The sequence below is a fragment of the Tauraco erythrolophus genome, chromosome 7 (genome assembly GCF_009769465.1).
Source record: "Tauraco erythrolophus isolate bTauEry1 chromosome 7, bTauEry1.pri, whole genome shotgun sequence".
NCBI lineage: Eukaryota > Metazoa > Chordata > Aves > Musophagiformes > Musophagidae > Tauraco > Tauraco erythrolophus.
Genome location: NC_141471.1, coordinates 13,313,372 through 13,457,550, shown reverse-complemented (window position 1 = coordinate 13,457,550; position 144,179 = coordinate 13,313,372). Strand labels below are relative to the sequence as shown.

The 144,179-nt window shown below is 39.1% G+C and overlaps 3 protein-coding genes across 6 annotated transcripts in view; 1 reads left to right on the top strand and 2 right to left on the bottom strand.

The window, feature by feature from the left end:
- Window positions 1–34,196: 34,196 nt before the first annotated feature.
- Window positions 34,197–64,399, top strand: PITRM1 (pitrilysin metallopeptidase 1). Of its 2 annotated transcripts, XM_086615200.1 has the most exons (27): window positions 34,197–34,243; window positions 34,669–34,771; window positions 35,606–35,712; window positions 36,670–36,821; window positions 37,267–37,381; window positions 37,476–37,572; window positions 37,983–38,143; window positions 39,424–39,550; window positions 40,297–40,385; window positions 40,947–41,075; window positions 42,876–42,989; window positions 43,424–43,520; window positions 48,043–48,177; window positions 50,129–50,267; window positions 51,378–51,494; window positions 52,643–52,775; window positions 53,475–53,595; window positions 54,405–54,481; window positions 54,796–54,961; window positions 55,087–55,187; window positions 56,135–56,255; window positions 57,629–57,700; window positions 59,014–59,126; window positions 60,000–60,125; window positions 61,381–61,526; window positions 63,251–63,353; window positions 63,964–64,399. In XM_086615200.1, exons 1-27 carry the CDS (start codon window positions 34,197–34,199, stop codon window positions 64,055–64,057), a joined length of 3,102 nt encoding a protein of 1,033 aa, XP_086471326.1. In that variant the 3' UTR covers window positions 64,058–64,399. The 2 variants fall into 2 exon arrangements, with proteins under 2 accessions (XP_086471326.1, XP_086471327.1); XM_086615201.1 differs by lacking the exons at window positions 34,197–34,243; window positions 34,669–34,771 and having other exon boundaries at window positions 35,679–35,712; window positions 37,476–37,581.
- Window positions 64,400–64,911: 512 nt separating this feature from the next.
- On the bottom strand, window positions 64,912–114,252 carry PFKP (phosphofructokinase, platelet). 3 transcript variants are annotated; one of them, XM_086615032.1, is made up of 23 exons: window positions 114,150–114,252; window positions 104,917–104,990; window positions 98,416–98,493; window positions 95,584–95,773; window positions 92,898–93,063; window positions 90,543–90,587; window positions 90,334–90,442; window positions 89,800–89,895; window positions 88,276–88,368; window positions 87,513–87,638; window positions 86,857–86,921; window positions 86,053–86,122; window positions 84,067–84,213; window positions 83,137–83,207; window positions 82,609–82,696; window positions 81,502–81,654; window positions 75,083–75,235; window positions 71,182–71,346; window positions 69,999–70,060; window positions 68,909–69,020; window positions 66,767–66,866; window positions 66,014–66,119; window positions 64,912–65,426 (listed from the first exon to the last, which is right to left on the bottom strand). In XM_086615032.1, the coding sequence occupies exons 1-23, from the start codon at window positions 114,232–114,234 to the stop codon at window positions 65,273–65,275; spliced, it is 2,508 nt and encodes an 835-aa protein (XP_086471158.1). In that variant the 5' UTR covers window positions 114,235–114,252; the 3' UTR covers window positions 64,912–65,272. The 3 variants fall into 3 exon arrangements, with proteins under 3 accessions (XP_086471158.1, XP_086471160.1, XP_086471159.1); XM_086615034.1 differs by lacking the exon at window positions 75,083–75,235; XM_086615033.1 differs by lacking the exon at window positions 81,502–81,654.
- Window positions 114,253–140,828: 26,576 nt separating this feature from the next.
- LOC147528425 (interferon upsilon) overlaps window positions 140,829–144,179 on the bottom strand; it is a 4,124-nt gene continuing 773 nt past the window's right edge. Inside the window, exons 2-5 of the mRNA XM_086615206.1 lie at window positions 143,972–144,049; window positions 142,757–142,894; window positions 141,445–141,522; window positions 140,829–140,927 (exon numbers count right to left, since the gene is read on the bottom strand). Coding sequence (XP_086471332.1) covers window positions 140,829–140,927; window positions 141,445–141,522; window positions 142,757–142,894; window positions 143,972–144,049 — 393 coding nt within the window. The remainder of the gene's footprint in view (window positions 140,928–141,444; window positions 141,523–142,756; window positions 142,895–143,971; window positions 144,050–144,179) is intronic.

Below are 144,179 nucleotides of genomic sequence, written 5' to 3'. Positions count from 1 at the left end.
TTATTATTTTGCATATTTTTATCACATTCTCTTATTCGCCTTTTCTATCCTAGTGTTTTCAATTTCTGTTATGAGTTTCTCCACTGCTCTATTCATTGTATTCCTCAAGATGAAAAATGAAATAATTTTAAAACGCTTAAATCAGATAAAATGGTTGAAGCTAACAAAAAAATAAATTGATAAACTTTTGTGTTTGGAGGTTGCTTTTTTTTAAAAAAAAAAAAGTGAGACCAAGGACAGAATATATTAGTAACAAAATATGTTGTTTGAGACAAAAGCCCCAGTAAAGAAAATGAATAGGTTAAAAAAATGAGGATTATTGTTGTTAAATATCACATAAATACACAAAACCACTTACATATAAATATAAAAATGTACACATGTACATACAATACATTTGACTTATCTGGGGGCATTATGAGTCCTATGGCCATAGGTCAATGAAACAGTTGAGTTAGAATTGTGGCTACAAAGATTTGCCAGTTCATGCTACACCTCAGCATGTTCCAGACACTGAAATTTATTTGGTAGATTGTTTTCATAGAATAGATACTAATATGACAGAACTCTAGTTAAAATAAAATGTACACAGTATTATAGAGCAAACAACACTGCACCTATAAGTGTTTTGTTTCCAGGGGAATTAAGGATGGGTCTTACACCAGCTGCTGAACCCAGTCTTGCAAATATCACAAATAAGTAACTTTACTCAAATGCATTTATCTTGGCTTTGTTAGTTTTCTCATCTTTAATCTAGGCCTCTGCTTCATTTGATTTATTGCCATCATTTCCCTCTTAAATCACAGCCTGAGACATCTTTTCAAGCTGAAATAGATAAATATTCTAGTTTCCTACAAGTAATGCCATTTATTTATTTATTTTCTTACTCTGCAGTTGTCCTTTTACATTATAAATGACAGTGAATGCACTGTGTTTGAATGGAAAAACTGTAATTCAGTCTAGAATTTCAGCTTCCATATGAAACATGGATTATAATATAGTTTACAGTGATAGCACAATCCTTGGCAGCATTAATGTCTTAAATCACCAGTAGCTTCCATCTGTCCATATTTGATCAACACACACAGAAAATAAGAGCCAAGCTATAACAAGCATTTGCTGAAAATTTTTATGGACATGTCCAGTTTATTTTACGTTTCAGATAGACAGAAGAAAACCAGGAGTGAGAAATATAATCTCATGTGAGTTAATCTCAGTTTCAGTTACCATTCAGCAACACACTCCATGTCGGACCATCCGCCACGTTGCACCAAATTCTTAATTGCTGAAGCAGAAATGAGCTCAGGAATTGCCGTGAGTACACAGCCTGGCATCGATCATGATGTTTCCATACAACCCTGGGAGAGTTCAGGAGGAACAGAGCTGCTTTAAAGAGGACAGGTGAAGACCATATTTGCATGTATTCACTATCTTGTCTTAAACAAAGGATAGATCAATGGTTTCTGCCTGTCCCTGCTCACTTCTGAGTTATTTGGGCATTCATCCCTTGGCCTGGGCATGAATACTATTGCAATCTGCTGAAGTCAAGGCAGTATTTCTCAGAGAAGGAAAAATCTTTTCTGTCCTGCTCTATTCACCTACACTAGAGTCAGCACGGTTGGATTAGTTAGCAGTATCTACCCAGGTAGCAATGTAATACAATAGCTTTGACTGGAAAAACACCTGCTATAAGGTCTCCCCAGAGCTTTCTCAGCCTGGAGAAGACTTCGGGGAGATGTTATAGCAGCCTTCCAGTACTTAAAGGGGGTCTACAAGAAAGCTAGAGAGGGACTTTTTGCAAGGGCAGGTATTGATAGGACAAGGGGTTTAAGGATGGCCATTAGCTTTAAACTGAAAGAGGGTAGATTTCGATCAGATCTAAGGAAAAAATTGTTCACTCAGAGGGTGGCAAGGCACTGGAACAAGTTGCCCAGAGAAGCTGTGGATGATCCATCCCTGGAAATGTTCAAGTCCAAGCTGGATGAGGCTTTGAGCAACCTGATCTGGTGGAAGGTGTCCCTGCCCATGGCAGCGGTGTTGGACCTAGATGATCTTTGAGATTCCTTCCAACCCAAATCATTCTATGATTCTACAAACTTTTCATGTCCAATGACAGTGGAGATAGGGACAATTTCTTAAAACTGCTGGTGAAGAACACTGGAAAACTGGTACCTTCCTGCATTGCAATGACATTTCCTAGACATATATAGTTTTCTCCGAAGTCTGATGTAATGCATAATGAGTTCCCCTCCATGATTACATGAGATCTAAGAAATGAGAGAGGTGAAAGGAAAAAAAGTCAATGCTCTGAATTCTGAAGATTTCCAGCTGAGACCTGAAGATTTTTCCTTTCCATTAGAGAACAGAAAGTAAAAATTTTGGCAATTTTTAGGAATCATACAGCTGCACAAATTACAGCACACAGTTCACCATTTAAAAAACAGAAGACAGTTTGTTTAATTTTGGTTTAAAAATGTTACAGCAGGATACTTTTATTTTTGAAACTTCTTTGAAATGGGAAATACCTAAAAGTGATTCCTTCCACAGTTTCAGATTTAATTTTTTTAAAAAATGCTGAAAAATGCAAGTCCAGTCCTGGAGATGAGAAGACTGATTTATCCCTTACAGACCACAATGTTGCATTATCGAAATCAAGTGCGATGTTTCAAATGTACCTTCGTATCACATCAACTTTGATAGATATGAATTCTAGATCTAGCCTATTTTTGTATTTACTTTATCCACTGTTCTAATAAGGCCAAATACTTCTGCTTGTGGAAGGAAAGCAGGTGTTTGTGTGCAAGGAAACAGCGTATGCACATCCTGCAAAGACCAACTTTCTCTCCAAGCCCGATTGTGTCGAAGTATTTCAGTGCGGCAGAAGTTGAAGATAGTCAGATGTATCCCTGCTTGCAGATTTGAGGACTGCAAATTCAAGTCATGTTTGGATCCACTGGCAAGAAGTTTGCCAGCTGCAACAGCATAGTGGAAAGCCTATTTTTTGCATATATGACATAACAAAGAAAGCTTGACTCTAAAAAGCTGGTAGTTGCGTAGTCATTTCAGATTATTTTTTCACATGGACAATCTGCAGTAAAATGCCTTCACAGCAAGGAGTTAATTCTAATTTCACTCACCCACTCCCTTCCACAGATGCTCAGCAGAAGGGCTATCTGAAGGTCTGCTGGAAGCTCCGGATCTGATCCAAAGCCCATTAAAGCCACGAGGCTTTTGAGCCGCAGAACAGAATGAATCATCCATCCTGCAGCATTTTCACACTTACGAATTTTCTCAGTTGGTATCAACTGATCAAGACAAGTAGTCAAATATTTATCACATGTAACTCCACCCAGCCTGACCGTCTGGTTCCATAATATGTCTGTGCTGTATAAAGAATATGCTAAAGCCTGAGAAGTTTAGAAACTCAGGTTTCTGCGAACTCTGAGCTAAAACCATTGGCAACTGTTACAATAAAATCTGACAAGATGTCACCTGTCTACAATGAAGAGAGAAAAGTTGTGGCTCTATGCAGGGACCTGATCAAAAGAAAGAAAACATTGAAACCACACATTTAAGAGGTTGCAACAAAGACTGACTTGGTAATTCAAAGAAATTTCTCAATGCAACGAATGATATCACTTCGAGCTTTTTTGTCAGCTGTTAAAACTCCTCAGAGGGACGTTTTTAACAGTGAATTTTAGTGCTTTCTGCAAATGGCATGGCTGGGTACACAGGAGATGAAAGTATGAGGCCAGCAGAAGTGGTATCAGAGCTGGCTCCCTCTGATGCCCTGCTCCCTCTTGACCAGAGCAGACAGCTGACCGTTAGAGATGAGAGCCTCCATGCCTATCCCACTCTTGGTCTCTCTGTCTGCTGACATTGCCAGAGGGTCGTTTTCAGATAGAGACAAGAGTGCATCGCAAATGCATAAACATGTCAAAACGAGACTGTTTAAAACTCTGTTTTATTACACTGGAGCTTGCAGCAGTGATCTGGAATGAGTGATGAGTCTGGGTTTTGGGTTTAAGGATGGCCAAGTTTTCATTAATTTACATCATTTTTGGCCTTGACGATTCACTGTTATGTTTTTTAACTTTTTTTGCTGGCACAGTCCTGATTGATTCCCATCCAGCTACCCATCTCAAAATAGGTTTACCTCATGCTTTTCAAGAGAGGTTTTATTAGCACTGTCTAGTGGTGAGAGTAAAGCTCAAAGAGTCCCATTTAGCTTTTAGTCAGAGAATGCCATGACGCTGATGTATTAAAAACCACCGCAGTAAGTCAATGGAAAAAAAAAAGGGAGGAAAATAAGGAATAATAGTAATAAAAATAAGAAATTAAAGAAGAGATTTTTCCATAATTAATAAATTACAGAGCTCTCCACTATTAATATCAATTTAGTTCAGATACATTTGTGTTCTGGACCTCATTATTCTGCATACGCAACTGTTTCTCATTATTAGCTGTTCCGTCATGTCTTTATACAAATGCTTTCTGTCACAGGCTCATCTTACTCTGTATCCTGTATGAACCACTTGCTCATTCTAGGTGCTGAATGGATAATGAAGTCATCCATTACAGGCTTCTGGTCTGCTCTGTTATAGAGTAACTCAGTTTATTTAGCACAAAAGCAGCTCATGGACATAGATGCAACACTCTTGCAGCCCTTCCAGCAGGACATACAGTCCTGGCTGATGATATTTTCAACACTAAACTGCACAGACCATGCTCCTGTATGTGCTTTTGCCCTTCCTACCTGCCAGCTCATGCAAAGAATTATGTAGGCACTCCCACGAACAGTTGCCAGTACAGAAACCTAATTATTTCCCCAGACTGGATGGCAGTGCTCCCCAGGTAGTTCAGAGTTAAGGGTCCTATTCTGTTAGTCTTTGTGGAAGGTATTTTTCTAGAGTGCCTTAAAGCTTTCCTCCACTCCTTGCCTGGATCCTATCTAAGATAGTAGCTGGAAATTTTGTTTTGTCAGAGGAGACTCAGTTATTCTCCAGAGTCCTTAAAAGTTACATATTTTATGTTCCAAAATTCAGACAGGAAGCCCAGCTATGGAGGAAGATGGGAAAAAAGAGATTCCAGAAACCACATAACATCCTCCCCTTTCATCAGTAGACGCAGTTTAATGTTTAGCATCAAACCAGAAGTGAATGGACCTATTTTTACTTCAGAATGTGAAGAACTTCTATTTAGAAATCTTTTATTCTGTGGAAAATTTTAACTATAATTGTGGCCAAAAAAAAAAACAGATTAAAAAAAAAAAGGCTGAAATTAAGGGGCTTGCCAGAAAAAGGAAGATCTTATTTTCATTTTGTTCTAATTTCAAAGTTCACAAATAAATCTCAAGAGATTTCTGTCTGGCATAAAAATCTCCACAAAGTCTTACACGGGATCATTTATCATTATTTTTTAACTGGTTACAAGAATTAAAAATAGCTGAAAATTCAAAGAGCTTCATAACAGAAACAGTTTCTATCTGGTTGAGAACATGATTGAAGAAAGCAAGTAAATGCATTTAGAATTTCAAATCATGTTCAGAAAAACATTGATGTACGTGCTTAGCTTTCAGCAGGGCCAAGCACGAGTTTTAAGTTAAAATTGGTTCATATGTTTTCCTAAAGAGAGATAATTTTCGGCATCAGGTTATTAATGAACAAATGGTGAGACTTTTTTTTTCCTACACGTACAAATGTATTATGATGATTTTAGACCAGCAAGTAATAAAACTATATTGTGAGGAATACCTTACTAAGAAAATCTACTATGAAATGTTGTATAAAAATAACAGATTGTTCTGCATTTGATTTCTCCAAATGATCTCATTTAAATGTAAATTTTAACTAAGTTATGCTTCCCTTGGTGGTATTACTGTTTAAACTAATTGCTGGCTGTTAGAACTCAAAATCATGTGTGTATGCAGCTGCGAATAATGAGTTTCTATCATCTCGCTAAAGAGCACAGGTTTTTCTCTCTTGATATCTCTTTGACTTCATGGTACTATCAGAACTAGCTTTTACACTAAATGAAGGTAAAGAGAGCTAACCTAAGAAATCTCAAAAATAGCTTTTGTAAGGGATTAGGTGGATCTCTTCTGAGGGAAACTTCGGTAAGCTTGCACAATTTGACCTAAAAGTCACGATAAGATCATTTACTTCTCTCAGCACAAAACGACCTCTTGCAAATCTTTGCTGCCTTACTTTTAATTTCTGTATACTTTTTTTTTCTCTCATCAGAGTAGTTTATTTTTGGCAGAATATGAGAAGCAGAATCAACTTCACCAGTTATGGATAAATGGTATTACTATGCTATATCTCATGACTGTGATTTTTTTTCTTACAGATTCCCTTTGATTTGTAGTTGGGAATGCTGCATGCTGATGGTCTTGTTCAGGTCCCCAGGTCTGTTTGTGCCTTACAGGCATGAGCATGTACAAAGACCAAGATTTGCCTCAGACAAATGCACATGTAAGCACACTCGCTTTTGACGCTTTGCAGAAAGAACTGTGCATGTTCCACCTGTCCCCAGGGGTTAGCTTTCTCTCCCAAAGAGTTGCACAACAGTTTGGTAAGATGGCTACAGTTTATGCCTCCTCTCCTCCCTCCTTTCTCATCTATATGGTCAGATGAACACGGCCTCAATCCAACGGGAGATCCACATTCACCTGTTCACTACGTATCAATGCATGAGATTAACTGGATGCCCAGTGTGCTGCAGGAGGAGGAAGCATGAATACATGTGGTACGCAATGTCTCCCCAAGGCAGTTTGAATGGATTAGGCAGAGATGGGCCTAAGCACACTGAAGAAATTGGAGAATAGCAGTTATTTATTTCCAAAAGAGAACTGCATACACTACCAGTATGTAGAGTTGACTGGAGAGGGCATATGTTTGGAGCCACTCTTGGGCATCCAAAGTAAAGGCCTTCAGCCCACACTTATCCTCTGTATAGTAAAAGCATGCTGCCATCTAGGTAAACTGGGCATGAGATTGATTCTCCATTGTCTGCCTTCCATTGCTTTGCTTTTTACTATGCATCTAAAAGCTACCTTGATCTTCCACTCCTCTAAGCTTAAAAAATTTGCCAGTAGTCGTCTTGGTTCTGGTATTTGGCTCTTCTGCCTTCTTCTTCTCCCTTCTACTTGTAAGTAAATAAAGCAGGAAAAAGAAGCTGTTGATCCATCAGTAATTTCTAAAAGGTTTTTAATGTTACACAAGGGAAAGAAATAAAAGAAGAAACCCAATCAATAAATTATTTGATGTAGAAATGACACATGGAGGGAGTGGCAGGTGATTTTATCTCTTTTAAATTTATGGATTCACAACATGGGTGACCTTGGATAATTTTCATTCTGTATTGTGATAATATATTTGCAAAATTCTGAAAAACAAAATCCTAATAGGAGTTCTTTAAGTGTAAAATTACATCTTGTGAGGTGTTTAGATAATATAGTCACAAAAAAACCCCAAAAAGTAAATGCTGATATAGAAACGTAGACAGATAAATCTTCAGTAAGAGCACGATCAGACGACAAAGTGTGAATTCCAGCTACTTCTGAGAGGTAGGAGATTCTGCAAAAAATCTTGTCGCTTGAAAAATCAGATGAACCGATTAGGACTCAACGTACAGTTTACATGCATTATTTAAAAGCCAGGCTACCTAAAACCACAGTCTTCCTTTATGAATCTCTTGCCAGCAAAGTTGAAATATTTAACTTTGTCCAGTTTCCATTTTTCTGCCAACACTATAAATTAAATGAATTCATTCATCCTGCTGCGACTTTACTTTAAATTAAGTCTCATATTTTGAGATATTCATATTCATTTAACTTAAAATACAAACTGATGATGGTAAGTTTAGCTCAGAGGTGGGAGATTTAATGATTCAGGAAAGTAGCAACTGGGTAGAAACTTTCAACTTTGATTATCGGTTAAAACCTAATCAAAGTGTAACCTCTCACGGGCTGCTTATGAAATTCATTGACACCTTGCACCTCATTTCTTGAACAAGAAACCACTTTGTAACTGGCACTTACTGGCAGACTTGTTGGCAATCTAAGAAGAATAAGTTAAGATTTAAGAGATTCAGAAACTGAATCTTTTCCAAGTGCCAAAAAGTGCAGAAGGTCCTGCTGCTGCTGTAGATGACAGGCTCAGCTCCCAAGCTGGAATCACTAAGAGTCCTTCCACTTCCCACAGGGGCTTCAGTTCACAAGTTAAAGCTTAACTTTAACTTTTCTCAGCAGTTGCTCTGGGACTGTTAACAATAGTTCCATTACTTTATTGCTGTAGTTCACTCGCTGGCGATAGGTATGTTTAAGGCTCCTGCAAGTAGTGCTCGGAAAACACTAACGTAGTAAAGAAATGGATCCTCCCTCAAATGGTATAAGCTTTGTGGTTGCCAAACTTAACACAGCTCTGCTTAACACACACACAGATATTATTGCACTGCAATAGTTACCAGGTCACCACACAGCATCAACAAACTTAAAGCATTGCACCATTTTTTATGTAAGTTCATGGTCCCCCATATTTGCAGAAAAAAAGGATGGTATTCTGCAGCAGCACTTGGAAAATGCTGATTTCTCACAGCTACTGCTGGAATATAAACTGTGATCATTGCAATCAATAAAGTCACATTTGATTTAAAGAATGATTCTATGCTCAAAACCAATGTGAGCACTTGAATAACCATATGTTTTGCTCTCTTTTCTAGTCTCATAAAGAAATGGAAATGACATGAAATTTTATCACAAAGATATAATAAGTTTGGAAATTAATCAGGAAACATAAAACTATGGTTCTGACCACAGCCATTATATTTTCCACATTGCATAATATAGTTGCAGCATAACTTATTTTACTCACTTTGAATCAGGGTTAAGGCAGCTTAGATTGAATTTCCATTAATGTTAACTTAAAAGATACCTATCGAACCCTGAAAAGCTTGGGACAAACTTAAAAGAGATTTTACTTTTACTTGTTCTTTAGAAGTGAAATGACATAATTGTGACAAAAAATATGGACTCTGTCAAAGGAGAAAGACAGCATTTGTCACTTTGCAATACTGTCCCCATCGCATCATGTTTATCAGGAGAGTCAGTAATTGTTATATTATAAGATTATAAAAAGAATGTAGAAAATCTCTTAAACAGCAAAAAGTAGGATCTGTAGTGGGGAAACTATAAACCTCAGTCCTCCTTTTGGAGAGTTGCTTGAACACTCTCCATAAATTCTAGCTGAATATCTTTTTATTTGCTTTCATGAATTGCCTATGTAGCTATGGAACATTAGTTAAATTGAACCAATATAGATATATCATTTTGCATTATTGAAGGCAATTTTCTTTAATTAGCATAATAAGAGGAAAATTACACATCTTAGTAAGGGCCACTTGTGTCATTTCCCTGTGTACGCAGGTCTTTCCAGCTGATTGTTTTCAATCAACTCAGAAAGCACTATGAACAAAGCTGCTGGAGTGTAGCAGTCTTACTTCCAACATGATTCATTTCATACATGACATATTTTCAAACATGGTTTCTGAGATCCAGACCACATGAAAGGATTTCTTTTGACTGTTTCAAAAAGTTTGCGGTCTATCTGTTAGCTTACAGTCATCATGGAAAGACTTATTCAACGACAGTATGTTTTCAGTGGTTTGGATGTTTTTTTTCCCTTTTCCATCTTGTGAGTGAAGATGAAAGAAGAACCTAATTACTCTAGGATTAAACTTCTTTATATGAAGGACATTTTGCTGTGACTTTGAACATCAATATCACTAGAAAATACAGAGATAATAATTCTCATTTACCAGGCAGGTTCAGATGATGCAATGTGCTGAATGAAAGGATGTAAAACTATAATTATATACATACGGCTTGTCAGAAAGTAAAAGGAATGTTATAATAGCTGCTAATTAACTTTTACAGCATGAGTAAAGTTGGTTAGGTATTTTGAATTACGAGAAGGTGAAAAACCACACTTCTTCTGAACTGTGAAAAATAGTGATATGAGCACTTTTCCCTCCAGAGAGATCACTCAAAACCAATAAACTTGTATTTGAAACTTGGCATGTCAGTAATGATTAGTGATCATGTTTTTTGATGCAGTGTAAAATATTTGATTTTCAAATAATACAGGGCAAGTAGCAGCTACAGAGACATAGCTCTTAACTTTTAAAAATGTGTTGTATATATGCACGTTATAAGTAATTCTAAGAATCTGTTGCCAAAATGTCTTTTGGCAGTATTGCTTTCCATTTATTATGGAAGTTTTTTAATTTTCAAGAGAAAATGCCATTTTTATTAAACAGGAGAAAGGGAGCAATTTGAAGAAAGTAAAATTCATTTTTAAAAGACTCCAGAAATTGTAAAAATGGAAGTTTTTGTTGATATTTTAAGTTTATCATAAGACTATATAAAAACAAAGTGATTTTTTTCCTTTTCACAGTTTCTTTCTTGTTATGTAGAAGAAAATAAGTTCTATTTCTCAAACAATTACAGTTTACAGTTGAAAATAAAGGAAATTCTGACATACTTTTTTTTTTTGTACATCCACTGTCAAGCAGCCATGATTCACAAGCTTACAATAATAGAGAAGTAGGACATGCACACTAGGACAAGTAACTAAACTCTATCTTTGGCTAAATGCTTTCATGTAGATAAGTCTTAATTACTTACCTAGAGCCAGCCTGATAAATTTATATGTAGTGAGCAACACACAGCTTCACCAGAAATCTTACAAAGACACTAGAGGAATGCTGACTGAAAAGAAAAATATGAAAATCTGCCTTGCAATATGAATTCAAACAAAATCAGTATGTACACAATCTGCATTCATTTTGAGGAATCTAAATTAGGAGAAAACTGAAACAAAGTCCTATCTGTGTCACAAAGCATTGCCCAGTGCTTCTAAGTAAAATACTGATTTTTATTTTTAAATTACCTTCCTATAAAAAGCCAGATTGTTATTTAAAAAAACAAAAACATCCAGTGAAAATTCCATTTTCAGAGAATGTTTGCAGTTTAAGTTTTCTTCTATTCAAGCCAAAATTTCAAATCTCTCAATTCTTTTTGATTTTTTGATCCTTCTTGCCTTCACATGAAGAACATCACACACTGACAGTGGGATCATCTAATTTTCCACATTTCATTTCAAGCAAATCAATTTTCTTCTTGGTATATAACCATGCAGGATTATCACACCTTTGCCCTGCACCAAAGCAGTCATGACATAAAGCCCAGCATACCATGTGTCAACCATATTGCTTATGTGCCTGTAATTCTGAGGTATGATGTTTACATTGAAGTTCACAAGCCTTTGAGTCAAACTTTTCTGTTATTCGTCACCTGGCTTTCCATTCTTTCCAGTACATGTGCAAGATTGTAGCATTTGAGGAGACATACTATTTGCTTTTTCTAATAACCGATATCAACATCCCCTCCAGGTTGCATTCTTCTCAAGTAAGAGACTTACAAGGAACAAGTAAATATCACTTTATGCTCCATTAATTAGCATTTCTTTTCAAATGACCAAAGGCAAGGTCACAGGGAGTTGGAAAGAAGCCGTTCTTGTAAACTTGTGTAAATTCAGTGCCCATGCTCCTCTGAGCAAATCAAATCCAAACTGCTTTTTGCCTAGAATTTTTAAATGTGAATTACCCACAGAAAGCTTCTCGGGCTTTGATTTTCCATTTGGATTACCTGCAATTGCTTGCAAGTACTTAGATGCAAATAAGCACCATTCCCTTTCAAGATCAAAGATTTATTGCATGTCAGATTTTATCTCTGGCAATCACAACACTATATGCATAAGCCTAATGCTGTATGTTCTTACATTCAGAGTCCCGTGTTCACTGTGTTAAACAGAAAGTAGGTCACTGCCACATAGTAAGTGAATGAGCATAACAGTATAAGAAATCTATAATTCTCTCTTGAGGGTTCAACAAGGGAAGTAGGGAAAGAGATTGGATTAATTCTAGTGAAACAGTGTGGTTGGTCATTATTCTTTGTGTGGATCAATATGAATTGAGTCTGGGCTGTTCTAAAACGTACTGTTACTTTCCAGAAGGCAGGGAGCTATTTTGGTGGTGTGCTCAAACCATAATAGTTACATTTGTCAGACTATCCATTATACCTCACATCTCCATATTAATTCTCGGTGCTCACATGTTCTGTTGGAATCATCTTGGGTACTTTTACTTGGAGGTGAGATAATATAGCTGGACCTATTTTGGCAATTTTTTAATGATCAACTGTTCTTTAAAAAAAATACTGAGGACAGTTTGGTCATAATTATCCCTAGCCATCTTGGCTATTAAAAAAAATTTCATTTACTGTCTAATCTGAGAATATCAGAGTATGACAGGATTAGAGCTTCAAGTATTATTGCCACCTTATTGTTACTAGCAAAATAGTTACTGCTCAGTTTTTTCTCCCTCTTCAAATTATGCAGCTTGTTTCTTAGCACTGGAATTCCTACAGATACCCAAGATGTATGAAATTCCAGCTATTCCTTGGGAATATGTTCCGTAGTGCTGTCGATGTCTGCAGATCTGATCTGGTAAAACAACTTCTGCAAGTGCTAAGTTCTTTCTTCTAAGGACTAGGATTTTTGCTGGTGTAAACTGTTACTGAAACAAGCAGAAAGACTTCAGTGGATCTACGGTAATCTAAATCAACTAATATTTTGACCCCACTTTCATGATTTCAGAAGGTGTGAGGCCTTTCAGCTGCCCCACCCCTGGAGGTATTCAAGGCAAGGTTGGATGAGGCTTTGGGCAAGCTGGTGTAGTGGAGGATTTCCCTGCCCATGGCAGGGGGGTTGGAACTAGATGATCTTTGAGATCCCTTCCAACCCTAACCATTCTATGATTCTATGATTCAGCACCACATTGCAAGATGGAGCTCTGAGGAATAGAAGTTAAAAATCCCCTTACAACCTCTATCATAAGGACTATGTGCTTGGAATGTATATTCAAGAAAGTGTTTAGAGCTGCATAATGTATGCTGTGCAAATGTCCTTCCTCCTTTTGACATTGACACAGATTGTCTCAACTCGTCGCAGAATTGTTCCTGCTTATAGCTAGCTTCTTGTTCGTTTATCTTCACCGTATCTAATGATAGTGGGTGCCATGCACAGTCATTTGGACCAAAGCAGTGTGTTTCTATGCATTCCCAGTAAATGGGAATGAAACAAGGATGTCTAGAAGCAAAGAAGGACTGCAAGAAAGATATGGAGGGCACTGAAAAGTCAGCTTTTTGAAGAGAATGCGTAAGGAGATTATTGTAATCATCTTTATATGAAGATAAAGAATTTGACCTTTATTTTCACTGCAGCATTTAAAAGACAAGTGTTTTGGTTTTAATTCAAAAGACAAGAAACAAAATGTGTAAAAAACCATCTATTTTCAGTGCTAGCTAGATCAAGAAAGTAAAACCTATTTTCTCATATAATGTTTAGTAGACACTGCTGCTCAGTAGATGTCAGTCAAAACGAGTGAAAAGAGTTGTGAATAGTGGCTAAAAATCCTTTCTTCTCTCATTTGTTCAGATTTCAGCCTCTTTTCTCTCGAGATGTCATAATTTCATTGTATCTCCAGTTACCATAGAGTCTTTCAGGATGGACGAGAGCTGAATGCACATAAAAGAAGAACAAATGACTAAGCGAATGAAAGAAAAACTCTTTTTTTTTCTAAGATTACTATTAAATGAGATTTTTATTCCTAAGAAAATAAATACAATGAATTAAATTAAAGCAATGCTGACATTGTGACGTGAAAATGCAAGGTCATTAATGCAAGGTCATTACTCATTTATTACACCCCACTGAGTCACAGAATTTAGAGAACATGCAGTATCTCACAGTGTTACCTAAGGTCCTTGATCCTACTAAAATGTACTTTTAACGTGGAAGTAATTTCATGTGACTGTAATGGAAAAGCTGGCATGCTTAAAGTTAAGAAGCTGCATAAGCCTTTGTGGGATGGAAACCCAGACATACAAGGCAGCTGATATGAACAGAGAAATTAACCTGAATTTAGGTATGAGGAAACAAATATTAGTTTACTTCTGCTGGAAATGATAGTTTAATTTTACTTTGTGGATATCATTACACAAGAAGAATACAAGAAGAGGAAAACAACATATTAAATTTACAAAACGAAACCCTTTAAGGTATAGAAATTCCCGTAATAATGTTTCCTAATTTCACTTCCTCAAGCTATTTGCATGAAATCAACAGGGAGTGCACACATACAAACCCCTACGAACTAGGTCAGTTAGGCAAGTGACTGAATGGGGATTTGGGATTAGGATTTTCAAACAAGTTAGACCACTCCTCTGCAATACCACCTTCAAATCTCAGTGACTAAATGATTTAAATGCCTGAATGTCCCTGTCCTTTCCTTTGATGTGCTGAAAATCCTAGCCTAGCATTGAAATCCCGGTCCCATTAAAGTCAATAACAAACCACTCATTTGATTTCAACATCAGGATTTCTCCTGGAGTGTCTAACTTTACCACCCCAGAACAAGCATTCTCTAGGAGCTTGTTTCTTCACCCACTAATGATTTCATTTAGAGCTAGATCGAGCCACAGGAGATTAGCTTGACTTCAATCCAATTTAAGGTGAACGACCTTTAAGGAGAAGGATCACCGGGTGACAATTAGGCATGAACAAAATAGCCCCAATAAAAATCACAGATTTCTGCAAGGAGGACACGGGGGTTTTATTATCCTTTCAATGGGCAGAAGGCAGCATTGCTGATCTGTGCTGCCACCCTGTGTCATTCCGCACTCTGCCTTGCGATTTCAGTTGCTAACACATGGGAGTATTCTCTGTGCAGCTCCAAATCCCTTCCAAAATTGGCCCCTTTTCCTTTGCTCTTCACCCACAGAAAACACCCAACACTAGATTTCCATTCAGTGAGTGGGATATATATTCCAGGAAGAATTATTTGGTGTCAGCCTGGTTCCAAACACGTGTGTGCCTCAACAGTTAAAAAATAAAAAGCTTTCATCATACCAAAGTCAAACTGATATTTATTTACCACTAGGGACAGACATCATCGCATGTTAATTGTCAAATAGGTTATGTCCTGATTTAATTGGAAAACCACAATTGAAAATGACGGATCATGTTTTCATTATGTTTATTTCAAGGCATTGCTTAATTATACTTATAGTTCATGATGGGGAAATATTTTAATTGGATTTCACCCGGCCAGTCTGGGGACAAAGACTGTCCTTTCATTTTCATGTGAAGTCCTTCAGGCAAGAAGATTTTGATCTTTAATCACAGTCTTTAAACACAATTACAATTAATAAATACATAGTTTACATATATATATTTAACTGCAAATTGTAACTTTTAATTCTACACAGATGCACAAGAGCTTGAATGGACATGGGAAAACTTAGCCGGCTGTTGCCTCATAGGACAATTAGTGTTTCTCTCTGTTAAAGGGTGCAAAGGGCAGAAACATTCATTCCTTTCAACCACAACGTTCCAGTTCTTCAAGAAAATATTGTATACAGAGAATCCTACAAGTTAGCTGCCAGCGCAACTGCATGGTGCCCTCTCCTTTGGCAGACAAGAGGAGTTTTACTTACAGTGACTTTTTGCACTGGGCAGTATTTGCCAATCAATGAACACCCAAAGTTTGTCTTCTCACATCCAAAGTTGAGAGCCCTCTGATCTCTTCTGGTTTGTCGTTCCCTTTGGATCCGTAGCAGCCAAAGCAGGCAGCTTTACAGAGCCTCTGCAGTTTTGGCTTTGACTCTTCAGGTTGTTTCTCTATGTCGTGGGTTAGGCCGATCCAGCAACTAAACCCCACGCAGCTCTCCCACTCCAGTAAAATGGAGAGGAGAAAAATATAATAAAAGAGCTGAGGGTCGAGACAGGAACAGCGGAGCATCCACCAACCACGGTCCCGGGCAAAAGAGGTTGTTTTTGTAAAGCAAAACAGTTTACTAACAGCTACCTAGAAAGAGAAAGACAAACAAAAACGGTTACTTGAGAGGATAACAAGAAAACAAGGCCAGATCTTAAAAACACCACTCCCCTCCTTTGCCTTTTCTTCCCGGCTCTGCTTCCTCCCCCCAGCGGCGCAGGGGGCAGGGACTGGGGGAGTGCAGGTCAGTTCATTCCAAGTTGTTACTGCCGCTTCTCTTAAAGGAGAAGGAGTCCTTACACCATTGTCCCTTGCTCCAGTGGATCCCCTACTCACGGCGAAAGCGTGAATCCTACCCGCTGGGGAGCAATCCTTACCCCATCGGATTACCCCAACCGCGGCATACGTTGTTCCGTTCCATCTTCACTGACCTGTATGATGTGTGTGGCCGTTTCTCAGATCTCAGTCTTTTCTGGGTGAACTCGGCCCGGTGGGCACCCCGGGAGCGGGGCTCTCCCGAGTTCCCCAAGCGGCTCCGTCGGGGCCATCCTCGACGGCGCGTGCACCGGCCCGGTCGGGCGCCAGGAGCGAGCGCCGTGCCCCCCTCCCTTCTCCTCGCTCCCGGGCAAAGGCACACCTTTCCGGTTCCTTTGTCCGACGTAAATAGGGCAATTCGCAGAGGCGCCGATTGTCTCAAGCCCCGAGGGGGATGGGAGTCCGGTGTGATGGGCAGCTTCTGCCACCCGGACCTCCCCCCCCCGACTTCAAACCATGACACTCTACAAGGGAGACGTTTTCCTTCTGAATTGCCACTTTCCCAGACTGCAAAGAAGTAGGGCATTTCTCATAGGTCTTGTCTGCTTTAGAGAAATACTCACTAGATACCTATCTTTGAATTATATTTCACAAAACTGAAATAAATGATTCTTAACTCGTACACAAAACCAAGCACACGGAAAATATGGGACTGAAGATTGCTAGCTAATTGTTATTTAATGAACACTGTCTTTGATCTTGTATTTTTTTTTCTACCATGTTGTTTAGTGCCGAGAACGGATAGTATGCAATAAATTCGTATTCCTAGTAATCCTCAGGCCACTCAGCATTGTGATTTTATTTACTGTGTGCCATTTAAAGCCATAAGGGTTCATAGGATGCTTCATCTCTTCATGGGCCTTTGCATGCTATTCTTCAGAGCCAAAGCTCACTTTTTCACAAATACTAATTAACTCTAGGTATGTCTGCACCAAACAGTGGAGTGCTGGACAAGTTAGTCACAAAACTAGAAGTATTATAAATGCATCAGTGTCACATTGCATCTTGTCTTAGGGAGACATTTTTGCCACAGTATGAGAATCACACTGTTTCTGTAACTCAGACAAGTATCTCTGCATGGGAATGCACTTTGCTGTTTAGCCATACCAAACTACTTGAAGCTGTTTAGCCATACCAAACTACTTGAAGCAGAGGAATCTGGAACACAGCATTGGATTGTATCACACAAACATGAACTTATCTTCACTATGCTGTGAAAAAGTAGATTTTTTTTTTTCCAGTTTTAGGAAAAAGACTATCCATTTTTGCTCCTCTCTTGAAATATCTTCAGCCTGATTTTTCAGAGCAGTCAGCATTTTTATGGCATTTTAACATGTGTTTCCTTTTGGCTCCATTTACAAACCCATCAGATTTTGCTTTCAGTTTCAAGTTAAAATAATCTCATTTCAAAACTCTGTCATGGCATCGCCAGTTTTGTGGAAAGGTAAATAACAAAAACCCATTCTAGACCACATATTATGAATTTTGCATGATTTCAGTGGAATCCCGTGTCTCAACCCAGATTCTTTAAAAAGCAAGTTAGAAATTGCACATGCAATAACTGCACTCAGTCTTCAGAGAAAAGCGTGAATAGCATTGGAGGAGTTTTATCATTTTCCAGCAGTGTCAGATTTTGGCTTTAGAATATAATCCCACCTACCTAATAAGCTCTAAGTGCATGGCTTGTCTCACTGCCAACTGTGTCAACAGCTCCTTTTGGCCAGCAGCACAATCAATAAGGCGATCTGAGTGGTAAAAGAAAGGAAGCTAAAACCAGCAGTGTGATCAGCAAGAAAGCAAGGGTTAAGCTGAGGCTTTGCCATAAGAAGGAGTGATAACATCAGTTTTAAATGAGACAAGGGTAGAAGCAATACTGTAACACAGGACAAAATCCTGCTTCGAGGAGGTTTTAAGATACAACAGGGAGCACTTGCCCTCGAGAGGATTAGTGACCAGCAGCCAGCTCTTCCTCTTTCAGACTCACAGATCCTTTATTGCAGCTTGTGAATGGTGCAAAACAGTTCCAGTTACTGAAATTCCCTCTGCTGCCTTTCCTCCTCTCTGGCACCAGCCCTGCTGTACTCTCCGGGCTGTGGAGAAGCCAGAAAGGAGGTGGCTAAACATGATGTCCTTTCTCAGAAGCTGTCATAGGAAAAACTACTATCCGTCTAAAACACTAAAGCTATCTGGAAGATGGTTCAGAAGTTTCTGGAGCTATAAACTTGCAGATTGTGACTCTTCTGGAACAACTGGTCAAGGGCTGGAAAATAAAACTTATGAGGAGCGGCTGAGGGAGTTGGGGCTGTTTAGCCTGGAGAAGAGGAGGCTGAGGGGAGACCTGATTACGGCCTATAAATACTTGAGAAAAGATGGTGGGGAGGTAGGGGAAGGGCTCTTTACATTAGTGATGGGAGATAGAACAAGAGGAAATGGGCATAAGCTTAGTCAGGGGAGATTCAGGTTGGATGTTAGGAAGTATTTCTTCTCTGAAAGGGTTGTCAGCCACTGGAATAAGCTGCCCAGGGAAGTGGTTGAGTCCCCATCCCTGGATGTGTTTAAGAATAGGGTGGATGAGCTACTTGAGGATATGGTTTAATGGGGATTAGGGATGGTTGGACTCGATGATCTCTAAGGTCTTTTCCAACCTAGAAATCTATGAAACTCAGAGCAGGTGTCACTTTCCGATACCGTTTCTTGAGCAACAACTCTGCCATGCTCCTCAATCTCACTTAAAACCAATGTTATCACCCTTTCCCATGGCATAGCCTCAGCTTGCCACTTCTTCTCTTGTCCCTTCCCTGGCCAGCTTTAACTTCCCCATGGGTGGCACAAGTGTCCATCACCTTTCTGTTGCACTCTATTGTTTTCCTTCTACCTTATCCACAGTCTCAAAAGGTGTGGAAGATGGGGGAGATTTTTTAACTTTTCACTAATTCAACACCTACTATCATGCAGACCTAAAATTCTCCACTGCCAATATCAGTTCCATAAAAACAGAGCCATTAACGTGTGAAGAAAGCAAAATTTGCCATTCAAGGTATGCATTGGATACAATAAAACCTGTTTGATCAAGGAGGAAAAGCGTTTTTTGATAATTCCAAAGTCAGTAATCTAAAATAGTATTGCCAAGGTCCTTTAAGCATGGCTAAATGGATCATTTAAGATAAAACTCTTAAATATGCATGGCATATAATGGCACTTTGGAAGAAGTTTGTACTTTTATTTTTGAAATACGTGTAAATTCGACCAAGATTCCCTAAGGTGTATATTTTAAGGCTCAGCTGAATTTTAATTGCTTACTAACAACACTATGTAATTCTCCAATTAATCTTCTCTCAAAACAAGCTTACCCATGAGATATTATTCCAAAGCCTATTTGTGTAAAATTGTTATTTTTGGAAATGAAAATGTATTTGAGTTAATATCTTCTATTTTGAACAATGTGTTAAGCAGGGTCAGAAAATGTAACTGCCCAATTTTGCAAATAAACACAGCCCTTCTTGTGATTTAATTACCTCAAGCCTCCCTCTGAAAACTGTCAATGTAGCAGAAGAACATTTGGGGCCAACATTACGACAGCAAAATCTATAATCTCAAAGTGGATGGACTCTTTCCATGTTTGGTATTTTATTTAAATTGTTTCCACACATATGATATATACATGAGTGCTTGATACACTACACAGCATGCAGGTAAATGTTTTATCTTAGGCAAACACAGTTATCTGAAGGCAAAATGTGTGTTTGGTGAGCTCTATTATTGATAGATAAACTATTGAAAGACAGGCCCGAGGCATGTACATTCAATGCTTTTTGCATGTACAGTGATTTTTCTAATGATTGATGTATCTGACATTAAGGGTGTATATTATTCCGTTTATTGAAAGCTTTGCGCGTTCTGTTTTGAATGGCAAAATGCATATGCTTGAGTTATCACAATAGAAAAGCTTATCATAATAATGGCATAAAACTGCAAGAGGGCAAAAGCTTTGGCCCATAGCAGTGCTTTTGTATGCCAAGGTTAGACATTGTCTCATCTGAATGCAATTGCACCCTAAGTTATGTTCAAGAGTTGAAAAAGTCAAAGTTATTATCCTGTTCACTTTTATGCTCAGTTGTTGCTCTAGGGATATAGTCTTCTGCCACTTACATGCTGCCTGGCCTTAGTTTTTTTATGAGGTATTCACTTTATAGGGCAAATTGGAAAATTATATTGATGCTCCAGAAACAGAGTGTCTCTTTCAGATTTGCTAATTACAGAAACGTGAAGTACACAGTATGGGTAAAATGAAGAATATTAAATATATTTTATTGACAGCAAGTGTTGGAGGCTTGAAGGATTCAGTATTCATAGCTACACACTTTTAAAGAGACTCTTCCAAATTCTTTTTAATTCCCTTTTGTCACAGCCTCACAACTACATGCTGGAATTTTTCTATTTGTGACTGTGTACCCCATAGTCATAGTGCAGTCCAGTTCTGGGTATCATTTCCCCTGATAATACAAAAGGACAAGCCCGCATATGAAACCTTGCTGTGCTGATCCTATTTGCAGAGTGGTCCTTCATTTGATCAGCAATTTTCACATCCTCTTCATTCTCCATTTGTTTGTGAAAGACATGTGAAATGACTTTCTAAACGGATAAAAAGCTGAGTGATGTATACATTCCACATATGTATGGATGCAAACCATACTGAAACAATGTACGTTTGCTTGGTTGACTGGTTTTTGACAATGCAGGAGACAGAAGCTACAATGCTAATTTCATTAGTTCTTTTTACACCGGTTTTGCTGTGATTTTGGTCAAAATGAACAAAATCATGCTTTAGAGAATTTGTTGATCTTGTGAAAGATTCACCACTGAATTAGCATTCATGCTGCCAAGAAAACAAACTTTAAAAAAAAATCGTAAAAATGTATAATACCACCACAGAGGTGACTGAGAAGTCTTTGTTCAAACTAGATCCATTTGTTCAGAAAACCCATTTATGCAAAATAAATATTTCTGAAAATTACCTTGTTTTTAAATTCATAATGAAGGATTAAGATAAACACATATTTGAATTTCAAATATATACAAATAAATACCCTTTATATATATATACAAATAAATACCCTTTATATATATATACAATACCCTTTATATATATATATACAAATACAATGACCCTTTACACAGGGAGGTCTGCTCCCTTCCTGGGGCAACAATTAGGGATGTAATAAAAAAACTCCCATCTATAGTCAGGCCCACTGATTACTACCCTCTTCTTCTTTTCCAAGTTGGTATGGATGACATTAGGAAAAGAAACATCCGGACTATTAAGAAAGATCTCAGGGTTTTAGGAAGAATGTTGAAGGGATCAGGGGCCCAAGTAATATTCTCTTCTATCATACCGACTCTAGGACATGACACAGGATGGAAAACAAAGATCGAGGATTTAAATAATTGGCTACAAAAGTGGTGTGAGGAAAACAACCTAGGCTTCTTTAACCACGGGCTGACCTTAATGCCAGATCTTCTATCTAGGGACGGGGCGGGTTTGTCTCCACGGGGGGAAAAGGCTGCTCGCTACAGAACTAGCTGGGATCATCAACAGGGCTTTAAACTAGATGTGAAGGGGGTGGGGGGTATTGTCAGACTTAGAGGATTAACAGCCGAGGACGGCCCTCCATTGTCTGATGAAAGGAGTGTAGGCAGGTGCCTTCGGCCTGCTGCCTCAGTGATACTAGGGGGTGATATGCGTAGTCAAGAGCAACACACAAGTTGCCTAGAGGTTAAAGAGAATCCCAAAAATAACAGCTCAGGTAATAAAACTTCCCCCCCTAGGGGTGCTGTGGGGTCGAAAGCCCAACTTACGTGCTTCTATACGAACGCACACAGTATGGGCAATAAACAAGAGGAACTGGAAGCTCTTGCTATCCGGGGAAACTACGACATAGTTGCCATCACTGAAACATGGTGGGATGACTCGTATAACTGGAGTGCTACCATGGATGGCTACAAGCTCTTCAGGAGGGATAGGAGAGGTAGAAGGGGTGGTGGGGTTGCCCTGTATGTAAGGGAAGATCTAAACTGTTTAGAGTTAAATGTTGGGGATGACCTAGTAGAATGTCTGTGGGTGAAAATCAAAGAGGGGCCTATGAAGGCGGATATTGTAGTGGGTATCTGCTACAGGCCACCCTATCAGGACAGTGAGACTGATGAGCTATTCTTTAAACAACTGGGGGAAGTCTCGCGCTCACTAGCCCTTGTCCTTATGGGTGACTTTAACCTGCCTGATGTCTGTTGGAAGTATAACATGGCAGTCAGGAAACAGTCTAGGCGGTTCCTGCAGAGTGTGGAGGACAACTTCCTCTCACAACTGGTTAGTGAACCGACTAGAGAAGGAGCTCCCCTAGACCTGCTGTTTGTGAACAGAGAAGGTCTTGTGGGAGATGTGAAGGTTGGAGGACGCCTGGGGCTTAGTGACCACGAGATAATAGAATTCTCAATTCTAGGGGAAGTTAGGAGGGGGAACACTAAAACGGCCAAGCTGGACTTTGGGAGAGCTGACTTTGGGCTGTTTAGAAGTCTGGTTAACAAAGTCCAATGGGAGACAGCTCTCAAGGGTAAGGGGGTGCAGGAGGGATGGTTACTATTCAAAAAGGAAATTCTGGAGGCACAGGAGCGAGCTGTCCCTGTGTGCCGGAAGTCGAGCCGCCGGGGTAGAAAACCAGCTTGGATAACAAAGGAGATTTGGGAACATCTCAAAAGAAAAAGGGATGTCTACAAGTCTTGGAAGAATGGGCAGGCATCCAGGAATCAATACAGGGAGGAAGTTAGGGCATGTAGGGAGATAATCAGGGAGGCAAAAGCCCAATTGGAACTTAGACTAGCCAGCTCCGTAAGGGACAACAAAAAGTCTTTCTATAAATATATTAATAACAAAAGGAGGGCTAAAGATCACCTCCAGCCCCTACTGGACTCAGGGGGTACGTTAGTCACTAGGGATGAAGACAAGGCTGAGGTCCTTAATGCCTTCTTTGCCTCAGTCTTTAATAATAAGGTCAGCAGTTCCCAGGTGAGCTGGCCTTCGGTGTCTGAGTGCAGGGAGGGAGAGCAGATCGAAGCTCCTGTGATCCAAGAGGAACGGGTCAAGGATCTGCTCCTTCGGCTGGATGCCCACAAGTCTATGGGGCCTGATGGTATCCACCCGAGAGTCCTGAGAGAGCTGGCGGATGTCATTGCCAAACCCCTGTCCATTATCTTTGGGCAGTCTTGGCTCACTGGGGAAGTCCCGCTGGACTGGAGGCTGGCGGATGTTACCCCCATTTACAAAAAAGGGCGGAAGGAGGATCCGGGGAACTACAGGCCTGTCAGTCTGACCTCGGTGACGGGCAAAGTCATGGAACAGGTTATCCTGAGTGCTATTAATGAGCACGTACAGGTTAACCGGGTGATCAGGCCCAGTCAACATGGGTTTATGAAAGGCAGGTCTTGCCAATCAAACCTGATCACCTTCTATGACAGGGTGACTCGCCTGGTTGACGAGGGAAGGGCTGTGGATGTAGTTTTACTGGACCTCAGTAAAGCCTTTGATACAGTTTCTCATAGTGTTCTGGTGGAGAAACTGGTAACTGCTGGCCTGGATAGGCACACCCTCCTTTGGGTTAAAAACTGGCTGGATGGCCGGGCCCAAAGAGTGGTGGTAAATGGGGCTAAATCCGGCTGGAGGCCAGTCACCAGTGGGGTTCCCCAGGGCTCAGTGCTGGGTCCAGTTCTGTTTAACATCTTTATCAATGACCTGGATGAGGGGATTGAATGTACCCTCAGTAAATTTGCGGACGACGCCAAGCTGGGAGGCTGTGTCGATCTGCTCGAGGGTAGGGAGGCCCCTCAGAGGGATTTGAACAGACTGGATCGTTGGGCTGAGGCCAATGGCATGAGCTTTAATAAGGCCAAGTGTGGAGTCCTTCACTTGGGGTATAAAAACCCCAAGCATCGCTATAGACTCGGGGAGGAGTGGCTGGAGAGCTGCCTGGCGGAGAAGGACCTGGGGGTGTTGGTTGACTACCGGCTTGATATGAGCCAGCAGTGTGCCCAGGTGGCCAAAAAGGCCAATGGGATACTGGCGTGTATCAAGAATAGTGTGACCAGCAGGAGCAGGGAAGTGATCCTGCCACTGTACTCGGCACTGGTGAGGCCGCACCTGGAATATTGTGTCCAGTTTTGGGCCCCTCGCTTTAAGAGAGATATTGAGCTCCTGGAGCGAGTCCAAAGAAGGGCAACTAAACTGGTCAAGGGGTTGGAAAATAAAACTTATGAGGAGCGGCTGAGGGAGTTGGGGCTGTTTAGCCTGGAGAAGAGGAGGCTGAGGGGAGACCTGATTACGGCCTATAAATACTTGAGAAAAGATGGTGGGGAGGTAGGGGAAGGGCTCTTTACATTAGTGATGGGTGATAGAACAAGAGGAAATGGGCATAAGCTTAGTCAGGGGAGATTCCGGTTGGATGTTAGGAAGTATTTCTTCTCTGAAAGGGTTGTCAGCCACTGGAATAAGCTGCCCAGGGAGGTGGTTGAGTCCCCATCCCTGGATGTGTTTAAGAATAGGGTGGATGAGCTACTTGAGGATATGGTTTAATGGGGATTAGGGATGGTTGGACTCGATGATCTCTAAGGTCTTTTCCAACCTAGAAATCTATGAATCTATGAATCTATGAAATTTGTATATCTGTAGAAAGTATGCAACTCCAGAAGATGTTTCACCCATGTATGTCAACATATAGGTGCTATATGATTCTGACAAAGAAATGCATATTGTTTGTCTTATTAAATAATGTAATTCTATCAATTTATCTGTAAAATAGATAATAATAGCAATCTTTAATCATGATTTCCTTGAGCAACTGTAAAACTAAAAACTTGATGACTGAAGTAGAGATTACAGTGATGCAGAAGTCACCATTAACCTTAGCAAGGCCAAGGTTTCTTTTTGTAAGTCAGCAGAGTTAAAAGATTCCTGCAGTCATGACATACAGTCTTCAGTTTTAATAACTACTAAAGCCATCAAAAATAATACCTCAATTCTTTTTCATATTATTGGTGCAGGCAGCCATCCAACTCTAAGCTTCTATAGTAGGTTGCCTTCAATTATTAAGCAGTAAAAGGTGGCAGGTCTTTATCAGGAACAGAGATGAAAGTGAATACTTTGCTTTAATACAAGAAGGGAGAGACATGTTGCTGAACATAATGAACTGTATACTATGTGGAGCACATCATAATGGGCTCTTTATTTGGGTTACATGTGGAAGATGAAACAAATACGTTCACACATTCCAGAGACATCTTTTCAAAACTTCAAACCATCTCATTTCATTCACTTTGGATAACATTTTACATCTGACAAAGCATGAGATCATTCAGCAGATTAGGTCACATTGCCTATTTGAAGACTTTATGGATTATTCAAAGGAGCGAGACTTACATGTCCTGAAAACTGTAAGTAAAAATAAAACGCGCATGATAAAAACCCTGGCTCAGTCCTGCAGCCTTACTTAAGCAAATCTCCCAGTGACACATAGCAGAAAGCTGCTGCTGCAGCAATGAGAGCTGCATGTACCCTGGCCAAAATGCAAGGGTGACACAAGCTGCCGGGGGCCGTCAGCAGGGTGCTTTCCTGCCTTTCTGTGAGTGCCGAGCGGTGGTAACAGCACTTGCGCACTTCCCCATCCAGATGGAAAGCATTATAGCTACAGGGAAGCAGAAAGCACCCTAAAGAACAAAAGCCATGGGGCAATACTTCACTGATGTTTGCTTGATGAAATGCTATTTACTTCAGTATGACTGACTACACCATATGTAAGTTAGCAGGCATTGGTTGACCCACAAGACTTAAAGATTAACTGAAAACAAGGTTGCTGAGTAAATTAAGAAATTATGCACTGTCTTCAACATTTCTGAAGTGTTTTGACTCTGAATCTTCAGAACAATGACCCACATTTTAAAGTTTAAGTTCAATGGTACAAAATGATGGCACGAAATACAGAGATTTAACAAGTCTTACAATTGTGTATCACATCAAGGACGTGATTATGAGAGCTGGTTAACTGCAGCACCATGTAGACATTAACAGTGGAAGATACAGATGGTTTCTGCTTAACATTTGTTTGTAATAATAAAGTGTAAGTCAAATTGCATTTTGTGCTGAATTTTAAACAGCTGTGTAAGAGCCTATACAAAATCTAAAACCAAGTACGACTTAAAATAGAACACTGCTTTGCTTTCTCTGAAACAGTCAGTGAACTGGAGAATGTTTTGATTACTTTAACTTGATATCATTTGTACATCTTGATTTTCTAGGAAAATTAGACTTGCAGCTCATGCTTTTCCTGTCTATCATTGAGTTCCCCTCTCCTCCACCAACTGACTAATTGCACAGGAACCTGACAAGCGCAAAAGTCTCAGGGATATTAAATTCCATGTTTTGTTAAAAGAGACAGATGAGCAGCAGAAAAACTTAAGTGCTCAAATGAGGGAAAAGTAGGAAGAACCCATCCATTATATGTTCAGTTTGCTCAACAATCTGTCCGTGCATCACTCCAAATCAGCTACAGCATATGATTTTACACTGCTGGCACAGGCAATGCAAAATCATAGTAGGGATGAGAGGCTCCTGAGGGCATTGCAATTCAGGGACAGATAACAGGAAATTGCTTTACTTCAATGTTACGGATGTAGCCAACAAGAAACAATATTTGGTTACACCTGCTGGTGATGGAAGAACTTGTCTAAACATCTACCTCTTCACTTAACAAATTTCTGATACCTAAAGCAGACATAGATGCAAATATGGCATTTTTATTGTCGCTGCTACTTCAGCACATCAGAGTACATCCAACTGATTACACTGAGTGTTCAAACAAGCGTTCAAATAATGAAAGTTGAAGATTAGTACAGAATTGCTCCTCTGGCTACAGGAGTACCGATCCTGGCTACACCATCCCCTGATGGCTCAGATCATATAAACGTTAATTCACTCTCACGCTCCCTTTTGGAGTGAATAACCTAGTTCTGAAACAAAATCTGGTAAGATTATGGAGGCAGTTTGGTCAAAGACCTCCTCTAAGAGGCAATCGGAACAAGACTCTACTGGCTCAGGATGCCATCACTTTACATAACCCTCCGCCTTAATCCTGGGGCTTTGCACCCTCAGATTTCTTCAAGGCCCTTTTCCCACATATGGGGGGATGCCGCACAGTTTCATATTGTAAAATCACTGCCCCAGTAAGCTGTATTATAGCTCTCTCACTACTTCAGGTAATTTACACTGAAATTCTCCTCCCCTCAGCTATGTCTCAGAGCCACACAGGGATCAGAGGAGACCAAGAGGGAAGCGTAGACCTTAATTTTTATGAACCTTTTTTGGTTTTGCAGTTAAAAGATGTTTTTTAGCATAAGGACACTCTGCTACCCTGATGCTTAAGTATGTAAAAAAATGCAAGAAATCTGAGAGGTAAATATTTTTTTTCTTCTTTATCTCCTCCTCCCAAAATAAAAGGTAAGAGATAACAAGAAAAAATTCTTTCCAGTGTGTGGCAGCTGAAATGTAAACAGATGCAGACCAAATTTCCAACTACTCCAAACAGCATCAGACACAGACTAGATCCCACCTCGTGCTAGGTTTATATGATGGGGTTTTGGTAGCACCTCTTCTCAAAATATGTTCCACTTTCACTAAACCAAGGCACACATTTCATTTTTTTCCATTACTGCAGCTCCACAGGATCTAGCATGTGGTTTTGCAGATATGGGCAGTGAGCTCACTTAAAAGAAATCTTTAACTCTACATAAACTCCACAACTCCTTTATGCAGACGTTGTTCCTCCCACACACAAAGAGTTCACTTTGGCCTCTATCTGTGCTATACGTGTGTCTGCACTGTTAAGGACTTAATAAAGGCTCTCTGTCAAGAGGGTGACAGGAGCAAGACCGAGGTACCTTGTTAGAGCTATGTGAGAGACCACATCTGCACAGCATTAATCTCTATTCTGGCTTGTCTCACTCTGGGTCAACAAAGAAGTTAAGAAATGAAATATAACCCAACTAAGGCTAGAAGAAAATTCATAGAGTGTGTATCACACTGCACTACCAAGAACGGAGCAGGTGGCAGAGTTTTCTACTGGTTTATTATCTTCTTGGTGGTGTGGACTATAGTTTAGGAGTGGGTCTGAGAAAACAACAGTGAAATTTCTTAGTAGTGAGGGTTTTGTTTTTCTTCTATTGGCAAACTCTGATGTAATTCATGATTACTTATGCCATGGCTATCTTACTACAGGAAGTAACATTATTAATGATTAAAGTGGAGATAATTCCCTAAACATTTGTAAAAGTATGAATCAAAAGACTGACAAGAATATGTAAGCCAGGAAGCTCAATGTTTCTGGTTACTATAAGCAACTAGCAAAGGAAGATCCTCCTAAACAGAATCACCTTAGAAAATAAGTAAGTTATACATTTTTAAGCCATGTTCTATGGAATAAAATGTTGCCACTTTGCTAATTCACTGTTTTTGTTATCCCTGAGATTCATGATCCTTTGGCTGTCACTATTAACAAGTGACTCGTACAGAGTTTGAATACAGCATTAAATTGCAATTTGGAGGCAGCACACAAGTTATGCATGAAGTTCTCCTTAATCCCTGAGAAACTGAGGTGTTGAGCAACTTTCCACTCCTATATTTGTGATATCCTATAGCAATGCTTTTCAGTTAGTGATAATCTTTTGTAATATCCTATTTCCTACAAATAATATTGATGTGACTTTAGCTTTCCTCACTTATGTGTACGCATAGTATTACAGAACTACGTCAACCTCGACCTAACCCCTATCTCCCTTTTAGCTTCCTCTCGCCTTCCTGTCCCTGAATTCCTCACTGTCACACTATTTGTTACCAGAGGAAGCAATTCAAATTTTTAAATCTTTTAATAAAGGTGCAGGAAAAGATGTGAAGGAGAGTATTAAATAATTTGAAATATAAACCATTAAGCAAGGTTTTCGTCTTGGCTGTAACCAGGTGTTCGGCTCTGGTTAAGATAACCCTAAGACACAGAAGAATTTCTGACAAACTACATTGTCTCAAGCTTTTCGCAAGACACACGATTTTCATTTTTCATAGAATCATAGAACGGTTTGGGTTGGAAGGGACCTTAAAGATTATCTAGTTCCAATCTGATTTCTACTAGACCAAGTTCTACTTGAAATCTACCATTTCTACTAGACCATCCAACCCGGCCTTGAACAACTCCAGAGACGAGACATTCACAAGTTCTCTGGGGAAACTGGTCCCGTGCCTCACCACCTTCAAAGTGAAGAATTTCTTCCCTAGATCTAATCTAAATCTATCCTCTTTCAGTTTACAGCCATTATCCCTTGTCCTGTCACTACATGCCCTTGTAAAAAGTCCCTCTCCAGCTTTCTTTAAGGAGGTCCCCTTTAAGTACTGAAAGGCTGCTCTAAGGTCTCCAGGGAGCCTTCTCTTCTCCAGGCTGAACAACTCCAACAACCCATTTTCCTTCTCTCAAATCATTGTTTGGGACCAAACCTGCTCCTAGCAGTGTAGCGATAAGAGGTATCCTGTTCTCTGACAGTACAGTACAAAGGAAGTCTGCACGTGCCAGTCTCAGCTTTGCATGGGGTCACATAGCCCTGTGGAGAGCCTATTTCCATGTCATGGGATCTCTGAGATAAATTATCCAAAAATCACCACACTGAACCTTGCACTCAGTTTTCCTTCTGTTTGCTACTGTAAAGTCCTTGTGGGGAACATTTCCCTCTCTTTCATGCTACCATGTATGTATTTAACAAGTTTCCACTTGCCACTGGCAGTAGTCCTGCTCAGACAATCTCTGGGATACCCCCATGTCCTGAGTTTCAGTCTAAACAGACACTTGTGAAGGTAGGAAGGAAGCACAAAAATAGCAGCAGGACAACCATCAGCTTCTGTCTCTTCCTCTTACTTGCAATCTTGTCTGGAAGAAAACGTAGAGTAAATCAGGAGGTGTGCTGAGGCCTGACAAACTTTTCTTTCCACGTGGCTTTGTAAAAATACTGGTGCCTTGCTAAGTGTTGGCTGACACCCGTGGTGCAAAACCTTTGGCTTGCTAATGTTTTGTTATTGAAGAGAATACACTTAAAAATAGGAATACAAATAAATAATTTTGGAAACAAAATTGATGCACAAGTGAAGGGTACTAGTAGGGTCCAGTGATGTTCAAGATAACAGCTGAAGCTGGGGTTGTGCTCACATCCTCTCAAAGACCTGTTCTCACCAGGTCTTCTCTCGGGAAGATGATGACTGGTGCTCCCAAGGAAGAGGAGGGCCAGCATCTGGAACATGAAAGTTCATTCTTCTCAACCCACCCCATTGTCATATACTCCCTTCCCAGAGTCTTTACTCACGGCCTTCAGAAAAGGGTTGACAAGCAGATAGCCTCCTCATTATTCTGTCCACTGACAAAGCACAATTTCTGACATATCAACTGTAACCCCTTTAAGTTTCTGTCTGTCAGTAGACTTTAGGCATAGACTTTTTTCCTTTAACTTTTGCTGACTTTCCGAAGGAGTTTTATGTTGCTTTTGATAACATGTAGTACAGGGCTGTGCAGAAAATCACCGGTTTCTCCCCTGGGAGGGTGAAGCAGCCACAGAGGAAATAATTTTTATTAACTTCAGAGCTGAGAAAACCTTAGAAGAACGGTGCAGGTGCCGTCTACACCCTGTCAGAGATGTTGAGATCCAAGCAATATAGTTATGCAGCTGTAACAAGCATCTACTAAGTATTTTTCAGATATTTCAACTTGGCAAAATTTGGGCCTCATTGTCCATAAAGATAAGATAAAACACATTTGACAAGTGGGAGGGACCAACCTCTGCTCCAAAAGATAAAGAACAAAACTTCTTAATTAAACACAAAATAGCATTTTCATTCCTAAACAGTTTTAGCTGATTTTTTTTTTTTTAAGAAACAGCTTGTGCAGCCATGGGAATCTTTAGCTCAAATATTTAATTTAGATAAACTCTTAAGTGATTGAATACAAAATCTTTTGAAAAAAAAAACTAACACCAAGTAAAGGTATCTCTCTAGTCAAACACTGAGGGTTAAATTGTCATCTCATTTGCACCAGTGGAAAAGCTCTTTGAAGTAATTGCAGTTACATAGAATTTGTCATTAAATATCAGAAAGCAAAACCTGGTCATGGTAATCCAAGTGGTTTTATGTGATTTATCAACACAAGTTGACCAAGATCATTTTATACCTATTATGCTTTTATGTGGCTGAGAGGTTTTTCTGAATTATCTTCTCTTCAGATGCAAGTCATGTTTAACAAAATTATATGTATGTATGCGTGTGCCTGTACACTCACAAAGAATATGATATACTGCTCTTACGTTACCAGTGCAGCAGTAATCTTACACAATGAGAAAATGAAGAAAAAAATGTCTAACAGATCAGTTTCCATTCTGTTTCCCAGAAGACGAGCTCTGATGTACAAAATACATCAAAGACAATAGCAGGAGAAAGAAAAAAGATTTTAAAGTTGTCTGAGGGGTAGTATAAAGACCTCCATTTTGTGATTAAATTTAAGCATAGGAATGATGCTTGATGTATTTTGAAACTCTGCCCACTCAGATTGGTTAAGTTTGTGAAAGGTTGCCTGTCAAACGCTATGTCAGTGATATGAAAACAGACAGCCAGTAAATCATCCTTCCAATATAAACATCAACTAAAAATAAATAAATGTCTGCGGCAGAATGCCAGCCTGATGTTCCATTAAGATGAATGTTATAAACCATGAAGCAAACTAAATATTGATGACAAGAAATCTGTAAAAAGAGACAGTAGCTTATGGTCAAATTAGGAAACTGTTAGTAAAACTAGGGAACTGAACAGTCAACAGAAAAAAACAGCACAGTCTTTTTAAACAAAAATTGCTGCAACTTAACCTTGTTGTGACTAACTATAAACCATAGGTATATGAAAATTTCTAGAAATATTTGAAAATTGCATTATGCAGTGTAAACTACGTGAGTCTCAGAAGTACTTCTTTTCACATGTTTATTCTTTTGAGAAAAATTGTTTATTATACATTTATGTCAGCGGTTTTACCTTGAAAAAAACGTAAAGTTCCCATCAGGACTGGTTCTTGATGGTATTAGAAACATACAGTTTGTGGAAACATACTGAAATGTATACTGAAAAGAAACATACACTGGAAGCAGCTCCTATCAAAGCAGTGTGACTTGAATCTAATCTGAAATAAATAGAGAAAAAAGGACAAAAAACACAGGAGGTGAAATGATAGAAGGCAGAGAGGAAATCAGGTATAATGAAAACAGGGAGCAAACAAATTGCATTTGCTAGTACACAGCATCTAAGCTTTACATGAGAATTACTGGATCTTTTTACAGCCTTAAAAAGAATGAGAAACATATGTACTTGAGACAGATGACAGGTTATACAGGTTAAAGCACAACATTCCAATTTTAACTGCAGCAAGTTACTGGCTTTTTTATTTATTTTAAAAATTAATGAAATAGGAAAATCACATGGAAAACACAAATGAGAAAAACAGGAAATGAAAGGTGCTGGAGTGATCAGGAGCCATGCAGCTAGCGGGGAGATTGAGGATAGGCTGTAGGGCAGTGCGCCCGGCAGCAGGGGCAGGAGGGCAGACAGGCAGCGAGGGAATAAGATCCATAATGGAGTGATCCATCCACGGAAGGATAATAAGATCCATAACATGAGTGATCACAGGCAGCAGTAGGAGGCAGACAACTGCATGCCAGACAGCGAAGAGGAAGAACTCAGAGATAGTAGAAACAAAAATTCCCAGGATTCTTTAAATTCCATTTTTTTTCAGTTAACATCATAGCCAAAGAACTGAAGACAAGCTGCGTGGGACATGCCGAGCACCTGATGTTCACTCTGCTTTTGTTTAAAATCCCACATAGGCTTCACTTTTGGCATCAGGCCTCTTACATGTCTAAATAATCGGGCTCTGATGTTCCGGCATGAGGGATCGGTGATTTGGTGGCTGTACTTCACAGACGCTGGCCTTCTGGGAAACCTCAGGAACAGGCAACGTGAAATCGATTATCAAGTAACTATCAAGAAATCTATTACTTTGCAAAATGGAATGAATAAAAGTCCAGGAACAGCAACACAATGTACCAGCACTTTTCTGGTGGGTACAGTGTCGTCCTGCGACTCTTCCCTGAGGTCCCTGTTACGACATTCACTGGGACCACATCTGTGTCCCTGCAAGCTTATCCAAACCACCGTCCCCGCCCGGAGGGTCTCGTGCAGGAGATAAAGGCTGCGCACACAGACACAACCGCGGGACTAACGCCCGGTTCAGTTTCCCACTTACTCCCGTTTCCTTTGCCCTTCCTCACAAAACCTTTGCATAAAAACATTAAGATGCATTGGCAAAACGCGGCCAAGGACAGGCGCAGCCCTGGGAACACAATGATCTCGGGTGTTGTGGGAGTTTTTTTACTTTGAAAAAGCAAACAACAGGCTCTACTCAAAGGCCACTCCCTTTACAACCAATACAGCTTTTGATTTGCCTGGGAACTTCCTGAACAAGCAAATACATCTCCAAAGCATTCCTCCCCTCCCCCAAAGTCAACCCTTCCCAAAACTCGAATGCTTTGGTATTGTGTTCCCCCTCCCTCCCTCCCTCCCTCCCGTCCCCAGTCCCGCCGCCCCCAGCGGAGCCGAGCCCCCGCCGCCGCCCAACCTCCCCTCGGAGCGCAGCCCTGCCCAGGCTGAGGCCACCCGGGGCCGCACGTCGCGTCCCTTCCACCTCGCTCGGCCGCCGCAGCGCGGGGCGGGCCGCCAGCACGGCCGGGCGGAGCCTCCCGCCGCCGCCAATGCGGGCGGGGGCCGCGGCGCCTGCGCTGCCCCGGCTGCGCGGCCCGGCCCGCTGCCCAAGCGCTGCGCCATGTGGAGCCGCTACCGGGCGGCCGCGGGGCTGCTGAGCCCCGGCCGGTGAGGACGGGGAGGGAGCTGGGGGGAGCGGGCGGGGCGCCCCGTCAGCCCCTTTCCCCGCCGCGGCCGGGCCCCGGCCCCTCTGCCGGCGCTCCGCCGGGGAGGCGGGCCGCCCTCCGCTGCCCCGGGCCCTGGCACGGGCCTGAGTGGCTCCGCGCTGCCGCCGGCTCCTTCGCCCACGGCGGAGGACGGGGAACGGCGTGCGGTGTGGCTGACAGGGACCGGAAGGCCCCGGGCGGCGGGCAGGGAGGCCCCGCTCCCGAGGGGCAGCACCCGGCGGGCGGCCGGCGGGGCCCGGGCCGGGCGGACGCCGCTGCGCATCCCCGCCTGCGCGCCCCTGCGCGGGGGTGAGGGACAGTGTCGCGTTCGCTGCTGCAGCTCCGCTGGTGGGACCGTGTCTGGCTTACAGAGAAGTGTTGTTTCAGGTCTCTGAATCAGAAGTCGTGGAGGTGGAAGAGCGTTTCGGCTAATGAGAGAGCGCTGCGGTACAGGGCAGGCGAGCAAATCCATGGCTTCACTGTAGAGCAGGTGAGCATCGCCCTTCCATGTCCTCTGTGTTTGTATACGTTGGTTTTCCCTTGGTTGGAAAGCACCTAAAGGAGGCCAGGAGTCCACACGCTAAATATTTGCGTAGGTGTTTTGGATGGTCGGTTAAAAAGTGATGTAGTAGTTACTTGTCGTTGAGCCTCTGTAACCAGATTCTTTAGATAGCATTAACACGTGTTCCTGTAAGGAGCAAATTCTTATAAAGCGAATACTGCACCCGGGAGTTTGTGTGTCTGCTACAGAGGTTCAGCATTCGGTGTGTTCTGAAAGTCCTGACAGATAACTGAACTTCACTACGCACTGTTTTATGAAATACGTTCGAGCAATGTTTTGTCTCCTAAGCTGCTTTTAATGCCTTTCTTAAGAACCTGCAATTGAAATAATATGTCAAATTTCTTTTCACTTTTTTAAAGAAAACGGCAGAAGCAGAGAGCAAAGGTAATTTGCAAAAAGTGATTTCTAGCGACAGAACTAGTGGTAGAACTGGGTTCCTTGATTTCTCTTTTGCCCTAAACACTGGCATTTGAATATATGCTTTTTTGTTGTATTTCTGATCCGTTGTTCTGGTCTTAATATCTATACCAGAAGAGTATAGTTCTTTCGTTGTAATGTATTTTAATTGCTTTTTTTTTTTAACTTTGTTTTCTATTTGTGTACTTCTTCCCTCCTCCCCCCCCATAGGAGGCAGAATTTATTTAATTCTGTATATGACAGTATTATGTACAGGATCAACAAGCTGATCATTGCTACATCATCCATGATTTATTTGGCCTAGTTGCAGTCACACTATAACACAGGTGTTTTCTTCCAATGCAGGTGACCGCGGTTCCTGAGCTGTTCCTGACTGCAGTGAAGCTTAGTCATGACAGTACAGGAGCCAGATATTTACATGTGGCTCGGGAGGATTCCAATAATCTGTTCAGGTAAAGCATTAATATATGTGTATTGCACATTCCATCTCAGCATCACCTTTTGGTTTCTAAATTGTAATCCGGCTTCATAACTGAATTTTTCTGTGATACTGCAAAGAGAGCAGTATTTCCTTAGAGTTTTTCAGGTTGGAACAGATGCTATGAGGTCTGTTGTTCAGTCTGCTGCTCAAAACAGTATCAGTACTTAATTCACATGAGGTTGCTCAGATATTCATCCAGGTGAAAATTTTCAAAGACGAAGATTCTATAGCCTCTCTGGGCATCCTGTTCCCAATGTTTGACTGTCCATATAGTGGGTTCTTTTCTTTTTAATATGAAGTTGGAACCTCCCTTGCTTCAATTTATGAACATTTGTCTCTTGTCCTTCCATCGTGCATACCTATACAAAGAACCTAATCTTCATTGTAACCTCCTTGTAGGTATTGGAAAGCAGCTATTGAGTCCCCTTGATACCTTTCCTTCTTCAAGCTAAATAAGCCATATTTCCTCAGCCTCTTTTCACAGGGCATGTGCTCCAGCCCCTGACCATTTCTGTGGCTCTCCACTAAAGTGCTTCAAATTTATTACCATCTTTTCTGTATTGGTGAGCCAAAAGCTGTATTTTCTGCTAAATTGCCTTATAGTTGCAAGACGTAAAACAATTCTTTTAACCATAACCTTCCGTGAAGTGTTTTCTGAGCCTGTTGTCAAAAAAAGAAATGTGTTTAGTTATGTGCTGAGAACTTCTGTCCCACCTCCAGAAATAGAAGTGCAGAGGTTGTACACCCTCTAGAAGACGTGGCCGAGTACTCAAGAGTCTTAAGAACTCGATAACTGCATCCTGTTGTATGCTATGTTTGTTACTGGACAGTGATAATAATGTTTCCATAAATCTCAGCTGCAGATAGGAGGAGGGTGGACTCTTCGTCACAAATAATTGTGTTCCTTTCTGTGCTCTCTCTCTTGCAGTGTACAATTCCGAACCACTCCAATGGACAGCACTGGGGTCCCGCATATCCTCGAGCACACTGTGCTATGTGGCTCTCAAAAGTATCCTTGCAGAGATCCGTTCTTTAAAATGTTAAACAGGTCACTCTCCACTTTCATGAATGCATACACAGGTGAGCCCAAAGTAAATACTACTACTTAAAATGCATGAGGTTTTATTGCAGTAGAGCTGTTTGTCGACTCTCCTTAATTTCCCTTTGCAGAGCTATTATTATTAAGTGTAAATGTTGTGAGTAAGAGATTAAAAAACTAACAAGGCAAGGCAACGAAATAGATCTTGTTCATTTGGCAGTTACAAAGACCAAATAGAGCTGGATCTTTATAGTATGCAACAATGCATTTAATTATTTATATATATTGCAAAAGCAAAGTTTTCATGGTAAAATAATTGCAGCATTAAACTTATGTTTTATTGTGTATTCCTTCAGCAAAAATATGTGTTGTATATGTGTCTTCTCTTCCAGTTATTTATAGAGATAAGAGATTAAATATAAATGAGGGAAAATTGCATCTCGGACTTTCTAAAATTATGATCTTTTAATGTTTATGTATATGCAGCTAGTGATTACACGCTCTATCCATTTTCAACACAAAATCCCAAGGATTTTCAGAATCTCCTGTCAGTGTACTTGGATGCAGCTTTCTTTCCGTGTTTGCGTCAACTAGATTTCTGGTAAGGTTGAGATGCATGGAAGCCTTAAATCAAAAACCAAAGCAAACCCAAAACCCTCAAACACCCAACGGTTCCTGTTATTAATTCTTTTCAGGCAAGAAGGTTGGAGGTTAGAGCATGAGAACCCAGCTGATCCTCAGACACCTCTAGTCTTCAAAGGAGTTGTTTTTAATGAAATGAAAGGGGTATTTGTAAGTTTTGTGAATTTTTGTTTTTAAGATTTCATACATGATGAAGTGGCTTAAGTTGCAGGTTGTCAGTGGCATTATTGCCCCAGCAGTTTCCATTCCTCCTTTGTGAAATTCAAGTCCTCAGTAAAGTCAGCAGTCTGTTACGTGGTTATTCTTGAAGTTAGCCTGTTGAAAGTGTGTTTACATATAAAAGAGTACCTTGCTAATGGATTTTTATTGTGGAACTGTCTTTTAAATTGACATGATAATATAGCTAGTTTTATCCAGCTACATGGGACTACAGAACAAAATGCTTACGTGAGGAGGAGCTCTTGTGTAAATTAGAGCTCTGAGGTCTAATTATTGAGCGCCTTTTATTTTTAAAACGCGTTTTGATGACCTTTACTGAAATATGATGTTTTCCTCTTAAGACAGATAATGAGAGGATATTTGCACAGCACCTGCAGAATAAAATCCTTCCTGATCACACTTACGGTGTAGTATTTGGTGGAGATCCATTACGTATTCCTGATCTTACGTGGGAGCAGCTTAAACAGTTCCATGCCACGCATTATCATCCAAGCAATTCCAGGTATGTGAAATTTGTGACTAACTTACTAGGTTATGTAGTGAGTTAGCACTCTGTTCAAATTTTTGTGAAGAAAAACGAGCGATACAGTGTTTTCATACCTACAGCCAGCAACTTGGATAGCCGATGCCCTCTAGCAGCTAGGACAACATCAAAGCAAGGGATTTGCTCTAGGGAAAGAAGTGCAGGGCAAATTGGAAGCAGGGGCTACTGAAAGAGATGACTGATTTTCTAGAGTGCACCTGCCTGCTTGATCACGGGCATTTGTTTGGGGATTTTTGTTTACAGATGATTCACCTTGAACTCGTATGAATTGCAAGGAGATGGAACATAATAATAAGAATCCTAACTCCCTAACATTACTGCCAAATGCAAGTAACGCAGATGAGTCTAGGGGTTCCTGTTCTTCTTGAAGTCATCACAGGTGAAAAGTTATAAAAAGAAGTTAACACATGAATGGCTATTTATTTGCTCCTGGACCACATGTTACTGTATCAGGTTCTAAATAATGGATATCCATTTGAGTCAGGTACTAATTCTGTTGGTACTGATAAGGTCTTTAAGCTAAAAGTCGGCTTGCTTGAAAATTTGAAGGTGATATGGAGGGAAATCTATAATATCATTGTTTCTTCTAAACCGATTTTGCTGTCAATCTGTTAGTCTGATTAATTCACTTATGGAACATCAACTCGTGTCGTCATAGTGAATTTACCGTCCTTGGTTTTTCTCATCGTCCCAAGCATCGTATTGTACCTGTGTTTAGACTTTAATCAGGGAATAATGTTTGCCTGAGACATACCTCATCCTCATTTTAATCCAGTGGAAGTCAGCAATGTTTCTTGTAGGTATGGGAGTGTGCTTTGGTAGATTGACCCTCAGAACCCAGACATGTTTTATAGATTAGTTGAGATCATCGTAGTTCATATGTTGTGCGTGAGGACCATGAGAATTTTGTCTTCTGAAACTTTAAGCACTGGGATTCTAGTTTCAGTTACTACTGTTTTTTCTTGGAACATTGTATATTGCTGCAACTAAACAAATTCTGTTTTTTTTTGTGGGCTCCAAAGCATAAAACAGAAGCTGAAAAATGTTGTGGAATTTTATCAGAAGATCCCATGGTTTTATTTATAGGCCTTTAACCTAGGGGCCTTGCGAAGCATGTTCCCTTCTAGCTGTAACTGAATTACTGGAAATCACGTGAAATTCAGAATATAATAAAAGCTGTTACTGTAAATTTCATGTAAAATCTGATGCTTAATCCAAATATTTCATTTGAAATGCAGATTTTTCACTTACGGTAACTTTCCTCTGGAGCAACATTTGAAACAGATACATGAGGAAGCATTGATAAAATTTGAAAGAATTGAATCAAATACTGACATCCCAAAACAGAAACTCTGGGAAAAGCCTGTAAGTAAAAAAAAAAAAAAATAATAGAAACAAAGAGAAACTGTGTGTCCAATCTTGGAATTGCAGAAATTGAATATAACAGGTTAATATTTTAACTCCAGGCTGCTGGAGTTATTTTGTTTATTTAGAAGTGTATTTGTGTGTGAGCGAGCTGCAGTGTTTTCATTCTTCATTAAAACAAGGGAAAAAACTACCTTTACTTTTGAGTTTCAGTAATGTAATGATTGTGTGCGGTTGTTTATTTTTCTTATTTCGAGTTTTCAAGTGCCTCAGGCATTTGGAGCATTGAAGCGTTTTATTAATGGAAAGCATTTAGAGCTCCTTATACAATACCGATACTTATGTGTCAGAAAATACTCACTCTAATGGTACCTAAACTTCCAAACATTGCTGTCAAAACCATTTTTTCCATTCTTCACTCCAGCTCCCAAATCCATTCCCGCCCTCCCCTCCCTGGCGTGTCCAGAAGCTTAAGCATTTCTTTGAAACCCAGCTCAGAGTTAATTATGGCCAGATTTTCTTGATCAGCTCCTCTGTTTCTCCGCTTGTAAAATTGAGATACAACTCTCATTTGCATGATATCCTGTGTTTGTGTATTTACTTATGAATATTGAACTTAGAGTATCTGTAAAATTGTTTGAAATCATGAAGGAAGATTCTATGAAGATGCGAGCCATCTTTTGTTTTTATTTGTAACTTCTGTGCTGAGTTTATTCTCCATCAAACGTATTTATTATATTTTACAGAGAGAACACAGTGTAACATGTGGCTTGAACTCATTTGCTGCCGATCCTTCCAAGCAGACAACTGTCAGTGTCAGCTACTTGTTGACAGAGTAAGCGCATCAAAACGAAATTCTGAATGAAAGGCTCATTTTAGAATTTTAAGCAAGACACAGAAGCATTTCGTGTCTCCCAATCTCTCTTCACAAATGTCATCTTTTAAGTTAAATAATGCCGTAGGAAAGCTAGACAAAGCCTCCTTTAGGAAATGAAAGTTTAGGTACTAAGCAGAATTTGTCTTGTCGTTTCCTTTAGCGGATAGACGTAAGGAGAATCAGCCATTAACCCTACACAGCTGTTCAGTGGATTAGACTTTGGGGAGTGCTGGCTTCCTGTCTTTTGATTTCCTGCCATGTGCAAGCTTTTCTGTTAGTTTACTGCTAACTGTACCTACTCTTGCAGCCTAATTTAACTTGCTTGACTGCTAACTATAGTAAGTGAGAGACCTGAACTCTCTTAGTTCCCTAAGGTTCATGTAGTGTTGTTAACTGGCAATTGATTCTTCCTTGCCCCCTCTATGTTGTTTTGTAGCAGTAATTGTTCTGAAATGAACTCAGTGATGTTGGGTGTCACATATTTGTGATGTTTTTTAAGAATGATTAATTTTTTTACAGTATTACAGACACTTTTGAAACATTTACACTAAGTTTGTTGTCTTCACTGTTGGTTGATGGGCCGAATTCTCCCTTTTACAAAGCCTTAATTGAGTCTGGTGTTGGTACAGATTTTTCTCCTGATGTTGGGTAAGTGTTGCAATTTATATTTCATCCCTATAAGCAATATTAGAAAAGTTACAGACCACCAGAAGTTTCCACCCACATATTAAGTTGGGAGAAATCATCTCTCATACAGGCAATTTATACCAGAATAATCTTATTTTAACATTAAAACATCTTAAGAGTTTCTACTGAAGAACTATAAAGCACTCTCAAGTGTAACTCTTGGCTTGTCAAAATAATTTGATAGAAGCTATGTTAATTTAAACAAAACTGTACCGTGTAAAGCTTATCAACAAGAAAAATGGGTAGATAACATGGTATGCCTTCAGTGCCCTAGTTTACCTGGGGTTTTCATCTTGGCTGTGTAGTATTGGTATTACTCAGAATCTGAGTTTGCTGGCTATTGTCTGTACTGTGTTACCTTTGGTTTTTGGTTTAGTTCTGTGACTTAGGAGTAGGTAGGTTTGACACAAATGTGCTTTTGTGTGACGAGGTTCCATGAACTTACCATTGCCTCAGTACAAAGGGGTATGTCTGCTAACAGTTACTCAAACCATGGCTTTTGCAGCCAGTCTTCTGAGCTCTCTCTGCTCTGCAGACTAAGGGTGGGTGGGTTCTGTTCGCTTAACTATAGGCTCAGCTGCTCATCATAGTTTACCTTTACTGTCAGCAGAAGGGAGGAAGCGCTCTCAGAGCATGATTCATCTGACTGATTTTAGACTTGAGGGTGACAAAAAACATGCCTTGGTCTCCACTGACTATCTCAGATGTTTGAGAATCCTTAATACACTCATCCTGTGATTTATTGCCTTAGGGTACTCCAACTGACTTTAACTGTCTCTACATGAAGTCACGGGCTTCCTGCAAGTTCTGTGTCATGTGTGCCAGTGCCATGCAGATGTCTTAATATCAGAGGGCATGGCAGTGGAAATTCATGTTTAGACACTGAAGTAGTGATTCAGTTGTTGTCTTTTTTGTCTGCTGAGCCTTTCCCAGGTTGACTATATTAGGATGGTGTTGAACCATACAGTAAGTTGGCTTTAATTTACCATAGTGACTGTCCTGATGAGTCAATCTAGAAGAATAAGTTCGAGTCCAGAAGTCAGTGTTCCAGAATTCATCACCTGACTCTGTCATTGAATTCCTTCCATGGTTTTTAGACATGGAATAGTGGATGCTTAGAGTAGATGAGCACCTATTGCTTTTTGTTTGTTGGTTTTGGTTTGAACTGCTAGGTGTTCTGTATTTCCACAAGTGTCAATTTGTCTCTCTAAAAATTATTATTACAATTAACCCTGCCTGACAACTTGAAGAAAATGATCTTTGCTTTTTTTTTAAGTACTATTGAAAATAATTGCAACAAACATGGAACACTTCACCTTCACCACTTACTTTACCAATATGGTTTTAAATGTACAAATTTAAAAGTAGCATTCCACTCAACTGCTTATTAGAATGTATGTGTTTGGTGTTACAGGCAGCTAAAATTTTTACCTTAAAAAAAGAGAGTTCTTTACCAGAAAGTACCTGGAGATAAGTGGGAAGATGAACAGAAAAGACGAGCTTTTCTTTTGTAACTGTTTTTCTTTCTCTAATATCATATGCTGTATGTTTTCTTGACAGTGGCTGCTACTACTGAAATTAAACAAAAAAATGCTTTTAAGTTCCGTTTCTTGCCTCTTTGGTAATTATTTTTCTTTCTATCTAGCTTTTAAAATCCTGTGTCTGTGGAAATGATGGGTGATTTTCCCCTTCTGCCTTTGCTGGCAGGTTTAATGCTTGATTTCTAATACTTGTCACTGAGTTGAATATGTTTTATTCTAGGTTTAATGGCTCAACAAAAGAAGCATATTTCAGTGTGGGTCTACAGGGTATTGCTGAAAGAGACATTGATACTGTGAAACAGATAATTGCTAGAACAGTTGATGAAGTTATTGCGTGAGTAATGCTGAGTTTTTGAGAATACCGTTAGTTCTTTCATACAGTCTTTTACAATTAGATATTAGTAACATAATATATAAGCATGTAATAATACAGGTGTATATATAATAACATGCCTTAAAAATTTAGTTATATTAAAATAAATGCACCAAAGAAGCAGTAATACTGTTCAGTGCTCTTAAAACTTGTATGTGCGACTTCCTCTATTGTAGCATATTCATCAGCATAACCTTCAGGAGTTTAATGGTATTAGTGCAGTTTCACTAAATGACACAACATGATAAGATTATTTCATATCAATTTTAATTTGGTGTTGAAGACATTGTGTTGTAATGCTTCCTTTATTGATGTTATAATTCATTTTCGTAACTTCTCTTAAAGTGATTAGCATTAACAATATGATTTCCTTCTCTCATCACCCCTTCCCAAAGGAAAGGGTTTGAGGAAGACAGGATTGAAGCTCTACTTCACAAAATTGAAATCCAGCTGAAGCATCAGTCTACGAGTTTTGGACTTGCTCTGACATCTGTAAGTGTGTATGTGTGCCCATGTGTGGTGTTTTTTAGGAATGGATAAGAAATCTGCTGTCTATATCTATTTTGTAGGCTCTTGATATGTAAAGCTTTTCATTTAAGGGCTTTTCCTTTGTTATCTCATGTACATCTTTCTTCCTTGTTTTCAGTAGCCTTCAAACTATTGCTGAACTCCACACTGTATAACTTAATCAGGCAGTGAGCCTGTTATCCTTGCCTGAGTAGTAGCTTTGATTGCAGTAGCACTAATTACTTCTGTAAGAGAGGCAAGCCATACTAGCTCTTGGAACTGTATGTTTTGGCTAGGTGCCTATGTATTTTTAAGAATCAAATAGAAGGACTGTATTTTTCTATAGAATTTAGGGTTGTAGTGCTGTAATTTAATTTCAAGATTCACAAGTCAAAATGTACGCTAATTCAATTCTTGGCCTCAAATCTTGATACTAAAGCTGTATCTAAGTTTCGATATGGAGGTATTATGGAAAACATGTTCCACAGCAGAACATGGTGTCTTTGAGAATTCTGCAAATCATTGTAAATTTGGGAGTGAATTAGCTGCAGTGTTTGCAGTCAGTTTGGAAATCAGGGTCTCCTGCTGCCATCTGTTCTCCAGTGTCCTCTTTTTTTTTTTTTCTGCTCTGCAGCAACCTCAGTTGCTTAGCAGCTCTTTTACTTTCTGTCTCTCAAGTGTGGTATCTTCTTCAGCATGAACAGGAGTTCATTTCTTTGACATACAAAGTTAGGTAAAGAAGCAGAGCCCTGGATTAACATGAGACTTGTAAATGGGAAAGCACAACCAAGAGCTGTTTCAAATCAGGTTGCCATTCAGTGAAACGCACAAATCGTAGGTATTTAATTGCCTGTCATGTTTCATAGCAGCATCTGGCAAAATGTGCCTGGCTTTGACAGCCAATACTTTCTAGCATGTCTTCAGATTGTGTGAGTAATTCTGTTTTATGAAATATTTATGCTATACTTTATCTTTCATTATTTTTAAGTCCTGAAGTTGTTTCAACTATTAAGAGTTAATTCTAGAACAGAAAGCTTTTAAATAATTCTTACTTTTAAAGACTAGTTATGCAGTATTTGGTGTTAATACTCCTCTAGAGGAAGGTTATATTTCAGTTCATTTCCCAGAGGTCATGTTTTAGAAGTTGACCTTGAAAAGGGCCTGAAAGGGACCTAGTTATGACTGAAGTAATCATAGAATGGTTTGGATTATAAGGGACTTTTAAAGTTCATCTAGTTCTGACTTTCCTGCTGTGGGTAGGGCCATCTTTCACTAGATTAAGTTTCTCAGAACGCCATCCGACCTTACCTTGAACACTTCCAATGATCGGGCATCCACAACTTCTCTGGGCAAGCTATTACAGTGTCTCACCACTCTCACTGTGAAGAATTTCTTCCTTATGCCCAATCTAAAACTACCCTTTTAGTTTAAAACCGTTGCCCCTTGTCCTGTCAGTATAGGCCTTGGTAGAAAGTCTCTCTCTGTCTTTCTTGTAAGCCCACTTCATATATTGAAAGGCCACCATAAGATCTCCCTGAAGCCTTCTCTTCTCCAGCCTGAACAACCTCAACACTCTCAGCCTTTCTTCATAGGAAGGGTGTTCTAGCCCTCTGATCGTTTTTGTGACCCATTCTATCAGGTTAATGTCTGTCTTGTACTGTGGACCTGAGACCTTGGCGCAAGACTTCAGGTGAAGTCTTGCTAGAGTGGAGTAGAGGGGAAGAATCACCTCCCTCAATGTGATAGCCATGCTTCTTATTATGTACATTGCAGCCTCATACTCTGTTTTTCATCTACTAATATCCCGAGCCCTTCTCTGCAGGACTGCTTTCAAACCATTCATCACTCAGCTTGTACTGCTTGCTGGTTGCTTACCCAGCACAGGTGCAGGACCTTGCACTTGGCCTCGTTGAACTTCATGAGGTTCTCATGGGTCTGCTCCTTAAGCCTTCATGGTCTCTCCAGATGTTGTTCCTTTCCCTTAAGCATATCAACTGCACTGCTTAGCTTGGTGTCATCTGCAGACTTGCTGAGAGTGCACTCAATCCCACTGTCCACGTCATTAATAAAGATATTGAACAGTATCGGTCTTAATACGGACCCCTGAGGGACAGACAGCAGTTGTTACTGATCTCTTTTTGGACGTTGGGCCACTGAATGCAACTGTTTGCATGCAGTCATCCAGCCAGTTCCTTATCCATCAAACCTGTATCTCTCCAGTTTAGCCACAAGGGTGATGTGTGGGACGGTGTCAAAGGTCTTACAGAAGTCAAGGTAGATGATACCAGTTTCTCATTCCTTATCCATCAGTGCAGTCACTCCATTGTAGAATGCAACCAGTTTTGTCAGGCACAGTTTGCCTTTTATGAAGCTGTGCTGGCTGTCACAGATGGCAGCCTGTGGAATTTTAAATGTCATCTGGTAAGGATTCTCTGACTTCCATGCTGTGTTCCAGTGCCGTGCTAGCTTTACAGTTAGAAGGGCTTTCCTTTGCCTGATGTGTTTATTTAAAACACAGTACGATAGGTGAACCATTGGCTGAAGGATGGGGCTTGGAGGAAGTGGGGTAACATTTGGCTGGTGGCCAGTGACTAGTGGTGTTCCCCAGGGCTCAATTTTAGGGCCAGTTCTTTTCAATGTTTTTGTCAATGACCTGGACACAGGAGCTGAGTGCACACTGAGTACATTTGCTGACGATACTAAATCAGGAGTTGTTGTTGATTGCCTTGAGGGTAAAAAAGCCTTACAGAGAGATCTTGATAGATTGGAGTGCTGGGCAGTCACAAACTGTATGAAACTTAACAAGGACGAATGTGGATTCTGCACCTGGGAAGATATAAGTCCTGGATGTACATATAGACTGGGGACGAGCTGGAGTGCAGACCTGCAGAAAGGGCTCTGGGGGTTTTGGCTGATGGTAAGTTCTGTACGAGTCACATAAAGCCAAAAGGGGCCAGCTGTATCCTGGGTGTGTTGAGGGCATTATAGCTAACTGATTGAAAGAAGGAATTGCCCCACTACACTCAGCCTTGGTGCGACCTCACCTTGAGTACAGTTTTAGGCTCCACAATATAAGGGCAACGTAAAAATATTAGAGCATGTCCAAAGGAGGGCAGCTAAGATGCTCAAAGGACTAGAGGGCAAGACTTATGCAGAGCTGTTGAGGATACTGTGTTTGTTCAGGTTAGAAAAGAGGAGACTGAGGGATGCCCTCATTGCTGTCTACAGCTCCCTCATGATGGGAAGTGGAGCAGGACGTGCTGGTCTCTTTCCTCTGGTGTCTGGTAATAGGACACAAGGAAATGGCTTCAAGCTGCGTCGGGGAAGTACAGATTGGATATTAGGAAGAAGTTCTTCGCTTCCCCATCCCACTGTAGGAGAGTGAGTGAGTGGCAGTGTGGGACTGAGCTGCCAGCCGGGGTCCTGGCCCGGAGCCTCTAAGTGTTGAGAAGTGTTTGGACAACAGTTCTAGATAAATGGTTAAACTTTTAGATGGCTTATTGAGAACCAGCACTGAGTTATTGTAATGACTCAACTGAAGCCTCAAATAAGGAGTGACTACTTCTATTTCAAGAGGATTAACTCGAGCATATTCTAAAAGAGTAATACTCTTTAGGAGTTTCCACTGAATAGATAATAATAGATATTACTGAAAAAATCTGCAAGGCTTGTGATACCTTCTTGTAGTTAAACATGTAAGAACAGAGAAGATGATTTTGATAGTTCTCATGCATTTGTTTTCTATATGCTTTTAAGGACTTTTCCTTTCAAATGTCTTGGGATTTTTTTATTTTACTTTGTTTCATTTTTTCCTCATTCACACACAGTGAAAGTGGAGAAGGTTTTGATATCTTGTCCTGTGGTGTATTTAAAGAACTTTTGGTAGCGACTTGAGCAAACAATAGTCTCAAACTAGAGAACAAAGCTAGAATAAAAATCCTTCCAAAAGAAATATCCTGGGGATATTTTTAGTTACTTAGTATCTTCTTTCTTCAAAGTCTCATCTGTTTTATGTGTTTGAATTACCTTATTATAAGTAGTTTCATCTGATTGATACAATAAATGGGTAGACTGTAATACTTATGTACTACTTTGTCTCTACCACCTGTTCTTTTTTTTCCTTCTTTCTCTGGCTGAAAAATGAATTTATTTTAAATGGGAGGGACGAAAGAATATTACAGTAGATTTCCAGAATACGGATACACGCATCTATGCAAAAAAAAAAAAAAAAAAAAAAAAAAAAAAAAAAAAGGAGAAGAGAAAAAAAAGGTGGTTTGGTACAATAAAATTAGGGGCGAGAATGGAGAGAACAGAGGACAGATGATGATGGAATAGTCCTTTAATCTGAACAAAGATTTCTGCTTTTTTTTCGTTCCAGATATGTTAGAACTACTCATATGTCTGCTATTCAAATATAAATGATAAGGTGGTTTTGGAACATAGATGCTGTCAGTTTTAGAAACGTGGATGGATTGTCCTGCTTACGTAATTATTCTTTCCCATTCAGTATATAGCCTCCTGCTGGAATCAAGATGGGGATCCAGTGGAGCTTCTGAAGATTGCAGATAAAGTCTCTCGGTTCAGGCAGTGCCTTAAAGAAAATCCCACATTTCTTCAGGAAAAAGTTAAATTGTATTTTAAGGTAGGAAAACCTGTGGAAAAATATATTCAGTATTAATTGTTAAATCACAATTTTATGTTTAAAATTAAATGCAAGGCTAATTTTTTTTATAACCATACTGCCTATTTTTAGACATAGATGAACAGCAGCACTTTTGAATGAAGCACATTAACTTTGAATGGTTGAAGTGAAAACTTTTCAAAATGGGAAAAAATGTCTGGTTGGACATTTGGAAACACACATATTAGAACATGGATAAAATGCTAGTATTTTACTGAACTGTGATGCCTGATGCTATAGAAGTGTTTCCCAATGAGAAGCTCAGATGTGAACGGAGAATTATAGGCCTAGTTATGTGTTCCTTAGTATTGGCATAGCAAGAGGGATCTCTTTTTCCTTGAAATTACTTTGATTATAGGTAAGATTGTTCTGGTGCTTCTCATGTTCACTGAACTGCTATCTGAATTTTGCTGTCAGTGATAATTGTTTTCTGCTCTTTTTCATATTTTCCTCTCCGTACTAGAGAACTCTTAATTCTTCAGGAACTCCAGTAAAAACAGTAAAGACATTATAACACTGAATAGTTCTGAAGCTCCGAATTAGCTAATGCCAGAAGTAAAAAAATCCAGTGATAGCAGTGAAAAAGTGGTTTGGGTTTGGGGGTTTTTTGATATTTGTTTTGTTGGTGGTTTTTGTTTGGTTTTTTTTTCCTTTTTTCCTACCAAATTGTTCAAGTTGCTTTGAAGGGCAGGTGTATTATAGGTAACTGCCAACCTGATTTAATAGTGAGTAGTAAATGCTGGTTCTCGTATACTCAAAGGCAACAACAGACAGTGACACCAATTAAAATCTGTTTTCCTAAAGGCATTATTAGTGTCTGGAAGTAGTGGGAGCTGTTAAGGTTTTGGCTTTTGTAGGGAAGAAATACAGGTGCATTATTTTTGAGAATATCCTTTACTATCTTGTTCTGCTGAGGGGGCTAAGACAGAAACGTGACTCAGTAGGAAGTAGTGGGAATAGTTGGGTGTTCTTGTATCAGAAGATTATGCGTCGTTGTACATCGTGCCTGGAGATTAACAAAGCAGAAAGGCTAGGAGCAAGGGAGGGAACGCTGTTCATCCTGTGTTTTACTATGCCTGGTTAATCTTACATTTCCATCTTCAACTCTGTAGTCAATTAGGTTTCCATAGTCTTTCCATATAAGCACAGGGGAGATAAACTCGTAAAACAGAATCTGATTACATTGTCCCAAATTATTGGCAGTGTCTGTCAGTGACAGATGTAGCTGTTTGACTCCTACTTTGAAATGGGCAATTTTTGAGGTCACTATCTTTCAACTAGCCTCCCAGTATTATATAAAATGGAAGCTGCTTGAGTAATTTTATTACTAAAATTCCACAGTCTGGTATAAACAGAGAGAAGTTCCGCAGCAGTTGTGTTGGTTGCATAACACATGGAGTTCTCTGGCAGCAAGACTGATGTAAAGCATTTGTGAGCAGGATAAGGCATGCACATTTTACATCATGTGGGATCTCTGTGCACTCAAGCTTGGGCAGGTTGAAAGACATGTTTAATGAAACCCTCCTGCATTTAGCCAGATTCCCCATCTTAGAACATTCTTCAGATAAAACTTGTGGCATGCTGCTGTGGCGTTACGTACAGTTGTTTAACCTTGATTTAATTAAACTAATGAGTACTGTGTGCTGTTGAGGGATTCTGACTCTCTACTAAACTTTCACAGAAGGTTGTTCACACTTGTTCTTGTGGTAAGCTGCCTCTCTTCCCCACCCTTGCAGCAGACTGTTTCGCATGACATGAAGAGTTTAAATTGCCTGTTTGTGATACCCTTGATAATATGCAAGCCAAATGATGCACAGACTGTTAACTGTTGATGAAGCAATAATCTGAGGCAAAACAGGAGGAAGTTGCCCTCAAAATTAATAATGCTTTGTTTTGGGATATGATCCTGCAGGATAATCCACATAGATTGACTCTGTCAATGAGTCCAGAGGAAGACTACTATGATAAACAAGCAAAAATGGAAGCAGAAAAGCTGGAAAAAAAGGTCAATGCTCTTTCTGAAGAAGAAAAAACCCAAATCTTTGAAAAAGGTTAATGTGTTTTTATTTGAGTAACTGCTTTAAAACACAGCAACTTTTTTTAGCTGATGTTCTATGTAGATTCTGTCTTAAGTTCTCAGGCACTCTCCAGCATTTGCTCTGAAGGGGATGAATTTTTTTTGGTGGAAGTTTGTTTATGTGTGTTATGGGGCTGTGCAGTGTAGTGTTTACACCACAATGGTATGTTCCATTAGTTTCAACACTCAAAACCAGAATGATCCGTGCCTCCAGTAGGGCAGAAGAAAGGAAATTGTTTTAAAATACTTATCTGCTTATTCTTTCCCATGTTAACTTGCAAGCATAAGATGAATTCCACCATTTACCTTAAAGCTGTTTATTTTTGAGCATACAAGGGCTGCTCTGTGATCCTATGAAACGTATATTTTGTAATTTTATTTCTTACCTTTTCCACTTAAAAGCCAACTATAAAAACAATGTTCTATTTAACTTATTCTGGGCAATAACTTAAACTTGGAAACCCTGGGTAGTCATCTGATTTTCTGAAAACAGCAATCTAGTCACAGAAATCCTGCAAAAAAGTGGTGTTAATCTTCTGAAGCTTTGGTAGTAGGCGGGGGATAGGGGAGCAGAAAATCAGATGAGGCTTTCTACTTAAGAAGATAAATTGGAGAGTACTTAAGAGGTGACCAGCTAGAATCTGAAAGGCTGAAATGTAAAATTAAACACAACAGTTCAGCTGCATCAGTGTACTGAAAGAGCACTTGAGTAAGAACTGGGGGAATGGGTTAGAAAGAAGCTTCTTATCTGCGAGGTCTGGTTCACCTGGGTTGGTGTTTGCAGAGCTGGGCAGTAGGACAGGCTGGCAGATGTCACTTCTTCAGGGTTTAAATTGCATGTTACTGTATACAGGGCGTGATGGGGAATTGAAAGGAGAACTTACAAAGATACAGTGTTCTGTCTGCTGTTGCAACATGATAACCTGCAGAATTTGTTTCAGTAAAATATTTGAAAGAACTGTTCATAGAAAATTTAAATGTCAAACTTTTGTGTTTTTCTGGTCTGCATCACCTCAGTAGATTTTGACAGCACTTTCACTAAAAGCTGAAAGTGACAAACTGGTATTCTGCTCTCCCTTACTAGGTTTGGAATTAATTGCTCTTCAAAGCAAACCTCAGGATACCTCTTGTCTGCCAGCTCTACAAGTCTCTGACATTGAGCCCAAAATCCCATTCACTGTGCTGGAGACAGCACTCACAGGTTGGTATAACCACTCTTCAGCCTCAAAGAGCAACACTGTTGGATTGTTATCTAGCTGCTTGCCCAGCTGTCGTTCCTTTTTGCTCTTCACAAAGCATATGTACTCAGTGTTGTCCACAGTTATGGTGCTTTTCCTCTAGTCCACCACCTCTGCAGCAGACGGTTTAACAGTGGATCTGCAGATGCTTCTTGCCGTCGCCTCTGAGGGGCAACGTGGGGCTGTTTCAGCTTGAACCAGCCACCTGCCCTTCCCAGAAGTCTGGCAGTAGCAGTCCTGATGGGAGCTCCTTGCTGCCTGCTTAATCACTCCCTGCCCTGCCCTGCAGTCAGAGGAGTCTCCAGGTGGCATGCTCCACTCCTCTTGAGCAATCTCCCCGCTTTCCAAAGGCTTACCCAGGTTGTAACACTACTAGCAGCTTGTGCAGCAAGCCTTCCTTGCTGTTCTCTCTCCCTGTTCATTTTTCACAGAATATGACGTACAGGAGTCATGGGAAAAAAAATAATAAAAAATTGTCATTCTTCATAAATTCAGTGCAAGTTTCTCCCTGCTTTGCCAGATGGCTACCCCATGGATTGTTAGGAAACAAGAAATTGTAGAGCTCAGTTTTGTTAAGTTCTTGTCAAAATCTTATAGGTAATACTGCTCTGTAGTCTAACAGGCACTTTCCTGCAAAAATTGCTAGCAAGTGTGAAGGAGTATATAATTTTTATACTAAAATGACATGGTTTTGTGAAAATCCAAATGTGTATATTCTGTTGCCCTAACTTAGAAGAGAATGTAGTGCAGTAACCTGCTTTCCTCAACTTTTGAGGTGATGAAGGCAGAAAATAAGGGAAAAAAATCCTTGAGGAGTTCAGAAACAAATTACCTTTCCTTTATTTGAATGTTACCTCTAAAGCGTGGTCTTTGTCAACAGAATTCTCTCATCAAATTGTCCAGGTATCCTTTACCTTGCCATAGACAGAAATGACGAAAACCCTTCAGTCCAGCTTTTGGTGCAATGTGCAAAGTTTAAACAATAAGTGGCTCTGAAATGCCAACAGAAAATAACTCTTAATATGAAGTTCTTGTAAGAAATTGTTTTGCTTTTATGTGTTTATAGTAGGAACCTGTTGGTTATTCTTTGCTTTTGTTATTTTATCCCTAGCTGATGAAATTCCTGTCCAGTACTGTGCTCAGCCAACCAATGGGGTGGTTTATTTCAGAGCTGTTTCCAGCTTGAACACGCTTCCCGAAGAGCTCAAGCCATATGTGCCACTCTTCTGCAACGTCATTACAAAGTGAGAGGTTTACTTTCTTAGAAGCTAAAACAGTAAGATCTAATTAGTGAAAAAATATTGCTTTTAATATCTTCAGCAACTGTTCTTATTATAGAAAAAGGAAATGCTGATAAGTTGGTGTCCTGCAGAAACAGTGGTCTTCCCTTTTCCCCACAGAGTTGCCAACTCCTTTCCCCTTCTCCATCAGTCTCTGCGTTGCCTTGTTCCCCAGCATCAACACGAGCATTCCCCTAACAGATTGGAAAATTGATATAAATGAGAAATAGCCTAGCAGAAATTAAAGTTTTCACTTGGATCGATTTTTGGTCTAATTTCACCAAGGGGTCACAGTAACACTGGCCTTATCATAGGGAGACAAGTGGCACAGGGCAGAACAAGTCACCTGGGCTGCGAGGAATCTTTTTAATGGTGATAACAGACTATGTGGTGTTATTACTCTAGTTCTATATGGATATTGGTAGCAAGCCTGTACATAAAGCACACTTTTTAATACACCATTTTGAATTAACAGTATGCTGTAATTGAAAAGCTTGGTGTATTATTTTTCTCTTTCATAAGATGTGAAGTATTATATTTGCTCAATAATGCCCCAAATTGTTTAGTTGCTAAATTAGTATTGGCCTAAACTGTCTCCTTTGTAAATGGCATACAGATTCTGGTTTTAGCTGAAAATGGAAATAAATCTCTTGTATTTTGCAGGATGGGATGTGGAGCCCTTGATTACAGGGAACAAGCCCAGAAAATAGAGCTAAAAACAGGTGGGATGTCTGTCAGCCCACATATCATTCCAGATGATTCACACCTGGATGTGTATGAGCAGGTAAATTAATCATAAACTTCGAGACGTTACACTCGCAATAACAGCTCGGTAGTTAAGGGTCAGCCACGACTTCCATGTAGAGGGTCAGCTAATGTACATTGAAAGCTTAGTGTATAAAGGGCTCATGCCTTTTTGTGTAAGACACAAATTTGACAGAGTAACTTAGTATTTTGTTTTAAGGGGAGTGCTTGATGCGGTTATCCGTTTTAAGGCAGTGCTTCACTCCCATCTGTCACCGTATTTTTGAGTGCTACAAAAAGTCGTGGAAGCAGAGGACAGAACGGTGTAGTGTTATACATATAGACTGCTGTTAACATGTGTATGTCCTGGTTAATGTGGTTCAGAAACATAGAATGTTTGCAAGATCATTAAATCTTAGTATTAGGCATAACAGCCCTAGCAATATCCTCTCGAGATTTTTTCAGACTTTTTGGGGTCTGCTACTGTGTTTTGCTCACCATGGACCCTGGAGATGAATTAGGGCGACTCCTTTGCAGAAAAATGCATACCCAGATCAGTCTTAACTTGTATTTCATGTTAAAAATAAGAAATTCTGTTTCTGAACTGCTACTTACTGTTGAGAAGGAGGAATTGACAGGCTTACTTTGTGTGAAGAGCAATTGCATTTCATGTCTGCTCTGATTTTAGTAGCACTGCCTGCATTAAAGTGGTTTTGTGATGTGTGGCATTAGATTGGCATCATTCCATCACTTCCGTAAAAAGTTATTGTCCGTTTCTCAGGCCATTGCTTTGGTTGTCTTGTGTGAGATGTGGGTTTTTTTGTATTTTGCTTTTCTTTTTTCCTTCAGGGTGTGCTCTTTTCATCTCTATGCTTGGATAGAAATCTGCCAGACATGATGCATTTATGGAGTGAAATATTTAACAAGTACAGTATATTGGGTTTTGTTTGTTTGTGTTTTTGCATGGATTTTGGGATTCACTTTTCCCCTCTTCCTCTAACCATTCTCTTCTTCTTAGAGATCCTACTTTGGGATTTCTTTTTATAACTGTATCCATGAATGGCTCCCCATTTCTAAACTTAAGTATTCCATCATTTGCATGACTATGTAGTGTATTAAATGGAGAACCAATGGTCTAAAAGCCCTTTGTTGAACTTGGGATGATGAATGATTCAGTATTATAAATTCCAGTGGTGTGCTTTTGCATGAGACCTAAGACCCTGCTTTTACCCTTTTTCAGCCCCCGGTTTGAGGAGGAAGAATATTTGAGAGTGCTGGTTAAGAAGACTGCCCAGGAGCTGTCAAATGGGATTCCAGATTCTGGGCATTTATATGCCTCTATTAGAGCCAGCAAAAACCTTACATCTTCTGGAGAACTGCAAGAAATGTTCAGTGGGATGGATCAGGTGAAAAGTTAATGGCATCTTTCAGCAAGGCCCAAATCCTCGACTTTGGAATTACAGTGCTCATTTTCGCTAATTCTTTCTTGTTTACTCAATCTGTATTCTTTCTGCCTTCGCTTCCTGCACAGGTGAAGTTGATGAACAGAATAGCAGAAATGTCTGATATTAAACCAATACTACGCAAACTGCCACGCATTAAGAAGTATTTACTCAATAGTGACAACATCAGGTGAGTGCCAGCTAAAAAGAAAGGGGCCATGGCCTGTGGGTGTGCATTTCTCAGTGTACTTCATGAGCTCCTGGGGTTTTATGAAATGGGAGGTCTGTGGAAAAACTACAAAAAATTTATTCGTTTAAATTCTCCTTATTTACAAAGTGAAAGCGGTGGCTTATTTTTTAACAGGCATGAGAAACTTATGGCAAATTTGATATGTAACTGTTGTACCAAAAGTGTGTAAATGGCCTGTGGGATTTTACAGAAATACTTAAAATTCTGCCTTTTTTCTTTTTTTTTTTTTCCCCTCTTAAAGGTGCCCAGGAGTCAAATACTGTTACATTTTATTATAACAGTGAAATGCTATTCTTTGTTGGGCTTTTTTATTCCTATAAGGAAAATAGAAGCATTCTGAAATATGCTTTTTTTTATTGGAAAAAGTAGGAGTGCACTTTAAGATGTTTAGCGTCAGATGCATTAGTTCCAAAAATAAGTCCATTTGGAGTGTCCTAAATTGCACAGTTTTGTTTCGCAAAACATGAAATGATGAATAAAATTATGGAAATACCTGTACTGTTCAAAATCATGGTAGGTATTCTGTAAAGACAGAATACGGAGGACATTAGTTTCTGTGTGAGGCATTTATATTTTGCAAAACTGATGTAGTCTTGTCCTGTGCACAGAAGTGGTTTGACAGCTACTGCTAAAGTTCAGGTCTGAAGGTGTTTTTGGGCAAGCAAAAGAAGAGCAGTTGGACTGTGACCTTTTTTTTTTTGGCACATCACATGCTGAATTATGAGTATTTTGCTTTTTTTCTGTGATAATGATTATCAGTGACCTCGAATCTAACGTTCTAGTGATTTAATAGAATGTGTTTAGGGAGACAAAGTGGTGCAAATTATAAAGGACTGTTTGAAAACAAAAAATAAGATATTTAAAAACTCAGTATGTATTTTTAACAGATGTTCAGTGAATGCAACACCTCAACAGATATCAGAAGCATCTAAAGAAGTAGAGAAATTTATAAGGGGCATACCTAGAAGTAAAAAAGAGAGAAAACCTGTTCGTCCCCATGTGATTGAGGTGAGAAATTACGTCATTTGTGAGTAGGGCATCAAATACAGTTGAGTTGATTTTGTGTAAAGAAAGACCACTGTCTAATCAGGAAATTGTTTGAACTCAGATACTGTGTTTGTCACCAAAAATGCGGACAGAAGCTCTCTAACACAGTTTGCAGTGTTAGAAAGCAGGCATTAATTACTTTATTGTGGCGCCGGGTGCATGGGGGATATCTCCTCCTGGCTGCACCCCTGGCCCCTGGACAGGAACTTAGTTTTACACTACGATCATGCATATTCATAACATGTTTACATATTCATTGTTATTCTCTTAAACAATTGGTTAATTTTCTCTCGCTTTACCTGTAAATTACTTGGCATGCTCAGTCCTCTTCCTCCGCCCCTTTCTTTTGGGTCTGGGGTATGTTTAGGGGAGGTGGTCCATGAGTTGGTGGTCACCATCTTCCTCTGCCGGAATTACCTTTGCCTCGAGTCACTGCTGCGCATGTTCACAGCTCAGAAAAACATGGGAACAAGGTTTGTACGTTCTCTGGGATGTTCCTGTCAAGGGCAGACAGTTCTTAATAAAACGTCTCCCTTCTAATCGCTCCAGCAGCTTCAGGGATGGTCATCTTGTGCCTTAGGTATGTGCAAACCGCCTATTAAACCCTTCCTGAAAGTTTTAACCCCTTCATTGTTGGGTAACATGCAAATTTCCTCAGACATCTTTGTGTGAACAAGTCAGCTCTTGATAAGCTGCTGTGTGTGTTTCCACCGACGCTGTCTTCACCTCAATAAAATAGACAATAGTAATCCTGTAGATCAACTGTCGAGCCTTACCCTGAGGTTACTGCTTTTGCGTGGGATGTGAAAAAAGAAGTTCTTCCTTTCTCTGTCACATAAAACTGTAATTTCTTTTTTAGCTGAGCTTTACTTGAAATGTTGGCCAAAAGAAAATAGGGCATAACGTGCAGTTCCTCAGTTGTGTAGGAATTTATTTCATTATCTGGGTGTTCAGGACATTTGGCACGAAATACGCTTGGCTCCGTAGAGTTCACAAAGGATCTGCTCTGTCAATATGCAAATCTGTTTTAACTTCTGACAAGACTGGAATAAGCTCCCAATTTCCTATCCATGAGGGAAATTACAGTCTGAAACTTTCTGGGCCTCATTTAATCTGTCTTGGTGTCATTCAGTGCCAAATTACTCTTGAAAAGAAATTTATTTGACATTTGCTTAGAAATTCAAATATGAAGAAGTAATTGAGTAGCTTGCTTATGTTTGTGAAGACACAGTCTGATAGTTTCAAAGAGGCTTGAGTGGTAGGGGTTGCATTTGTAGTATTCTTGGTCTAAATTCTTACATCATCTTTTAATATGAGGGCTGGATCTCTTGCAGAAATCTTCAGATGTTAAACCTGTGGGAAGTGAAGTGCTTACTGGTTTGCAGATCACAAGGAAACTAGTTAATGTAAGTACATTATTGGTTGGGGATACTGGTATTGCAGGGCTGTTGCTCATATTAATGGTCCATCTTAAGCTGTTAAAGATCCTCTTGCTGTTTAGAAGCACACCACTGAAACCTAACATGCCCTTCAGTTCCACCTTCTGACTGGATTAATTCTTTAAACTAGCCATCAAACTTCTTAATCCCTCTGTGTCATCCTTTTTGTTATCTTTCCTTTGGTTCTGGCCTGAAGATCATTTAGCTAACTCCACATCCCTATATGCAGGTAAATAAGTCACTCGTGCTGTCTCTTTTAAGTGGTGCTTATTTTATTTTTAACCTGGTTTCTTTCAGAGCCAGGCTCGTGCGGTGTCACTCCCAGTTAGCCCCTTCCTTTCCTCCCTCTCCTCCCTAAATGATTCTCCATGTGAATAACGCCTGACAGAAGAGCGTCAGTGACAAGCGAAAATGAAAATCTGTATTTGGCTACAGGAGAGAAAAACAGCTTAGCCCTACCCTGAGCTCTCCTTTGAGAAGAAGGCAGAGAGAGCTCAGCCCAGGGTTTTGCTTGCTGACCAGTGATGAATATGCAGCTGTGCTTGGCCCAACCAGCCAGAGAAGCGTGAGGGACTGGGGAATGGGTCTCTGAAGTTAAGAAAGGCTTGGGAGTATTGAAATGGGGTCGTAAAAGCTACTTGAGTCGTGTAAGGCTCTGCACAAGCAGGTGTATATGTGAAAGAGGCAAAGAAGCAAGTGCTGCAGAGGCCAGGAGACATGAGAGGACTGGAAGTTTTGAAGTGGGGTTGTAAGGAAAAGTCAAGTCTGTTGCAGGGCATGTTTGTAGTTCATATAGCTGCTGCTTTTCATGAGTAGTGTGCATTTGTTTTGTGGGTTTCAGTTTCTGAATCTGTTTTCAGTGTCTAGAATTGAGTAGATGGACTGAAATATGATGTGGTGACCGTGTACTTATATGGACATAGAAGTGGAGAGTTATGAACACTTGTTTCAATCAAAGTCACGACATGACAGGGGAAGCATGCCAGTCAGAACTCTGGTTCTGATACAAGGCCTGCACATTGAGAAGCTGGTATGCAGGGATGGGTAGCCGATATACAGTGTCCATGTATTTTAGTTTCCCAAGGCAATTCTGCGTACTGATTTGCTAATACAGGCACAAGCGAAATGTCAGTGATTGCAGCATAGGTCAAGCAGCAGCTTTAGCATTTGTGTGTCTGTATGTTTGGCAGAATTTCACAGTTCTCAAAAAAGCCAGAGTTCTCAAATGGGTGAATTGTCTCATCTCTGCTAAGTGTGACAATAATGCATTTTTCTTGTAGGATTCTACTTTCAAACCATGCCAGATGAAAACCCATTTTGTACTTCCCTTCCCAGTGAACTATATTGGGGAATGTGTTCGAACAGTTCCCTACGCAGCTGCCGACTATGCAAGGTGGGAAACAGCATCAGGAGGGAGCTTCTGTGTATGTCCCGTAGCGCAAAACAGAATGGAAAATCTTAGGCTGATCACAGCAAATGGAGTGTCAGTAGAAAATGCTCTGCAGTGCATTTGTCACAAAATCTTTATGGAGCAACTTTTGCATGGCTAAGTCCAAAAATGCCCTGTTTTAGTAAATGCTGAGATTAAGTAATGAGGGGCTGCCATCTCCTGACTTCCGAATTAACAGCCCTGCGTACATGGATGTGTCTGCATTGACAATCCTGTTGCATGTAACATGGTTTAGGAGGCTACTTTCGTATTTCACTACAGTGAAATAAAATAAATGGAAATAGTCAAGGAATGTTCCAAAGCAGTGCCACTCTTGTAATGATGTCCCATTGTTCAGATGTTATTAAATATTGAGTATTTTTACCCTACTGTTGTAGATTACAAGCAGCAGTGCATTGCAAATGGGGATCTAGGTGAATCATAGAATGCTTAGGGCTGGAAGGGACCTTCAAAGGTCATCTAGTCCAACCCCCCTGCAAGGAACAGGGATATCTCCAACTAGATCAGGTTGCTCAGGGCCTCGTCCAACCTGGCCTTGAACGTCTCCAGGGATGGAGCATCCACCACCTCTCTGGGCATCCTGTTCCAGTGTTCTACAACTCTCATGGTAAAAAATTTTTTCCTAATATCCAATCTGAATCTACCTCCCTCTATTTTAAAACCATTACCCCTTGTCCTATCACAACAGGCCCTCCTGAACAGCCTCTCCCCATCTTGTAGGCCCCCTTGAGGTACTGGTGAACTTCCTCTCAAGCTGAGAATTACTGTTGTCCAACTCATTTAACGTCTTTGCTGTTGATATTTCTCTCATTACAGCCTTCGAATTCTTGCACGGTTGATGACAGTTAAATTCCTGCATAGAGAAATCAGAGAGAAAGGAGGGGCTTATGGTGGAGGTGCTAAACTTAGTCACAATGGCATATTCACTTTCTACTCCTACAGGTAACAGTAGGTTCATTCTTTCCTGTTCATTCTTTTCATGTGTGAGGGACCACCGACTGCACTTACATGTATTTTTTTTGACTTAGTTGTAGCTCTCTTTCAAGATCAAGTGAAATAAAAAGAATGTTGAATCACAGGAAAGTGATTCAGTGCTGATGATGATCAGATTAGTTGCTTAAGGTCTGTCAGTTTTGTTGACAAATCCCTCCTTGCTTTCTCTTGGTTTCTGTCCTTGGGAAAGCCTAACTTGTCTCTGCTGGTAGCAACAGTTGTTTTATCTCTGTACTTAGGTGTTTACTGTCTTGGTACTAGATTTACATACAATTGGCTTTCACTTGTTTCTCCTTGGGTTGAGAAGGCCCTATAAAAGAGAATCCAAGACTATTCTGAATTTGAGACCAGGAAGTAGAATGATGATGTTCCCTAAGGTCCTGGTTTTGAAAATAGGCAGCTTCCTGTGTTGACTGGCTGGAATCATCAGAGATTCAGCAGAGAGCATTGCTGGTGATGAGCTAGAATTGCTTTTTTTTCTTTTCTTTATTGTCAGTCTGGAACGGTTACCTTGCATTGGTCTTAGCAAAGCACTTTCAGATTAAATTTGAACTGCAGGTATTAAAGACTAGTTTATAACCCCTACTAAAAATGTCGTGTGACTGGAGTCCTGGCTTAAATTGTTTTCCTAAACCAAAGGTAATCTAGCATAGTACTTGGTCAGGCTTCCTAGCTAAAATGTGAGCAGCCTTTCCTCTCTGTGAAGCTTTGACATGGTTGGTCTTGTCCTAGTTAGTATTTCAGTAGTTGTTAACTTGTTGCACCTGTTTTACAGAGAGCAAAAACAGGTGTAGCAGGAAGAGCAACTTAAAGAAGATTTGGCATATCATAAATATTACTGTTGTTGATATTAGTGGCAGTGATGTTTATTTAGCTGTTGCAGCAAATTGATAGTGCGTTGTAAAAGTGCTGGTTTGGCATGTTTTTTGTACCACTTTTCTGAACACTGCCTTAGAACTATTTTTAGGCAACTGAACTTTCTGCACTTGAGTATCTAAAATTCAAAATATGCCTGGATTATAGCACTTCTTTCTTCTAAAAAACCACCCGAACCCCAAACTCTCTTTTTGCAAACAGAAAGGAGGTTTATAATTTGGTTTAATCCCCATGTATGTGTGATGCATAGTAAACTATGAGAACAAAGCAATTGCAGTATTTCATTTTGAAAGACTGAAGTAATTAACTTTTTTTTTTTTCTTCTAAGAGACCCAAATTCGTTAGCCACCTTGAAAACATTTGAAAAAGCAGTTGAATGGGCCAAGTCTGGAGAATTCACACAACAAGATATCGATGAAGCTAAGCTGGCAGTGTTTGCTGCTGTCGATGCACCAATAGCTCCTTCAGATAAAGGTATATTCTCAGCAGCCTCGCAGCACTGCCAATATTTATATGTTTTAAATGAAGTTTAAAGGGAAGAAAATAGTTTGCTCAACTGTATGATGTGATAAAATTTGTGTTTAGCAGATGTAAGACCATTGCAGTTTCAACAAAACAGTCGATTCCTATTGCTCCCTGTCAGAAATACCACTTGCATTCAGTCTCTGTAATGGAGTTTTCGTATTTGTTCTGCTCCTTGATGTCAGGTGAATACAGCTTGAAGATGGAGGTAGATTAAAGAAACAATTTTAGGGTTGGAAAGAGCATTAGAGGCAAGCAAATACAAACAAACTCTGATCTTCTGAGTCAAAAAAAGTTGAAGGGTTATTTTCGTGACACAAGGATACATATTGACTATGAATCTCTCTAACCTTTTGTGCATATTTCATCTGAAGAAGTTAAAGCATAAAAGTGTCTGCTACAGTGGAGAGTGTTATATTCTTTACATATCTGCATACTTGTGATGGCTTGGTAGTATGCTCACATCTTTTCAGTTTGCTCACACATTGCTTTGCTTTCCTCACTTTTCCCTCCCTCCTCCATTCTCAACTTAGTTTCAGTCCAAAACTTGCTAAATTAGAATACATTCCTATACGTAAAATAGTTGTAAGGTTAAAAATAGCACTATTTTAATATGTACTTGTATTAACACTAACTTATTCCACAAGAAAATTTAAAATGAGGCTGACTTTCAGCTGATGGAACTTGGTTTTTGTTTGGGCAGTGCAGAAAAAGCCTAATCAATTTTAGGGGCAGATGTGAGTGAAACGCATACTGAATGTTGCTATTTGTGAGAAATGGTACAGATCCTTTGATATTGAATGTGCATGTTAACAGAGCAAGGCAAATTTAGTGAAACACTGAACAGAAAGAAGAACATTGTTCAATAGCCCTGGAAGCTGCTGCAGAGAGAAATACCTGTCCCTCCATGTTACTGTGATGCTGGTCATTGGGCCCTGCGTGAGGACTCGGACAACCTTCTCTACCTTTGAAGTCAGCCCTGCTTTGGGCAGGGAGGTCGGGCTAGTTGACAGATATCCTCCCAAGCTGCTTTTTTTTTCCCCTCTTTGATTATTTGCATGACAAAAAGTTTTTCCGTGATTATTTTGGAGTTCTCTGGTTGTTCACAGACCTATAATACTGATTTTAACATTAATATTAAAGTACTGTAGGCAAGTATTCCAACAAAAGCATTAAAGCATTTGTGTGCAAATTTCTGTGCGTAGTTACAAAAGGCGATCAAACCTTTGTCTTGCATGTATATTACAACTGATAGCAAATTTAAGAGTGTTGTTATAAACCACAATAAAGATAGAAGCTTCATGAAATCCAGTTTGGCTAAAACTTTGTGAGAAAATACTGAGGCTCTTCAGAATGAATCACATTAGGGTGTTTTAGGTTTTCTGGACCACTATTACGTTTAGATTTTTGACAAATCACTTGCCAGAATAGAATATGAATCTTTTTTTCCTAAACATGAAACTCTTACTACCTGATAAAATTTATTTACCCACTTCTAACCTTTGACATGCGATTTACAGTTAGATATTGTCTCAGAAAATGTCCTAACAGTAGTCTCTATTTTTCCCTTCTAGCACGTGTACCTGTCTTTGTTTGCACTCGTTCATGCACTTAGTTGTAACTGAGATTCCGGTACACCAGTGCACTGCATGGCTTGGTTTTTTTTTTTTTCCTAGGAATGGATCATTTCTTATATGGGATTTCAGATGAAATGAAGCAGTCGCACAGAGAACAACTTTTTGCTGTCAACAGTGATAACCTAGTTGATGTATCAAACAAGTAAGTCTGTGTTCAACTTAAGAAAACGTTTACTTGAAAAATAGACCAAATACCTAATTTGAAGAAGAAAACAGTTTGGGAAAGTCCTAATAAAGTTCTTGGATTCCTTCTCTTGGCCTTTCATACTCTTTTCATTATTTGGTTTCTAACTTAGAGGGATGGTAGTTATATCCTGCTTACTGCATTTTAGCAGATGTAACTCCTTTCTATGTTCTGAGTTTGTGGGAGATTGTTTTACTTTTGAAGGGTCCAGAAACTGTCTGGAGAAAGAGTAGACTCGGACATCCACCTCCTGTATGAGCAGGCTCTGCTACACTCGTAACACTTTGTGCTGCTTTAGACTCTGAATGCCAAAGTTAGACTTCTGAATTCCACTACTGAAGAAGACAAGGCTGAGGACGTAGGCTAGTTAGGGCTATGCCTAGGGAGAGTTGTATTGTTATAATGGGGAAAAAAAAACCCAAATACTGTAAATCCAAAAGACGCTGTAAGTAGCAAACAATGGATACGCATCAAACAGCACTTTTCCTGAGAGGAGTGTATTTTAACTCGTACAGTGGAGTTACAGATAACTGATTGCAACAGCTTCTCATCTGTTTGTTTCTTGCAGGTATCTTGCAGTTGGGAAGAGCACTCATGGTCAAGCTGTACTTGGCCCAGAAAATGCAGATATCACCAAAGATCCCTCCTGGGTCAAACGATGAACTGCTGCTGAACATTCAAGCCAATACAAAACAAGCCAATATGTGTGACTCTATAATTAGTTTATTGTGCTGTGGTCCAACTAACTGCTAAAATTTGTTCTTCTTGAAATAACTAGGTGAAAAATTTTCTAACCATACAGTATTTGAGAGCAAGAATGATCTGCTCTGTTATGGCAAAGACAGACCTTAATATTTTACCGATGACTCACTCCTCCAATCGTGTATGAATACTATATAAATCAAATATTTTTGTATATGTAGAACTCTTGAGTTTTAAATGGTGTTTGTGTGAAATCATGTCTGCTGTTGGATATATAAAGAACTACGTCTCTCGTACTGACAGATTTTGTTCTTTGGTGTTTCATTCAGCTTCCTTTGTGTAAGCCACCTAGACAGGGGAGCTTTGTGACAGTATGTTCCACCTCACATCAAGTCAAGCGTGTAGTAAATTGCAGTGTAGTGGGCAAATCAGTCATGAATTGGTGTGGAGTTGCAGTTTAGCCCAGCTGGCAGCTAAGCTACCATGCAGCTGCTTGCTTGCTCCAGGACCAGATTACCCACTTCCGAATCTCAAGTTGTTACAGCTTTTCCCCCACAAAAAGTATTTTTATCATCCCTGTACAAGGAGGAAGGATGCTGAGGTCTAGCCTAATCCTGAAGAAGCAAGGGAAAGCTGCTTGCTCTGCCATGAATACTTACTGCCTAGTTAGAGGAAAGAAAAGGCAGTTGCTTTGTTCCTTCACTGGAGAGTACAGAGAATCCTTTGTGAAGCGTTATTCCCCCAATTGCCGAAAAGCAGGTGAATGCAATTTCTGACAAGTCACTCGTGATGTTTGTTTGCAACAGTACTTTATTTCACTTGAGATACATTAAGCACATCCTGTAACTCAACACAAAGCTAGCCATCTACACTTATTTTTGGGGTGTAAGTACTCTGAAACAAAGTGCAGTAGGTGAGTAACTTACAGAGTGCATAGAACGGTGTTGCACTTATCGTTAAAGGGTAGAATCAGTACATGGTGCTTATCCATTAGATGCTAGGGTTTGTCTCAAAGGTAACACAAATACAGGACAAAATCTGTGTGACATCCCAATGTCTTGTTTCACATAAAGTGCTGGTACAATAATTTAAATGTTACAAAACAAAGCTGTAACGATTCTAAAGCATTGTTACTCACAATGTGCATCTATTACAATAATCTAAAAGTGATCTCCTTAGATGGCTCCGGTTTCTGCTTCCTTTGGGCTGTGCATAGCAACATGCTCCAGCTGGCCTGAGTCGGAAACATCGTAACTAGTCTTGTACTTGGCCAGGATTTTCATCAGTGGTCGCAGCTTCAGCCACCACTGCTCCTTGGGAATCCGGTGTCTGTGTGGTGGGAGGAAAAAAAAAGATAAGGTGATTTATTTCACAGCTAAAACAAACACATTTTGTAGGTTATTTGACAACACTTAACAGTAATGGCCTTCCTTCCTTATAAACAGCACCAGATAGACATCTATGGTGTGATGTAAACACTGAGCCAAATGGGGAGAAATAAGGATGGAATACTGAAGGAGCAAATAGATTTTACTATAAAGATGTTCTTTATAGGTAAGTATAATACCAAAGTGGGCGCAAAAATGTTGCCCCACTAAACTATCAGAAGTAAAGTAATTCTAGGCATTACAGCAAAGACAATTAGGAGAAAGATAATTAAAAGGACACTGGAGTGCCACAATTCATAACAAGAGACTTCCAAGTATAAGGAGGCTAAAGTAGGAGATCACAAAGGGAGATGCTAGAAAAGGCAAGTGAACAATCAAAGTGAATCCCTGGCTGAATGCAGGCGGAAGACAGAAGCAGAGTGAAACGGTTGGCATACACTGCATGTCAGCACCGAGGAGCAGCTCTGTGTAGTGTGGTGAAAGGAAGCCTGTGCTGAGATGTTCCAAACATAAGCAGCCTATACGTACACAAAGTCTGTTTCAGTCTTCAGCTCAGCCACGGGTTGGAAGACAAGGTTCCGTCTACGCATTCCCAGCAAACAAACCGAGTCATCGGTATTGGCAAATACTTTGCCTAAAAAGAATGAAATAATTCAAGATCTTTCTTACTCGCATTTGTAAGGGCAAACACCCTTTTTCTGTAATTAAATTGAATAGGAATTTTACAGTAGCTTAATTCCAGTTACTGCATATTTAACGTAATGATAAAACATTAATTAGTACTTTAATAGTGTTAAGAGCTCTGCACTTTTTAAATATAGCTTTGATGATTAGCAATGAAAATAGTGTAATTAAGCAACAATAAGACTGACTTTTAATATCAATTTTAAATTAGATTTTAGTAAATAGTGCTTTACAAATATTCCCAAAGAAGACATATTACCTTCTTCTGTATCCCATGTAGCCACCATGAAACAAAAAGGAAGAACAGATGTAACTATATAACCATCAATTCCTTCATGCATGAAAAACTGCAGTCACACTAGCATTTTCTTAATGAAAGATAAGAAAACAGCTATCTGAATTATTGACCTCACTTGAGGGGAAATCTTACAGCAGGAAGCACAGCAAGGCACTACTGAATAATACAAACATAATCAAGAGGGAAAGAAGTGTGTTGACAAACAAACTAATATACATTCATGTATTTGCACAGTAGAGTGGTCTTACTGATAGCTCATCAAAGACAGTAACAAGAGAGAGCACCAAGTATTCCTGCACCTTTTCGGTAGGTTTCTTTCAGTTTTTTGGAGATCCACTGCATAGCTTTTGCAGAAATTTTCGTCCCGAAGTTTCTATCAAATGGTGAAGGTGCACCACCCTGTGAAAATTGAAATGTGGGTTAGTTTACTTATTGAACCATTATTTGTGTTTTCTTATTTTATCAGTCATTTCTTTTAATGCTCTACGTCTTATGTCCACTTCCCCCACTTGGAAAAAACAAGCCAAAAACCTCACCACACAATCGGGCTAAAACATTTCAAATCTTCCTTAAGCACCTGTATTTTTGAATCAATAACACTTTTCACTTAAATAAAGGGAGGGCACTGTTCCCATTTCCCTTTCTTCCACTTCCCCTTAGTGCTGACCATTAAGCACTGCCCAGCTGCCACAATGCCAACAGGGCAGCCTGGTTTCAGCATAACAGAAACCAGGAAACTGTTGAAGAAGAACAGAACCTAAGTGCTGACTCTGTCATCTAGGAAGTCTGGGAAGCACAGCTTTATTGCAGAAAGAACGAGGAAGGCCATAATGTCACGCATGTTGTATGAGGATGAAACAACTGCGTTAGGACTTCCGACACCAGTAATCATTTTTTGTTTTGGTTTGGTTTTTGACTGCTTTCATTCCAAGTATTACAGCAGCCTTTATGCAGAATTGGGAACAGAAGTGGTGTTTTGTTTTGGTTTTTAAACCCTCCGTCTGTATTATGTAAAGTCTGACTTTTCTGTCCGTTTTCAATGCAGCAGACAGGAGCGAGATGGTATATGAAGTGGTTCCAAATCGTTCCCAACAGATTGTTTGACTAATGCTGGTCTTGACCTTCAAAATAAACTTAGCTAAATTTTACACAGCATTGTGTAAAACCTCAGCGTTAAATAATCTAAAAATATATGAGTAAGGGGAATATACAGACCACTTCAAATGACTTAAAAGGAGAGACAGTCGTTTCACTACTAGTACTTGAGAAATTTGGCTCTACATGTATTTTTCACTCTACCTCAGTCTTTGTGATTAGTGTAGCCAAATTACAAACTTACTATTTGTACACTAACAAGCAGTTATAGTGAGATAAAGTGACGCAAGGTACAAAGACCACAAGGAGTATCAAGAATAGTGTAACCAGCAGGAATAGGGAAGTGATCCTGCCCCTGTACTCGGCACTGGTGAGGCCGCACCTGGAATATTGTGTCCAGTTTTGGGCCCCTCGCTTTAAGAGAGATATTGAGCTCCTGGAGCGAGTCCAAAGAAGGGCGACTAAACTGGTCAAGGGGTTGGAAAATAAAACTTATGAGGAGCGGCTGAGGGAGTTGGGGCTGTTTAGCCCGGAGAAGAGGAGGCTGAGGGGAGACCTGATTACAGCCTACAAATACTTGAGAAGGGATGGTGGGGAGGTAGGGGAAGGGCTCTTTACATTAGTGTTGGGTGATAGAACAAGAGGAAATGGGTATAAGCTTAGTCAGGGGAGATTCCGGTTGGATGTTAGGAAGTATTTCTTCTCTGAAAGGGTTGTCAGCCACTGGAATAGGCTGCCCAGGGAGGTGGTTGAGTCCCCATCCCTGGATGTGTTTAAGAATAGGGTGGATGATCTACTTAGGGATATGGTTTAATGGGGATTAGGGACAGTTGGACTCGATGATCTCTAAGGTCTTTTCCAACCTAGAAATCTATGAATCTATGAGTAGCTCACTACTGTCTCTTCTAACAAGGGAGAGAAGGAGGTGTAGGGAGGTTGGCTAGTTCCCATTCTATGATTCTACAAGAACAATCCATCGACACATATTTTCTTAGTGAAACCTCATCTATTCCAGAGTTCAGAAGCCAGATGCATTATGGATGGGCAGATAAGTGTTCTAAGGCTGTATTTATTACAAAAATAATAACATAGCTGTATTATCTATTTAAAAAGTATAATCGTTTACTAATATAGACAGGAGAGGAATAAAAATGAAAATCATTAATAATCTAATATTTTTTCCCTAGAAGGAATTGCAATAAAATATGCTAATGAAAACTTGTGAGTTACCTACAAAAATCCACACACTTTTTTTTATTTTAATCTTGAGTCAGACTTGCTTGAATAACGTATGCTCTTTCTTCATACAAAGTTAAGATTCTCTGTAATTTTATGGTCATTTTTACCTGCTGCATGTGGCCCAATACATTTTTTCGACAGTCAAACACTCCTTTTCCTTCTTCAGAATACAGCTGATAAATGAAGTCAGTTGTGTAGTTCTCATTGCAGTTCTCATTTCTAGAACAATTAAGGCCAGAGTTAACAAATGTACTCTTAAGTCATGGATGTCTTTACAGATACTGAATGCCAAATGTTTTCCTATTTTCCTGACACCAGTAATTATAGCTTAGGTATTTTCTTCTAATCGCTTATGTTCACTTTCATGTAACACGCTCACGATTTTGAAGTCTGCATTACTTTTACTACACTGACATCACTGTCGGGTCACTTGCAGTCCATTGTTGAACAAGGTAGTCAAAAATACCATTTTAGGTCTGACAAGTTCACTATGCAGAGGAAAAACTGCATTAAAACAAAGAGTCATTGACATCCAGTATCATCCTTTTGCCCTTTATAAAAGCACAGCCAGTGAACAGTACCTTTGCCTGTTCCTTACTGATATTGCAAATGTAGGATATTTTTTCACCCCAGTCATAAAACTAGTAGAACTTGAACAAATATAATGGCATCCTCATACAATTTATTGTGGTATTAATTTTTCAGCCCTTCACTACTGGGTATACTGAAAATAAATGCTCAAGAGAGAAGCTACAGCCTGATTCACGCTGCCTAAGAATGCATAATTTTAAAACATGCTAATCAACATATTTAAAATGTTTTGACTCTTGACAGGTATTTTATTCTGTGTTATCTCCTAAAATCTAAGTAGGATTTTCATAGTAAAAGCCGTATTCTATGTGTACACATATATACTAGTTTTCACACCATCTTTAGTAAGAAAGAATCTACAATAAAATACAAAGCTAATGAGAAAATATGATAAAATACTAGAGTGTAAAGCAAATATATTTACATAGAAAGAAGGAAGTGTTGGACTTGAGCATCCAGACAGCTCCCAGCGTTCTCGAGCTACAGCTTTAGTAAAAATCTCATGCTAAAGGAATGATCAAGGAATGTAGACTCAGAGTTGTCTTTGCAAGTGGCCTACTTGTGCTCAGCATCACTGATGTCATCCATTAAACCACTTTTGCTTACCTCAGCACTAGACCACGCTGGATACTGGTTTTCATTTTTTCAGTCAAGTGTTCCACGTTAGCCTAGAAACAATAAAAGTATTTTTAACAAGCCATACAGAATTGTAGAACAACTTTAATGAGCCTACATTTACTGAGAACTTCTGTAAAGTATTCCACATCAAGTATTAAGTACAAATTCAAATAATCTGCAGGTTTTGGGAGATCCGGGATAACATACTGTGTATGGCTATTTATCTTGGTTTAAAACTAACTTCTTCCTCTGTATCACAATTAATTGATTTTAATAGCAACACAAAGGGTTTTTTTGTATGCTATACTGGTGCTGCACCAAGCTGGACAATGCCGATATACATAAAAATACAGAAATTGCAACAAAAGATCCTATCTTGCCCTTACTCCCCATGCTTGCAAAAGTCCTGTTACGGACACAATGATGTACTGCTCTGCTGGTACTCCCATATATTACATGAAGAATTCAAGCCACTGAGAAATGAGTGAGGAGGAATTATAAATCATTTCACACTTCTTTTCCTTTCAGGAAATTTCTGTCTGTTTAGCTTTATAATTGTCCATGACCGCAGCTAGCATCTACTATCTCGGAAGAGTAAAATCCTCATCGCAGACAAGTCCCATACCAACTTACACCCTAATCTGTTATCCTTACAGCCCAAGATCTTTATTTTAGTAACACCTCCAAATATGGTCTGAATAGTTGCAGTATCAAAGTCAGTATCTAACACACCTTGCACACTGTTCAACTCCTGACATGAATAGCCATCTAACACAATGGAAAAGGTATTCCTTTTTTTTTTTCCCCCGTTTTTGTTTTTCTTCTAAAACTGCCCAGGTCCATTCATTCACATGTAATTTCAATCAGAAATCTAAATCAGAAGAATGAAAATGAAACAACTCACCTAGTAGTGTCAAATCACTAATAAAATAATTTTGTCAGTTAACTGAATCTGATGCCAAGAATAACTGGGTATATGTTCCTTTATATAACATGGCATAACTGGCATTATATGAAAGTGCTACAACAAATGGAGCTTTGAGATACAATCTAAACATTTGGGTTGTTTGTAATGTGACCCACCTACTTCAAATATACACATGATGCTATATATGTAAAACAATTTTAGGATCTACTGAAAAATGAGGAAAACATTTCTAATGCTGTGTACCTGGAGCTCTCGAATGTCAAACTGTTCTTCAAAGATATAGGCAGCATCAGCTCCTGCCGCAAGGGCCCCCATATTAGCCAGGTAACCACAATAACCACCCATGGTCTCAATGATGAATACACGACGCTTGGTACCACTGGCTGACTGTTTGATGCGATCACACGTCTAATCAGACACAAGATATTACAAGTTTAAATAAAAAAAGTCGGAATTTCTATGTTTTTGTATGTCATGCAATTTTATGTCACTTACTGGCAAAAGAGTTTAAAGAATTTATAAAAAATACATTCTTAAAAATTCCCACATAGCATAACCCATTTAACTATAATAATTACCAAATAAAGTAATTCTTAGAATTCATACATTGAACACCAGTCAAAATAAAATGTTTTGCTACCATCAACTCTTATTTATTTGCCTCCTGCAAATACTAAAGCAATAATTAATTTTAATTTGTGCATAGCATTAAAAGTTGTGATAGTTTTCTAACAGAGATGCAAGTAGATATAAAGGAGCTTTTTAATCAACTCTGGTATGAGTAAGTTTCTCTTCTTGAACTCTATTGATTACTGAAGACTTTATTTCTTCTTAGAACTGATTTTAAAATTCACTACATTTCCAACCACACTGAAGAGTTACAGTTTCTTAAACTTAAGTCCTGAGCATCTATTGCCCTATTGTTTACTTTCCAATAATTATATCCACATAAATACAAATCTATCAAGCACTATTGGAGCTTTTTTAAAACGTTTTTTGTTTTTCTTATTAATAGGTACATACTTACTATAAAAAGACTGCAATTTCCATTAGCATCTTACTCTGACTAGCATAAGAAACGTTCTCTACAAAGAGATAAGTTGCTTACATGCTATTAATTAACATCAATATTTATTAGAGATGCCTAAGAGACTTAGAAAACAACAGAGAAAATCTCCAGTGTGGTAGGACCTAGGAAACTTCAGAAAACACATAAACTTAGAAAACATAGAAAGGTAGGAACTAGGTTACTATGCACCTCCAGGTTTTACATAATACTCAAAAAGCTATTTGATAAACTCACTTCCTATAATGAGTTTTTCGACCCTTCAAAGTTATTTTAAAGTCATCAGATAATGCATTTTCCTTTCAGAAAGCAAATAAGAGAAAGAAAGATACTATTTCCTTCATCTTAAAAATAAATAAATAGGTTATACCAGACTTAACAACAAGAAGAATTTTGCGAAACTGAGGTACTGTCCCTACACCAGTTCTATTTAGTAAAAATGAGAAATAAAAGTACCTGGGAAGTTCGTCATCTTGAAACCTGAATTACGATAACGTTAAAAAATCCCTATGCCTTACTGATTTTCTGAATGAGTAACTGCAGATGCTGCAATATTTGAGGTATTTCTGTTTCACAGATACTTACAACCAGAACATTCATTCGGCTAACTGAAAAGAATACTTCAAGCTGAAATTAAGATAGTGAGTAACGTGGTTTTTAAAAATATACCTAACATATCACAGAACAAACAGAGAATTGATATTGAGAAAAAATAATAAAAGACTAGAACTTCTAACATCGTAAGTTTTAATGCACTGAAGGACTAAAAACAGTCTATGCATTTATTTAGGTCCAGCTACCAAAAGATACATATAATTTAATTTAGACATATTTTATTTATATATTTGCATATAAACACAGAAGCTCAGAATTCACGTGAATTTACTCAGAGTATGGATTGACATTCTGTTTTTCTAAGCATAAAGTATCCCTGTAGCAAACTACATCACAAAAGCCTATGTTAAACATGGTTTTCCAAAATGAGACTTTCTTTTACCCATCGTGGATTTTACAATGTCCTCAAGCACTTTACTTTCCCCTTCCTGATGTGGATACATACGAATTTTTGTACAATGCCAGCATCTGGCACATGGTAAACAGTAAGAAATTTATAAAAATGCTCGTATTACTTTTAATGGTGGCAGATGCAGCACTGAACCAATTTGGACTCATTTTAAAAAAGCTGCCTGGAACTAGATGGATACTATATGTTTAGCTTAGGATATAAAAAACCTCAGCTTGAGACACTGAAGAAATAAATAATTTTGAGACACCTAAAACATCTGTAAATGCCAAACTTTCCAGAAATGTTTTCCAGTTGCTGGTAGTAGAATTAAATTTTCTGCTTTGGGGAAGCCCTAAGTTCTAAGCAAAGATGTAAAACATGAGTTGCTTTCGGGATTACTCACTTCAGATTTATTTAGAAGGATTTCTATCCTCGACTATAAAAGAGACATAGCAGAAACTTTCGACTATTCTTGCTCTCTCAGAATGACTGTGAAAGAAATACTCAAATGCAAAAACGGCACAGATGGATTATAAAGAATCATTAATTCATATATTACTCCATAGGCTAGAAAGGCCAAAGGCTCAAATGCCTGATGCAGGTTTCAGAAGTTTTAACCATGGAGGCATGATGACTCTTTTTGGAGTACTCTTTGGAATTCCATTGCTAGTTGAGCTTTCATATGAACTGAGCCAGCTTAGTGGAAAATCTTATATTCAAAACTTCACCAGTCAACAGTGTTCTATTTTTAGCATAAACTAAACATTCTAACCATAATGAAATTCAATGGATACAACCATATTTTTTTTAACTGAAAACATTACTGAAAGCTGTACAAATTGCAATTAAACTTGATAATAAAAACAATGAAATACGACAAAGCAGCAATAAATATGATCATTTTTTCCCCATTGTGTTTTCATTTTTTCACTTACAGGTGCATCACGGTTAGAAGTGATATCAGTCATAACCAGCAGATTTACCTGACATTTATAGAAATAGGTAAGGGAGAAGCAGCTCGTGGAGTGGTAAAAGTACCTTTTTGGTACAGTGTCCTGCCTATGAACGTATCACTACAATTTACCCACACTACATCTTAAGTGGTCTTCACCTCAGGGATGCTGTACCGCATCTCCCAAAGACCAGGCCATCATGTACTCTGACATAGCTCTCTGAATTATCTGCTGGAGCTTTCTCACTCTATACAAATAAATAACTGTATCAGAGCAGAACAACAAACCTGCATTTCTCAACCCCCTGGATCTCTACTCTGACTTTTCTTGGCCAATTACTTCATAATTAGTTATATGGACTGATAATGAGGAATTTGATAAAACCCAGAGCTATTCAGAGGTTTACTCATTTGTTTGCATTAGACTTCAAGTCAGTTCCCTTTTCTGTTGCTCCAGCAGACTCAACAGGATAGTAAAGAACTAAAAGAGTTCATCTAGCAACTGTACCCGAGGGAGAAAACTGGCAGACTAAAACTAGAAAATCAATTGTTCTGACTGAAAGGAAAAACTCATTCATATCATGCTCTGGCCTCAAACTGTTTAGTTAGCATCAGTGACAGACTTACCTGTTTATACTACACGTGTATTTATATGCAGTTAGTATTACACTAAGCCTAATGCAGTCTATGGGATTAATCGTGTGTTTAGTGTTAACCATGTACTTAAAATGCTCCACTGCACTGAGCTCAGTCATTAGCCCATGAAATAAATGTGGCATTTATTTACAAAACATGGGCTTTCTTCTTTCACATAAGTAATGCTGAGGAGCTAGGTGAGATTAAAAAAAGAAAAAATAAATCAGACAAAATATTTTATTGTCAGCAAAAGCAAATGCCCTAAGCCCTAATGCAGCCATCTTAGATGACAAAACAGAGTCCCGAAAAGTTAAACATAGAACATAATTAATTATAATTAAGTCTTGGAAAACTTCTCAATTACAAACCATACAAAAAATACAGTAACTGAATTATTTTAGAAAATTAAGACATTTCAAGGTCTTTAGGTATTCTCATCTTACCCATTTTATCGTCTTAACTTCTAGAAGATATGCAGTCTTACCTCCACAATAGCATTCAAGGCAGTGTCAGCACCAATGCTAAAGTCTGTGCCTGGCACATTGTTGCTAATAGTAGCAGGCAACACACAGATAGGTACGCAAAACTCCTCAAAGCGGGAACGTGCCTCGTGCAGCTGCAGACAACTTTCATAGGCCTGAAGCAGTGGTACAAGTATGAGTGATACATTCCTTGTCTTTGGACTGCTCTGCTAATGACTCCTCGCATGTGATGGTAAATTTGGCTGCCCATTGGCCCAAGTAAATACAATTGGTGAGATCATTTGGGAGTGGGGGGGTTACCCTGTACATACCACAACAGTGCACTGGGGTTGCATTGGCACAATGCTCTTCGAAGAAATGCAGACGATTAGTGCAAGCTAATACAGAGTGAACGTGAAGTGTGCACAGTATAGAGGTCTGCAGCAGCTGGGCAGAAAAAGACAGCATAAAGGTAGACTGGAAACCATTCCACAGGAAACCACTTAAAGAACAAAGCTTGATAGATGTTAAGGAGTTTAGGAGGTTAACTAGTAAAACACCAACAACCTGAAGGAAATGCTTAGAGAGAGCTGCTTTTTAAAATACTATGTTATCCTATAGTCAAGACACACATCTATTTCCACCAAGAAAAAAAAGAAAAACTGTTTTGCCTTTGCCTTCCAAGATTCTATCAACATCACACACCTGCCCCTATGCACAAAGACCAGATACAGGCCCAGAAAAATCCAAGAACATGTGCACACGGATGAGTTAATAAAGTTTGCATGTATAGTTCAAAGATTCTTTGAAAAGCAGCAGGTCCTTGGGAAGATTGCAAACACTACAAAATAAATCATGTGAAAAGGATTAGGTGTTCCTAATAGATGTCAAAATAATACTTCAAGGTTAAGCTTGTGCAGTTGTTTTAAGTCAGTAAACGTATTTTTTTATTTATATTATTCCAGTTCTTTCTAATCTGAACTAACTGGCATCTCTCACGATGTATGACAATTTTTCAAATTGCCTATGTAATGACTCTCCACGGATTACATAGTATGTCATGTATTTCTTAATCTCTTTCTCCCAGAAAGGGTTTATATTCACGTAAGTCCCATCTTTTCAATTTCTCAAATCAGTTCAGATAAGTAAACTACTGCAGATCAGCTTACTAGATTCCTGTCAAGCTATCTTCACAAATATCTATACAGTGACTGCTTTAAGTAACAACTTCAGAGAAAATGATGGGAAAAAAATGTCACCTGTGAGTTCTGCTCTCTGTATTTTTTTCTTAGATAAAGCAGATCCTGGTTAGTGAAAGGACAGGACGTATTTTTCTAGGTGCACAAAGTACAAACTGACTTTCTAAAGCCACTCATGTATTTTGTAAGTGCAAGTTTCAATGAAGCTCAGTGCTAGGATGTATTTTCAGTTTAAGTCTGAATCACACCCTAAAAGACTGCACTATGAGACTTGTAGCTCTGAGAGGCAGTATAGCCAGAAGAGCAACAAAGTTTTTGTTTTGGTTTGGGTTTTTTTTGAGTGGATTGGATGAGACCTCATTGAGAAAACTTCAGTAACTGTATAGCCCAACTCAGCCCAGTCAGGCTGCTTTGAATTTTTACTTCTACTGAAAAATAAAGACGTACACTGAGTCGCAGTGGTTTGGTAAAAAAAACCACATGGCTTCCCAGAGACCTGCAAAACATGAGTTTCTCCTAAAAGTTTTCTATTGAAACTTTTGGGAAACCAAGTTGAAGGGAGATTTAGAGTAAAAACTAACATAATTGGTTAGTCTGCATTTATGATATGTTAAAATGCAGTTAAGATATGTTTTCCTTGCATTAAATATTGCCATTTTATTTGATGCAAGTGATTTCAGCAAACATATCCAAAGACTGTACCTTCACCAAGCATAAGCATTAGATGATTATATGCAACATCTTCACATCACTGCAGTGAAATATGAAAATGCTTTCAGTAAAGGGTCACTTGATAATTATAAAGGGTAAACAAGTGATTGGTGGTTTCAATAATCACTTCACAGGCCTTTTTTAAAATAAGTAACCACAGTAAGATCATAAAGGTATACTGTACCACGTCAATAAAACGGTTTAATCATTTCATACTCTTTTATTATATTTGTGTTCTTAAAAAGCATATTGTCATAACCAAGGATGCTTTATAAAAATACTGGCAGTCAAGCAAAGACTGTGGTTTGTTGACTTGATGGTCTAAATGCAACTGGCCATCGAAAAGGATGGATTTACTGCCCTAGATGATACACATCCAGTTGTTGCTAGGAGTGAACTGGATGACAATTTAATTGGTTAGCTATCTTGGCCAGACTGATTTTCAGCTTCCTAGCTCAGACTAATATGGAGCCACACATGCTAGTACCAGCACTGCAAGGGTACAGGAGTCTGTGTTTTTCAAGAAAACTGCATGGAGACTGCATTAAGGCAATCTAACTGTAGCTTTATTTGCTCCTCAGTGAGAAAGAGACTTCTTGTGGCTGTTTGCTCTTCTTTTTCTCACAAAACCAAATGATCAACCTGTATCTCCTTCTGTTTGATGAAAGGAAAAGGCAGATTCTCAAAGAAACACATTAGAGAGTTTCAGCATCTTCAGTTTTCAGGTTCCAATTTTCTCCATCTCTAGTTGATACCTTTTCTTTTCATCTCCCCATTTCCTAGAATCATAGAATGGTTTGGGTTGGGAAGGACTTTAAAAGATCATCTAGTTCCACCCCCTCTGCCACAGGCAGGGACACCTTCCACTACATCAGGTTGCTCAAAGCCTCATCCAACCTGGCCTTGAACACTTTGAGGGATGAGGCATCCACAACTCCTCTGGGCAACCTGTGCCAGTGTTTCACCACCCTCGTTGTTAAAAATTTCTTCCTTATATGTAATCTAAATGTGCCCTCTTTCAGTTAAAGCCATTGCCCCTTGTCCTATAATTACATGCCCTTGTAAAGAGCCCCTCTCCAGCTTTCTTCAGATACTGGAAGGCTGCAATAAGATCACTCCAGAGCCTTCTTTTCTCCAGGGTGAACAACCTCAGCTCTCTCAGCCTGTCTTCACAGGAGAGGTGCTCCAGCCTTCAGATCATCTTTGTGGAAAGATGAGCTTCAGGGAAAGATTTACTTCTACGTCTCCTAAATCAAAAGAATAATCTTCTGTATCTTGTTCTGGTTTATTCCTCTTTCCATTAGTTTCCTCTAGCCAATTAGTAGGTCTTGTTTTCAAATTAAATTTTCATCCTTTCCTTTCTCTTTCCATGTTCTGTAGCTAACTTTTTACTCATTCTGCCTAATTACAGAGTAGGTTTCTCCTTTTTTAGTTCCACCTGCAAAATGTATTGCTAATGCCTCTTTCTGATCAATATTAAGTAATCTAACTTTTATTTAGAAGAAATTTCTACCCTTCATGATTATGTAGGAGAAAAATTAACACTTCTTTGTTGTCAGATTCCAGAGGTCTGCTATCTGAAATAATATTCTATTTATTTCACTGGATTAGCAACATCAAGTTGAGAATACAGGTATTTTTATTATGGTAGTTATTTTACTGATGCTTCTTTCCACAGAAAAGTCAAAGTTCATGTTCTTATCCTGCAATCTTAAACAATTCATTTTGTCTATCTAGATACACAAGCCCTAAACATACTTTTTTCAGGTACAAAAACCTTCAGCTTTCCCCATGTATTTTATATTGTAGAGTTTTCACTGACAATTGTTCTCAATAATATTCTGAAAACTGAAGTGAAAAATATAGGATAAAATAAATTTGAAACACTTGTCAAAAGATGAACCAAATTCTACTATTCAGTTGACTACGCACCTGTGTTTTAAAACCAAAATGGAAATACTGGAGCATTCCAAGAAGGTCATAGAATCTGCCATAAAATCTAAATTCTGATTATTGAGAAATGTACCATCCACTATCTATGACTCAGGAAAAGCACACTCTTGCCTAATCTCTCATTCAGATATTATGTATCTGTTGGCCTGGTTGTTACTGTTTTTCTTTTCAGAGGCAGCATCTTAACACATTTTACCTGCAAATGTCTCAAGGTACCATTTACATGCCTTGACAAATTTCAGACAACCTAACAATGACAAGTGTCTAATAATGCCAAACACTAACAAGGCCTCGTTACCCAACAGAAATGTACTTACCTTACTAAAAGTTGTCAAGAACACAGAAGAACAGTACCACAGAAAAACTAAGTGTGATGACATTTTGGTGTGCGTAAGAGGCACTAATCTCACAGCACTGAAAACTATGATGCGTTTATGCACCTAATAGTGGCAACAAGAATGAAAATTCTATAAACTAGATATAATGGACGTTCACGTCCATTTCCTGCTTTAGTTTATCACAGTCAATTGTATGACTTGTATTGAGTTTATCGGCCACTTTTAATAGGGGCCATCGTCACTGTTGAACTTGATCTGAACACACAACACAGGAATGAAAGGATACATTTTTTGTTATCAGTTTTAGTATATCATGTTCAAACAATCAGAGCAAAAAACTGAAAAGATACCAAGCAGAAATGTTTCCTCAACACAAAAGTCTGCTCCTTTCCTCCCCAAAAAAGAAGAAAACCTAACTTTCCATTGGATAGAATCTAAATCTTGCAAAGCCGATACATTTAATATTAATTTCTGAGAAAAACAAGTAACATTCACAAACAAGAAAAAAGCTAGCAGTAAAAAAAAATCAGTTTGAAAAGTTTTCAACAACTGCATTGAAAATATGGAGATACTGACATTCTATTATCTAATGAAGGTGGATGATATCTAGAAACCTAGCATAAAGCAAAACACAACAAGAAGAGAGAGACTGACTGACTATGATATATCCCACTCTATATGAAACAACCTATAAAAAGAAGCCAGTTAGGTAAACAAAGCTTAAGAAGAAAAGAAAAGCAGAAAAGCAGGTGTTACGCGCAATCATTTTACTCACCTGAATTTGTGATCAATTATTTTGGAGAGATATTTTTATGTACCAGAACTGGAAACATCAATATTTATAACCTAAGTTGTCTAATAAAGAATACATTCAAGATAAATTTTAGTTGGCTTGCAATCTTGTTCAAGGTAATAGTTAAGGAAACTGAAATTTCCCAACTGAAGTTTATTTTGCTGAAGATAGAAATATTTATGCCAGCATGGTAAAAAAAACCCCAAAAACCAACCAAACAAAAAAAAACCCCACAGGTAAAAATTCTGTTAGTACTCTTAAAGTTGATAGCATTTGAGGAATCCTTTGAATTTCTGAAAATCATATCATGATTAAAATCTTCAAACACATCTAAATGATAGAAGAACTGACATTTGATTTTCAAAAGCAACTTCAAATTATTTTCCTTCTTTACACGAGTGCCATGCTCATTATTTTTCACTTTTTAAAATGTAGCTCAATATGTAAAATCAGTGAAAAAATTCTACATTCTGGCTCCAACATGGCTGGAGACAAAAATCAGAAAATGGAACTTGTACTATAATATGGTAATTCACTGCAATTCAGTAAGCAAGTTATGAAATAATTCTGTTTCTTTTTTATAAGTGAAAATGTAAACTCAATTTTCAAGACAAATGCTTTATTAGGTCTTTGCTGAGTTTTAAACTATGGACACCCTGCAACTGTATCTGCAATACTTATGTCTCTGCAGATTATGCTGAAAAGGAAAAAAACAAAAACTGAAGGAAGCATAATGTTACTGTTATTGTTTCACAGACAAAATTATATCAGAATATACTGAAATAGAACTACTCCTCTTAGTAGAGCTATGATGGATTAATGCTTGAGTGATTCAGAAGAACTGTAAATGCACATGCCTGACAATTTCATTTGTGTGGTGTTTGACAACGCCCTTTTTATCCAACTGAGTTTAGTATTAATCCATTTTTAATTTACACCATATTACTGGATTTGATTTATTTTAAAAATACTTCATAATATGTCTCAACTCTTTTTTGTTCAATATCTTTATTAGTAGAATACATGTAATCCCCATTATTAGAGAAATATGGATCTTACATTCTCTATTAGAGAAATAAAGATATTAAATAGAGTGATATTTTACATATAATAGGGATTTTTTTTTCCTTGACAGTGCCTCAAATATCATCAAGTCTTAGCTTTACGTTTCTTTCTTCCATATACAATAGATATATGTCATTTTATTTTGTAGTTTACAAATTTACAGGTCATTGTAGTTTCAGAGGAAACCTAATGGAATCATTTGGGATCCTGAACCTTCTCTTTTTTAAATAGGTATCATGACCACGGCTATATCAAGTAACTGTACCATTTTCCAGATTACATTTCCAAAGTTCTGGTCTATAAAAATATCCAGTTCCAACCAATTTAGTCAGTTTTAGCCAGAATGGCTTTGTTAGTAAGCGCACACACCTGAACAGACTTACATCAGTTATAGTGTTCAGAGCAGTATCTGCACCAATGCTGAAATCTGAACCCGGTACATTGTTGGATACAGTTGCAGGAACCATAACCATCGGAACACAGAATTCGTCATATTTCTCTCGGGCAGCTGACAATTCCAGAAGTCCAAGGTACGCCTGTTGGGCACAGGCATTGGGTGAAAAATTAGGATGAATAAAATAAGGGCAAAGTTGGAGTGACAAAACGGAAAGGGCCACAGGGGGAGCCACTTCTACCACAGCATACCAGTAAGTCGAAGCATTAAGGAAACTCTAAAATCTAACACACATACACAAAAAAAGAAAGAATTAAAACCAGGAATGCATTTGAAAACAAACAATAAATAGAACATTCATTTTCAAGGGAATATATTATTTAGACACAATAAGTGCTTTGCACAACACAAACATACTGCAGGCCTGTTCCCCAATCTTCAGGTACCGTTAGTCCTCATTTAAAATCTTAATATTCCTGAACTAGGGCCAGGCTTAACAGCTTGGAGAAAATGGATGATTCATTCCTTATCACAAAGTGATAAACAAGTTCTTCTCTGGGAAGAGCAGGCAAAATACTATCCTGAATCAAGATCTCAAAAATTTATTATTTTGGTAAAACAAAATGAACAGGAAACACAGGAAAAGAAGGAGAATACTTCTCTAGATCAATTTCAGATTTTGAAATGCACTATGTGACAAAGACTGGCTTAAATAAGAGACCACAATGCAATTACTAATAAAGGTCAGGAACTTCTCGAAGTATGTTCTCAGTATTGATACAGCATAGACTGAAACTCGGACTACTGAAGTCATTAATTATTTTTTGTTAAATATAAAAATACTATCATGCTATCTTACCTTATTTATCCATTTAGCACATCCTGTTTTGCAGTTACTGGTCACTGTCTTGAAAGTCAGCTTTCCACAGAATCAGTGATTGACAATACTTCTGATTCTAAACATTGTTTGTGTTGTGTATCAAATACAGTTATAAACAAATGCACTTTACATGAAGATTGGGTAAAAATTAAAACGGTCTATTCCTTTTGTTAGTACTTCTACTCTGCTCAGACATAATTAGACATTTCAGTGTACCTCAAATCCACCAATAACCATAAGGGCATTAATGTTGTTTGTGCGCATCTGGTCAGCAATCTTCTCCAAATACTTTGCAGGAAGAGTACTAAAAATTATTAAACCAAAAGAAAAATAAAAATTATTTACAGACTCTGCAGCAATAAGAACTAATTACTAAGCTGAAACAGTAAACTCAGCAGGCAATGCAATATATTTTGTTTTCCGTATTTATCCATACAAATAATTCTTCCTCACAATTAGTAAGGAGCCATGCCAACTGTAAAGAAACTACAGGCTTGATCTTTTTAAGTGCAAAGCCCCCAAGAAATTTTCAAGTTGAGGTCCCAACTCCCATTTTCATTCTCCCGTAAGAACTGGTAGAGTATTAGGAAAAGGTAAAGGTACTCAAGTTGGAAAGTAACAATTAAAAAAAAAAATAAATTGAGGACTTAAAACATTCTCTGGAAGAAAAAGAACATGGAGTCATACAATGGTTATATAAAATATCAGAAATTATCATATCAATTGGCAAAATATTGACGTTACCGTTTTGTACCAAGAATTGATCCTCCTTGACCAGTCCAGCCTCCAACATCTCCCCAGCTGATTTCCTTTATCTTTGAATAAAAATAAAAAAGGAGATTCTGTTAAGTAATTAATCAATTACTTCTCTTGACATGCAAACACCAGGTACTACTTTATGTAAAGCTGTCTGAAAAAGTTGTTGGGCACAGACAGCACCAAAAATGAACTTGGCAAAGAAAGAAAACAGCATCAAGAGGTTAACTTTAATTTCTCTTGAATTTTTAGCAATGCCTTTTCATTCTGTCTATTTGTTCTTTCTTCCTTCAGATCCTGACGAACCCTGCCTCCTTTTCTCATGATCCTATTTTCACATCCTCTCCTACTGAATGGGAAACACAAAAATCTAAACCAAGTCTTTGAAGCTAGCTTTGGGAACTACGGCTCCAGCTAGACATAGAAGTCTTAAGTCTTGCAACCAGTTTCTCCTCAGTATACCAAAGTGATGCTTAACATTTAAAACAGGGGAACAGAAGAATGTAACTCACCTGGGGAAAAAGAAAGCTTCCTCCCTCAACAAGCACCACTGCAAAGTTTCTTATATCAAAGGAACATAAATGCAACAACTCATCACACAGAATCAGTGATTCTTCTGTTATTCTGTAGAAAACCTACCATATGCTAAACATTGACCAAAATCTGAAGGTAGGGTTCATCTGAATTAATTTTGCAGCTCTGCAGCGTGTGATTAGCAATACTTAAGATAAATGAATCTATAGACTTGAATAGTTGAGAAATACAGTTACAATTTGGTTTCATATATCTTTATGAAATAAAAGAACTTACAGAATCGGTTCCCCCAACAGTTAAAATACACCTTCTAAGAACATAAGCAAAGGTGGTGCTGTGGGATGAGGTAGATACTACTAAGTAATCCACACATGTAATACTGACCTTCCCTCTAGCAAAACCTTCAAATCCATCAATGACAGCAAACATTTTATGGCCTTCAGTTATGCCAACTCTCACTGCAGCCCTCACTGCAGCATTCATTCCAGCTGCAGGGGCACCAACATTTAAAACAGCCACATTAAAATTAGTCTGCAAGAGAAAAATAATATTTAATAAGCACTAATTTCTACACCATGGTTAATTTGTCCATCAAACATAGTTGCTAAATATTGGAATGTAGGAAAGGAAATTTCAAAGTCCCTAAAACCATCCAAAACTTAACTAGAAGATATATACACATATTTCCACATTTGCAGAATATCACACAGAAACAAACAGTTTAAAAATAATGTTTGTTTTTAAATAAGACTCTATCACATTTTTATTTGGTTTGTAGGTTAGGTTATTCAGTTTTTTATATTCTAGCTCAGCTAGGCTCAAGAAACATAAAATACCCTGCATTATTCAACCAGTTTCATATTATCAAAGCAGTGTTTTTTTTCAAAAACACCCAGAATAGTCAAAAAAAAAAGTACGAACCGATTCTAGCACCATAGCAGTTAGGTATATACCATCAGTATCACACAGAGAGGAACACACAACAACTTTTAAATTTAAGTATTGATCAGGTTTTTAAAGCAACTGACAACATAGTAGCAAACAGGAGCACTTAGCATCTTTCACGATACTATACATTTTTCAGTTATGGCAGTTTTTAAAGCCTTTCCTAATGACTTGAAGTAACTATGCTTAAATACAAGGTCTCCTCAAGTGTAATGAGTATCCTAGGTAAGTGGATAATATACTCAAATGAAAAAGTCTGAGATAACAAATACATATTTGTAATGTAAACCACAGGCAATGTAAGAGAGAAGGTTCTATTTAAAACATAGCATGAAATGATAAATATTGCATGTATATAATGTGTATTCCATACCTATGCATTTAGTCCCCATTCACATTGCTTTGTTATCAATTGTACTCTAGGTAAAACAACTACATCTAAATGGATGTAAGTATTATAGACTGAACAGCACAAGTGGCAAAAATTACACAGCCTAGCTACGAAATACTGTTAAAAACTTCTTTCTTGTTACAACAGACTCAACTCCTTCTCCTTAATAATATTGAGAATATATTATTAATCATTACTCAAATATTTAATTGGGGAAAAAATAAAAAAAAGGCAACAGTAACATAATCATGCAAATAAGATAACAATTTGCCACAAACCACAATTTAAAAAGGAACTAACCAGTGAGGTGACAGTCACCAACTATGGTCAAAATCAGAATTATTCAGTAAACTATTGATGAAAACAAAAAACTCCTGTCCGAAATTTGTTTGCACATAACATTTAGTGTCTACTTCCTAATAAATCCAAATTTCCTCTTATACACAACTTACAGACTGCAAAGAAATGAAGAACTAAATGTCCACTGGTGTATTATTCACAGTGACTTGTTAGATCAGGTAAATGTGATGCATCTGTCTTCACTATTCCATCACATGAATTCCAACTTACCCCTGTTCTTGAGCAGTTTTGCCCTTCAAAAGGAAGGGCTAGAATTCTTTTATATTCAATCTGCCTTCTTTGTCCTGAGATTTTTAGACTCTCAATCATAATTACATCACCTTCCCTTCTCTTCATGTTAAGGAACAGAAGGTATAACAGTAACTATCAGGACCAGACACTACAGCAATTGGGACAAGACATATATCCATGATAGAAACAAACTGTCTAGCAGAAAATCTTCTAGATAGAATGGTATTTCACTTTAGGAAAAAAAAAAAAAGTTATTAGAATAAAGTTGTGTGTTGCAAGCATCCTTCCGTCATTATAATATTTAAATAATTTTATAAAATATCCTAAGGCATAGGTTTGAAGAAAGTATTAAGGTGAGATTAGGGAGAAAGAAGAAGAAAACCACTATTTGGTAAGATACCCCAAAAGCTGACACGCACCGCACATTCCAAAAAAACCTTTACCTTTGGAAGCTCAGCATCTGGTTTTTTGTGTGACAGTAATTTGTAGGTGTTAAGGTTGTTTTCGAAGCTCCTAAATAAATAAGTAAACAAGATAAGAAATTCAGAGAAGTAAGGAAGATAAATATAATAGCACATTTTTCAACTCATAACTATTTTAAAGAAACACTTGAATTTTTCAGAAACATTTAAAAACAGGTATGTAATATTAGCACCAAAGTTATTACAAATGCAAAACATGATAAAAACTGGAAATGACAGAACACTGCAAAAAATACTCAGTCCTGTAAGATAACACTGACAAAATATAAGATAACTACATAGCTGGCAAGTTACGTTTTATAGATCAGGATAAAGCATTTTCTTATCAAATGACTTGAAACAGAAAATGCTCTATTGACACATAGGAGTGCAGAACATCTCCCCTCCAACGTTACTGTTGGAAAACTACCAGCTACTTACAAAGAAGCTCACAGAACTGGCCTCAAAATCTTGAATAAACAAACATATGGTTGCTACCAGTCAGCTCATACAACACAGCAATTGTTTTTGTGACTAGTTAGCCTAGTATCAGTCACTAGTCTGACACAGTACTGAATTACAGTTTCCTTCATCTTGCATGTTTTCATGCAGATAAGAATTTCAATCATTCTATTTAAGCAACTCTTCTGTCTCTTCTATTATTCTCAAATACATAAAAACATATGGATATTAAATTATTTAAATTAAAATGTGAAGCATCAGCAGAACAGCAAAGCAATTCAGCTTTTCCAGAGCAAATAAATTGATATAAGTTATTGGCCATACCTTCCACGAAGCCTCACAGCCTCAACAAATCTTCCCTCATCCATAGCTTTCTGGACTTCTTGAGTCTTGAAAGAGAAAGTTGATTATTCAATATGTTTTAAAAACACAGGAAGTTGATTATTTAATATATTCCAGTAAAGAGGTCATTCTGAAACAGCTTTCCAAAATGAAAAAAGTAATATTGACATTTCATTAATTTATGAGCTACCTCTTATCACAGCAAAAGTTACAGTGGACAGGAGAAAAAGAAAGTAGAGGCAAACAACTAAAGCCTTCTGAGGTGGGGGGAAATCAATGTCTCTATTTTGTGTTTTCTTTTTTCAGTTTAAGCTGAACAGTTTTAATGCAGAGACCCTAATCTTGTGTACGATGTGTAAATGGATGCAAACATCTGAAGAATTTGTTAAAGCAATAAAAATAGAATAACTGAGCTGCAATTTTAAAATAAATTCAAAATATATATATTTCTTGTTTGTTGGTAGTTCACAAATAAGTAATAACACACAGAGAACACACCTGAAGTTCGTTATTCCCAAATGCAGTAAAGTGGTGCACACATTCCCATCAGTGTTTTAATGACAACAGACAATTATTGGACACAGTGGTCTGTTGTAGTTAATGACTAACTATGAACTGGCTTTTTGCCAGAAACTCACCATCTGTACACACTCCATCAAAGGCAGACGGACAGCCTGGTTACCAGACAGGGACACAACACAGGCAGGGGTAGCTGGAGTAGCTTCTAAGAGGGCAAGTACAGCTTCCACACCCATACGACTTGCCTGAAAACAGATAATGTTTGACTGTTCAAGCAAGCACGTAAAAGCACAAGGCTTCCAATCACAGAAACAGTTATGATTTCTCTGTAAATCAAGCTGAAATCAAATATTCCTTGGTAGGTGAAAATGTCACAGGCTGCTTAATACCCTTAAGTATGGCCTATTGTTCTTGCAGCTTTGCTTTTTAATCCTGAAGATTACGCCTTTTTACAAAGGCATGTAGTGATAGGACAAGGGGTAATGGCTTTAAACTGAAAGAGGGGAGATTTAGATTAGATGTAAGGAAGAAATTTTTTACAATGAGAGTGGTGAAACACTGGTTGCCCAGAGGAGTTGTGGATACCCCATCCCTGAAGGTATTCAACGCCAGGTTGGATGAGGCTTTGAGCAACCTGATCTAATGGAAGGTGTTGGAACTAGATAGTCTTTAAGGTCCCTTCCAGCCCAAACCATTCTATGATAATACAGATTCCTTTACATGAAATGCTTCACTAGTCCGAATTAGAACTATTCAGACAGTTAATGTGAGATAATAATTGGATTTGTCAAGTTAATCAGGCAAAGAACCACCCCACCTCCAAACAAATAATCAAAATGTAGTTGTACTATGTGTTGCCATGACTATTTTAGGTTCACTCACCAAAATCCTGTCAAAAGCTGAAGGGGTTCCACCCCTTTGCACATGGCCCAAGATAGTTACTCGTGTGTCAAAACCAAGCCGCTGAACCACAAGCTGCAAGGAATTTAAGAATATAGTGGTTTTCTTATCATCATTAATTTATATATGCACATATCAGCATTACTCTGCTTTATGTGCTACTGGAATACTAAAATTCTGCATATACTATACCTTAATACGTCACCAGTAATGAAAATACAATAAAATTAAGCCAGTCTTTAGTTTATTGCTAATCTAAAACTAAACTCCACATTTCTACTCTAAAGGAACATTCTATTTAATAATGGCAAAACAGTGGCTTAGATTGCAATGCTTTAACTGTAGTTATAACAGCTTCACTGAGAACAGTCCTCATTATAAAAACAGGTCTAAACACTACAATTAGAATACGTGAAAGAAGTTCAATTACAGTGTTTTATTGACTCCATGCTTCATCTATCTGCAAGATTACACATGCCAAAAGATTCTGAGTAAAACTTCAGTGAAGATGACTTTTAATCTTAATTGAAAAGGCTTTTAAAACTTACAGTTAAAAGTGTAATAATAAAATTATTTAATTCAGTCAAACTTTCTTTCCATTTCCTCTGTTACATATCAAATCTAAAGTCACGGAAAGACATGCTTCATTAACACATCTTCAGTGAGCATGTAAGTTTAGGAATAAGTACTAGACACCATACACCGGAAAAAACAAATTTAGAAGTTATTTACAAAATCTTCTATCCCTGGTATTTATTGATTTTTTATGTTTTAACTGTCCGAGTTTGTAGCAAGCAAGTAATATTTCTTACATAAATGCATAACAGTTATCTGTTGAATGTACCCTTAACACCACTTGGTGCTAAATTTTACTTCGTACAACTCCAATTCTGAATTGAGTCAAAGATTACTCTAAAAATGACAGCTATGGCAAACAAAACTTCATATTCACAGGACAGATAAACTCCAGGTAAACTCAAAGTGTCCATAGCTCCCTCCTGCCAATGACTATTTTTCAACTTTTCTTAAGAGACCCTTTCCAGGAAAAGCAGAACAATTTTCTTAATCTTAAACACCAACGAAATTTTTGGCAAAGCAACTATTTAGAAAAAAAGTGACAAGACTTTGTCCAAAGTAGACAGTATTATTGCACTGTGAGACAGTCTATTATTAAAATTTTACAAGAAATATAAAGTAAAATAGGATTATCATTACTGATTTGAGCCGATTTCAGACTCTATCAATTAAGATACCCATGAAGTAGGTGTTTTGGACGTTGTCTTATATTACAAGGAAAAAAAGGTTCTAATTAACAGCCACTGAAATAATTCCCCCTTAAGTGGATGATGGATTCAGATAATAAAGCACAAATATAAAATACAACCAGCAAACTGTGTGATAAGCTACTTTACAGAAGAGATTTACTTTACAGAAATGTGATTGTTAGTAACAAGCCTCATCTTAAAAACAAAACAGAAAGTGCATCACAAGGATGCCAATACTTACATCCTTAACCTTCTCTGATGTTATAGGCTTGTTGTGGCAATCAATAGCTCCTTCAGCTACAATAATAATATTCAGCCTTTTCTTTCGTGCACGATTCTATAATGCAAATAAAAGCACACACATAATAAAAAAAAATAAAGAAGTTTACAGCACAATTCTATGATCAATTGCTATACATTAAGCTGCTAGGATTTGATGAAACATTTCTTATACTTGATCACTTCAGAGCTCTTATATGTTTTACCTTCATACAGGTCTTTTCATTGATGAAGTGAAATGTCCTATATCTAATCAACATGGAAAGGTACACACACTGCTTGTATATGAATAATTTTATGTAATCCCTAGAGTAGGTCATATAATTCTTCAAAACAACCTCAGAATGCAGGAAAAGAACTGTTTAAGTTCAAATAGTACTATTTGTGACGCCACAAGCAAAGACTTGCTTAAAGTCCTGATCACATTTTTAAATCATTGTTTTCAAGCAAACATCTGCAAAGACATCAGGGAATTCCAAACATAGTAATAGATTACCTCTGAAAGCTTAACACACATTGAATCTTCCCAGCCTTCTTCTGGTGGGTATTCAGGAATAAATACCCAATCTGCACCACAGGCTAAGGCACTAACAAGAGCTAGATACCTAAAAAACATAACAAATGATCAGACATTTACGGTTCAGATTTCTTGATCTTACATAATTATATCTGTACAAGATACAAACTGCTGAAGACAATACATACCCACAGTGTCTCCCCATAACCTCCAGAACAAATGTCCTCTGATGGCTGTAAAAATAAGAAAACAAATTAACTGTAATACTGCAACTCAAAATTACAGTCCAAATTCTTGAAATCAGAACCTGATATCAGGAAATAGCCTGTGTTTACCACGCTTACGGAACACAGAATTCAGTAGCAAAACACAAACCCATATTAAATAACCTATTTAAAATTACATATCTTCCAATGCACAATTCATTTTCACTACTAAACCATGTTTTCTTCTAAAACATGTAAGGGCAATTAGGAGAGAAGAGGTGAACATTTACTAGAAATGTAAATGATGAAGACCAATAGTTAAGAACTGTAATGATACAGCTGTGTTAAAAAATACATCATTTAATTGCTTAAATTTTCCCTAGGGAAAGCTTATATACAAACAGATGCTACTTTGTACTATTCAAGGTGTGTCTGGATCTCTTCTAGAAGAGTATGTCTGTCAAAGAGTAAAACTATATTAAAAAAACAAAGCCTGCCCCCAATCATAGAATCATAGAATGGTTAGGGTTGGAAGGGACCTCAAAGATCATCTAGTTCCAACCCCCCTGCCATGGGCAGGGAAACCCTCCACTACACCAGGTTGCCCAAAGCCTCATCCAACCTGGCCTTGAACACCTCCAGGGATGGGGCATCCACAGCTTCTCTGGGCAACCTGTTCCAGTACCTCACCACCCTCAACGTAAAGAATTTCTTTCTTATATCTAACCTCAATCTGCCCTCTTTCAGTTTAAATCCATTGCCCCTTGTCCTATCACTACACACCCTTGTAAAAAGTCCCTCTCCAGCTTTCCTGTAGGCCCCCTTTAGGTACTGGAAAGCTGCTATAAGATCACCCCGGAGCCTTCTCCAGGCTGAACAGCCCCAACTCTCTCAGCCTGTCTTCATAGCAGAGGTGTTCCAGCCCTCGGATCATCTTCATGGCCCTCCTCTGGACTCGTTCCAGTAGCTCCATGTCCTTCTTGTGTTGGGGACTCCAGAGCTGAACACAGTGTTCCAGGTGGGGTCTCACGAGAACTGAGTAGAGGGGCAGAATCACTTCCCTTGACCTGCTGGCCACGCTCCTTTTGATACAGCCCAGGATACGGTTGGCTTTATGGGCTGCCAGCGCACATTGCCGGCTCATGTTGAGCTTCTCATCCACCAGCACTCCCAAGTCCTTTTCTTCAGGGCTGCTCTCAATCCATTCTCCGCCCAGCCTGTGCTTGTGCTTGGGATTGCCCCGACCCACGTGCAGGACCTTGCACTTGGCCTTGTTGAACTTCATGAGGTTCTCACAGGCCCACCTCTCCAGCCCTTGACAGTCCCTCTGGATGGCATCCCTTCCCTCCAGCGTGTCCACAACACCACACAACTTGGTGTCATCTGCAAACTTGCTGAGGGTGTACTCAATCCCACTGTCCATGTCTTCAACAAAGATGTTAAATAGCACTGGTCCCAGTACCGACCTCTGAGGAACAGCACTCATCACAGGCCTCCACGTGGACATTGAACCGTTGACCACAACTCTTTGAGAGTGACCATCCAGCCAACTCCTTATCCACCGAATGGTCCATCCATCAAAACCACGTCTTTCCAGTTTAGAGATAAGGATGTCGTGTGGGACAGTATCAAATGCTTTGGATAAGTCCAGGTAGATGATGTCAGTTGCTCTTCCCCTATCCATCAATGCTGTCACCTCATCATAGAAGGCCACCAAATTAGTCAGGGAGGATTTGCCCTTAGTGAAGCCATGTTGGCCGTCACCAATCACCTCCTTGTTTTCTATGTGCCTTAGCATAGTCACCAGGAGGATCTGCTCCATGATCTTGCCAGGCACAGAGGTGAGACTGACTGGCCTGTAGTTCCCTGGGTCTTCTTTTTTCCCCTTTTTAAAGATGGGGGCTATGTTTCCCTTTTTCCAGTCATTGGGAACTTCACCAGATTGCCACGACTTCTGAAATATGATGGATAGTGGCTTAGCAACTTCATCTGCCAGTTCCCTCAGGACCCGTGGATGCATCTCATCAGGTCCCATGGACTTGTCCACCTTCAGGTTCTAATGCTGATGCAGCCTCTACAATCAGATGCTCGAAGTGCATTCCCATGACGGGAATGATAGAAAAGCAGTTAATAAGAAAAAAAGAAACCAAGATACTCGAAAGATGCAGCCAAAAAGAGCTTTTATTCCCACTCTACAAATATTACGAATACCAGTTACCTAACTTCTATTTAAAATTAAGTTATATCCTCTACTATTGTATGGCAATAGGAAACTTAAGCTTTGAAGCAGAAACAACTAGATATTTGTTATAGTTTTCTGTGATATGCACAATTTACCTTTGAGCAGTGGTCATGATGGCATCCACAACTTCGATGATTCTGTGCAAGGCTGAGTCAGTACCTATGGTCATATCAGTGCCACAGAAGTCATTGTCTATGGATCCAACCATTCCGACAATGTTAAGGTAAGCATATTTCTTAACAGCCTCTTCATCAATCTTTCCTGTAAAGAAGCACCCAGAGAAAGAGCTGTAAGATTGATTTTAAACAAAAGAAAACAAAACAAAACAAAACATTTTACACCTATTGCTTGGGTGCTCTACTTTGGTAAACTAAACATATCCAAACATTAAATTATGTTTAGATATTTTAGGTAACAAGGTTAGTCAAAACTACAAACAAAAGCCACTCAAAACCAAACGAAAGAATTTTGCGTAGAACTCCTCAGAGTAACGAAGGAAACAAGAGCTTTTCAGTCCATTTCAAAGCGTCAACAGATTATCAAGTTTCCTAGCCAACCTTAAAATTGATGGTTTGGCCTTAAATGATAGCATTCAAATTGTAGTCTCAGCATTATGACGTGCAATGAAGAAGTAAAAGGATGCAAGCTGGATGTGATTATGGGCATACGTAAACAACCAAAAACCAGCATTAAACTTTTGAAGACTTCTCTTCTGCAACACTGAAAGGCTCTGATTTCATGATTAATAAGCAAATAGAATAGAAAAGCTCCTATTCTGAAGTCTTGGTATGTGTCTCCCAAGACATCAGTGAAAATGCTGAATCATCCAAGAGTTCTAAAGGATCTCAAGGATGAAATACCTTAGCTGCCTAAGTGCTTAAAACTACCTTAGTACCTGCGGATGGGTTGGTGGTAAATATAATGCTAAGATTTTAATATGAGATTCAAGAGCTATGTATCAGCTTGTTTAACGTCTATACTAGAGGAAATAGTAGAAACATAATGAAAAACATAACTAATGTCCATAAACACAGCATTCTGAAGAAGAATCAAAATGTTTTCTATGAATGTATACCATGCATTACAAACCTTTTCTAGAGTTCCAAAGGTGACTTAATGATCACATGAATAAGGGATATCTGGTTGGCATATTCTACTTAGATTTTCAAAAAGCCATTGAGAAGGTCTGTCCCCAAAGGATTTTGAGGAAACTAAGTAGCCACAGCATAAGAAAGAAGGCTTTTGAATAGAATAAATAATGTGAAATAGAGGATAAAAAATATGAAACAGAGGGCAGTAGTAAATGCAAGTTCTTGTATTTGAGGAAGGTAACCAATGGAGTTCTACACGGATCTGCGCTGTTCAACACACTCAGCAATAACCTAGAAAAGGGAATAAGCAGTAAGGTGCCAGAGTTTATTGATCAAACTGAATTTCTAAAGGTGTGGGATGTCTGAGAAGAAATGAAGAAGACTAGCAAGACACAGTGAGTAGTAAAGTATCAGATGGAATTCACTGTAGATAAATAATAACACACATGAAAAATGTACCCTAACATCACAAACAAAACAATGCTATTTGCAGCATAATAATGTAATAATGCTGTTTCCATTAATAAATCAGCTTCAATGCTCAATAGCAGTCAAAAAAAAAATCAAAATATTAGAAAATATTAGGAAAATAATAGAGAACAAAACAAAGATCATTATACTACTGTGTAGATCCATGGTTTGCCCTCATCTTGAATACTGGGTGCAGTTGTGGTCCTCCCCACCTCAAAAAGGACATGGTAGAACTGGAAAAGGTTCAGAGAAGGGCAACAAAGATGATCAAAGGTATAGAACTTACATATAAGGAACAACTAAGCAAACTAGGACTCTTCCATCTAGAAAAAGAGATGATGAAGGGAAAATAAGACAGCTGTAAAATCTCAAGTGGTATGCAGAGAAGAGGCAGGATTGATCATTCAGTTTGTTCTAACACAAAAAATTACAGGACATCAAATGAAACTAGAAGGCAGCAGGATCAAAATAAACAGAAGAAGATTTTTCACAATCTTCTTCATTCAGTGAAGCTTGAACCCCTTGCTACACAATGTTTTCAGCAAAAATCTGTATGTGTCCAAGGAGACTGTATACATTCATGGAAGAGAAATTCATTAAGGACTGCTAACAGCATCTGGTTCAGGAAGTTCTGAAGACAGAAATGGATGAAACCTATCAGAGTATTTATATATTATGAAAAACATATAGCATCAATACAGCATTATTTAGGCTTGTTCTGTTATTTTACTCTTTCCTATACATTCTCTTGGATGCTATCAAAGAACTACTGGGCTGGATGCACTTTTAGCAACAGTCACTTAATGTTCTGATCTTAACAGTGACATAAGCAGGAAAACATCATAATTCAGTAACAACAAAGTGTGTAGCTTTTTGTAGGAAATTAATTACCATCTCAGTTTGGATTTGAGGGCAAAGGGCTTTTCAAGCAGAAGGTTCAAAGTTCCGGCCTTGAAAATGATTCATAAAAGAGAAAAAAAGCCACATAGACAGTAGCCCAGTAACTTATTCGGCCTTTTTGAACCTTTATGATACATAAGAGAGGATGTACAGAAATCAAAAGCTATTACTTTATGAAGAACCATGTAATTTCCTAGAATGTATTCATTTGATTTTTCAACTTAATATCCTCTGCATATAGTTTGTGTATGTATCATTAGGGTACATGACTTCCCTGGAGATTGCACTAGAAGCCTAGAGCATCTAAATGCAAATTTACCTTTCTGTGCCAGTTCTTCTAGAAGTCCACTCCATTCTTCACGGAACAGATTGGCACCAGTTAAGCTGCCATCTCCACCAATCACACAAAGATTAGTGATTCCTCTCTGAACCAAGTTGTGGGCTGCCTGCAGGCGGCCCTCCCGGGTACGAAAGGATTTGCAGCGTGCACTACCAATAACTGTACCACCCTAGAAAATGGAAGTATAACAGTTTTAATTTATAATCCAGTATTTTACTGTCTCTTTTCTTTTTTAAGAGGGATTAATGATGAATGGTTATTTTGTATCATAACCTCCATCTTTAGTATTACAGTGAGTAAAAAGTAATGAAAAACAAAGGCTTATCAAACCTGCAGAAAATTATGTTCTCAAGAGCAGAAACATGCACCAGGGAAGAGGCAAAAAACACTCAAAAAGACTGATAAATAGCTACTCTTGTAGAAAAATGTTGAATGATTTGGAATTAATTTCAGTGGCATCCCAATTAATTATGTAGTTTTTATTTATATGTGATGACAACAGCAAAAGTGATACGATACTAATTAGTTCAGAATTTAGACGAATTTGCTTCAAAGTGTGACATTTTTCTCCCTAGCATAACAAAACATATAAATAACAGAAAAGATGTATCCCTAAAGCTCAAAATCAGCATTTTTTGATAATTTCACAGAATTATGGAAAGAACTACATCCACATTTTGTGACTTGTAGATCAGACTAATGTTAAATTTTCTGTTTTATGAATTTATCTGCTGTATTTATTAAATGACTTAAAGAGCTTCCTCCAAAATATAAGTCATTATTTTCAAAAGACTGAAGAACCTTTTTACCAGGCTCTTCTCAGTGGCATCCAATGGTAGGACAGGGGAAATGGATATAAGCTGGAACATAGGAGGTTCCGCTTAAACATGAGGAAGAACTTCTTCCCAGTAAGGGTAACAGAACACTGGAACAGGCTGCCCAGAGAGGTTGTGGAGTCTCCTTCTCTGGAGGTGTTCAAAACCCGCCTGGATGCGTTCTTGTGTGATCTAATCTAGGTGGTCCTGCTCTGGCAGGGGGATTGGACTAGATGATCCTTTGAGGTCCCTTCCAATCCCAAACATTCTGTGATTCTGTGACTCTGTGATTGCTGGGCATCTTGCTGAAAACAAGTTATTTACCCATCTTCTATGTCTATGTTGTTCAGTCACTCAAGAAAAGCCTAAATTTCACCTTACTTATTGTCATAGTAAAAAGTAAAATTAATTTAAGACTGTAAAAACTTTTTTTTTCCCTACAAACAAATATGGAGATGATTACCTCACTTTTGCACAAACGTTTCCTTCACTTTAACTTATAATAAAACAGTCATGACAATCTAAATTTGAACTTCAAATCTATAGAGGCTGTACTGATACAATATGCCCTATCAATAGGTGCTTCAGCTCTCAAGCCAGTCCTAGGCATTATTTTACTGTCTACATTGCAATACACAACAGCTGCTAGTGGGAATAAAAAATAAAAGTGGAATGGAAGTAGTTCAGTTTTCTTCACAGACAAAAAAGTAGAAGTGTACACATGGAGATGTTCTAAAAATAACAACCAGGACTAAAAAACGTATCTAAACTAGATAGTTGTACACTTAAAAAAACATAGTTGTAAGTGGAAAAAGGGACTGTATTTGAAACAACGTACTGTGAGTTGTTCTGATTAAACAGAAATATAGGTTGGGAAGAAAAATCTTTTGTTAAAGCAATTAAACACATTTTTAAGATACATCCTCAGCTTCACTGTTGGTCTGCTGAATTCCTAGCAATCAGGCTCAAAAAGGTGTTCTTCTTATAGTATGTATGCTATATACATGTACAGGATGCCTACATCCTGCTCCTGCCTGTGCACTTGTGTGGCCACGACATCTCAATTTTCTCTTAATCATAAGATGTGTTTGGATGATGCTATTAGTGATATGGTTTAGTTTTAGGAAGCCCTGCAAGGAGCAGGTAGTTGGACTCAATAAACTTTAAGGGTCCCTTCCAACTTGAAATAGTCTATATTACAGATTTTACCAGATCGAATCAAAACTAAAAAAACAACCAACTGAAAAAACAAAAAACACGTGGACAAAATATCTCACAGTATTCCAGGGTATTTGTTTAAAAAACGAACAAAAATAATCTGCTAATTCTGTTTTGTCTCTGCTAACTGCTTTGTGTTTATTCTATTAGCTTTACGGAAAGCTCCAAAGAAACCCATGCTTCACCTGGAGGTAGTTTTCAGAAAGCCTGGCAAGCAGCAATGCCTCTTTGCCAAACACAGCATCTGCTCTGAAAGAGGTAACATTACCATGCTGAGAAAGAGCATAAAGAGATCCAAACGGGTACCTTGCAGAACACTGACAAAGTCACTGGTATTATCTGAGCTCTTGAGAACTGTACTGGAATTACACTCTTTACTATAATTCTAAATCCACTTACACAGGAAGCCAACAGGGTTCCATAAGAAAATACCTTACAAAACACAAGTGTTTCATATTTTGGCCCTATAATGTCTTTTTAAATCAAATACAGGCTTGTCAGTACGGCTTGAGGAGGCCGATGACATGTAATGTTGAAAATCTAGGACAAAGGTTTTCAAGATTATTTCTGTGCACCAAATACGAGACAACACTGAGATCTTTAGGAAGTGTCAAACATCCATACCGTAGAAATCAGGCTCTGCTAAAAGTGGTATTTCTGGTCACTCAGTCATCACAGAATTTGAATCCATAATTACAGTTGCTTGCCTCGATCTAGAATTTTGGTTCCCTGTTTAAAGACAGAGGGTTTGAGTCCCATCCCACCCCCTAACACTTACCACTTGCAGGATACTTGAAACACTTTCCCATGAAACTTCTACAATATTATCACCTCCATCAACCATTCCCTGGTAGCCCTGAAAGAGAAAAAGTATTTCAGAAGTTTGATTTGAAAAGTTGTGTTAACATTTCCACTGCAATAATACTCACCTTTTATATTTTAATGCAACTTTTAGTAATTAAAAACATTTAATTAAAAATTACTCCATTTAAATGAAACAACATTCAAGTAGGTGTCACATTAGAGGGAAAAAAAGCAAAACAAATCCCCTTCCTAAAAGACCAGTTCCAAAGACAACTTCAAGATAAAGTAATACTTTACACAGATTACACAGTTTATAAACTAGAATGGCAACATATTTCTCCTTTCTTAGGAATAAATATTCAGTTATTTTTTAAAAACTGCAAAGATAGAATAACTTTGAAAAGCAATATAAAATGTGCTTCCTAAAAACATAACCTTGGCCTGAAGTCATAATCTCAGGAAAAAAAAAAAATCTACCTTTGTAACACTTTGTACAGATTTCCCCCAAGGTAGTAATAAGTAAAACAAAATAAAGAGCAATAACTAAAAATTTTTCATAAAGGAAGAAGAAAACAGGTCACATAATCTTTATTCTTTTTTTGGAGATTGTTACACAATAAATAGATATAAGAAATTTAGTAGAAAAATACAACTTTCAGCAACGCATTTAAGAAATCCTTAATACCTTAATGCAAATGGTCTTCAGAAACCAACGCATGCTGTAATACAGCAAGAACTACACCTAGTCGAAAGAAAGAAAACTATCCAGTGAGCAGCTGAAGAGTTTTGTTATGCCTGGCTTTATTAACTCTCTGCATAAATACTACCAGAAACATAGTGACAATTTTTTTCCTTTAGGGTATACTGTGAACATTGATTAAAAGAAAAAAAAAAACCAGCAAAGTTCTAACTTGGAAAAACCTGAGACACCAGAATAAAACTGGAGTTACCATTCAACTTTTTGACATTTATTTAAATCCAAAGGGAAAAAACATCCTAGGTTAAAGAAAACAAAGAAAAAAACATCAAACAAAAATAAACATGACGATATTTATGTCTCCATTTTTAGATTATGTGTACATATGGATAATCATGCTGAGGAACAACTAGTTAACCTTCTGTATGCAGTTTTTGCAAGACTGTACATATTTAGCTTTAGGGTTCTCAATAATAAGTCAGGTGGAACTCAAAATAGAAAGGAGTTTAGAAGGCAGCAAAGCTGACAGTATAAACCGGAGACTCTTACTTTGGCACAATCCAGAGTATATGCAGATTTTATCCAGTAGGTAGTAACCTGGAAATATACTAAGCCTACACTGGCTCAAAAAGCCATATTTATCATACGAATACTATATCATACTTGGAGTCCCTCCCTAGCAAGATAGGATAAGAATATAAAGATAACCTGTACTCAGCAAAAGTTTGAGTTACTCAAATTAAGCTTTCTAGGACTCTAGTACAAAAGCGTAAAAGTTTCTGCTCAGTGAGACTTGACTAATGAATTTACATGTAAGATTATCAAGTAATAGAAAAGAAAGTTAGATGGAAAATGACCTATGTCTCTAATTTCTGTCATTCAACAGATCTTTTCAATATTTTGTACTCTCCAGATAACTTTGATGTATATTTAATATATACATACTGTCTTGTATATTAACATATACACATAATGACTTGAAACCAAGACATTATCTGCATAATTCCTTCAAAATTAGTGCAAATTGAAAAAAAAATAATGCTTAATCTACATATAAACTTAAATAAAATAAAATAAATTATTTCTCAGATAAAGATCCTCAAGACAGAAACACTCTACTGGATCCAACTGATGAAGGCTAATAAATTACTAAGTTCACTTATGACAAGTTTGGGTTTTTTTTGTTTTTAAAACAAGAAATCTGATGTGCCTTATATCACTTAGTAATGGATTGTTTTCCTATTGGCAACTTCAGTACACTGTTGATCCTACTGACAACTACAATAACATGAATATTCATATGCAACAAATCCTGAAAGAATAGTGTGATGTTGCATCCTAACTCAGTTTGTAACACAGACTATAGTAAGCTGTACTACAAGCTCACAAATATACACAGTTCACTTCTTTGTTCCAATCATTCACTTTCCATTTTCCAAGATGAAAAATAAAGCGGATCCAAGAAAAGTATTGTATATAGTAAATATATACATAATTATGTACATATCATGAGACTCTTGGATGAAAGTTCCCAAGTCATATTTTATTAACAAATCTAAAACACAGGGAAAAGCAAATGGATAAACTACTGTTTGAAATTGACTGTAAAATTTGAAACACATTACAGCTAGTCTAAGGATGAGCTACGACCGACTCCTGCACCTCACATCTTTAAAGTAGAAAGAACTCATGCATTCTGGTCAGGAGTCCACATCAGTTCTACTTTCTCTTTGAAGACAAGCGAGAACAGGGGCAGTATTAACAATTTTAGTCAATCATTTAGTTAATCATTTTAGTTATTTAAACACTGATGCTAACTTGGGGACCGGGCAATCCATTTTAAAGGTGGAATTTAACTTGAAATATTTTATCAAATAGTTCAACACTGTTACAGTTGTCTGGTTACTGAAAATTGCTGGCAGATGTGAATATAGACTTAATAAAAAGAGGGTGGGAATCTGTCAATTTACATTTTAAAAAATAATAAAATCTTACTTAGATACTAAAAATAGCAGCTTGCATACTAAGATACTAAAACTATGGGGCAAGAATAAAAAAAAAGTAAACTGTCAAAAATACAGCAAGCACTATACTTGAAGATCAACCCCATTTTATGCTTATTCCTTCCTCTACCCAAAATCTGAATATTCGAAGCTGAACAAGAGGAAATCTCTGTGGGTCATATGTTCATAAGGCATATACATATACACTATAACTCCTCGAGAGAGACAGCAAACCTTGCTTCTAGTCTTAAAAAAAAAAAGCTTCTGAAAAAGAACAAGTCATCTTCTGATATGTTACATGTGAGACACTTCGGGCTTTAACAGTTATTTTAGTTTACTTACTGAGGTTTTTTAGCTATTGCTCAACAACGTAAAATACTAGCATCACTGAGTGCACAAACCACCACATAAAAGACATGAAGTTTTCCTCACAGAAATCCGTGACTCCCGTACCATTGCAATTCCAATGCTGGCCTCTTGAGAAAAAGACTCTTAATCAAGATGAAGAATCTAAAAGTTCCATAGCTTAGTAGTAAGAGCACGCATCCACTGGGAACTATGTGCTTCAATCCTGGAAAAAGGGCAGGTTATTTGTATAAATATTTAAGACCTCAGTTGCTAAAATGAATTGCCATAAATGAGAAGCATCACTTTTTCTTCTCATTCTCAAATAAAAAACTAAAAGAAAACAAAACCAACATAAACCACATCTGATTAGTGAAAAAATTTAAACTAGCCTCCTAGAGCAGCCTGGTACTTTTACATGTACTTCCATCTCCTAGATTTTCTCAGCATGAGTGAAATAAGTCCACTGGTATTAAAATTTTAATTCAGATTGGGGTAGACTGAGGAATAATGTGATGCTAGTCTGTGAGGGTGACTAGAGACTGTTCATAAACTAAAATTAAATACTAAAAGATGTTAACATGAATAAAATATTAAATTTGGGCAACTGTATAGAGTATCGTTTCCATGAATTAATAGCAAAATTTTTCAAATGTGCTAATTTCAATAAAGATAAAAGTTTTTTATTATTTTATATCTATAAAATAATAGGTTTTTTATAAACTATTTTGTAGTTTTAATTTTCACATGAGGGTTATTTTTTCCTTTTGGGAACCAAAGTATGTCTAAATAGTCCATGGATTCCAATAGCTAACTGTTTCTTTCTTTGGGCTTTGGTAAACCAAATTTTAAAAAAGGCTAGAAAATTACACCTGGTTCATTGCCAATTTTTATTTATTTATCTGTGTAATCTCACTCTTGTCACAAAATGAAGCAAAATGGAGTTAAGAAACAGAAGGAAAATAGAGGTATTGTTTTACTTAGAATATGGAGATAGTTTTGGCCAGAGCTGTAGAAGACAGATGATTTTACAGTGAAAAAAAAGTTCTTATGACAGAGAAAGTTACAGGAGAAAAAGTGCATACAACTAGAGCAAAGTAGGCTGGAAAAGGCTGAGATGTTTAACTCCATTTTTGGCTCCAAATAAGAAAACCTTTTTCACCTTTTGGATGTTGCCACTTCAGGTTTTTTCTTCACTTTTTCAGAGCAGCTTCAATACAAATATCACTTACTGTACCTTGATATACATGTGTCTAGTTAAAATGCCTACTCAAAACATAGGCTAAAAATACACTATTCTTATCGCTCTAACACACTGAAATCTGTATTTGATAAACTGTAACACAGAAGGACCTTTTTAAAAGTATTAAATAAAATAACTCCAAGTATATACAAAAATGCATCTCCTCTGTATACATTATGCAAAGGCTTATAATAGGGACTATTAGTGACAAGTCCTATCCTACGATTTTTACCTTTCACTACAATTGTCACCTGCATACATTTCCTTTTTCAAAGTGCTGAAATTAAATAGATGTTTAATTTCAAAGCTTGCAACAGTATCTCTCTGAAATACTTATATGCATTGTGAAAGAAAAGTGACTTCATATTTTAATTAGCACACAGGGAGAGAGGAAAAAAGCTTAGCACTCAGTACTTCCTGAAACATAGAACTGAAAGGATAATCTAGAAGCAAAGATCTCTTAATTTCAGAGTTCTTTCCCATACTTACAGTGAAACGTGCATTTTTCCCCCAGACTACACTGTTACAATGAAGACAGAATGACAATATACAGAGGAAACTCACAACTCCACATTGACTTGATTTTGACAATCAATTTTCATTTACAAATATTTGTGACTTCACATTGGCAAACTCTAGCAATTCACACAGGAACATGATAGTGCAATTTTGCCAAGTTCAGAAAAACAACAGAAATTTCGAAATTTTGGAAATTTATCACTGAATATCGTCTGTGATGTAAAATAGTTTCTAAAAGGTGACAAAAGTAAACATACTGTAAGATGAACTACAAAGTTGGTCATTCTCTAGTTAAATATAATTAAAAAAAAATTAAAAAAAAAATCCAAGTTCTGGCCTTTAAAGACAGGCAAATAAACCTCCTTATTTCCACAAAAGTATCTGACCCATTTCAGCAAGCCTGCAAAACAGCTGAACTCTGAAAGAATTCTAGAGGTTGGCCATGTAATTAGCACACACTAAGTATTCAGAGCTACTTGCTGTTGCACTGTAGTACAAAAGAATTTTGGAGCACAGTGCTCTGCTTATTTGCATTTCAATATACTTCGCATTTCTTTAGTAAATGAACTATAAGGATAAGCAGACACAGAAACAAAACGGATAAATAGCTACCTTTCAAAGTGAAATCGTATATTCTGCATGTGCAAAACTAAACCCCAAGTACTTTCCTAGCACTTCTATGAATTCTAGTACTCCATATTTTTATAGCAAACGTTAAAATTACATTTTGCTAGGAGTATTGCCTACCAAGTTTTGCTTCGCATCAAATGTTTATTATGATCTGTAATCACTTCAAACTTCTAAGGAGTTATACAGGAATCCCAGTGTGAACAGATGACTTCTTGCTAAATATATTTACTGCATTGTTTAATCCACGAATTTTATAAAAACTGAAGTGTCCTTCAGGCAGAAGTCTAACTTTACTGTCTTCCAGTAAACCATACATAGATAGTATTATTTTTGCATTTACATTAAACTTGATTCATCAGTTTTTCTTATCAAATAATTGCTAGAGATCTTAACAATCTTCATGCACATGCAGTCATAAGCTTCAACCACAAAATTCTGATGTCTGGACACGCTACTGATGGCACAGGTTTTTTGATGGGGTCTTTTTGGTTTGTTAGTTGGAATTTTTTCAGTTACAACTTTGTACCTATAAGCCAGAAAAGATGGCACCGGCCTGACAGTACTCTCAATTAAAAACAAGTTGTGTAATCTGTGAAACGAGGGTGACAGCACATCCTTATCCCACCCTGGGAAAACGGACTAGGGGAAAGTCAAAGGCTTAAGAATTAGTAGTTTAAGTAGGTTTAGGAAGGTATTTATAAAGTACAATATTTGGGGCCAAACATCTAACAAGTACACAAACAAGCAGATGCTGCTGGGTGACACCCTCTGGTTTTCTCAGTATTTTCAAGCTTCTGGTGGCACACGAACAGTTCCATACATTTAAAAAAAATATTTTTAAGTGAAATAGTTTTAGCACACTCCTCATGAAGAGTACTTTCCACAAAAATAAAAAATATGAACTAAAATGTTGATATGATGAAAGAGAATGACATCTACAACGTTTTTTAATTTATACTATTCACGCCCCATGAGGTTTCCACAAAAACTCAAGCATAGTCAGAAGACAAATACAAAATGAGTAAAACAAAAACTAACCTCATAAACAAAATACACTTTGGCTTTTACATAGATTCCCATGCGCACTACTGCGCGCACAGCAGCATTCATACCTGTGAAGAAAAAGCAAAATAACATTGTTACAGGTTATCCAATATTTTTTGTATACTATAAATTTTCAGTGTCTGAAAAAAAAAAAACCCACACTAATTCATTCCTAAAGAAGGACAATGATCAGCATCTATGAAAACAGAAATTTGCTTAACAATGGCTTAATCAGCCCATGAATAGGAAGGGTGCTGAACCATCTGCTTTGTTAGCATAATTATGTGGATGCCAGTATGTGTGTTAATCAGAGATTAAATTGCTGCTGTTTTAAAACAGTGTTGTAAAAGTAACAGCTACTAAACCAGAAACAGCAAATTCATTTTTCAATAATGATTAGTTTTCTATCTATCTGAAACGTAGAACATTCAGCCAGTTAAAATTTAGCTTCTTCAAAGGAGACATTATACTTTTCAAAGGCTGGGGGGTGATCTTACAGCAGTCTTCCAGTACCTGAAGAGGGCCTACAGGAAAGTTGGAGAGGGACTTTTTACAAGGGTATATGGTGATAAGACAAGGGGCAATGGCTTTAAACTGAAAGAAGGGAGATTTCGGTTGGATATAAGGAAGAAATTCTTTATATTGAGGGTGGTGAGGCACTGGAACAGGTTGCCCAGAGAAGCTGTGGATGCCCCATCCCTGGAGGTGTTCAAGGCCAGGTTGGATGAGGCTTTGGGTAACCTGGTGTAGTGGAGGGTGTCCCTGCCCATGGCAGGGGGGTTGGAACTAGATGATCTTTGAGGTCCCTTCCAACCCTAACCATTCTATGATTCTACTGTAACAATTCTTTTTCCTGAGCTTTCCAAAGTAACACAGTATTTTGTGAGGAGCACAGCCAAAGCTCCTGAGGCATGCAGATGCCCACTTAAAAAGACAGAAGTAGCAGTAAATTAACACAAGAAATGCTGCAGACTCATTTGACAGAAAAGTGCCTAAATGTCACTTTGCTTCCCGAAATTGCAAGCTCCCACTGGAATTCCCTCCTCACAGACATCTGACAAATTATACTACTATAAAATCTTCCATTTCAGTCCACTGGTCGAACATGTAACCTCCTGAGCAACAGTGAAAGTTCCACTGGTCCCCCTACACGGGTCAAATGAATTTCTGTTTTAACCCATCCCTTCAGATACTGTGTTACTTTACTTATTATTCAGAAAGTTCCTAAAAATAATAAACTAATTGCTTCCATACCACTTAAACAGACACAAGAGATTACGTAAAGCATGAGGGCAGAAGAAGTAGTTAGACTACACTGAAAGAAAAAGCCTCAGCACATCAGTTGGAAAGGGATGTCAGAAACAAGACAGTCCAAAATATTGGGCACCAATTCTCCAGATCTGTTGCACTTCGTATCAGAATAGCAAAGAGTAGGTCAGCTCTGCTGTTCAACATAAGGGTTCACCTACCTGGAGATATAAAAACTCAGTAACTAAAATACATAAACCCACAACACAGTAAGACATAAAGATCTATTCCTACAGTTCTACCATTATTGGAAAAAATATATTGAGTTATAAAAGCTTATCTATCTGAATAAAGAATTAGACTGAGGTTTTCTCAAAGACTTATTAATTATGAACATACCAGGAAGTCCCTGAAGATGCCCAATGTGAAACAACAAATTAAGTTTGCCGAAATCAGAAGTTACTTTGTTGTTTGTATAGATGTTACTTAGGTTTAAGATTAAAATCAGAAGTAACAGTGCTTCCACATCAATTCTGTATTGGGAAATAATAGCAAGAATTCTCTCAGCCAGTCAGTCCTGTGGCAGAGCTGGAAAAAGCTCTCAAATGCCAAGACAGCTAAAAGCACAGCTCTGGACGATGAACTGGATGATACCAAAGAAAAGCAGAGAAACTCATCTGACAGACTGAACTGAAAAGAAAGCTAGCGTGCCAAGTCTCAGATCAAAACAGACCTACTACACAGAGCAAAGTATTCTCCACAGTGAAACAGTTTTTGTAACAAAAACAACACCTCCACACACCCACCCCACCTTCTTCACACACAATGTCCCCTGGAAAGTGGAGACAAAGACCTTTAACTTTATAAAACTGACAGCTCGTTACCACACTGCCGTTTTCCTCTCATCAAACGTCCACAGATTGTTTCTATTAATGTGCAATACAGTGTGTGGGAGGTTGTTTTTTTGTTGTTCTTGATTGGTAGGGAGATTTTTTTGGTAGTTTGTGTTTTAGAGTGGTTTTTTGGGGGAGGGGGGTAGGGGAGTGATGTTTGTTTGGGTTTGTTTATGGAGGGTTTTTTCTAAGAGATAAGAATAATTTCTTGAATTATCCATTTGGCTGCAGAATTTTAGAAGAGTGGCTAAAAGGTTCATTTCTGCTGGGAAAAAGTTCAACCTCACTGGGCGAGGGCTACTCAGGACCGCCCTTTTGAGAACTTTCTGGTTTTGACGTTCAACTTTGTCACCTCTCCCAGGGTTCCTGAGAAGAAGATTGTTTCAGGTGTCTAATAGATGTTCAGTTATAAAGACTCTGGTGTCTCATTCAGCAGTAGTCTCTATATTCCAAGTACCTAAGTATAATAAAGAAAAAGTGTCTGTGATCCAAACAGGCTAAAGCAGAAGAGTTTTGTCAGCAAAAATTAAAAAAAATATTTAATGCAATTGGAAGACATCAAATATAAACATTCATGTCCACCAAAGATACCTACTTGTGTTTTATCTGCTTCTTGCTCACATTTCTGCTTTATTGGTTATGTATCCTAGTTTTGTATTTTTCGCATGCACCTCTCAATCAGTGTATTTTAAAGAAGGGTAGCTACTCTCTTCTCATTGCAAATTCTCCAGATCTGCCAAACCTTCTTTATGTATAAATTAGCCTACAAATCTTGATTTAGCTTAACATTGATACTACCTCTAAAATAGAGTAAAATATGAGCATTTTTTTCTCAAAATGACAAATTCATTAATTCTTTCCATGTGAATATATTCATAAATACAGCCACACACTTTCTTAGTGAATGCTTTCCAGTTTCCATGTGTCTTACATGAAAAATTGGTAAGATTCATAATTTACCTGCTGCAAGAAAGGGCAAAAGCCCAGGGAAAAAAAAACCCACACAACACAAATTACAGACAGAAAGTATCTTCTCAGTACCACCACTGTAACTTTACAAGTCTATGCAACATATATTTTATTATTATTTGACGATGTATATTTTATCTCTTTACAGTAAAAAGACTTGGGTGTCTATTGGCAAGCTCCTAAAGAAGCACCTTACATTTCAGAAGGGCTGAGGACTGAAGAATAATTTGCTATCTGCCAAATACAGTTAAAAGACTGAAGCTTTAGACTTTTAGATGTTGGCTGTCTAAACCTGAATACACTGCTTGCAGTGATTCAGACATGCAAATACAAAGAATTTCATAAAGTCTCTGTAGAACTTGTCTAACAAAATGTCGCCGTATTTGATTATTTGTGGAGTCTTACAATAGTATTTGTGTATTACCATAACTATGAAATGTAATTATATGCTTATTAGTGAAAAAGAGATTTACCCGGTTAACCATGGATTTAGTCCTGAATAATAAATATAGCCTGATAAACACATCGGATTAGGATAGCAGCTTCAAAAGGAAGCCACGAGTAAAACCAGTATTTTTTTTTTTTTTTATAATGTAAGAATTATTTAAAATCTTTCTGAATTACCACTTGCTTTTGTATTAAAGCCTTCGACAGGGGAAAAGATTTATTTGGGTTTTTTGGACTCAGCAAAGATTTAGTAATTTGCAACTACTTACATGGTTTTATCTAGTGTCTGAAATTCATTTAAGAGTTGATAATTTACTGTCCTTGATATTGACTATTCGATTGTCTTTGAAAGCAATATTTTCATAGGTTACAAACAGCACTGTAGAAATCTTTACACTATTTCAAAGCCACTCCCTCCCCCCAAGAGAGTATTCCTCTCCCATACCTACATCCTGTTCCACGTCCATACGTACCACTACAGCAGAGGAGTTCGAGTAAAATTACAACACTATTTCGTGTTTAAGACAAGTTTTCCTCACTTTAGTCAACTAGACAGGCCTTTAAATAAATAACTGTAATAGTAACCATATAAAAGAAAAAACAAAACTATGCATCTTGGACAAGCATCGAGGAATACTTAAGTACCACTGACTTTAAAGATAAACATTGGCTTCGGTGTATGCTTAATGACTTAGCGCATGTGTTTAAGTGTTACCCTGAATAAAGATTCAGACTTAAAAGACTATATAGCAAAACACACAAACTAAGGAAAATGTCTTAACATTAACAAACAAAAATTTTATTCCAGTATGTAAATGGATGTATCAGTAATGATTTAAGAGCCTATAATCATCAAAAGGAAAGATGAGAAGAAGCAGTCAAATACAAGAACTGAGCAAATCATTAAGAAAACAATTTGGGTTTGTTCCATTTACTTTTATTTACAGAACAGATTTTATTGCATATAATCACAATGATAATTCTAGATACCTGACGAAAATACTATACAATTTTTCTAAACAGTAACACTGTCTTAGGTCAGAACATTCTACAGCACAAATATATACAATAGCAAGTATAACTTCTAGACTAGATACGTATCTCCTCCTTCAAAATTTAAAAAACATCTTAAGGGACTAGTTTCAATCATAAAATCCTCTAATTATAGAAGCAGTTCCTCCACAATATTAAACGCATTGATATAGTTACACTCATCCATTAGTAACCACATCCCTTAAGTTTACATACAAATTATATTTATAATATTATGTATATGGACACATATATATGTATTTTATAGACATGTCTATACGCACACACCCCCCATCACTTGCCAGAAAAGATGCCTTTTTGGAGAGCTAGAATTCAAAAATTCCTTTTATTTTCAAATTGCAGAAACATTAACAAATAAACTGTAATATGAATGACATAAAAGGATTGTGGGGTTTGGTTTTGTTTTTTTTTGTTTGGGGATTGGGTTTTTTTGGTGGTTTTTTTGTTTGTTTGTTTTGATTATTTTTAATTTGTTTTCTTTATTCAGTAGCAAATTTTGTTTTCATCGTATGCTACCAGGACAAGCTCAGTACATCTGTGTTGCCATAATCAACATGTCTTGTGATGTTCCTCGGAAGCCTGTAATGCTTCAAAGAGTAGAAATATGTAGATGTTTGCTTCCATAGCCATGGTCTGTGGTATTACGAAACTCTAGAATTCAAGAGGATATAGGGTTCTTTTTAGCTATTTCTAAACTATTTCCTGAAGGAGTGGAGGCTTTTTATTTGTTCAGTGGCAAAATTTCTTCTTCCAATCTAAGTTAGCAGGACAAGAGCAGTACATCTACACTACTATATTAAATTTGCCTTGAAACTTTGGGAAGCCTGTAATGTTTCAAATGTAGAGATATGCAGATCTTTACTTCAGCAGTCATGGTCTATGATATTCCAGACTTATGACCATGTAACTCATACATCCCTGACTTATGCTGTCTTCAACAATGCTAAATCTTCAAGTTTATCTCAAAAATAACGCTGTCACATTCAAAGACAATAATCTTGAGCCAGTAAATTGGGCAATAGCTCGAAGTAGCCACAAATACATCATTTCCCAACAGTATATAATTGCCTTCTGTCAGAAGCTTTCAGATGACACTGTTCCTGCTGCTGAGCCATACCTGCCACGGTCCTAGAATAAGCAGCCTGATTGGAGGTTGTACAAACATCAGTGACCTACGGCGTTCAGAGCTGTCTGTGGCAGCCACTGGCAATCCGCATAAAAACACAACCAGTGTACTTCATGACAAGGCCATGACCAGAGAGTCCCACAAACTGAAGACAGAAGCATGACTCAAAAAAATCTTTTAGTAGTCCATCTTTCTGAGCTACAACCACTACAATTTAGAAATAGTCTAGAAACTGAACTAACTCACAGATTTTGAGAGTCAATTGTCAAAACTTCTTTTGCCTCTCAAGGAACTTGCAATTATGGTGGAAAGTCCTTGTTTTAGTTCACAATTTAACAGCTGGCTAGCTAAAGCTACAGACTGCCAAGTCTACTATTTCCAAACGTTAAGTGTAGAAAATACAAATCTTTTTCCTGTGAAATAAATCACTGATAAACTGTTTAACTGCACCAAACAAAAGCATATACCTGTGTTTAAAACACAGTGGCGAAACCACAATAGTTCCAGTATGACAAACACACATTCTATAGTCTTTAATATTCCACAGGTAGTAAAAAGGACAAACAAAAAAAACCCTTCAAGGAAATACCACAAATGTGGGGAAGTGATTTAAAACTTACGATGTCCCATAAATAGAATGGCCTGTGTAATTTACATAATGTTACTTATTAAGAGCAAAGGTTTATTTTAAATTAATTTCAAGCATATTTTGTTCTAGGATTAAATTTACAGTCGACCAATCTAAAGCAAGGCACCTATTGATATGAAGATTATGGTAACACTAATGAGTGTCCTTTTCACTCAATTTCCTGTGGGTTTAGTTTGCATTACAAATATTCCGACGATTTCTAATGCCTTAACAAACCGGAAAAAATCCAAACCAAAGAAACAAAAAAAAAAAAAGGAGACTAGAATTCTTTTTTTTTTTTTTTAAATGGTACTTTTTTTTGCCTGCTTCAGAGTTAGTAGTTTTGCCTCACCTACAGTTTGCTTCAACATGTATTTTCAAACAGCTCTGCAGTCATAGGAGCATATTTCCTTCTGCTTATACTTCACAACTTCACTTCTCTCGCACCTTTGCCCCACTTCTTTGCACCTTTCACTCTCTACTTCTGTAGAAGTCAAATGACCTTGACAGGGCATTGACTCATTGACTCATTCTGTTCCTTGTTCGACTCCTAACCTAGCATGCAAACAGATTTGAGGTTGCATATTTTACACGTCTACACTGTTACCAAGATAGCAAGGGTTATGAACCTCAACTGTGTTGTTGATCAAGTTCAATCAAGTTCTAAAGCGTTGTTTGGTTTTTTTTTCCTTGTTCTTCTAAGTTAGGACAATGCTGCCTACAAAACGACTAGGAAGGCATGCGATTTCTTTTGTTTGGTCTTTGCGGCACCCTTCCTCCTCAGACAGCAAGTTCCACATGCAGTTACTTTTTATTCCTCCATGTAAACATGCTGCAGTTGCAATCTGCCAGATAATAAAGTCTAGATGTTACCGATGGATTCTGCAAGTCCTTTAAATGCTTTAATTCACATAGTGGCAAGCACAGATTAATACTTTATAAAAAACAGATACATCTGCTGCTGCATTATATAATCTCCAGCCACGCGGAAACAAGTAGCACGGCTCAGCCTCTTGCTGAACAGGCTACTGCTGCTTGAGGCAATGCCCTGTCACACTTTAAAATTAAAATGGCGATTTGGCAACCAGATCATCAAAACAGAGATGCCTTGATTCACTGTCCCTCCTAGAATCACTTAGCAGTGGAATTGACGGCACGGAGAGCGAACTGTGGATAAAACTCGAACAAGCGTAACCCCACCGAGGGGCAAGAGAGAAGCCATTTACGGGCATCAGCTTGCATTTTCTCCGGAACAGCAACATTTTCCTCTCCGATTGCTACCAAACTTCTTCCACCCCTGATTAGAAAGGGTTTCAGATAATCCCAGGTAAACCCGGGGGCTCCCCGTTATTCCCGCGGGCAGAGGGAGGGAGGATGCTTCACCCGGCCCGGATGACGCAAAAGAGGCGGAATCCGCAGCGACTCGCAGCGGATCACGTACGCACCGGCGGCGGGGAGGGCGCGCGGAGGCGCCGCTCGGCGCCAGCTTCCACCTCACTGAGGGAGGAGAAGCTGCCGCCTGCACCTCCCGCCGCCCGGGAACGGGGCAGATGCGGGCTGCTCCCGCGCGGCCCCTGTAAAGCGCCGGGGAAACCGGTCGCTGAACTGCCGAGCCCGTGCGAAAACGGGAGAGAGGCTTTTTTCCCTCCCTCTTGCTCCTCACAAACGCGAATAAGAGTGTCGTTTCTTCTTTAAGTGAAAGTACTTTCGAGACACTCCCAGAAGAAAAAAAACCAAAACAGTCGTAATTTAAGGAAATGAGCTAAAAGCAATCATCATTAAACAACTCTCCTGGCAAAAGGAGAGCAAGAATCCTCTAAAATAGGACGGGGCATTGCATATTTGAAGTCTTAACTAGCAGAGACTTCAAACTATTAATATATATGAGATTTTCTGGTAGAAAAGGGGAAACGAACTTATAGGAAAAGATGACTTCATGACTAAGTATACTGCGATCCAGCCTCTTTCCTTTTCCTTCCCTCTTAGTGTCTATAGGTCTTTTGTCCGCCCGGTCCCGAAGCGAGGACTCCCTCCCTACGTTTAAGAGATTTAAGGAGGTGAAACACGTTTCCAACGTACTCCTACGGGCTAGAGAGTAAACTACAATCTAAGCTTTCTAAATCACGGGTAGGAACATAAAAGTGTTCCTGGTGCCAGAATGAACTGAAAAGCAGATGAGACGAGGGCTGGCCGAGCCCCAGCAGAGCAGCCAGCCTCCCACCCGCCGTGCAAGGAAGCACGACCTCCTCCCCCGCTCACATCAGCCATCCGCTCTCCCGCCTCACTCTCCTCTCCCCATCATCTCCGGAAGGGTGAAGACATTTTGGTGCTAAAAGTTACTGGAGCGTTTCTCCCGTCTTCCCTGCCAAGGCAGGCTCAGAGGAGATGTGATGAGAAAGGGAGAGAGGATGAGGGTATGCTTGCAGCTCAGGCGCCCACGCCGCACAAAAATTATTTATCTTTTAAATGATCTTAGTAAGAGAGACAGGTCGAAGGCCGGCACAGGAAGAGGAACCCGAGAACGACAGCAATGTGGTGTGCCCCACTCCCAGACCCGCCTCTCTCGCCACTACCTCCATGTGCCCCTACCGGCGCGGCTTCCCGCAACCGCCCGAGGCAGCCCGTGCTTCCTACTCCCTCCTCACAGGCGCTGCTACACTCACCGGCTCCTTCCCAACCTCCCGCATGGGCGCCCTGCCTGCCCAGGAAGCCCTTTGCGCTCCCTCATACCAACCCCCGAGGGGCTCTCCACCCTCGGCCTCCCTTTCCGCTACTCCCATTCCCCTCCGTGTCCGCAGTTCCGCCCCCCCCTCCATCTTCTGCCTCTCCTTCCCCTGCCGGAGCGTACGGCTTGAGCAACTACCTTGTGCATCGCCGCCGCTGGTCAGTACCCCGATGGCCTTCCCGGTGCCCGAGAGGTTCTCGAAGAACTTCGGTTGGTGATCCATGGCGCTGCGCGGGCGGCACCGGCGGGCGAGACGGAGAGAGGCCACTGAGGGAGCCCCTGGCCGCGGGGGTCTACCCTGCTACCTGAGGCGCGCACCCCGCTGGATCGAGTATTTGGCCTCTGCGGAAAGAGAACCCGAAAAAAAAACGGCGTGGGTGCGTATTTACAGACAGGTATATCCCTACAGGAAAAATGAGGGGAGGGGGCAGCTGAGTGAAAAAGCCCGGGAAAAAAAAGGGGGGGGGGGGGTGAGGAGAGAGTCAGCCCTCACATCACAGCCAACCACCCGCCTCTCCCGCGCCGTGCCCGCCGCCGCTTCCTCTCACCGCTGCCGCTGACAGCCCTGCGCAGCGCAGCGCGGCCCGGCACCGCCCTCCAACGCCCCTTCAGGCGCGGCGGCTGACGGGCGGCCCGAGAGGCCAATGAGAAGGCGCGCTGCTGCCTCGAGCGGCGGCGGGCGGTGCAGATACGTTCGGGGGGAGCCGGCAGGTGGGGGCGGGAGGTGGCGCGGGGCTGAGGGAGCGCGTGGCGGCGGGAGGGGCTGCAGGTGGGGGCGGGCGCAGGAGGCCCCGTGGCGGCGCCGGAGCCGGCGGTGGGGGCGATGCGGGAACATGGCTGGCGGCTCGGCAGCGCAGGGGGAGGGAGTTCTGTCGGCTGGAGTGAACTCATCCTCTCCGCAGCAGCGGCTGAGTAACGCCGCGTGTCCCCGTGGCGCGTGTGAAGCCGTAGGAGCGGCTTCCCCGGGCAGCCCTTCCTGCGGGAGCTCTCTGGCGACCGGAGCCTGGCGGGGCCTGCGGTCGGGATCCCGTGTGGTGCGGCTGGGCTCGCCGCGGTGAGCCTGGTGTGCCTTGCGCTGGTCGGGAGCGCCGTCCCGGCTGTCCCGTGAGAGCCCTGCTGCAGGCCGGCCGGGCGGGCGGTGAGGGGTGTGCGAGTCGGGGCGCCCACCGTCCCTGTCAGAGTGGGAAATCTGCTTCCAGCGTGTCGGCTGCTCGCTGCCCGGTTCTGGCAAGGCGGCTTGGCCAGCCCACTCACGCTCAGCTGTTGCTCGGAAGACTCCATCAGTGACCGAAGAGCACAGCTCCTGCTGTGAGCGCAGGAGAAGCCAAGAGTTGCTTCTGCCGTCGTCTGGCAGGGTGTGTGCCACAGGGTCTGGTCCACGCCTGCCTTGTCAGGCCCGGAAACCCAAAGGCCTAGAGCACTGTCCGTTCTCCTTTTGCCTCCCTCGTCCCTTCACAGGTGTCTTGCTGCTGCAGCATCTCAGAACCGTAGCACATGTTCAGGCGCTGGTAGGAAAAGGGAAGTTGCTTCCTGTAAGTGTTACAGTTTAGAGACAAAGATTGAGTCTATGGGAACAACAAGTGGTAAAGCAGTTGGGAGAAATTACTGTAGGTATGAATCCCAGTCTTTTCTGCCTTCCTTTTCGTTCTAGTGGTGTGCACTGATGCTTTTTCCTGGAGAATGCGTAGTACTGCTAGAAAAGCATTCTCTTAAACTCCCTGTATTGTAATGCCACATTGGATTACAACAGAATAATTCTGTTGATCATAGCAATGTGTGTAGCCACAGAAACAGTTTAAGACCCCCATTTTGTTAATTTAAGCAAATAAAGCTGTATTATCCCTTATACAGTTCTTCGTGGTACTTAGCATAAGAAAGTATTTGTAGAATCGGGCTAAGTTACTTGCCCAAAATTATAAAGCAAGTCAGGAACAGCAGCAAAACGCTGACTCAAGTTTTAATTGCTGTAATAATTACTGGTTTTATTCAACATCTTCATCACATCTGAGACTTAACTCACATTGTAAAAATACACGTGCTCATCAGTCAACTTTCACACAAACACATGCAGAAGTCCAGCCATTTGAGTAGTTCAGTCAAAATTACTCATAAATAAATGTTTGAAGAAACCATACCTGCAAATAGGTATCTATACTAGTAAGTGGGCAGCTCACATTTACAAATCTACTCGGAGGCTACAATGAGTGTGTGATTTGAGAACAGAAAAGACACATTGCCAAATAATTTGCATACCATTAACAGTAGTGATTCTACAGGGAATTTACTGTATTCTTTCCTGAATCTGAAGAGAGTGCTGAGTCATAGATTATAATAAAGGTGAACTTTTGTTACAGAAATATATAAACCCCCATAAAGTCTTACTCTGTTCAAAGGGTTCTGGTTTGAATTGGAATCATGTTAGTTTCTTGGAGAGTAGCTCTACAAAAGCTAAATTAAGGTCTTTGAGTGACTCAGGGCTTGATCCAAAGCCTGTAAAATCAGTAGGAAGGTCTTTGGCTAATATAAACTCTTAAGACTACTTTAAGATCATGGACCAATGATACTTTGTCATCTGAGCAACACTTTGAGGAAGCTTTGCATTGGTTCTGTTTGGTTTGGTTCAGGTACTTAGCCATTCTTTAGAACTGGTTTACTTTGTTTTATTCACTGTAGCTAAAGCATTCACACTTTGTCTGGAGGTAGACTTGTTCCTCTTGCTTCCAAATAAAGCCTTGATGCTAAGGAGGTATTTTCTGAAAGTATTTTTCTCTCCACTTGTCATAATGAACTTAAAAGTGATGCATTTTTTTCGTGTTTGTGTAACTAGGAAGTTGCCTGTGATTTCACTGTTTTCATCATTTATTACAGTTACTCATTGTTCTTCAGCAGAGTTCTCAGGAAAGAATAGTATTTTGTCTGCGTCAACTCATTAAGAGGTGGGAGGAGAGGAAAAGATGTAGAACTGTTTGTTCCTGAGGTTGTCTTGATATACTTAAATATCTTCCAGCAATACAATTGCCTATAATCTTAAAAGGAGTGACTTCTTGGCTTAAATATTGAAGATTGTTGGGGAAACAGTTTTATTTAATTCTGTGGGATAGTGTTGCAATGTGGCTAGGTACAGGTGTGTAAATCATACTGACACTAAGAGAATAGTCTCTTTTGAGATATGCAAACTGGTAATAAAGAAACTGCATATCTGAATAAAACTTCAGCAGGTAATTTGCACACTACATTAGGTGCTTTAATTGTCCTCTTACTGTAATACTAAATATAATCAGTTTACATGGGTTAGGGAGAGGACAGGTGGGTTCTGACTATTCCCTGATACTGACCATTGCAAATGCTTTGCTGCATCCTTTTCCCATGGCCTGCTTTTTCCCTGTGCCATCTAAATCAAGCCTAGCTACCCATCTTTAAATCTTATCACTACTTAAGAAATTCTGATTGACCCTTTAAAAATACTTTGGATTGCTACCCACCTCAATTTACTGTGCCAGTGTCATTACACATGCTGCATTTGAACTATAAAGCGTCATATCATGGATGTAATATCACCGATGAATCTAGTACTTCATTTGGCACAACGTCTTCCATTGAAATTAAATTAGGAAGAACAAGTCACGTCCCAAAAGAACAAGATGGTTGCATGAGTAACAGAGCTGAATGAATGGATTTCCACCCAATTGAAACTGTTTTCTACAGCTAGACCTTTCTTTCGTATGTGGATTCTCTGGCACCTAGTAGTCCGTGAGCCCACACTCAGGCACTTACAGGAGCTGTCTCTTCTGCCCAGCTGTCGTTTTTTCATGAGACTTATGAGTCATAAAGACAATTCACTTTTGCATATTCAACTTTTTAATATTATTAAAAAGCAGGCAGAGAGCAGAGAATAAGATGGAAGGATTTACAGGAATCCCACCATTTTAAAATGAAACAGTCTAGTCATGGAATGCACTTAGATTAGCATGAAAAGAAGGAAAGAAGTCATCATAAAGATGACATTTCTGGGCAGATGGTGACAGTGATTTCTTTGAGAACTGACTGCATTCTTCCATCAATACTACAATATTCCCTGGCCCTGCATGTTGCCTATAAACTCCTGGACTACTTACTCTCTTTCCTATTTGTTTTTACCCTTTAATTGTGTCATTCTAACAGTCTTAAATTCTGTAGTACAGTTCTGGATTCTATGGGGTGTTTTTTTTTTCATTTGTCTCTTGCGTAATGACAGTCCTAGTGACACCAACATACACAAGGCCTTCTTTATGCTAGAAATATAAGGTGTGAGAGGAAATTTAGAACTAGTGAGGGACAAGAGGTACAGGAAAATCTCCAACAGATTCAAAGGACTTGCTGTTAGAATTGGGTGAGGAAGGAAGGGAGATGAGGGCAATGAAGGGTAACACAGATTTGAGAAGGGGACATGAGTGTATCCAAAATAGTTAACTCTTTTAATAAATATTCAAACAAGATTTTCTGATGTGTTTTTATTGTTTTCATCTCTCGCTGGTGCTGGTTGTGTTAGGGAGAGAACAGTGATGAAGATAGTCTTTGAGAGAAATTTACTTAAAACTCTGAATAATATAGATATTATGGAAGGTGATCAAAATATTAATGTTACTTCACAGTAGCCATATAAAATGGATCAAAATAATTTTCACTGTAAAGATGAATAATGTCCTGAGTCACTGTAATAACAGCTTTTAAAAGAGAGTTTTATCAGTGTTCTGTGAATATGCCATTTTACACAGGTACAAAAATATTGAGTAATGTACTGTAGCAAATGTAAGCTGTTTACAGTGCCCAAGTCAGCACAAGAAATGGGAGAGGGAAAAAATGTCAACTATAAAGAATGTTTTATTATTTTCAGTGAGGGATGATAATGTAAAACATCACTGTCTTCATCATGAAAGAAAACAACATAGTGAACATCAGCTACAACTTTTTCTTCGATGTCAAATGGCTGTTGCTTTGAATTTGCTGTACCTGACTCTTCAACTGAGCGTTTAGGTACAAATCTAAAACATTGATGAAACTCCCACTAAAATCAAATGGCAAGACTTTTTAATGGTGCTTCAATCAGGCCTGGTATAAAAGAAAAGCACAACTCTAATCCCTGTGTTTACTTAACTATAACTGTTCTTTATTAAAAACAAAAAAAAAAGACAATGACTGAGCAGTATTTTTCTGGAAGTTATTTCCTCCACAGTGTTTTCGTCTCAGATTCTAAACGTAAAACATGGTAAAGCAGTAGCAAATTAAATCCTAGCCAAAATGCTTTTAATGGAAATGTTGTTAAATAACTTCAAGAAATAGCATTCAGCTCATACTAACTTCGAAGCCTCCAGGTTTTTGTGGAAAATGTTCTATAAATAGTTATATGGAGAATGTGTCAGTGTGGTCTATAAGCTTGATAGTTATTCCTTCCATGGTAAATTCATGTATCTTTTCTTAAATGACGCATACTAAAATTTCTAATTTGTGCTCAGCAGGTTCATTGTGTGGGATTGTTTTTTCTTCCTCCTGCTGCCAGCTGCTAAATTTGCTGTTCAGTGCCACCATCAAACAAATATTATTAGCATGCTATGTATTTCTAGGTTATCTAACTTTCAAACCTTTCAAACTTTGATTCTTGGAAAAAAAAAAAGCTCTAAGCCCCTAAAAATGCATCTTTAGTGGTTTGACATGACCTTGAGTCCACTTCTTAATTTAAAAGTATTTTTTCTTGTTTTATTGGGTAGAAAAATTTATGACTGAGCTAAGCGCCACCCGAAAATACTGCAGATCAAAGAGGATTTGTGTTATTGTGAAAGATAAGTTGTGTCAGATACAGTAGCTTTGAAATAATTAAGCCGTGCTGGTCATACATGTATCGTAATTGCTCAGAGGTTTAAAAAACTCAGAAACAAAAAAAAACCTGCCTGAGACACTTCGTTAAAAGGAACCATTGTGCTAATTAAATGATTAATGAATCATACAATTGACTAAGTTGTTTCTCCTGGTTTGGGGAAGAAGAATACGTAAGCCTGCCTTTCTCACCTGGAAAACTTTCACAGTGAGCCGTCATTTGGTGCCACAGGATAATATGTAAGCTTGCCATTCTGTGAACCACAAAAGGTGTATGTCTGGTTGGGAAATGGCTGGGGCCACGTATGCATGTTCATAGTCCCCATTTAAAGGATGCAGACTAATCCTGGTATTCTTAGAATGTGGTGCTTCCACAGCTTTCTTTTAAGTAGCACAAATGATCTTGAGACATCGCAGAGAATTCTTACTGTTTATGTATTGTGAATTGAGTTTGTTTAATGCTCAATATAAAAATATGAACAATAACCTTAGAACATCATCTAGAACACAGAACTTCTTTCTTATAGATGAGTGCCCTAACTACTTGATTATTAGATGGTATTATCCTTTGTACAGTACTTCTGGATTAGTGAATCCTTGTAACAGCTTCAGCAGGAGCGTAGGAGTGTCTTCATCCAGAAAAATGTCCTCCTGACTGATAAGGCAGATTGCAGAGGAAGGCTTCAGTGTACTTGGGCAAAACTGATCTCTGGAGCGTCCCTTTCTGGTCATATGCTGTAATCGTTAGGCTATAACATGTAAAAGGTGAGCACTGTGGAATTTTACATGGAGGTCACTTCTGTTGAAGAGTGGATGATAGTAAGCCGTTCTCTGAAGATTTGTTATATCATGTTCCTCAGCAGAGCTTGACTGGAATAATATTAGTCTTTTGTTTCCGAAAAGGACGAATACAGGACACATCAACTAAATGCTTATGTGGACTGAGGCCAAATGGACAATTTGGCCTGAAACTGTCTCTGATTTCTTCCCTTAGCAGAGCCGATGGAAATAACTGCAAGGGAAAAAATTCTGAAAGAACTAGGAGACATGAAGAAGAGTTTATATGATTTGTGTAACTTAGGATTGCTTAAGGAAAAAGTAACCTCTTCTCCTATTTTATGACCTTGAGGATCATTTTCATGCAGAAAAGGAAAACAACCAAAAAACTACAGAAGTGTTTTTCTACTTAAAATTATGTACCCTTATTATACTTCAAGAAATGGTACCTTTAGTAATGATCTAATCTCATCTAATTCAGTTGGTTTGGTAAGTGTAACTTCATTTCTAAATATAAACTCTGATGATCTACAGACATCACAATGGTTGTTCCCTTCCACAAAAACTTGAGTTTTATAATCCGGAATTAACATGGCTGCATAATTAAGGTAATATAAATGTAGTTACACAGTTACTGATATGATGAATTAAAAATGCAGTCCTCCCAAATATTTGTATGTGCAGCAGTTCCCCCAAATATGCAGCCGTTCCCATGATACTGGAGAATTTTAGTTTAGTCAAAATTAAACTAATTGAAACTGTGGTTTATGATTTGCAATCTTCAAATGTTTTGTAATACATGAGAATTAAACAAGTGAACTTGTTCTCCATTGTAGATATTCAGCTTCCCAATTCCTGTATGTTTTTGCATAAGTTATAGTATTAATATTAATTTTATTTGTACTGATAAACAATGGGTTGGATATGTATTTCTTATGGGATTCTTTTCCCTTTGAGGATAGATTTCACTCTTTACAATGCAGGTTATGCATATTTTCTTTGCAGTTTCGTGGCTTGCCCAAAAATGGAAACTCCAGCAATGCTTAAAATAACCAAGGTGATTGTGGAGACTTCAGGCAGCCATTAGTGATGCCTTGCACAGATAGACAGAATGATGTATGTCTGCACTTTTTATTGTAGCTGCTGTGACCCTAGTCCTTCAAAGGCTCTTGTTATCAGTGGGATGTCTTACTATTGGGTTGAAAGAGAATTCCGTATTCAAAATGCCTAAATCTAATGGAAACATTGATTTTGAGGATTGTGAGGTGGGAGAAGAGCATAACTGGTGAAATGGAATGTATTACAGACTGTACACGACATCTTTGTCTCCTCCACAAACTGTCCGGGGCGTACAGTGCTACAAAGTTGTCTTTCTGCAGGACTGAGGAGGCTAGAAGAGCAGTTTTGATAGTAAAGCAGATAGTGGGGCCGTCATTAGAGCTTGTGTGTTAGCAGCCAGCAGCTTCTGAGAGAAATTACAAATACTTAAAAAAAGCAATAAAGTTAGGTATTTGGTCTGAATAATTTGCACTTCAAGAAGCAGTCTTTAGCTTTGATTTTTTTGTTGTTGTTGTTTTATTCTGTTGTGGTGTCGTGAATAATATATAGCAGCAAAGATTGTTTCTTCAAGAGGACATATTTATTTCTACTTCTACTGTTTCCTGGTTAGACAATACCTCCTATTTCCTAGCATGCGCTTGCTCTCTCACTTTCCTCCCCACTCCAGCCTTCCTTTTCTTCCTTTCATTTCTTTTCCTACCATATGTTTTCCTTTACTCCTCCTTGCTTTCGCTACTTGCAACTTCCTTCCCATCTCTTTCTTTTCTTAACACTGAAGATAAGAAGAATGTCAGGATTTTTTTCACTCCTATTGGTCGTTTTGGTATAGTAGTTAATGGGTACAAATGTCATATTCTTGCTTCTAAATATTTTTTATGACACTGATTAGAGATCATGACTGATGATGAAAAATATGGACTGTTTCCATTTGTGAAATAAAAAAAATAGCTTTAATGACTAGCAGAGTCAGTTTTGTTTGCCAGTCTGAATGCCATATGCAGTGTGGTCTGTTTTCTTCCTGTGAAGGATATTAATAACATCTTATTTCTCCTTGTCTGTGAAATTTAAATAGTTAGCAGAGGTGTATTTAATATTGATTTCTTGTAGAAATGCATTTGTATGCATCCTTTGCTCAGAGTGACACCAGAAGAAGTCTTATCTCTCGTTCTGTAGCACAAAAAATAAACCAACAAACTCAAACAAAAAAAAATTGCACGTACCAGAACCTATGTTTTAGAAATACTTTGACAGGCATAGCTGACAAGTTAAGTAACGTATTTAAACAGTGGAGCAGAACTGAGGAAAAAAAAAAACCACAACCAAAACCAAATTATTTTTGCTTTTATTTACAGAGTTAATAATGTTGTAAACTTATTTTGGGTGTAGTATTTAAGAGTATGGGCTAGTGCTAAGAACATATTAAATATCTAGCTTCTTACATATTGATTTTTTTTTGTACTTGAATTATAATTCCTTGGAATTCCTTAGAATTCTAATAAAGACAAAACCGATTTCTTTCTTTGTTTATGCAAGTGGCCAAAGTCCTTTTATGATATTTTGAGTAATACCATTAGCATCATTATGTGAAAAAAATCAGTATATTTTGAATACATTGAATGGTAATTGTTGTGATCAGACATAGACAGAGCATGTTTAATGTTACAGTCCATTATCTGAAGGTTATAATTTCCCTTCCAGGAAGGCAGTGTTTCTTTGATATTGAATGCCTCTATTTGCTGCTGAGACTGAATGCCTCACACAATATCTTGTCTTTAAAATGTGAATGTTGTGTATGAAATAGTTGCTTTAAAAAAACAACAAAAAAGAAAAAACTGCTGAAAGAACAAATGCAATAAAAACAGCTCACTGGAGACATTAATGATAAAATCCTTCTTACCACAAAGGAAAATGAATATTCTATATAGATGAAAAAATAACTCATTAATTAACATGATGTAAGAGGTTTTCTGTCATGGTATTTACTCTTCATTATTGCTTTTGTGAGTTCAGAACCTGATCAGATTAAATTTTACTATCAAAACCAAAAAGACAAGTTAGCTCACAGCAGCAGCTAGCTCAGTTTTGTGACATGCTGGAATGGATTCTAAAGGAGTCGGCAGGAGAAGGAGAGGTCATTGGGAGTTCAGGAAATAATATATGGTGGGGTAGAAGGGTATCAACTGAATTCCAGGGCAGGATGAGCCCTACAAAGAGTTAGTGTTTTAGCTACTTCTAGGTCTAGATCTTCTGATCTTCCTCCCTGATACACTTGTCCATAACCAGTCTGACTTCTCCATGAGATCAAGATCTGCTCCTGCGAGGCTTCATTCCATTCTAGTGGCACAAGCTGATGCTCATCAAGCCCAAACCAGACACCTGTGACAAAGTGCTTCCATTTTTCTAGGTGACTGAGATGGATAGGAATTCCCATCCCATCCCTGAAACAATTCTACTGCAATGCCATTGTCCTTATCTTGGGATCCACAAGTCCTTGAGGGTCACACATGTACCATATAAATCAAACAGGTGGCTGCCTTAGGAGACCCTGATACTTTCCAGTATGTAGGGCCAGACATCTGTCCTCTTCTCAAGACCTGACTGTACAAAGCCCCACATTCAGTGGGGCTCCTGCTTTGAGCAGGAGGTTGAATTTAGGTCCTGTGAGATCCCTTTCAGTTTAAATTATTCTATGATTCTATAATTCTGAATTTTTCTCAATTTTGTAAATCATTAAAAGGATGAAAGTCTGTAATAGCTTCTTAGTTGTATGGATTAGAAGGCAAGTATTCATATATCTTTAAGTGGATTTTCAAATAAGCAGGTGATTGAAGGCATACATTTCTGAACAATTTTTCTTTTATTCTGGAAGGATGAAAGCTTTGATTACTAAAAGTATTCAGAAGCTATTGTTTTCTTCTTATTTCCAAAGTTCATGCATCCAAGTGGTTGGACAAAGAAGTAGCTGTAAAAAACAGTGTCGTGGGTTAGGCCGCTCTGGCAACTAAACCCTACACAGCCCCTCTCTCACCCTCCCCCACCCCCAGGGACGAGGGAGAGAATCAAAGAGGAAAACAAAAAGAGACCCGTGGGTTGAGATAAGAACAATTTACTACTACCGCTACCAATATATATATATCTGGATATGCACAAGGATAAACATATACAAACGAGTGATGCACAGTGTAATTGCTCACCACCCCTTGACCGAGGCTCGTCTTGTTATGAAGCTGCAATCCCGAAACAGATAAAACTCGATACCGCGATCCCGGATGAACGGGAGGCCCCAAGACAGCGAGAGAGAGACAAAGCACTCTGAGAGCCCGAAAGTGAGAGTCCTGGAAGGGCAAAAGCCCTCTTTCCAGCTGACCCTCACTCTTATACTGGGCATGACGCTACATGATATGGAATACTAATTGGCCAATTTGGCCCTCAATCTTAAGTTCAGATACAAATCGTAAGGAGAGTCGTGGACCCCTTGTCCCGGCTATGCTCCCTCCTTGTCCTGTTGTACTCCTGCACACTGGCAAGAACCCAGCAAGCTGAAAAGTCCTTGAGACCTCAGTGCCAACTATAAACATCAGTGCACTTTCAGCATTCTTCTCAGAGCGAGCCTCTGAGTAAAACCAAAACACGGAGCTCTTCTAGCTGCTAAGAAGAGGAGCTAACTCTGTCCCAGCTAAAACCAGGACAAACAGTAATTTAGAAAATTCTTTCCAAGACAACCAGAAAACTACTGCTTATAGTCATGTTCTTTATGCTTCTTGTTATTTGTATTTTCCTTCTGAAAATAGTTTTATTATGGTTTCACTGGACTCTAGTCTGTAGCTGTCACTGGACTGTAAAGGATGAGCCTCAAGTGTCTGCGCTGTGAGTGCAGCCTCGAGACAGGGTTGAGTTACGGTGAGGGGCCAAGTGTTCTCTTGTCTCAACCATCCCTGGAGCAGGGATCAAGGAACATTCCAGAACTCCAGGAACAGGGGCCAGTAAATAGGGGCAACCCTCCCTCCCTCAAATTAGAGACTCTCTTCCCTCCTTGGGAGGTCTAATGCTGGATGTAGGACTGTGATCTATCTTTCTTCCTTTCTTTCTTTCTTTCTTTCTTTCTTTCTTTCTTTCTTTCTTTCTTTCTTTCTTTCTTTCTTTCTTTCTTTCTTTCTTTCTTTCTTTCTTTCTTTCTTTCTTTCTTTCTTTCTTTCTTTCTTTCTTTCTTTCTTTCTTTCTTTCTTTCTTTCTTTCTTTCTTTCTTTCTTTCTTCCTTCCTTCCTTCCTTCCTTCCTTCCTTCCTTCCTTCCTTCCTTCCTTCCTTCCTTCCTTCCTTCCTTCCTTCCTTTCTTTCTTTCTTTCCTTTCTCGCTTTCTTTCTTTTCTCTCTCTCTTTTCTCTTGAAGTTGTTAAGTAGCATAAGGGTTACCTGATTTTCTGTAGAGCTGCATGGCTTGGGTGGATATCATTATGAGAGGGCCAATATAACTTGGAGAGGGCCCACATGTTGCAAGTGTTTGTTGTATAGAAGTTCCCCATTAAAGTCGCTATTTATTTTGGACCTTGAGTGTTATCTCACCTTTGTCCACACTGAGGGGATTTGCAAATCTGAGTCACCCCCCCACCTTTTCCCGGATGGGATGTGACATGGACTCAATGTTCACAGAAAAATTTTAATAGGAATTTATTGTCAGAAACAAATAAATAGTCCCCGGTCCTAATAAGATAATTAAGTACTGCTTTGTGCCTGTAAAAGTTGCAAACTTGTTTCTAGTAGCTTCCTTAACAGTAATTTCCAGTGCCATGAATCAGGTCCTGTGCCGCAACCTTCTCTAGGACAATACAGAAAGAGATTGGTCCTCTACCAGTGTCATAGATTTGGGGTAGTGGCACTCTGTTTTCTTTTTTAATTGTTTATGATGAGGGAGGGTTGGCACAGGTCTCACAACATTGCTTTCACAAGTCTTATGGTACAGCTATCTTCAACTTTTTCCGGGGAGTTGGAAGGTCCATGTGACTGATGTCTTCCCCTGCGTCCCAGTGTAGGATGTGGCTGTACAGTATGGTAGAGTGTCTTGCATGGAAGGGAAGAATGTCAGTTACAGGCTAAGAATATCTGAAGGAGGTTACGCACATGGTTAGACTGCCAGACAAGCTGCAGCTGCTCTGAAAATATTTTTGTTTTAAGGAAGAACCAGGATAGTTTTAGAAACTTGGGATCCTGAGAGGAAACTCTTGCCATGCAGCTGATGGGGTGAGCAGCATGACTCAGAGCGAGACTGTTGTGGTTTAGGCCAATCCAGCAACTGAACTCCACACAGCCGCTCTCTCACTCCTTCCCCAGTGAAGTGGAGAGGAGAAAAAGATAATAAAAGGACTGAGAGTAGAGACAAGAACAGAGGAGCACTCATCAACCATGGTCCCGGGCAAAACAGACTCGGCTTGGGAACAAAACAATTCAATTTATGAACAGTTACTTGAAGGATAAAGAGAAACATTAACAGTTACTTTAGAGCATAAAAAGAAACAAAGCCAGATCTTAAAAACAACACCTCCCCCCCTTTCCTTTTCTTCCCGGCTCTACCTCCTCCTCCAGTGGCGCAGGGGGACAGGGAATGGGGGGGGCAGGTCAGTTCATCCCTCCTTTTCTCAAAGGAGGAGGAGTCCTTACACCCTTTTTTCCTTGCTCCAGTGAATCCCATACTTACAAGGAAAATCCACAAACTTCTCCAGTGTGAGTCCTATCTGCAGGATGCAATCCTTCCCCATTGGATTGCTCCAGTGCAGGCTCTTACCACAGTCACGGATTCTTAGGGAGTTGTTGCCACTCACTCCAGCGTGCGTCGTCACACAGACTCTAGATGCCTCTCTACCTTGTCGTGCCCATGCTCCATGACCTCTCTCAGGCTCAGGCATCTCTTCTCCAACGTGGACTTCTCCACAGGCTGCTAGTGGGTCTCTGCCCCACCGAGTTCGTCCTGGCTGCAGGGGGGCCACCTGCCATCTCGCCAGTGGTTGCAGGGGAAACTCAGCTCCAGCACACCTCCTCTCGCTCCATCTTTACTGCCCTGGTGTCTGTGTGGCCGTTTCTCTCAGATCTCATCCCTCTCTGGGTGAACTCGGCCCAGCGGACACCCTGGGAGCAGGGCGCTCCCCGAGTTCCCCAAGCGGCTCTGCCACGGCCATCCTCAGCAGGTGGCGCTGGCCCGGCGTGGACAGCTGCCTGGCCGGGAGCCAGGGAACAGGACAGTGCCCTCCTTCCTTCTCTCATCACTCCTGGGCAAAGCACCTTTTCCAGTTCCTTTATTCCTACTTAAATAGGGCAATTCGCAGACGCGCCGATTGGCTCAACCCCGAGGGGGATGGGGGTCCAATCTGGTGGCCAGAACCGGGTCTGACTCGCTTCCAAAACCAGGGAAGTCACTGGGAGCAAATCCCCTCTCCTGCCACCAGAAGCCCTTTACATCAACGGTGCTTAATGAACAAACAGGGAGCACTTCATAGTTTGAAGAGAGTGAAACACAGGGAGGTACCTAGATGTCCAGATAATGAATCGTTAGAAGCGTGGAGAGGCCCAAATAACTGAAATTGCAGTAATTCTCTTTGTAGTTGTTAGGGCCAGAATTTCCCTGAAAGCTGTGCACACTGGCGAGTGGCCACACTCTGTGCTGCTGTAGATGACGTGATCGAGTGATAGGATGTTGCTAGAGTCAGGGCAGTAGTGAAAATGAAACTGAAGATGACTTGTAGAGAGAGTCTGACAGCAGACATTCAAGTCTGGAGCAGCAGTGCATTCATGGTACCCTTGAGCAGCTGTCAGTTAGGAAACACTTGGACAAAGTGCAATACCTGTCCTTGATCAGAAAGACGTAATATGGGTGTTGGATGGAGGGACAGCTCAACACATGGACAGCATAAGGAGTGCTGGTGGATGAGAAGCTCAACATGAGCCGGCCATGTGCACTGGCAGCCCAGAAAGCAAATCGTATCCTGGGCTATATTAAAAGAAGTGTAGCCAGCAGGTCGAGAGAAGTGATTCTGCCCCTCTACTCAGCTCTTGTGAGACCCCACCTAGAATACTGTGTTCAGCTCTGGAGTCCCCAACATAAGAAGGACATGGAGCTACTGGAGCGAGTCCAGAGGAGGGCCACGAAGATGATCAGAGGGCTGGAGCACCTCTGCTATGAAGACAGGCTGAGAGAGTTGGGGCTGTTCAGCCTGGAGAAGAGAAGGCTCCGGGGTGATCTTATAGCAGCTTTCCAGTACCTAAAGGGGGCCTACAAGAAAGCTGGAGAGGGACTTTTTACAAGGGCGTGTAGTGATAGGACAAGGGGCAATGGATTCAAACTGAAAGAGGGCAGATTTCGATTAGATATAAGGAAGAAATTTTTTACATTGAGGGTGGTGAGGCACTGGAACAGGTTGCCCAGAGAAGTTGTGGCTGCCCCATCCCTGGAAGTGTTCAAGGCCAGGTTGGATGAGACTTTGGGCAACCTGGTGTAGTGGAGGATTTCCCTGCCCATGGCAGGGGGTTTGGAACTAGATGATCTTTAAGGTCCCTTCCAACCCTAACCATTCTATGATTCTATGATTGAGGGCATATGGGGGCAGATTTGTATTCTGTTCCTTTATAATGGAGCTAAGTCAGTTTTACAACCATTCCAGCCTGGTAATGAGTTGGTGTGGTCATATTTGCAGCGCAGACTCTGTTCTGGTGTGAGTTAGGGCTTCAAGTTAAACTTCATTTTCATGAAATAACAGACAGTTATCTGGAAGTTATGTTTCTTATTTCCTTTTCCCCTAGGCCACCCACAGTGGAAGTGCAGTATAATAAAATCATAGAAGTTTGAGGTAGGAATAGTTGACTAGGCCACTCGTCTTATACTGCAATACAAAATTGTTTTCCATACTTTATTTTCTAGTAACTTACTATTTCATTAACAAGCACAGCTGTTAAAACTGACTGATAGTAATCTTTCATCCCCACCATAAATACTACTTTCAGATGGGTGTGAATAGTAACAGTGTTGTTGCAAGTGCTAGGTTAGGGATACTAGGCTTTATTATTTTTTTAAAGAAAGGCTGAATTTTTCAGGGACTTCAGTGAATATGTACATTTAGGTTCTGTGTTACTGATACTTCTTGAATCTAAAGCTAGAAAATAATTCATATTCATCTAAAAGTTTCACCTGTCTTCAGTCATCATTCCTTTTTCATTGAAGACTACTTAAACATTTTGAGAACTATTTCTAGTACACTTGGCCACCACTGTTCTACATTATTTTTGTCAGTGACCTGGACCACCATCTGTGTTCTTGACCTTGTGGAATCACTCTGAGATAGGTTCATTTTCAAGTCACTGTTCATTTGTAGTGCTGATTGTATATGAAATGTGACAAGAAGTACACCACTTCCGTTATAAGATATAAATGTAAACATGGAAATAGGATAATAGTATCACATTTTCAAGCTTTCTTTGTTTTGCCTCCTGTGTTCTGATTGTGACTGCCCTTTCCAGTAATAATCCATGGCATGCACATACATGTTCATAGAATCATAGAATCATAGAATGGTTAGGGCTGGAAGGGACCTTCAAAGGTCATCTAGTCCAACCCCCCTGCAAGGAACAGGGATATCTCCAACTAGATCAGGTTGCTCAGGGCCTTGTCCAACCTGGCCTTGAACGTCTCCAGGGATGGAGCATCCACCACCTCTCTGGGCAACCTGTTCCAGTGTTCTACCACTCTCATGGTAAAAAATTTTTTCCTAATATCCAACCTGAACCTACCTCCCTCTATTTTAAAACCGTTACCCCTTGTCCTATCATAACTGGCCCTCCTGAACAGCCTCTCCCCATCTTTCCTGTAGGCCCCCTTGAGGTACTGGAAGACCGCTATAAGGTCACCCCGGAGCCTCCTCTTCTCCAGGCTGAACAGCCCCAACTCTTTCAGCCTGTCCTCATAGGAAAGGTGCTCCAGCCCTCTTATCATCTTCGTGGCCCTCCTCTGGACCCTCTCCAACTGGTCCATGTCCTTCTTATGTTGGGGACTCCAGAACTGGACGCAGTACTCCAAGTGAGGTCTCACGAGGGCAGAGTAGAGGGGGAGAATCACCTCCCTCGACCTGCTGGCCACGCTCCTCTTGATGCAGCCCAGGACGCGGTTGGCCTTCTGGGCCGCAAGAGCACATTGCCGGCTCATATTGAGCTTCTCGTCCACCAGTACTCCCAAGTCCTTCTCCTCAGGGCTGCTGTCGATCCATTCACCACCCAGTCTGTATTTATGCCTGGGATTGCCACGACCCAGATGTAGGACCTTGCATTTGGCCTGGTTAAACTTCATGAGGTTGGTACGGGCCCACCTCTCCAGCCTGTCGAGGTCCCTCTGGATGGCATCCCTCCCTTCCAGCGTGTCGACGGCACCACACAGCTTGGTGTCATCGGCGAACTTGCTGAGGGTGCACTCCATGCCACTGTCCACGTCACCGACAAAGATGTTGAAGAGGGCCGGGCCCAACACGGACCCCTGAGGGACGCCACTCGTGACCGGTCTCCACTTGGACATTGAGCCGTTGACCACTACTCTCTGAGTGCGGCCATTGAGCCAATTCCTTATCCACCGAGTGGTCCATCCATCAAACCCATGACTCTCTAGTTTAGAGAGAAGAATGTCGTGCGGGACAGTGTCAAAAGCTTTGCACAAGTCCAAGTAGATGACATCCATTGGTCGACCCTTGTCCACCGATGTTGTCACCCCATCGTAAAAGGCCACCAAGTTGGTCAGGCACGATCTGCCTTTGGTGAAGCCATGTTGGCTGTCACCCACCACCTCCTTGCTCTCCATGTGCCTTAGCATGGTTCCCAGGAGAATCTGCTCCATGACCTTGCCAGGCACAGAGGTGAGGCTGACCGGTCTGTAGTTGCCCGGGTCCTCCTTGTTCCCCTTTTTAAAAATGGGGGTTATGTTCCCTCTCTTCCAGTCATCGGGGACCTCGCCAGACCGCCACGACTTCTCGAATACAATAGCCAGTGGCTTGGCAACTTCATCCGCCAGTTCCTTCAGGACCCGCGGATGGATCTCATCAGGTCCCATGGACTTGTGCACCTTCAAGTTCCTCAGATGTTCTCGAACCTGCTCTTCAAGTACAGTGGGCGGTGGTTCATCCTCACAGTCCCTGCTAGTTCTTTCCACAGCTTGGGTGGTAAGACAAGAGGCTTTACCAGTGAAGACTGAGGCAAAAAATTCATTGAGTACCTCAGCCTTCTCTATGTCCCGGGTAACCAGAGCACCAGTATCCTTCCGGAGGGGGCCTATGTTCTCCTTGGACTTCCTTTTGTCCCCTACATACCTATAGAAGCATTTCTTGTTGCTTTTTATATCCCTTGCCAAATTCAATTCCTTTAGGGCTTTAGCCTTCCTCACTTGATCCCTGGTCACTCTTACAGCTTCTCTGTATTCCTCCCAGGCTATCTGTCTCCGCTTCCACCCTCTGTAGGCTAACCTCTTCATTTTCAGTTGGTCCAGGAGCTCCTTGCTCATCCACGCCGGCCTCCTGGTCTTTTTGCCCGACTTGTTCTTCGTCGGGATGCACCTCTGCTGAGCTTGGAGAAGGTGCTCCTTGAATGTGGACCAACTTTCCTGGGCCCCTTGTCCCTCCAGGGCCGCCTCCCACGGCACTTTGCCCATCAGGTGCTTCAAGAGGCCGAAGTCCGCCTTCTTGAAGTCTAGGGTACAGAGCTAGCTATGTTCTAAAGTTCTTGCATGCTACAGCTTTATGGTTTAAGAGATGGTCTTGAAATAGTTTTCAGATTAACTTAAGTAATTTTGCCATGTAGATATTTTACTTAAAAATAAAAATTGTATTTGTTTTCTCTTTCAAGGACTTGGTAGTTTAGAAATAACCTTTTTTTTGACCAGAAATGAAGAATTCAGATGTGAGAAGGTACCATATGACAGTTCAGTAAAAATTAAAGTGGTACAGTATTGTGATTTTATGCATAATTCACATTTTGGAGCTACATTTGCTTATTCAAAAAGCAAACATGTTGAACACAATGAAACTTTTCCTTGTGTTCACATTCACAGGGCTATATTTGAATTTTAACCTACTAGAAATTTAAAGCAGGCTGTTGCTTATATTCCATGTGTAAATAATTAGTATTTATGTATAATAGATAGAACATTCAATGGCAATTTTACCTGGATTATCTGTGTTGTTTCTTAAGAGGCAGCTGTGATCCACAAAAGAAAAACATGGACAGTCGTTAAATATCAGGAAGACTCTCTGAAGTAGTACTTTCATTCTAGCTAACAACATTAACAGGTCCATGACAAAAGAGAGGAGACTCAATTTTAGCAGCATAGACATTGAGAGCCTTATGTTCTATTACCATGCCAGTTTCAAGGCTGACTCTAGAAAGAATCTGCTGTGCTGGACAGAGGATAAAAGTGGTCTTCTGTGTTAGAGCTCCCATTCTAGACAGAAAACCTGGTGTTCCAGGTGAACTCAGTATTTCTGGTGCAGCTGTCATCTTAGGAACTCAGATCACAGGTGATGAGTGCTGCAATAAAAGCCTTTCTTGGAAAAGGAATTGGTATCTAAGCTAGACTTTTCTAGGTTTTTCTGATATGCAGTTGTGGTATATGCAGGGAAAATGGATGTGAAGCAGGAAGAAAGATAAAAACATAACCAGACAGGAAAGAGTGCAGGCTCTGTATCGCAGAACTGCTATTCAATTTGCCAGAAATGGCATTGTCTATGAACAGTTTCCATTAGAAACAGTTTGAAATTCCAATCTAACTACAGACAGCAGGGCTATTAACTTGTACTGAACTTGAGCATTTTTTCAAGTGGAAATTTAGTAACATTGTAGTACCACAGTGAGAGAAGTAGTAAAAGTAGATTCGAAGGAGCAACATGTTTTTTTATAAAATCCTTAAGATCCTTTCATCTGAATCTTTTAGAATTATCTAAAGTAAACTAAACCGTTTGATTTAGGATGGTTATGGCAATAAGTTTATCACATGAAGTGTGTATTGTTAACAAAGTCCAATGAAACAATACTGGTAACCTGGGATGATTACAAGGAAGTTGCTCATGTACTCAGAGACCAGGTTAGAAAAGCTAAAGCCCTGACAGAGTCAAATCTGGCCAGCGATATTAAAAATAACAGAAAAGGATTTTATAGGTATGTGAGAGAAAAAAGGAAAACGAGAGAGAATGTGAGGCCTCTCTGGAAGGATACGGGTGACCTGGTTACTGAGGACAAGGAGAAGGCTGAAATATTCAACAACTTTTTTGCCTCAGTCTTCACTGGCAACCACTTGAACCACACCACCCAAATCACAGAGGATGTTGACTGGGTCTGGGAGAGTGAAGAACCATCCAGGGTAGGAGTAGATGAGGTCCAGGAACATCTAGAGAACCTGAAGGTGCACAAGTCCATGGGACCTGATGAGATGCATCCACGGGTCCTGAAGGAACTGGTGGCTGAAGTTGCTAGGCCACTAGCCATCGTATTTGAGAGGTCCTGGCAGTCTGGTGAGGTTCCTACAGATTGGAAAAGGGCGAACATAACCCCCATCTTTAAAAAAGGGACCAAGGACAACCCGGGAAACTACAGACCAGTCAGCCTTACCTCTGTGCCAGGTAAAATCATGGAACAGATTCTCCTAGTAGCTGTACTATGGCACATAAAAAATAACCAAGTGGTTGGTGACAGCCAACATGGCTTCACCAGGGGCATGTCGTGCCTGACTAATTTAGTGGCCTTCTACGACAAAGCTACAGCTCTGGTTGATGTGGGTAAAGCAACGGATGTCATTTTCCTGGACTTGTGCAAGGCATTTGACACTGTCCCACATGACATCCTTGTCTCTAAAATGGAGAGACAGATTTGACAGATGGACCACTCAGTGGATAAAGAACTGGCTGGATGGTCACACTCAAAGAGTTGTGGTCAATGGTGCGATGTCTACATGGAGACCAGTGTCAAGCGGTGTCCCTCAGGGGTCTGTTCTGGGTCCAGTGCTGTTCAACATCTTGTCAGCGACATGGATGACAGCATTGAGTGCACCCTCAGTAAGTTTGCCGATGACACCAAGTTGTGTGGTGCCGTGGTCTCACTTGAGGGAAGAGATGCCGTCTAGAGGGACCTTGATACGCTTGAGAAATGGGCCAGTGCTAACTGCATGAGCTTCAACAAGTCAAAATGCAAGGTCCTTCACCTGGGTCGGGCCAATCGTAGGCACAAATACAAACTGGGCACAGAGTGGCTTGAGAGTAGCCCTGAAGAGAAGGATTTGGGGGTGTTTATAGATGAGAAGCTCAACATGAGCTGGCATTGTGCTCATGCGGCCCGGAAGGCCAACCGCATCCTGGGATGTATCAAGAGAAGCGTGGTCAGTAGGTCAAGAGAGGTGATTCTTCCCCTTTACTCTGCTCTTGTGAGACCCCACCTTGAATACTGTGTCCAGTTCTGGTGTCCCCACCATAAGAGAGACATAGATTTGTTGGAGCGTGTTCAGAGGAGGGACACAAAGATGATCCAGGGGCTGGGGCACCTCTGCTGCGAGCACAGGTTGCGGGAGCTGGGATTGTTCTGCCTTGAAAAGAGAAGACTTCGAGGGGTCCTAATAGCTGCCTTCCAATACCTGAAGGGAACTTACAGGAAGGCTGGGGAGGGACTTTTTACAAGAGTGTCCACTGACAGGACAAGGGGAAATGGGTTTAAGTTGAAGGAGAACAGATTTAGATTAGATTTTAGGAAGAAATTCTTCAGTATGAGGGTGGTAAGACTTTGGAATAAATTGCCCAGAGAAGTTGTGGATGCCCCCTCCCTGGAGGTGTTCAAGGCCAGGTTGGATGGAGCCTTGAGTAGCCTGGTCTAGTTGGGAGGCGTCCCTGCCCATGACAGGGAGGTTGGATTAGATGATCTCTAAGGTCCCTTCCAGCCTATGCCATTCTATGATTCTGTGATTCTATGATTCTATGAATCCAAAATTATCCCTTCATCAAAGCACCATTAGAGTTTTGCTATGTAATGTAGAATCTGACTCATCTAAGCTTAAGTTCCTTAAGCTAAATGGCAAACTCTCTGTTATGATCGGGGCAGAAGGAGGGTTCTCTGTAATTCAGAGCAGCTATTTTTCTCTTATTAGCTACAAATAACTTCCCTAGTTTGCGACAGTCCTTGTGGGTATGTCTCAGATCATATACAATGACAATGCAGGTCTTCTTTCTTCTGATGCTGTGATTAGCTCAGAATGCTCATAGCACCATGTACTGGTGCCATGCATTCTCATTAAATTATGGAAACTGATGTATGATGCTCATGTATCCTTGTTTTCAGCTGCAAGTTCATAGTAAAAAGCTGATACACTGCTATTTTCCTAATGTTGCCTAAACAGCTCAGTTGCTGTAACCAGATAAAATCACCAGTAGGAAAAAGTCCATTCCTGTCTTTGTCTCATACTGTTCTTCCAAATCCCTCTTGAGATGTCTCTGTGCAGATGGAATATTCGAAAACTTCAAACTTTTAAATAGCTAGTGTATATTTTTTTTGTCATATGCTAATAACATAAATATCTTCATTTTCACTTGAGCCTGCTATTCTGGCCATTCCGGTACACCAACAGGTCCTTTTCTCCTGAGTAATACCTGGGTCAAGTACAGTTACGGGCTTTTAGCGTATTGGATACACTAAAATATACACACTGAATCCAAGTGGCAAACCTAATGATGTAATGTGTTTCATTAAACTAATTAGTTCAGACTATAAGAAGGGTGTCACTAGACTTTTAATGTGGTGTTGGTTATCTGATAGAATGAAGAAGAATTTATGATCAAATTACGTGGCACAGTATTGGAAAAAGCCTGTGAATACAGCCATACAAATCTTCAAAGTCATCGTGGAGCTGCATGCATATTAGGAAGAGTGACAGCTCTCTTGTCTCTTCCATAGGTTGGAACTGGAGTCTCATTAATAAATCTAGTCTCAGTAAAAATGCTATTTAATACAACCTTTGACTCAGTATCGTCCCTTGAAATATGTTCTTTCCTTAACAGATTGTGTATACTACATCTGAGGATGTACACACATCTTGTATTTATCAAGGCTACTACATAGGAATGATATTTTACACAGATGCTTTTAAGGTGAAATCTTGAGTGTGAATACTCAACTGGTACAAGAAACTATTCTCAAATTTTGCTATTACAAATTTTTCTTGGCAGATAGAATCAGGTTTGCTGGACTCAATTAATTGTGATAGAAAACAATATTTTTAAGCTTGTTCATACTAGTGACTTCAAATTAATGAAAAAAGAGTCTATTCCAAAAGTGCTGTTTCATAGTGTACACAGTCTGCTCACTTTATTTATATTCTGAAATACTTTCATGTTGAAATGCTTTACAAAAATATTCTCAATAGGATAATATATATTTAATCCTGTATCTAAAGCTTTCTGAGACAAGGTATAGGCTGTTTAACATGATCATCCTTTCACATTTTTATGTCTCTACCTTTTAAAAATCTTTCTCTTCCTACCTCTCCCTTTTTTTCTCAATATACGATTAGTCTTTTAGAAGATGCTGAAAACTTGTCTTTTCCAAAATGTAAAAACTTTTAGTGATTCTAATGCTGCTTTTCAGGAAAAAAGTTAAAATAAACCACTCAGTGAGTTACACATTGGTATTTTTTGAGTCATGTTGCATTTTTGTTGTATAAAATCAGAATTGCTGTTACTCTGCTCTTCACTGCCTGAGTGAAGAATTGATACTTTTATCTCTAGGCTGAGTTTTTATCACATTATGGCCAAATGTTTTAAAGCTAGCTCAGGTAATTTTGTACTGCCCTGTGCTGTAGAGGGATGTCCTCAGAATGGTCCTTAATGGAGGCCTTACACCTGCTAGTCCAAACTTCTTGTCACTGTCTGGCATGCACAGTGTATTGCGGCCATCGTTGGTGATTGTTGTCTCCCAGATAGAAGATAGAGACTTCTTAGTTGCATATATTGCTTTAACTTGCCAGCATATCTGCAAATACAGAAAAATATGTTCCTATGAAGAGAATATAGGTTGGTTTATTCATTGAACATTTAAGAAGTTTAGAAGTTGCCAACTTTTACACCAGGAATTAAAGTATCTCTCTTTGGCTCCTAATTGAAATGCACAGTATTACTGCTAGATCCCTAAAGATTTCTTAATCCTAATATATCTTCCTCTTTGGTAGTAGATTGGGATAGATATTGTAAAAATGATGCATTCGTCAAATGACTCATTAGCTGAGATTTTAAAGCCCAGTGCATCTCTTTGCTCCTTTATTTTTGCGAAGTTGTTTTTGTGTGCTTATATTTTCCGCATTGAGTATTTTAAATAATTGGTGTCCTTTCTGATCTGATTAAAAGAAGTTATGACTGCTGTTGAAATAAATGCTTGGACAGATGTATTAGCATAGTAATCCTACTCTAACTCAGTTTACAAATGTCTACATGTTAAGAAATAAAGCATTCTTTTTTTTTTTTTTAAACTATATTCAAAGGAATACATTGAAAAGGTAAGGGTAAGACAATTTTTAAATTTTTTAAATTTTATTTTTAGGTATTTAATGCCATCAGTATATATGTGCTTACATGGACAATGTACCTTTTATGATGGAAAGGTTTAATCCACTCCAAACTGCTCTGATATGTATCAATATCTGCCTTAGAATGTGATAGACACAAAAGCACTTCCTCAGTTCAAAGATGTGGGAATTTTGTTCATTATTTTCATCTGTTATTTGTCTTAGGTGAATTTATTCATTGAAGAAGTTTGATTCTTGTATTGATAACTGTGTGACTTCAAAGGGTTATTTTTCTCTACAGGAATCATAGAATCATAGAATCATGGAATGGTTAGGGCTGGAAGGGACCTTCAAAGGTCATCTAGTCCAACCCCCCTGCAACAAACAGGGATATCTCCAACTAGATCAGGTTGCTCAGGGCCTCATCCAACCTGGCCTTGAATGTCTCCAGGGATGGAGCATCCACCACCTCTCTGGGCAACCTGTTCCAGTGTTCTGCCACTCTCATGGTAAAAAATTTTTTCCTAATATCCAACCTGAATCTACCTCCCTCTATTTTAAAACCATTACCCCTTGTCCTATCACAACAGGCCCTCCTGAACAGCCTCTCCCCATCTTTCTTGTAGGCCCCCTTGAGATACTGGAAGACCGCTATCAGGTCACCCTGGAGCCTCCTCTTCTCCAGGCTGAACAGCCCCAACTCTTTCAGCCTGTCCTCATAGGAAAGGTGCTCCAGTCCTCTTACCATCTTCGTGGCCCTCCTCTGGACCCTCTCCAGCTGGTCCATGTCCTTCTTGTGTTGGGGGCTCCAGAACTGGACGCAATACTCCAAGTGAGGTCTCACGAGGGCAGAGTAGAGGGGGAGAATCACCTCTCTCGACCTGCTGGCCACGCTCCTCTTGATGCAGCCCAAGATGCGGTTGGCCTTCTGGGCCGCAAGAGCACATTGCCGGCTCATATTGAGCTTCTCGTCCACCAGTACTCCCAAGTCCTTCTCCTCAGGGCTGCTCTCGATCCATTCTCCGCCCAGTCTGTATTTGTGCCTGGGATTGCCATGACCCAGATGTAGGACCTTGCACTTGGCCTGGTTGAACTTCATGAGGTTGGCACGGGCCCACCTCTCCAGCCTGTCGAGGTCCCTCTGGATGGCATCCCTCCCTTCCAGCGTGTCGACGGCACCACACAGCTTGGTGTCATCAGCGAACTTGCTGAGGGTGCAAGGAACACTGCCTGCGGTCTCTTTGCCCATTGATCTGTGACCCAGGTCTCAGCTGAGTGAACAGCTTCCAATTCAGATGATGCATGAATAAGGCAGCTTAATGAATACTCCATGAAAGGCGATCAAAACATCAAAACTGTCTGTTCTTGATAACAAAGCAGTAGTTCTAAAAGGGTTGACACTGATTACCTGGTTGCTCTCATTTTTCTGTGAAAAAGATATGGGTTTTTTCCCCAAGAAGAGCTGAGGGGATCTTGGGTATTTGGGAAAGTCATACTGAAGTGAGGTGTGAGGCTGCCTGTGAAGACTCAAACCAGATTTAAAAAAGAAAAGTTCATGATGGTAAGGAAATGAGACATATGGTATTACAAATATTTTTACTCTTTTTATCCTTTTGCAATCTAATTTAAGTATGGATGTATTAGAATCTTTTGCAAAGTCTCCTGATTTGTTTTAACATCTGTGTTTCTCTGAAGAGACAGGTTGAAAACCAGTGCCTAGAAATCTAGAACCACAGAAATAAGGCTTATCTCACTGCCAAAAGATGTTGCAAAACACTGTTCATTCACAGTACCCCTCCTTTCTTTTCTTCAAAACTGTCAGCTTCATAGATGTTATCTTCTTTTACAGGCTTTCAAATAATCAGTGAGCTGTTTGGAAAAATGTGCCAGTATGCAGTGCTGCCAGTGCCTATCAAATACCCTGTGAGCATTTAAAGGTGTTTTGCTGTTTAGTCTTGTCTGTATAATGGAATGCAGAGGTTTTTGTTTGGTTGGTTTATTGTTGTTTTCTTATAGATATATAATTTCCATATGGATGATCAAACTGAAATCTCAGAATTCTTCATGCGTGGTTCTGGAAGCCTGGCAGTGGAAACAGGCATATCTTTTCACACGTGAATGGCTAGATAGCCTTGTAACTGCAGTGCTAAAAGTGCAGCAGTGCAAATGTGTGGTATGAGATGTGCATTCAAACGTGTTAGGCTGTTGTAGGTTCATATTCCCATAACTTGATGACTGTACTGTGAAATCAAGTAGTGTAACTATCATGATACGCTCACTTTTTAGCCTGGACACAAGATTTGTATTACTGTGTCTATGATATCTATTTTATGAGAAATGTCCCCTTTTTATTTTTGTAAAACAAATAAACACAAACATATTTACATGCTTATTTGAATCCTTTTTATTAATTCTAACGTTATTATAGTAGTTTAGAAAAAATATCTTGACACAAATAAGTTAAGCAATTTATAGTTTTAAATAGGATCTATGTGTATACTTCTTCCTTTAACTTTTAGAAAAATAGCATAATTTATCTTGACATGATAGTAGATCCTCAAAGTATTTGGTGGAAACTGACTTTGCTAATGTCTTGCTCTTCTCTTGAAAGAGTAGTTTTCAATTCTTTGAAGTATCTCTCTGGATTGTGCATGGATCTCTTGCCAAGTGCAGTGGTCATTTGACTGTGAAGAAAAGATTATTAAAAAGTGTTTAGTAGCTGTTTTGTAAAAGTGACATCCAATATTGTGGCAAGTAAAATGTCAATTGAGAGCAAGCGTGCAATAATTTATTCAAAAGAAATTTAAGAAAAAAAGAATAGTTTTAGGGAGTCTAGTTAAGATTCAAATGTTCTTTGGTATATAAAATGATCATGGCTTTTCCAGGTGAAATAGATATGAGATGCATGGCTAATCCTCACTCATGTGATGTAAAATGTTTCTAAAAAGGCATAGACTGCTATGAGTTTTGGTGCTGAATTAAAATTAAATGTTTTTTAAAAGCTATTATAATACATTGACCTTGAAATGGATGTGGGCCAAAAGATTTTGTGTGAGTGAAAATCTGTAGAGCTTGGTAACGTGGCACAATACCACAGATTCATACAGCTTTGATCAGCACTGGGACTGCTTGTGTAAGAAGCTCTTCTGTATCTTTGAGATTCCTTTAAGTGAGCTGGAAGTAAAGAAACAGCCTACTTACCTTGGCCACAAATTTATCCACTTTTTTGAAGCACTCTTTCACTATAGATTCATGGATAATGTTAAGTCTGGACTTCAGCTGTTATTTTAGTGGAAAAGAAAATAAAATTATTTTGATCAGTGAGAAGTAAATAGAAGTTCAACATGATTCAGTACAAGAGTTCCCCCCCATAGACATGGTCATGACTAAGAGCCTTGTAACGCTTCTTCATATGTAAGCCTGCTGAATGTGCTAATGTTAAAAGCAGTATAGCACACAATTGCTATGTCTACTGAGACATTAGGAAATGAATATATCAACATTCAAAGCAAGGTAAAGAGTGTATGGATTTTTTTGTTCTGTGACGGTACTGGTGTTGTTTATATATACTCAATTTGAAGGAAACCGATTTCGGAGTAACTGATGGTCATTTGACATAATGATGTCATGGATATACCTATGTGATTATGTTCATTCATTAAAAAAAAAAAAGTGCCTAAGTAAGCACTAGTTATTATCCTTTGTTATACACCTCTTGTCCTGGGATCTGGCCTGATCAGAAGCAGCAGTGTGGTTTTGGAGCTCAGTGTTTAGATGCTACTGCTCAGGCATACGTCTAGTCGTGGAAACGTCTTTCATGCAGAAAAGTGCAGTGCGTTCCCTCCACCTCAGCACAGAAAGGTATGTTAGAGTGTACATTTGTATGCCTAGGTTTGTTCTCCTGCAGGTTTGTTAGCAAATCTGGTGCCTGGCGTAGGCGTTAGTTTCCAGGCAAGCTATAAAAAATATGAGGCTTTTTCCTCTATAAATAGTTCTTAAGCTGGCCCCAAATGAATGAATTATTTGTGCATATGTTTAAGTAGTTTGCTCAGCTGAAATAGGCTGAATGCAAGTCTAAGTATTTTCCTGAAGTGTTTCACGTACAATTTACATAAAATTCTTTGCATTAGCTTGTCTTGACAGAAGTCGTAAGCAGTTGAAGAAAAACACAATATTGATATTTAGTGAGAATAGTAAGTACTTCTGTGTAGAACTAGTGCAGTCTTTAAGAAGAAACAAGTTAAATACTGGCTTAGCCACATTTTTAGGCATCACATCTCAAAATAAGCCCACAAATATTTATGTGTGAATTTTAAATTTCTTATATCATATAGGTCAATAAAGGGGTTGAAAGATGCCTGTCATTACTTGCATACAAATGTTTTCGGTGTCATTATTTGAAAATGTAGTCTTTAACATTTTCTATTGTATTTTCAGCTTACTTATTATCAGTTTTATTCACCATTAATATCTGACTGGAATATCATGCAGCGCAAACATAAATGATACTTACACAAGTCTTGAGCTGAGCATGAGCTTCGTACATTCCTCTTAGAAAAATGTTCTTGTTTTGAAAAGGAGTGTCTGCTCTCTTGAAAAACTCAGCGATTTCGTGCACTATGTGAACAATGGCTGCACTATCATATTTAACCTGTGATGACAAAAACTGAGTATAGACAAATTTGGACTCTGAAGTTTGCACTTAAGTTTCAGTTAATGGTACATTTTTCAACTGCCTGAGTCTGGTTATTGTAAGTTCTTAAACAATTTTCACCACTTTCTTGTGCTCTTCTAAATTTTTTAGTGCAAAAATTATAGAAAGTAAAGTAATATGCATTGCAAATATGATATTTATTTGAAAATTGGGAATTGTAGTGCAATTTCCAGTTAGTATTTTTACTTTTATAAGGTAGACCCCTATTTCGTAATGTAAACATATCTTGCGGTTTTGGACTGCATTGATGTTCTTGGATATATACAATGTCTGAGGAATGGTCAATAAGAGGCCAAGAATCAAAAGCAGATTTTTGAGTTCAGACCCAAGACAACAGACTGAGTGTGCAGCTCTTTCCTCACAAGCACAGTAAATATCTGATGAAGGGGAGCTCCCTCTGTCTCAGAGAAGATGGAAATACAAGAGAGGCTGATAATGCTGGCTGTCCCTTTTGTTCCCTGGTTGGGTTTTAGAAGCTCCATTGAAGAGATGAGCTGTAAGTGGGCTGAATGAATTGCTTTGGTGCAGTAGCACACTCTCAACCTGGTACCTTCTTATTTTGTGGCATTGCAGACCTGGACTGAAAGTGAACTGTGCTTATAAAGTGCATATATGTGCTGAGTAGTACATAAAATTACCCCTGCACCACCTTTATGGGGTCTGCTTCTGACTGAAACTGAAGTAGGCATGCTGTTCTGGTAGTTTCCAGGCTACCTGACTGATTCCAACTAATTTTCCACTTTAAACAACAGGACTAACAAAAAAGCATCCAAGCCTTCTCTTGTAAAAGCGGTATCATAACTTCAACAGTAGGAAAAGCAAAAAAATGGCAATTTCTGTAAGTAGCCTCTCAGGGAAAAGAATTTGGGCTGAAAAATCAACAGATCTATCATTTAAACCTGTAATTTAGTGTGTCATGAATCTAATGTAAAATCTTGTGACAATGTGCAAAGGCTGTGTGAGGTAGAGCTGTTGCAATGAGATAATGCCAAGTACATATTTTTTTCTACTTACTGCTTTTAGCATCTGCTCAGGGAAACAAAGATCTTCATTGCTCACTTCCTCACACTCCAAGGAAAAGCCTCTTTCATTCTTAAAAAAAACATCAGTGGAGAAATCTTAAGCATGTGCAAAACCAGGTTATTATGAAAACAATTCATAGACAAGCTCACATATCAGTTGGTCTCTTAACAATGAAGTGTATGAATGACTACGTTAATAA

Bases quoted from the DNA above. Each gene is read 5' to 3' on its own strand.
- PITRM1 (XM_086615200.1), top strand. From the start codon at position 34,197: ATGTGGAGCCGCTACCGGGCGGCCGCGGGGCTGCTGAGCCCCGGCCG. The intron at 35,713-36,669 runs GTAAAGCATTAA...TCTCTCTTGCAG, and splicing joins GATTCCAATAATCTGTTCAG to TGTACAATTCCGAACCACTC. The intron at 57,701-59,013 runs GTAAGTACATTA...TTTTTCTTGTAG, and splicing joins TCACAAGGAAACTAGTTAAT to GATTCTACTTTCAAACCATG.
- PFKP (XM_086615032.1), bottom strand. From the start codon at position 114,234: ATGGATCACCAACCGAAGTTCTTCGAGAACCTCTCGGGCACCGGGAAG. The intron at 83,208-84,066 runs GTCAGTATTACA...TTTTATTCAAAG, and splicing joins AAGGTTTTGCTAGAGGGAAG to ATAAAGGAAATCAGCTGGGG. The intron at 81,655-82,608 runs GTACACTGAAAT...TGTGCCCAACAG, and splicing joins TGGTTATTGGTGGATTTGAG to GCGTACCTTGGACTTCTGGA.